At 43.1% G+C, this 141726-nt stretch overlaps 7 protein-coding genes across 28 annotated transcripts; 3 read left to right on the forward strand and 4 right to left on the reverse strand.

The window, feature by feature from the left end:
- Positions 1-1273: 1273 nt before the first annotated feature.
- PSMB1 (proteasome 20S subunit beta 1) lies at positions 1274-7756 on the reverse strand. The gene is made up of 6 exons (XM_065630574.1): positions 7600-7756; positions 6453-6560; positions 4947-5028; positions 4368-4497; positions 2683-2789; positions 1274-1550 (listed from the first exon to the last, which is right to left on the reverse strand). The coding sequence occupies exons 1-6, from the start codon at positions 7698-7700 to the stop codon at positions 1365-1367; spliced, it is 714 nt and encodes a 237-aa protein (XP_065486646.1). The 5' UTR covers positions 7701-7756; the 3' UTR covers positions 1274-1364.
- A 44-nt stretch (positions 7757-7800) lies between these two features.
- On the forward strand, positions 7801-19282 carry TBP (TATA-box binding protein). Of its 9 annotated transcripts, none has more exons than XM_065630566.1 (9): positions 7801-8228; positions 10048-10186; positions 10550-10788; positions 11439-11773; positions 13198-13285; positions 15319-15410; positions 16491-16658; positions 16960-17054; positions 17963-19282. In XM_065630566.1, exons 3-9 carry the CDS (start codon positions 10735-10737, stop codon positions 18040-18042), a joined length of 912 nt encoding a protein of 303 aa, XP_065486638.1. In that variant the 5' UTR covers positions 7801-8228; positions 10048-10186; positions 10550-10734; the 3' UTR covers positions 18043-19282. The 9 variants fall into 9 exon arrangements, with proteins under 9 accessions (XP_065486638.1, XP_065486636.1, XP_065486642.1 ...); XM_065630565.1 differs by lacking the exon at positions 7801-8228 and adding an exon at positions 8698-8768; XM_065630571.1 differs by lacking the exon at positions 7801-8228 and adding an exon at positions 8698-8768 and having other exon boundaries at positions 10618-10788.
- A 1245-nt stretch (positions 19283-20527) lies between these two features.
- On the reverse strand, positions 20528-26262 carry PDCD2 (programmed cell death 2). The gene is made up of 6 exons (XM_065630562.1): positions 25965-26262; positions 25628-25885; positions 24158-24343; positions 23011-23126; positions 21607-21723; positions 20528-20941 (listed from the first exon to the last, which is right to left on the reverse strand). Exons 1-6 carry the CDS (start codon positions 26260-26262, stop codon positions 20780-20782), a joined length of 1137 nt encoding a protein of 378 aa, XP_065486634.1. The 3' UTR covers positions 20528-20779.
- Positions 26263-26414: 152 nt separating this feature from the next.
- GNPAT (glyceronephosphate O-acyltransferase) lies at positions 26415-49372 on the reverse strand. 2 transcript variants are annotated; one of them, XM_065631036.1, is made up of 16 exons: positions 49100-49372; positions 45413-45601; positions 42798-42974; positions 41819-41948; positions 39218-39345; positions 38688-38763; positions 37955-38106; positions 37730-37860; positions 36826-37049; positions 33436-33681; positions 32647-32726; positions 30059-30199; positions 29057-29156; positions 28870-28963; positions 27621-27682; positions 26415-27032 (listed from the first exon to the last, which is right to left on the reverse strand). In XM_065631036.1, the coding sequence occupies exons 1-16, from the start codon at positions 49346-49348 to the stop codon at positions 26989-26991; spliced, it is 2223 nt and encodes a 740-aa protein (XP_065487108.1). In that variant the 5' UTR covers positions 49349-49372; the 3' UTR covers positions 26415-26988. The 2 variants fall into 2 exon arrangements, with proteins under 2 accessions (XP_065487108.1, XP_065487107.1); XM_065631035.1 differs by having other exon boundaries at positions 45413-45604.
- On the forward strand, positions 49371-57520 carry C3H1orf131 (chromosome 3 C1orf131 homolog). Its single transcript, XM_065631037.1, has 7 exons — positions 49371-49471; positions 49673-49962; positions 52486-52542; positions 53642-53737; positions 54458-54544; positions 55582-55634; positions 56307-57520. The coding sequence occupies exons 1-7, from the start codon at positions 49411-49413 to the stop codon at positions 56434-56436; spliced, it is 774 nt and encodes a 257-aa protein (XP_065487109.1). The 5' UTR covers positions 49371-49410; the 3' UTR covers positions 56437-57520.
- A 6861-nt stretch (positions 57521-64381) lies between these two features.
- On the reverse strand, positions 64382-100099 carry TRIM67 (tripartite motif containing 67). Of its 12 annotated transcripts, XM_065630849.1 has the most exons (12): positions 99971-100099; positions 99182-99862; positions 93102-93197; positions 88419-88541; positions 86999-87109; positions 84658-84811; positions 77922-78079; positions 74820-74962; positions 74528-74544; positions 73436-73739; positions 67358-67520; positions 64382-65871 (listed from the first exon to the last, which is right to left on the reverse strand). In XM_065630849.1, the coding sequence occupies exons 1-12, from the start codon at positions 100097-100099 to the stop codon at positions 65806-65808; spliced, it is 2145 nt and encodes a 714-aa protein (XP_065486921.1). In that variant the 3' UTR covers positions 64382-65805. The 12 variants fall into 12 exon arrangements, with proteins under 12 accessions (XP_065486921.1, XP_065486918.1, XP_065486922.1 ...); XM_065630846.1 differs by lacking the exon at positions 74528-74544 and having other exon boundaries at positions 74824-74962; positions 77922-78067; positions 84652-84811; positions 99182-99924; positions 99979-100099; XM_065630850.1 differs by lacking the exon at positions 74528-74544 and having other exon boundaries at positions 74824-74962; positions 88419-88538.
- Positions 100100-126230: 26131 nt separating this feature from the next.
- Positions 126231-140493, forward strand: FAM89A (family with sequence similarity 89 member A). Of its 2 annotated transcripts, XR_010605976.1 has the most exons (3): positions 126231-126482; positions 130433-130856; positions 139647-140493. XR_010605976.1 is itself a non-coding variant. In XM_065631949.1 (2 exons), the coding sequence occupies exons 1-2, from the start codon at positions 126231-126233 to the stop codon at positions 130589-130591; spliced, it is 411 nt and encodes a 136-aa protein (XP_065488021.1). In that variant the 3' UTR covers positions 130592-132386. The 2 variants fall into 2 exon arrangements, 1 of the variants encoding a protein (XP_065488021.1); XM_065631949.1 differs by lacking the exon at positions 139647-140493 and having other exon boundaries at positions 130433-132386.
- Positions 140494-141726: the final 1233 nt, after the last annotated feature.

The raw sequence follows: 141726 nt of genomic DNA on the forward strand, positions 1-141726 counted from the left end.
TCATACAAACCTTGTCCGCTTCACATGACTTTTGCAAATAATGTTAAACATCGCGTTAAGTTACCTGAACCTGTCTGGAAGTCCTGACAGGTGTGACCAGTGTCATTCAGACCGGGACGCTGGGCTCCTTCCTTACTGCCCAGCTACCCAGGGCTGGGGCATCCCCTCCTTACTCTGCCCAACAGTGGCACCCAGGGGACACTTTGGGAACTGGCTCCTGTTGGAGCTACCATCGGTTTACATGTACCAGCTTTTGACTATCGAGGTTCAAAACGCTACCCCGCTACTCCAACAAGCCAGAAAGCCTCAGACCACCACCACTGGTGAAGACGAGCCAGAGCGAGGGAAAATGTACAGCACCTGAAACGCTGCAGAGGAGGCAGTCAGCCACCTCCAGAGGAGATAAGGTTACTGTACAGTCAAATGCATCAGCAAAACTGTTCTTTCAAAAAACAAGTGTGCCACATCAAGCAACAAGATATTTTATGTGTCCTTTTCTAAATAGCTACAGACTGTGAAAAGATTCCTGGGCGAGAGATTATTTTGCCCCTGATGATGCAGCTCTGCTTTTCTAGAAGTCCTAATACTCAAGCCAGTTTCCAGGAGTGCTATACAGCACATCAGTCTACACTTCATGCAATTGCCCAAGAATCAAAAGCAGCAGTAGGGCTATCAAAGCCCCAAGCATTAACAGGCATTCAGAAATCTCCATACTAAGTTATTTTCCATCAGTAGTAAGAAAAGGATGATGCTTCAGATTTTGGGCATTAACCAAACAAAACACATAGACGTGAACCCAGATGCAGAGTCCGGGACTTAACTTTGGAAGATCCCATTTAACATTCTTCCTTTTTGCACACATAAATTGGTTTCAGGTGACTCATATTTATAGTGTCTGCAAATAAGTACAGAGAGGTCAAATGCCAGGACAGCATGTCAGAGAGATAAAGATAGGAAAAGCAAGCTGTGAAGTGCAGAGAAGGCAGCACAAACACAACAAATGCTTTTCTCACTAAACCAAGGCCGAACTGAAATTGTGATCAGAAAAGTCTATGAACCTAAATCTTAGTAAGTTAAAACTCTTCCATGTCATAGCATAAGGGATTACAAAAAGGGGATTAAACTGACATTGTAATCAGATTGATCAACAGATTAAGATGAGATGAATGAAACTGACTTGTAACTTTTAGCCGCTTCCTTACCATGAACCACTCTCGTTTCTAAAAAACACTGGCACTTATAACAAGATTGAAAATACTCAGCATTAAAGTAGTTGAACTTCTTGAAAAAATTTAATAGGACAAATGTTTTCATAATACAGAAAAATTGTACATCACAGATTACATGTTTATAAGTGAACTGAATTAGTCTTTTCGTAACTGGACAGTTTCCTCTTTGATTCCATCTTTTGTGACAATGCAAATCTTAAGCGCATCCCCAGTGTACACATCTCTCTCAGCAGCAGAAATAAAGACATCTTTAACCAGCTGCAAAGCCTTCTCCAGGGTCAGAGGTACATGTTCCACATTTTGCATGTTCTTGAAGCCAATCTAAGAAAAGAGGAAAGTGCATTTTAAAGGAAGAATGATCCATCTAGCACAAAAGGTGTTTCAGTCTCTGCACTAGAATGAACAGATTTAGGCAACTTAGAAGAAATGGTTGGTCTGTTTTAGAAACCAAAGCTGGCAAAAGTATTCCTCCAAACAGTTTACAGCTGCATGACCAGAATTTTGCCAGTGCTGATCCTCTTACAAAAGTGACTGGAAGCAGATCCAGCACACGGCCAGCACAGCTCCTCCCACCCATTCAGCACACACGAGATCACAATGAACATGCAGATCTGAACTGATCTCACTCTTCAGAAATTTCTCACTGGGGTAGCACTACCAGAACTGCACACAAGCTTTTTCTCTAGTCACTTCGTAGTGAGGAACATTTCTTAAAAGCAAATATTCCTAAACATACCTCAACTTCAAAAATAACAGTTTTTATCAGGACATAACTGGTCCTACTAAATAGTGTATTTTAGGTGATAAACTTAAGTGTCCACTTAAGCATCGGAACTGGAAAAGGAGGGGAAGAGTCACTTACTATGCCTCAAACTCAAAAGCAATAAAAAGCAACTGATGACAACTATGTTTCCACAGAAGATACTTTATTTTCTGCAGTTAATAAAGTTCAAAACTAAGTCAAAGCTGAGACTTTTTGTTTTTTGTTTTAAAGTTTCTATTCCCTTCTCAGCTGATAAGAACTAAGAATGCCCATGGCTTTTTTAAGCACAAAAGTTGACGTTAGGCTCAACTGACTAAACAATACCAATATTGGAGAAGTAAAACAGGCATATTTATGCTATCAGCTAGGGGAAAAAAACCCGAACAAACACCAAAACCCCCAAACAAAAACAACATCAAAACAACATAATTCCCCAATTAAAACATTTATCTGTATTTTAAACAGGCAGTTCACTGTTTGTATCATATTGAAAACCTGAACAGATTCTAAAGCAAAACTTTGATTTCTCCTGAGAAGGTAGAGCCAGTTTATAAATATATGCATTAACAGTCCTAGCTGTAATACATTTAAAACTTCTCGCAAAAGTAATATTCCCCAAAAGTCAAGCTACATTAATTTGAACGTCACAAATGTTTACTGAGATCATAAAAAAACACCCAACTATTTTACCTGGTTATCAAGCAAGGGTTGCAGCATGGCACTTGCTGATCCAGCTGCTTTGAAAGAATCTCTCTGGTATGAGCCCACTGGATCAAAGCTATACACTGCTCCCTTCCCTGTAGGAAAAAAAAAAAAAGTATGTAATCACAATCCAGAAGGATTCTCAATACAGATAAGCATTTACCTCAAAAACCAGCTCTCTCCATAAGTAGTCTCTGGAGTACCACAGAACTCAGCAAACCTTTACCAAATAATACTGCAGGATGTTCAGACCATGCTTTCTATGGCAGGCTCACTAGGGTTGTGACCTGGTACTATATGCAAGGTTGTTTTCAGTATTTAAGCTGTAACCATGCTCTAACAGATGTTTTCTACAGTACTTACCACAGAAAAAAGTGCTGATGCAGAATAATCAAAGGAGGAGAATCTGTTAGAGCGCAGTGCCACACAAAGAGCTCTGCTGGTTCTAAAGCTAGCAAAAAGAGGCAGTTCAGCCATTGTTCTTGAACAATATGGTTCTTGAATTACCTCCTGAGTGTGCTTGGATGTCTCTGCATCGCTTTCCTGGAACCAGGGATGATGCTCTGGTCTCTTATACGCTCCCCTCTGGAGTCAGGTCAGGTTGCACAAAGCTTATTAGCTTGCGCCGGCATCAGAGATGCAGACGCACTGTAGCTCTGATGCATCAGCATTTGATGAGGACACACTAGTCAAAACGCAGCACCTGGCCAAGCTCATCCTTTCTGTTCAGACAGGCTGCACCTAATTTAACAAACTGTCCAGGGCACATGGCAGCACAGCACAGGTAGCAGAGCAGCCCTCAGAAAGCCAGCAGAGATCCCAAATCCCGAATCCCTACATCAGAACAAATAAATCTTGCTGCACCCAAATTAAGCCCAGGCACACAAACCTGCACTCTTATTCTTATTGCTACAGCACCCTCATAATTTGAGATTTACCATTATGCAGGGCAGATTAATCCCTTTCCAGGCTCCACATATCATAGACATGTCTTTGCAAGACTGGGAAAGCAGTGTAATTAGTGGTACCAACAAACTGTGGGGAATAATTGAAATCATCCAAACAAGACCACCTCTGAGCTCCTGCTCAAAGCCAGAGAACACAGTATTTTAGCAACCCAACCAAATCAAACCATTGGACAAGAGCACTGGAAGGGCTATATGTTAAACTACAGCTTCCCTGTAGAAGTCATGATTTTCATCAGAGATTAGTTAAAAATTAAAAATCTCTTTGTAGAAACCTGCCTCTGGAGTAAACCATCATATTTAATAACCTCTATCACACTCACAGGCTGGAGTAACAGTACTGCTAACATCTCCTTTAAAGATACAATCAAGAATTCCAGCAAAGCTGTTATAAAGTATTCCAGTCTAGAGTAAAGTATGAGAAGCAGGCAACGTTAGCAGATTTCACTTGTAATGAAATAATTATAACATAGTTTTTAGACTTTCAGACCTTCAGAAATGGAAGACAAATTAAGAGTGGAAGCTAGGAAACTACCCAGATGCATAAGATGCATTTGGCCTGTGTAAGTACCATAATACCTAAAGGTAGGTGTTAGGAATAGGAACATAAACTTTGTTATTCCATTGGTACACTTGAGATGTAAATGGATAGCTATTCACCTACAGAAATTTAGCCCCTTGTTTTTTCCTTTTTGTTTAAAGTCTTACCTTCTTCATCAAGTCCGCCAATTATGTTGTAAACATAGTAAGGAAAGAAACGTCGAGAATACAGAATTGTAGACAGCATCGCTGCAATAGCCCCAGTAGTCATGGTCTTGTTGTTGGAATGCTTGTACATCTGCAAATGGTACCGCATGTCCGAGAAGAAAGTCAAACACTAAATTTTACATTCAATCAGAATTACATTTTCTGTAACCTCACTACAGAAGAATCTGACACTAAGCAAGATTATTAACTATCATGATTACTGAAAACACACTGGCTTAAGAGTAAAGACTTCTTACAAGCCAAAAATTAACACTTCCCCAAAGTTTTGCAAAGAATAGATGTCACCTCATTAACTTTATCCTCTCCAGCTCTTCCATTCTTTAAATTTGTGATTTTACATTTAGTAAGAACACAGCATCCACTTCCCCTGCCTGATCTTTCACTAGCAATACAGCCATAGTTAGGATACAAACACTTGAAGAAAACCAGCAAAAGTTGTATTTAAAACATATCCTATTATTGGTCTCAAATGTGATGTTACAAATATAAGTTTCTAAATACAATAAGACAGTTAGCTACCTTTAATCTTGCTTCAATAATTTTAGTAAGGGTAAGGCAGTCACCATGGAAACCACTGCATCCAATGACTGTTCGTTCTGTTCTGTAAAAGAGAAAGAGTAGTTCTGCTGTGATTTTAGATTTAGTATGAACTATACCACTTTCTTACACAGTAGATTATGATGAAGACATTGAATGTATTTTCAGATTCTCTAACGCTACCAGAAAGAGCTGTCTAAAATGTAGTAACAGATGTTTTGTCTACCAAAGGTAACCGCAACCTGCATCTTGAAAGGACTCATTACGTGCAGGACCGCACAGATGTCTGTCTTCAATCCACCGGCTTCCACAGCAAGACAGACTAAAAGAAATTCTTAATTTCCTCATGCAGCCCTAACTCAAGCTATTGCGATTCAGTCTTGCTAGAGGCTCTGTTTGGCCATGGGGAGTCTGTTACAACCCATCACTCAGCCCAGTTTTACTCCATCTGGGCAGAGGACTGCGTTCAGACTGTACAACGGTTGTGCAACATTTATTCTGTAGGTGGGTTTCTGTGTCAGCACAACAGAACGTATCTGGCTGCAGGTGCACTGTAGAGGGTTGGCTCTTTGCTCAGGTTCAAAACGTTTCATGAACACTGACTACAGGTACGTGCATTTGAAATTTAAATTCTAGTAAACTAGAGTCTACAACCATTCACGCATACTTCTAGACTAACACAAAGCAGTCACTCAGAAAACAATTTAAATTGAAATATTCTCTCAGCCTGTCATTACAATTACAGAAAAACATCATGTGGAATGTGCAGATTGTACCACATTTGGACAGTATCAGAGAGTCAAAGATACAATAAGGAGTTAACGAGGAGAAACATAAGTTCATACGATCTTGTGTCATCAATTAAAAAAAAATGTTTACATAGCTGATGGCAGCCTACTAGGTAAGCACCTGCTACAGTCAAAAGAATGTAAATAATATGTATTTTTTAAACCAAGGGGATGCTGTCTAAGTGAAGTCAAGATAAGCATGCGATGAGCATTAGAAGTTCAATAATGGAACTACTGACAGATTTACCTCTCCTAAAACAAACATGTCTTCAAAGCGCCAGATGGTTGACTACAGAGACACGGTACAACTGGCAGCAGTGGGCACACTTGTGTACCAACACCAGGTGTCCTGATGAAGCAGAACGACTTACCACAGGATTAAGTCTGCTATAAACAAAAGTTCTTTTGATTATCCAGCCAAGAAAACACTTAGCTTACATTAGGCCTTGTATCATGCTAAAAACATTCTGTTATTAGCTAACTTTAAGAGCGTGCAACAAGAAATCTGGCTGTATCTACAACACCACATCACATCTTGCATTATAGCAAGTCACCATGACTCCAAAATCAATTTGGTTATTCTCCTTTTTTTCTGAGAATTCTGCTTAAAGAAAGTGATAGATGATTCCAGGCACGTGACATGCTCATCAATAAAAAAGGAAATTTCATCTACATCAATTCTTACAAAATCTGGACTTACAGTTTGTAGCATTTTGGACTGTCCCGGCAGTGAATTGCATAACCTTCACTCAGTCGTGTGTCAGAGGCAACAAGAGAAAAGTCTTCTCCAGCAATGGCCAACACAGTCCTTAAAGAAGAGTATTCATACAATCATGATTTTTAGCACAAATATTTTCTTAGGCAACAGAGGAGCAGACTAGATAGCAGTTCTATATCCAGACTCACGTTTTGACAAGCATCTTATATTCCTTGCTGTTTCCCACTATGCACATCCCTACACGTGACTCAAGATTGGAGGAAGAAGATGCTCGACACACCAAAGAGAATATACGTACGTGATTCTCTACTTTGACTACAAACTGTACGGAAACTTGGTAAAACATAGTTTCTATACAATGCAAGAACCAGACTCAACAGACTAGCGATTTTAGATGCCTGCTATAATGAAAGACTCACCCTTCTAAAACAGTTTGGCTCTCCAAGTGAAAACACTCCAACCAAGTACTAAGCATCAGTATCATTATACTTAAATGATCATCGCTTCTTTAATCTGATGTTATCCTTGGTTATTTATTTCCAAGTAACTGGCTTTGTGATTGTCATATGTGTGCTACCATTAAATAACAAACAGACATATTTTAAAAAGCAGTTAGGCATTATTAAAAAAAAAAAAAAATCTAAATAACACTGTCCTGGCCAGATCCTGTCACCAACTCATGAGGAAGTCATGACTTCACAGTTATGACAAGACAGCTTTCAACCCACTTACAGGTTTAAAAGCTGGTAATATGACCATTACACGGGTTCCCTGAGCCACTCTAAATAAACAAACCTGAAGGGCTCGGCAGGTTCTTATTTTGACCCGTGAAAGTTCAGGGACCCCCGAACTGGCCCAAATGGCCAAAAGCCACAGGGACGTGCCAGAACACCCCAGGAGCTGCAAGGACCCGCTCGGCCCAGGGCAAGGCCGACCCCCGCTCTCCCCGTGCTGCCCCCCTTTCCCTACAAAGAGGTGCCCGCAAGGAGAGACAAGCCCTCACAGAGAGCCAGGGGGCTGCAAGAATACAACACGAAAGACTCAGCGCTACCGCCTCTCTCCTCGGGGCCCGCTCCCCCGCGGAAGGTGATGTCTCAGCCCGTCCCACCCCCGGCCTGCGACTCCTCACCCTCCGTTAAAGGTGTAGGGAGAAAAGCGGTTCTGCACGGGCGCGCCGAGCTCGTAGCCCATCTCGGGCCCGAGGTCGACGTAACCAGCGGTGGACAACATCGCGGCAAGCCCTCTCCCTGCTGTCTCACGGCAAAATGGCGGCACCGGAGCCGGAAGTGGCGATCCACCACTCTAGGCGATCAGCGGCGGCTTCGTCTCGTCTGCTCTGGAGGACATCGCGCCCCGCGCGGGCGGGCGGTGGGGGCGCTGGCGCGCGGGTGCCCGCGGCCGTTGGGAGCGGCGCTGGCCGGTGCCCGCCTGTCAGCGGGCGGCGCTCGTCCCGCCGCGGGCTCCGCCGCTGCCGGTCCCCGCAGGGCTCTTCCCAGCCTGGGCTCGGCAGGGGCCCCCGGGCACGGCGCGCAGCAACAGCAGCGGCACCGGTTCTCGCCCGGTCCAAGCGCTGCCACCCCCGCCTGCCGAGTGCCTGGTGATGGAAGCAGGCGGGTTGGCAGCGGCTGCGGTGAGGTGATCGAAGAGCCGCTGGCGTTTGAGCAGGCGGGGAGCAGAGCGGCTCCTGCTCTGGGAAAACCGGACTCCCTCGATAAACAGTGTGACCAGTAAGGGTCGGGAAGCACCAAGGCCGCCGAGGTGGGTCACGGGGGGCGGGGCCGGGCGCCACAAGCGGGAAGCACCGGGGCAGAGGCGCGAAGAGGTGCAGGGGAGGGCGGAGGAGCAGGGACATGCCAGGGAGGCCGGTGCTCCTCTACAGGAGCGCGCCCCCCTGCCCGGGCAGAGCCGCTGTTGCTGCAGGCTCCGCGGGACCCGCGCACAGGCGGCAGCGGGAACCGTGAGGCGCTGGCACTGCCGGCCGCGCGACTGCAGCAACGAGCACGGGGCGGCAAGTTGTGCAGCTCAAAAACGAGTAACAACCTTCCCGCACATGACGGTGTGGCCGCGCCAGGCCCGGCGCAGGAGCCACGCGTGGCACCGCTGGGGAACAGCGGCCCCGTGTCTGCCGAGACACGGCACCGGCCGACCCCTGTCCCCACGCCCTCACTGAAGATGGCGGCGGGGAAGGCGGTGCAGGCGCGAGGCGGAAGTGACGCGATCGGGACGCGCCGGCGGCGCGGGGCGCAGCTCGGCTCCAGTGGGCGCTGTGCGGCGGCGGGGTGGCGCCGGGAGCGGCAGGTAGCGTCTGCGCCGCGCCCGCCTTTCTCCCCGCTCCTCCCCGGGGCCGCCGCATGCACCGCTGCCCGGGGAGCGGGGGACGACGGGTGCCAGCGCAAGCGGGGCCGCGATGGAGTGGGCCGGACCGGGCCTGGAGGGCGGGGACGTTGCGCGGGGCCGGGCTCGCTCCGCATCTCCCCGCCGGCGCCGCCGCAGAGTCGGGGCTCTCTAGGCCAGCCTGAGCCGCGGGAGGTGGCGAGAGAAGCGGGAAGGGCTCCTGCGGCGGGGAGGTAGCGGCCGCGCCCCCCTCGCGGGGCTCCGGCGCGTCTTGGGGCGAGCGGCGGCCGTTGGGGGCGGGATGGCCGCGGGCAGCGGCCTGGCTGCGGCGGGGATCGCCGTCCCTGTGTGAGGGCGGGCGGGAAGGGGGGCGCGGCGGTGGCGGCTGCGGCCTGCCGGGGCCGGTCTTTGGGCGGGGGAGGGTCTGGACAGCGCGGAGCAGCAGGAGGGGTCGCGTCATGCCGAAACTGGCTCTTTGCGAGCCCGGCCGTGTGTGAAGGGAGAGATCTTGCCAGAGTGTTTGAGAGTGGGTTGAGGTCTTCTCCAGGGCGTCTCTTGCCTCTGAACTTTGTCCCCTCGACAAAAACCTTCCCTAGCGTTTGTGGTGGAGATGCGAGCAAGCCACAGTTAGATGGTTACAAGATGAATCTCTGCGTAGGTGGTGTCCAAACTGCGGGTTCTGGCATGCCTGGTATCTAGACTTATTAGCAAACAGCTGGGCTGTCGAGGAGTTGACTTTGTTTCTTCTAGGGCAGTGTTTAGGCTTGCAATTTACTTCCAACTCGAGGCTGTAAAACCTGGATGCTCCGTTTGATATGTTTGGTGAGGGTAAAGATGATAATATCTTATGGTCATGAGGAAGAAAAAAACTCATGCCTTTTCAGGTGTCGTTTAAATACAAATGTAATTCTGAGCTCTCAGACCTTAAAAAAAATTTTAAAAAAGCCCGGATAGACTTTATTCAAATTTCAAGGTGGTTTATCTCTGGCCTAAAAATGACCTCTAGTATTTCTGGGCAATAGGTATCTAGTTCAGAAAGCTATCAATTAATGTAAAAATATTTGATATCAAGGTGTAACTTTATATTCTCCACTTGTGTCATTTATTTCCATGATACAGCAACAGAAGTATAGTTTAAAAAAAAAGAAATCATGCATAAATTTCACTCATGTACCTGAAATCTGCTTTCATATATTTCTTTTTTTTTCTCATAAAATGTATGTCGTTGTTTGAAATGTGTTAGTGCTTTATTTTATGGACACGGATGGAAGAGGGTTTCCTAGTTCTGATTTGACCAGTGATGCTTTTCTCATAGAAGAAAAAATATTTTTGGAAGCCCAAGCCGTAAAATGGCCAGGAAGAGACTTGCAAGCAATGTGCTGGTAAGCTTGTCAGTTAGTAGTCAGTGGAATTCAATTGTAGAAAAAAAAATCAGTGCTTTTGCAGGTAAAGCAAAGCTTGGGAGTAGAATGAGCATTAACAACTTGAGTTGTTTATGCAGGAGGGTTTGGTTAGACAGGCCTGCTCCTGTGAGTCAGGCTGCCTGCCAGGGCCTTCAACAGAAGCAGCTGCAAAGGTTCTAGAGAGTGTGCTCAAAAAGTTATTTTTATGGATTGTGCGTGCGTGTGTGGATGTTCTTATATATATTTGTATGTGGGTGTCTCTTATCTAACAGCAGCTGATAGGTTTGCTTTTGGTTTTGTGTTTAGGTATTATTCTCAAGGTATCACTTTTTCTCTTTCCAGGCTTTGATTAGTATTTTAGACTCATAACATACAGTTCTATGGAGCTGATGTTTTACTGTCACTTTCAGCTTGGCTTAGAAAGCTACTTTGCTGGAATGTTTTAAAGGGTTAAAAACCCTCTAGGATTTGAAGTTAATTTAAATTGAAGGAAATACGTCGGCCTCACCAAAAAAAGAACTGGAATCATGGATCAGAACAACAGCCTGCCAGCCTATGCTCAAGGCTTAGCCTCCCCTCAGGTAAAACCAAATTATTTAATATGCAACTGTGATCTGAATTTATTTGTGAAAGTGTTTTGAGTTTCTTGCATGTAACTTCAAGTTTTTTGTTTGCAGATCTGAAAAATTCTGCTAGGTGTAATACTAGTATGAAGCAGAATTTTAAAACCATCAATCTCTATATCCAGAGGTATAAGAAACGTGGAGATACATGGGGTTCCTTTAAGTTGAAACATGACTGACAAGTTGGAAATACTAATTTAATTCTGGTGGTTACCCTTTAAATGAACATACATAATGGACTGTTGCTGCACTATGAATGCATTTGGTACGATGGGCACAGTCTCTGTTCAAACAATTGCAAGATAATTTGTGGGTCAGAGTTGAGAGGTGCTTGCAAGGTAGTGTCAGAAGAGTATCAGCATCACTAGCTGGAGGTGGAGGTGAGCAATGCTAGAACTGACAGATTCCTAGAGGTAATCTTTTATTCTATAGAAGAATTGCACTTCCAAGGGCTTTCTGTTTTTTAGTGAGTTACTACTATAAGCCTCAGATTTGATGTGATCAACTTATGTTGATTTCTTTTTAGACTCCTTCTGATAACCTTTTATCTTAAGAACAAAATGGAGTCAACAGGATCTGTGCTTTCTGTTTCATGCTTTCTTCTGTAGGGTGCAATGACTCCAGGAATTCCAATTTTTAGCCCAATGATGCCGTATGGCACAGGACTGACACCACAGCCTGTCCAGAGCACCAACAGTCTATCCATCCTAGAGGAACAGCAGCGGCAGCAGCAGCAGCAGCAGCAAGCAGCACAGCAATCTACATCACAGCAAGCAACACAGGGAACATCTGGTCAAACTCCCCAGCTCTTCCACTCACAGACTCTTACCACAGCCCATTTACCGGGAACCACACCTCTGTACCCCTCTCCCATGACTCCGATGACTCCAATAACTCCTGCAACGCCGGCGTCCGAGAGCTCTGGGATAGTGCCACAGCTCCAGTGAGTGTCCCACGCGTTAGTGCAGTGTGTCCTTTCTCAGAGAGCCCTTTAAAGGCTTAGAACCAAAGCCACATTAGGAATGGCATACTGCATTTTGGTGGGATGGGAGGTCCTGAGAATTTATGGGTCTTCTCTAGCGATATGAGTAATTTTTGCTTTTATTTTTAGCTTAGCTTCATTACTAAACCACTTAGTAATATAAACAGTTTCTTAGTGATTTGTCAACAATAGGTCTTCTAAGCATGCCAGTGGAGGATGTTATATATGTCTTCATTTAGCACCATTGTAACTTTTAACTCTGTGCACTTTAGGAGTTGATGGTGCTTTAGCTATAAAGTAGTCTGGGTTGATAATCTGGTATTTCAAAATATGTATACCTTGAAACATATTCTTATTTGTAATTCATCAGATACTTGTGATCTGTTTACAGAAAGGCAAATAGCTCCACTTTGCAAACAGCTCCACTTCACTGTGCATAACATTTTATTTGTGAGGTATTAAAGCAGAATACAGGAACTCTCACAGCTGAAAGGGAATTAGAAGGGTAGAGGGGAAGAAACTAGGAGCTAGGGCTGAGTGGTACTTAATATTCCATATTCCTTTTTCTAGTTCATGGCTGCAGCAGAGTTTGTGATAAGGGGAAAAAAATAGAACTAGTTCTAGGTTTAGGTATGAAAGTATTTTCACCAAACTGTCAGTTTTAAGGAGTTTTACAGCAATTTATGGAAGGTCCAAACAGAAGTGGTTGATAGCATTAATTTAAACTGAAAGAGTAGTTCCCTGTATTTCGTGTGGATTTTTGTGTGGTTTTATTTGTTTGTTTTTATTGTTTGTTTGTGTTTAGTGTTGTGTTGTGTTTTGTTTTGTTTTCTCCATTGAGTACCTTTAGATTTCAGGGTTTTCCCAGAAAACAAGTTTCCAACACAACTTTGCATTTAGGAACTTCTCTTAAACTTCTAGAGACCTGCTATCCTATCACCTGGCAAGGGGTTTACCTCCTGGGTCATTCCCCTTAGTCCTGTACCTCTTCCTCCTCCTTGAAGGGCATACCAAGGAAAGTTGCAGATGGTACTGTTGCTACCTCATTTTCTCCTATGTTCAGCAGCTTCCCTGATGGTGAAGGAGATGGGCTCTCAGCATCAAGAATTTTTCCTGCCAAACTGAAATAAAGATTCCTCTCATGAGACACTTTTCATAATAGCTGGCAGATAAGGAGGAATCAGCAGTTATGCCTGAGAAGCTACTGCCCTACAAAAGGAGGTTCCTGAGCCAAAACACTGTTCAGTGCTCCTGTCAGCAGGAAAGATGTCATTTAAACTCACTTGGAGAAATAAATTAAAAAAATAATCAAGCTTGCTTAAAAATGAGGAAGACACATGAATTCTTTATTGTCTTTTTAATGTATTTCTCTGAACTATCTTCAGGAATATTGTGTCCACGGTGAATCTTGGTTGCAAACTTGACCTAAAAACTATTGCGCTTCGTGCCCGAAATGCTGAATATAATCCCAAGGTAAGAGGAATATATTAGAGCTCATCCTATAACAGGTATGTCAAATGCACAGGTTGTGGGTGTAGTTTGCTGTAATAAATTGAAAAACCTTCCTACTATAGATGCAGTTTTATACTACAGTTAGAAAAAAAAAATTCTTCAATAAACTTGGAACTTTCTGTCAAACTAGTAAAAAGCACTTTCATACTGACGTAGCTGTGTTTTACACCAGATTGTAATTATGTGGACTTAGAAAGAGCACAGCACATTTAGGAAGAACCTAACCAACAGTGTAATACACTGCCGAAGTTGGTTGTTGTAGAGCTGGCCTCTGCTGCTCTTCGTATGGGCTTGTTTGTTTGTAGCACTCCGAAAGTTCCTTTTTCACATGACTGTGAAACATCTGCTGGTGAAGTCTTGTTCCTTGTCTCCCAACAAGGAGAAAGGAAGGAAGAACTCAGCTCCTGAGCTCCTGCCAGAGCCACAGTTCTGTATACACTGTGGCTTCCTCCACCTGGCTGCTCCCCTGCAATTCTTGTGGTTGCAGCACTGGTTTTTCAGAGTGTCGCTTGCCTTCTGAGCTCTGTTCCTTCATGGTGTCCCCCAGTACTCCCACCATCTCCTTGCTCCTGATGGCTAGGTTTGGTGGAATAGCAAAACAAAATTGATTTTTTTGCATGTCAATTTCTAATTTGCTTGCTGCTTCTAAATAGTCTGTTCAAGTGTGGGATTTTTTTCGCTCAGGAAACTTTGAACAACAGCAGAGGACCTTGTGTGTTGAATCAAGAAAATTATGTTGCTTCATTTTTCTTTCAGCTGGCTCCTCTTGGAAATGTTATCTTTGCAACCACAGTAGTTGGGCGCTATTTCTAGTAAAAGTTGAGATGTTGTGTAGTTGAATTGACTTGCCTCGGGAAGGCTTTAGTCTTTCTAGGGTGTGGGGTTTTTTTGTTTTTTTTAATATTTGGGATTTTGCTACAGTTTACCTGAACTCTGTTCTCAAAGATTAAAGCAGGAATGCAGATGATAAGTAACTGTTACTCTTAAGTTTATATTGGTGATGCTGTTACATAATTGTATGTGAGTAAGATACTAGAGCAGCAAAAATTAGAGCATGTAATGGTAACTGTTAAGGTAGGGGTAGGTGGCTGAGTATAACTTGCAGGCTGGAAAAATCAATACAAAATGCTGTTTGCACCAGCGGAGAGAAAGAAGGGTTATGTAACACTCCTGATTTTTCATCAGTACATTCATCTATCAACGAGAGATGTTGCTTGGCTGTATTACTTAAGCCATAGTTTGACAAATGTGCTGTTAGGTAACCCACGCTACCGCCTTGGTTATGTCAGCAGGACAGCTTATGGGAGTGCATGGTGAGCTGGGCCAAGTTAAATATAACAGGCAAACAGGGGTTTGTGTGTGTGTACGTGCCCACATCAGTTTCTAGTATCTTGCTTCAAAGTGTTTAAAAGTACTTTGAAATGCAGGCAGAGTTGTTACAGTACTCAGAAAGAAAACCTCCAGCTAACCGGGCTGCTATGTTCTGTTGTGGTAGCTGAGGTGACTTCTGTTTACACAGAACTTTGATCTCCAGCTGTTCTATTTGCTGGTATTCTAACACTGGCCAGGTTTTTAAGACACAGGAACAAACCAGATCATAAAATATTTGCAGGTAGATAGTGTTCCATCCTTCTTATAACAAACTGAATTTCAAGACATATGGAAGTTTTTTTAAATTATTTTTAAGATGGTCTCTGTTGCTCTGTTGCAAATGTTGGCATTATTTATATGTTACTTATACAGTAATGAGAGATGAGCTTAGGAAAATAGGAATGCAATGGCAAATATCCTTGCTGTCTGACTCTACCTCTCGGCATGTGTTTGAAGCTTCTTAGTATTTAAGCATTTCAAGTAAATTTTGAGTGATCCCTAAGTGTTTGAACTTAGTATTTCTTTGCAATACAGTGTAAATTGCTACTTTGATTATAGAAATTTGGATTTAATATTATGATTACAACAATATATCATTAATAGATTCCATGTTCACATTTCAGCGTTTTGCTGCTGTTATTATGAGAATAAGAGAACCACGTACTACTGCACTTATATTCAGCTCTGGAAAAATGGTGTGCACAGGAGCGAAAAGGTATGTTTAGGCATTACAAGCAAACTAATTCAGGCTGTCTTTCCTCTTGTACCATGATGCTTTAGAAAGACTATTACAGTAGTTGTATATATACAACAAAGTTGCACAGGTGCAACTAAGCTTGCTTCCCAATTATTTCAAATAGACTGATACACTTTTCTTCACAAAATGTCTTGTAATGACCGAAAGGACCTCCCTATGGAAGGGGAAATGGTGGTTCTGTTTCTGAAAATTTCAATGATTGTGCACTAGAACTGCTGAAACTGAAGAGGTGGTGGCCCAGGAAGAGTGATTTTATATTTGAATAGTTTCATTTGTCACAGGCTGAGAGCTCCAACTCTCTGGTCCCTGTAGTCTGATCTGTTCTTAACATGATCACCGAAGCATAAGAATTGAAAACTAAACATAAGCTTAACTTCAGTGGGCAGGAGAGAAGTTCAGCTCTGAAAAAGTCTGTTAGGAATCCAGAAGGAAGCTAACGGGCAGAAATGAATGAATAGAGCTGTTCAGGAAGTGCTTTCTTTGCCTTGTGACGCTTGAAGTTCAAGTTGTCGTACTTTGCATTAGGAGCAAACAGATCCTCAGCTGTTTACAAAACCAAAGCAAACCGAGTTCTGCAGCAGCATGTAAGGCCATGCAGTTGTGTTAAACCCAGGCTTGAATGCCAGGGCTGAATCAAGCAGGGGATTTTGGCAGTTTACACATATTTATAGAAATAAGCATTTTCTAGCAGTAGTAGTAGTTCAAAGTTGTACACTGAAAACCTAAGTAACAGTTTTCTCGTCTCATTAGAGGGACTCGGGTCACTATTTTAAGAGTGTGAAATCCGTGGATTGATAATTTACTGTTTTCTGCCTCATGAACAGTGAATACAACATTAATGGTGGTCTAGTGCTAAAATTAGCATGCAAACCAGTGCTAGTTGTTAATCGTGGATGTAAAAATCTTGCACGTGACCTTCTCCTCCCCCTCAACACAGATTTTTTTTTTTTCTCCCAGTTATATATTTGTGGTTTAATGCTATTTGCTTCAAGTAATATTAACTGAGGAAATAATATACATATCCTTTTCTCACTTCAGTGAGGAGCAATCCAGACTGGCAGCAAGGAAGTATGCACGAGTTGTTCAGAAACTGGGTTTTCCTGCAAAATTTTTGGATTTCAAAATTCAGAACATGGTTGGCAGCTGTGATGTGAAGTTTCCCATCAGATTAGAAGGACTAGTACTCACACACCAGCAGTTCAGCAGGTAAAAAAAATGCTTGCTTATCTCTCATTCTTGCTGCATATGGACTATCTAAGTGACAGATGTGTTTAGATTATTCCCTTGCACCAGAGGGAAACCCACATCTTTGTTCCCATCGCTGCTCTGCCTTGGGTGTAACTGATGTTGCCCAATATGAACCCATCATAGTGATCTCCCCTGCTGGTCTCTCCCAAGTTTCAGGGAAGTCTGCATCTGCTCTGCCCATTGCTGCAGTCCTGCCGATAAAAGACTGGAGCATGTGTCTGCAAGCATGTTTAAACACTGTCACACTCTTCTCTTACAGCTACGAGCCCGAATTGTTTCCTGGCTTAATCTACAGAATGATCAAGCCAAGAATTGTTCTGCTTATTTTTGTTTCTGGAAAAGTGGTTTTAACTGGTAAGCGAAGACAGTATCTTACTCCAATAGGCTAGATTTAGACTGTATGACTGAGAACACACAATGATACCAGAAGTAAGCTGCTGGGTACTTTCCTTTAGGCAAGTGACGGTATTGAGAAAGAACAGATAGTTCAGTATTCTGTGGATAAAAATGCACAAAGCAAACCACATGTTTCGCTAAATCCACATAAGCAATGACTGTGAATCCTAATCAAGTGTGCAGGTGCATAAGAAGCTGTAAGAGCACAGGCAATGTTTCTGGCAAAATCTGAAAGCCTGTTTCTGTGTGGTGGGCGTGAGTGACGGACCTAACTGTTCTTTGACAGCTTGGCTGGGGGCTGCTGCGTCCTTTGATACAGTGGCCAAAGAAGGGGAGATACTCGAGCTCTAGGACCTCCTCAGCCTCAGGCACTCCACCTGCACACCTCATGCTGAGTCTTACTATGGATAGAGAAAAACACAAAGGCTTGCAGCTAACAGAAGCAGCATAGCCCTGCTTTATGGTGAGTGGCAGGCCTCTGCAGCGCTCTCCATTCCCAGATCTGGCTCCCCAGATGTTCACACTCTCACAAAAAGCTCTACCAGTAAGGCCTTTCTGCAGAAACATCCTGTAGGACTGTGCTGTGTAACTGGGTCTCCTGCATAAATTATGGACAGAAAAATCCCATTTGCAAGTATAGCATAACTGCAAAGATGCTAAGGAAAGATTTACTGTTATCAGAATAAGCAGTGAGAAGGCTGATAATGTGTGCTCTATATGAAATGTGTATTTGAAAAAAATATTGTAAAAATAGGTATTTGTGGATACACTTGGGTTTTATGCAGAGTTGCATTCTAATAAGCATTCTAAAAGCTAAAATTAAGTATTTGGCAAAAGGTACAAACTAACTTATCTTTTTTTTCTAGGTGCTAAAGTACGAGCAGAAATCTATGAAGCATTTGAAAACATCTATCCTATTTTAAAGGGATTCAGAAAGACAACGTAACAGTTTCTACATATTTCAGAGAAATCAGGGGTATATTTTAAAAGGTATTGTGTATGGCACAGCAGTAACGAGACAGACTTCCAGTGAAACTGCAACACCAGGACTTGGACTATTTCCCAGTTAGTGCCTACTTCCCTGATGCTCAAGGGGAACTGTATTCTTGATTATGTCTACTGAGTTACTGTGAGTTGCTTTACTGGGCTGTTCCTGGAGCAGTCCCTCTAAGTTTTATTTATATTCTAGCTTTTAAATAGTTTTAATGCCAGTTCTGTTAATAGAAAAGCCGTAAGTTGGTTTAAAAGACAAATGCAACTGTGTCATTCAAGTGTATAAACCACTTAAGTTGCCATGTATATAAGTTTTTAACTTCCTTCCATAAGACCATGGTTTTTATAGTTTCCAGAACTTAAGCTTTTAAATTTCTTCAATTTTAAATTTCTTTATTGCCAGACACATTCCCTCTTTCTGGTATTAAGCAAGACAAAATAAATTTATTAATGAAAATGGCTCACTGTACATATATATATAATATATACCTTCTCTTTCTTCCTTCAGCTCCACATGTACAATAAACCCTGTTTATACAATTATGGGAACTGTCTTAATGAATTTTAAAATTACCCAGCTGGTAAAGTAAAATACATTGAAAACTTTTTTTTTTTTTTTAAATTTAATCTGGATTTTTCAAAGGCACATGCACAACTGTAAGTGACTTGTCTTTTGGGGAGAATCTTAACAATGCTCTGGCTCGCTTACCAGCACTCACATCCTTGGCAACGTCTAGCTTGAATATTGCTAGTATGCTAAAGCAAAAGAGAGGACTGGTTAAAGAAGTTTATGTTCAAATATGTGTTGCCTCATGTTCAACAGATGGGATTTATGCAGGTCTTCAATAGCTACACTTGACTGAATTGGAACAAAAGATCCCTGCTTAGCATCTAGAATTTCTTTCAATTACTACTTTTGTATTTTACCAACTATGACAGTCTCACTATATTAGTGTTCCTGTAAAAATGTCAAAGCCCTTCCGACTAGAGTCAGTATATATATAGTCTTATCTCTGAACTGTGCTTGAAGCTTTATGGGCTGAGAACTAAAAATAAACTTTTTTTTCTTCAGTAAATTCCTAGTAATAGTAACCTCCTTTCTATGACTTGCACATTCTTTCAAACAGCTTTTATCTAAAACTAACCCCAATGTAACTATGGTCTATTTACTAAGTTGATGTTTCATACCAGACCAAATGAAGTTTTGGCTGGATTTCCTGCTCCACTTGCAAGTCCTGAGTGACCCTACTCCGTAGTCTTCTCTACTCACACTGGTGTTTCTCCAGGCATTTTAATAATTAGTTTCATGGATCTTATCAGAAAGCTGCTGTTCTATAATGTAGCTTTGCCACGATAAGTTCAAGATACCCAAATACTGCATCACCTTTAGTGCCACACCACTAAGTGGCTGTGAGCGAGTGAACATTCCTGAGCGCTCTTGAACGTAACTCTGTGACTGTCAGTGCTTTTGCAGGACCCTGAACTATTACCAGCTTATCCCTAAAACTCAAAGTCTGTAGGAAAGCTTGGAGCCTTAAGTAACTGTGGGATGGTTTTCAATAAAATCAGTCAAGCTGTACTTAAGATACTGTTTGCTGTTCTATGACATGTACCAAGGCTTAAAACTACCCTTTTAGAAGTTAAGTTCTGTGATGACCAAGCAACTTAAAGCATTCCCTGCCTGCTCATTTGAGTATTTCCAACATCTAAAATAATGCAGAAAACCCAACAGTGGGCCTACAGTTTTCATAAAATCACCTTCACAGTCACTGGTAAGCAGACATGAATGGCTTGAGGATGATAAGGGAGTAGGTAACTGAAGTAAATTCCATATGAGAGAGAAAAAAGCAAGCCTTACCTTTTCTGCAAATGTAGCTATATCCACCGAAGTAGTTATTCAAGTACTACAGTGAATTCAGCATTATGGTTTCATTTTCTCTTGCCTCAGCTATATGGCAGTAAAATATCAGAATAATCCCTGCAGAGGGTACTTACTTTTAAACTTCACCAAAGACAGCAGACTTAAGGTACAATTCAGTCTGAAAATTAGCTGCTACAGGCAGTAAGTAACAAGACAGACAAATTCTGGTATGGCTGGCATTGTTTAAACTGCTGCTGCACCTGAGAGTCCCATGCAGAAAAAGTTTAACTCAGTACTTTGAAGTCAGACAAAACAATTTTTGTGCAAATTGCAACAACTGCCAAGTTCGATTCAGTGTACCTTTTGAGAAAGAGAAGCAGATTTAAGTTCCAGAGTGGAAGGCCTTGTAGCTTTGTATTAGCTATGACTTCTGTACACCTCCTGACCATAAGCACTCGAATGCCCTTGCAGGAGTCTGCTTTTCTCTGCGAATTAATGGTAATTTTTGAGTAGCAGAAAGAAAATCCTGTCAGACAACAATGGAAGTTCTTGAAGTTCAGTTGCCAACAAATGATACTTGAATCAAAAAATATTTAATCTTTATTTGACGTGAATGAAATTCACTGAACAAATGCATTTGGCTTCATTACCAGGTTGAAGTAAAAGCTCCTGTGGAACACAAGAGAGAGGCTGCCAAGGTCTACTTTGAGAAGTTCTATCATTGTTAAAAGATACACAGATACCAGTGACTTTAGTTCAATTACTCATTTACCAAGTGCAGAGATGCACTGAAACAAGGCAAGTATTCTATTTAGATGATTGTTGGAAGTTAAACAGAGCCTGCAGAGAAGTCTTGTTTCCATATGAACTCTTCCAGGTATTCATTTCCCTCACCACAATTGTCAGCGCAAGTGTACACCACCAGCGTGCCCCAGTCAATGCTCTCTCCAAGGCTGTCAGCCTGAAGGTGGTTCAGGAGCTGTGGCATAATCTTCAAGGAAAAACAAAGGTTTAGAGGTGGGCTACAGCTCTCTACCCTCTCTCTGTGTCTCTTCCCCAAGAAGAGTCCTGCTTTCATTTATGTTCTCTTACGCCAAAATCCCAATCCAAACTATTAACACAGCAGCTCAAACCCGTTTGGAATTCCCAAAATAGTGTAGCAGATCCACAGGCAATGAAAGGCATGGCCCTATGTATCTATAGAAGTTTTATTTCACTAAGCATTGCCTGACTTGTAAGCCTTCTTCCATTTGAAATTATCTTTATAACTATGTTTTGTCTTTGCATGACATTAAGTGTATTCGCCATACATATGTTTCTGGCACTTAAAATCCTACAGCTGAATATTTCCAGTGCACATCGTGAAGGCCTTCTTTTTAAAATACACAATACCTGACTCCTATTAAGAGACAGTTCCATATTCACAAGTGCACCATTTTACGGATGGTGCAAATTATCAGATGGGAACCTAACTTCTGTATATGAAAGTCTTAAAGGAAAAAGCAGTTACAGTAGTAAATAAGGGCTCTCTACAATTTAGCATAGTTTGTAGCAACTTCGACTACCTTGCTCTTATTACAAGCCAACATCTATAAAATTAAAACCTGTTAAGTCTGAACTACATTACCTATATTATCTTTAAATGAATGCACATACCTGGAATTCAAAAATCCTTTTGGCACCACATAAACAGCTTGGGATATCTTTTTCTTCAGGAATATTTTCACCTGATACCCAGATTGGGCCTTTTCCTCCTCTGCAGTATCTAATAATCTGAAATAGAGCAGAAGTTCAAGTTCTTAAGAATGTCTTTTCATCTTTGTATAAAACTGGTATAGTATATGTGGAATATTTGTGGAAATATTTGTGGAAAAAAAAATACTGACATAGACAAAGCAGTAAGATGGTGCAGAAGAAGATCACTTCCTTTAAGTAGTACCCATGGCAAAGTCTATCAGCTGCAAATGCAGTATTCTAAATGAGACAGGTTCTTAACTATTTGAATGGCAAAAGTATTCATACAGCATTTTTCAATGATCCAATGATAAACTGTAACGATTTGTATTTCTCTAATTAAGAGACCCAGAAATACTACGCCAGGTATTTTATAGCCTTGAGATGAAGAGCAGATTGACAGATCAGCAGATAGCAGTGTAAAGAAGTCAGGAATGCAACCCAGCTCTGTTCACAGTTCTGCACCTAAATGCAAGGGGACTGTCCTAATGTCCAAGGCAGCAGCATTTTCAGACATCCTTTGTTGTTCTGTTACTATATCTAAATATTTATATAGCAAAATTGGACATTATCAACAAAGGGGCACTTACGAGGATCGGTCAGTATGGGGATGGTCAGAGAGGGAGGTGATGCACCTACCCCGAACAGAGGAGGGAACAGACTAAGTCTCCTACTTTCTGGATATGCACCCTCACTCCTCAGCTACCAGGTAAAACATAGGTTTTCTTCTTCCTCCACCACTTTAATGGATTTAGGCCTGTGTTTCCTTTGAACGGAACCAAAAACCTTGTTTCTGTTTGACAATGTGGCTTTTTTCAGCCTCTTGTGTTAGCAAGAAATAGTGCGGAAGAAGAATTCTGTTTTAAATAGTTGAAATTTTAAAGTCATCACTAATTTGTTCAAGCAAATTAGCTTCAAAAAATCCAAACCAACCCCACCACGCAGCTGGTGGTGGTGACAGAGCTCCTCGCTGCAGGTTTGGTTCTGCTGAGAAGGAAAGTCGACAGGGCCAAAGGCTGGGGAAGAGAGCGATGGTTCACTTTAAGAGCCACTTCACAGAATGGCAGGTTCTCCTTAGATTCAGCGCTCCTGTGCCTTCCCACCTGCCCAATTTCTGTTTTAGATAAGCAGATGCCTAATTCTTACTTCAGCATGAATTCTGCTTATGAGGGAGATGAGGGTATGTTGGTTAAGGTGTGCGAAGTATGAGGAGGCATCCCCATTGCCATTTCTAACTGTAGGTATGACACGCAGTGAAACATTTTGCAGGCACAGCAAGGTGCTGTGCCAGACCCTCTAAGGTCTAAGGCTATCCCATCTTCTGACCTGCTCTGGTTCAGCAGCTACTCGCTCTTTAAACATTTGGAAGATCTTGTCTTCTTCAGTCTCATGTTTTGCCATTGCTTCCAATGTCTCCTCATCTAAGGATTGAAATGCTTCACCTAAGCAAGGAAAAAACCACCACAGGTTACAGAATAATGCAAGACAGCCAAAAATTAAAAACAATATTGTACCTGTAAGTGCATTTTGCTCTCAAGAATAATTCTCTGTGTAAATCACTAGGAGGGTTTTTTCTTTCTGTGACATATTAAAATGCAGTCACACACGCTCCTTTACTAATTTTAGTTGCATTTTAAACACAGATGTCAGTACTGGAACACTGGAAAGGGAAGGAGTCAACCTAAGTTTATGGCTCGCAGCAGGGATTGCTGAGGCTGCTGAACCTTCAGAATGTGACACCTGGAAAAGGCCACCCATGCCGTGCGTGTGCCAGACTTCAGTTTCTAGCACTGACAGGTGTATCTGTCACACTCCCACATTCACATTGGAGTGGAGCACCAAGCACCCTGGAGACACCTTTATACCACAGTAAGGGACAGCTGGGAACCAACAGCCCTCTCCTGTAACACCACAAACTCTCCACCCTGGGTGTGTGCACAGCCCGTGTGGTGAGCTGCAAACACATCCTGAATTGGGAGGGGTGCAGGAGGTGCCTGCGCTTCAACTGCTTAATTCAAGGTCAATTAAAACAGCCTCCGAACAGTTTTCTTCTAGTGCAGACAAGGAGATTTATTAAATATTTTCTGTAAATTAAGACAAATTGAACCAAGTCAAGCCAAGACCATCTAACTCAATCTCCCAAATCCAACAGTGTCCAGCAGCAGGTGCTCAGGGCCCTGGCTTCCACACTGGAGTTGTTCCTTACCTGCGGGGAGCACACAGGGACACAGTACAACTCCCAGCTACCTGCAGCTTCACTGCAGCCACAGCTCCTGGGGTTGGTGCTTAGTAAGTCTCTCCTCTAAAAGCAACTTCTATTACGGGATGTATACAAAAAAACTTGCATCACAAATATAGCCTTTTGTCACCAGTAGTTAACAATGAACACTTAAAAAAATCACAGTATTTTATATTTTGAAGATGTAACACCGTCTTCATTAGGAAGAATTACAGGCAGCATCTTATTTCTTACCTGCACTGCCCGTAGCTCTGAGTTCCTCTTGTTCTTTTGGGTCCTTTGATGTATCTACAGCTCCCTGCTCATCATTGGGATCTACACTGCTGTCAGCAGGAAATTCTGGTTCCTCAGGTTCTATCAGAATTTCATATTCTGGAAAAAGGAAGTCGTTATGCTCTGGAATTGCATTCGCCGAGCTATCTACAAAACAAAACAGACACCACTTCATTACATCATCTCACATCACACATCCTCCCCAAAAGCTACACAACAAAGGACATGGCAAAAATACAGCACAAACATTGCATGACCAAGAACTGTTTACATCACTGATAGACGTGATTTAAAGATAAGGAAGATTTTATATTAAGGACAGTAGAAAACTACAATAGGTGATGTGTTGCTTTGAATCTCTGTAAATCCAAGAAACACGAAGACACACTAAACAGCGTTTGCAGCTGCATTTTAAACTCCCAAACCTGCAGTTTGACAGCTCCATGTACATCTCATTCTGACTAGCATATGAACATAAGCGTGCGTCAGGTACCCTAAGGCCATACCATTTTTTATTTTTCCTTTTCATATTGCGAGTAGGCAAAGTTTCCACAAATGCATCAACTATACCTGCTGTAATAACTGTATTAACTATGTGCTAGTACATTTCAGGTTTTCAGTATTTCAGTTAAATGTTGCAAATGTCTGACCTGTAACTTGCTTTGCACAAATCAACTTTTAACGTTCTGCTTACTTCCATTTCCTACATTCAAAGTTTTTGGGACTAGCATCCCACACTGTACGACAGGGCATACATCATGCACACTGTGTTTCATTGCACCATTATTAATCTTATACTTCCGAAGACTTAAAAAATACGTTAAATACTCTATACTTGCCCCTTTAACAACCAGCAAACAAGCCAATGAATGAGACAAAAGAGCAGGAGAGGGGATGGTTTAAGAAAAAGGTCTCTAAAATAGCACACTCCTGGAAACTACTCTTTTTATCTACTCATCGTCACAGTATCCTGTGAAAGTGTCACCTTTCTATGTTCCTTTACAGTTTATGAATGAGCCATCTTAAAAGTAGCCTGCAAAGGGGAAAAAAATTGGTCTACATCCTTTCAGCTTTTTATGACATAAGACAGAAAGGTCTTCAAAAGAGACTAAAGGTACACTTTAAATGTATTAGCTTTCCAGGAACAACAAAGCTCCCACCTTCTTATGTCACGTTAAGTAAATATCTAAGAAAAAGAAAAGCATCTGAAAGAATCACTGGTAGTTGCCTTACAAATTCTAAAACAAGGCAAAAAGACGCGACCCCCTTTTTCCCTCTCCCCGCAGGCCCTGACCCCGCTAACAAGCAGGCGAGGCAGGCTGCAAGGACTGCCGGCTTTGCAACGGCAACGCTCATTGCCCAGCACCGTGCGACCACAGCTCAGAACCGCCGGAGCCAACGGCAAACGGGCCCCCCGCCCCCGACACGCACCTCCGGCAGCGAGCAGCCCGCAGGCCCGCCGGTGCCCCCGCCGCCAGTCCAGCGCCTGGTGCTCGGGGCCGCAGTAGGCAGCGCGGCGGCAGCGCCCGCAGGCGCGGGGCCCCAGGCAGCCGCAGACGCGGCAGAGAGCGGCGCCGCCGCGGAGCCGGCAGGGAGGGGCGGCGGCGGCGGCAGGGTCCGGCGGCGGCTCCTCGGGGGGCGGCTCGGCCGAGTAGGTGTCGTTGTGCCGCGGCAGCTGGTTCCGGAACACTGCGGGCGAGAAGGGGCGGTCAGCGGGGCGGCGCCCAGAGGCCCGCGCCCCCTCCTCGCTCGCCGCCCCCCGCCTCACCGCAGAGGGGCCCCCGCGGGCCCGGCTGGCGGTAACAGGCGGCGCCGCGGCAGGCGAAGACGAAGAGGGTGCGGTGGAAGGCGTCGGGGCGGTCGGGCAGCGGCGCGTACAGCTGCAGCAGGAACGCGCAGGGCTGCTGGCAGCGCCCACAGCGCAGAGCGGCGGGGCCCGGCAGCCCGGCCTCGCCCAGCCACGCCGGCCGCCCCCCGACCTTGCTGGGGAAGTAGGCGCTGCGCAGCCGCCAAGCGCCGCCCGGCGCCACCGGCGCCGCGAAGCCCAGCTCCACGCCGGCCGCCATGCTGCCGCCGGAAGCGCCACGGGCCGCGCCGGAAGCGCCCGCCCCCAACGGCCGCCTGGCACCGCCCAACCGCCGCTTGTGTGTGCTGCGGGGTGTCCTGAGGGAGCTGCCCCAGAGGCGGGGCCCGCGGTCATGCGGGGAGGGAGATGACAGACACGCTAACCACGCTGCTTTAATTCAATTTTTAAATATAACATTCATGAAGTGATTAAAATAATGCCAAGTTGCCTAAGAAACAATTAACATTTCTGGTTATTGCCCGAGATTTGATTTGTGCCCTTCGCTTACGAGGGCCTTATCTTACATGTAGCCAGCCAGCAACGTATTTTTCTAAATATTAATTTGAACAGCAAGTCTTTTAATTCCGTTACATTTTCACATCCATGAAATATTGGAAACGATTCACATTCCTTGTTACAAGTCTAGAAAAATGAATTTAAGTAGCCATTACTATGCACGTCTCTTTAAATATTTACCAAAAAAAAAAAAAAGTTTAATCCGTTTTAAAAAACAAAACACAGTGGGGATACAAATACAGATGTAACCCTGGGTGGCAGCAGCTTGTCAGTGGCAATGGAGAGCTGCCCTGCTGGAGAACCGTCTCCGTCCGGTCCGACCCCCAGCAGCCGGGTGAGGGGGCACCCTCGCCTGCCCCCCTCCCTGCTGGCTGGGGGTGCTCGGTGCTCGCAGCCGGCGCTTACGTCCAGTCGCAGCATCACGAACCACTCACAGTCGTGCAGCCACAGGTTTCTGGACAGGTATCCTAGCCTCTAACAAAAACAAACAAAAAAAGGGTGAACACTTTTCATGGAAATGCTGTAAATACCACTCCATTAAACTACTTTTTGCTATATTTCCCTTGGTCCATTGGGTTGCGCAGTATTTCAAATAAAAAAGGGCTATTCAAAGCTGAAGTCAATGACTCCAGAAGAAGTGTTGTAAAAAAAATATTATTAGCATTTTTATACAGATAAATCTATGGAACTACTGCTCTTCCCCCAAGTAGCAAGTGATAGGACCAGAGGAAATGGCCTCAGGTTGCGCCAGGGAAGGTTTAGATTGGATATTAGGGAAGAATTCTTCACGGAAAGGGTTGTCAGGCATTGGAACAGGCTGCCCAGGGAAGTGGTGGAGTCACCATCCCTGGAGGTGTTTAAAAGGCGTTTAGACGAGGTTCTTAGGGACATGGTTTAGTGCTAGAATTAGGTTATGGTTGGACTCGATCCTGAGGGTCTCTTCCAACTGAAATGATTTTATTATTCTATACTAGGGAAAAACACTACAGCTAACATATAAATTACTTTGGACAATGCCCATAACTCCAGAAACTCTCTTCTGATTAATTAGAGAACACTTACCAAATACATCCAGGATTTTATTAACAGCCTCTTGATTTACATTGTAAGTGAATCCATTGGACCTGCAGTTAAAAGAAAAAAAAAGTTTATTCAACGAATATTTCTTATTCCAGTCATTTCTATACAAATAACCTGAATTAAACATTTTCATAATTACATCATAGTTTTCATCCCACCAGCATACATATTAATTTTAAGGACATGGCAGGCTTCAATTATGGTTTCTTTATCCTTCCTCTTGTTCACAGTCCCCATGTCTCTTTCTTCCCTTGATTTTTATTAGGGACAACTGCAGGAAGAGAACAGTTGTTTGTTTTGAATCACATAATTTTCAAGACTATCTCTCTGAAACTGAACCAAATCTACAGCTGATGTCAAACTCTGTGGCACTCGACTTATTCCTTTTACTTGAAAGGGGAATTTAGCTACAGACATCTATTTAGCACAGCGACATAGCAGGGGACGTAACAGAAGTACTTTGTGCATTTTCCAAGAGCACTACAGACCTTAACCAATTCATTTCCTGAACAGAGGCATAAGAGAACAGCTCAGGGTCATCAGCTGCCAACTACGTTCTGTGAAACACTCAAGAAAATGTGGCGACTTGTGGCATCAGGGACTTCCATGGCTATACTTTTAAATACATTAAGAAGCACCACAACACAAATTAATTTGATAACAGGAAATGCATGTCACCATATTTTTATAGAACAATAACTAGTTTTTAATCTTAGGCCTCTCAACTGGGAATTGCGTCCAAAGACTTCAATGTCTATGCTTTCAGTCAAATTACTTTAAGATATCACTGCCGAAACCCTCCAAAAATTAGTGGTATTCCTAATTATTGCTTACATTGCCTGATGCGCCTTACTGCAACACACAGAGTAACTCTTCTATTGAAAATAAGCAGGAATGTTCTCTTTGCTTATCAAAGCCTTTAGAGAAACTTTGAAAACCAAAAGGTAAAGGGAGTCAGAAGCAGCCTCCTAGTGAGTTAATGGATTTTGTTGCTGGGTCCCACAGGAGTGTCTTCACTATGAGGGGCTGCCGTTCTGCTTCTACAACGTGTACAGAAAGGAACTACCTGGATCTTCACCACGACTCAGGTAAATCCAATCAACCTTCAGTTGAGTGGTGCTTGGGCAGTTGGGGTTCTACTGCTGTGCTTCATACTAAAAGCTCAGTCATTAAGAATTGTCAGTAAGGCCACACACTGACTTCTATACACCAAAAAGGCGATGTTACTTACATTTTCTTCTTCTTCACTGCCCCTAGTTGCACAAGAGCTGCTAAGGCATTTTTCTGCATGTCAGAAGACAGCGCTTCATAACACTGTGTATTCCCTACAAAGAAAAAGCAGAAACACAATTAAAAGATCTATTACTATCCATTAACAGGCTATACTTAGAATCATACTGTGCGATGGCTGTACACACCCTTCTCGAGGAGCTGAAAAACAAAGTTGCGGACTCCAGGTATAAACTGCTTCTCGGTAAAGGCTTCTTTTGTTTCCTTTGAGAGGTATCTGAAAATTAACTAACATTTACCAAAAAAATTAGCACTTCTTTCCTTTTGGTTATCAGTGTATTATTAATTACAAACAAGCCGTCATAAGGAAGCAACATTATTACACTTTGAAAAGTGTAGGAGAGGAACTCCAAAGGTATCATTATATAAAGCATGTGAAATTTTTATTACTGTTTAACGAGCATAGAACCCTAATATTAAAAGATTCAGTATTACTATAATAGATACCTTAGACATCAATTTAATATTCCTGTTCTCACAATCAAAACCAGTATTTTTTTTAAGGCAATACCTGTTTTACAGGTAGGAAAAACTGGGCAAATCAGTACAGTTCAGCCCAAGTCACACATCAGATCACTAACAGATTCCACTAGGTTCAAACATCTACATTCCCACCAGTGTTATGCTGACATACCAGAGATTTTAGCCTCCTATTTTTGTATGCATTGCTTATTACAGGAGCATAAGTGTGTAGTCTTATTAAAACCTTGGAAAACAATATAATTTAAAGAGATACAGATCAAATTAATAACTCCAAAAGCTATCAGATACAAGATGCAAACTCATTTCCACACCTGGCAGGACAGCCCACATAAAATTAATTAAGCAAGAGCTCCTTGTAAGAAAGAGTAATGAAACCAGTAGCACCACACTCTCCATGAAATTATAAACCCACAATGGGCCATCACATTACAAGGTAGTTATTGCTTTAGTCAACTGGAAAAGTCTGAGCCAAAAGCTGAAATTGGGATCTTGGTGATGTTTAAGGTATCTGTTACTGCTATTTCTCAACTCTTGTACTCCCCGGCCATGAAAACAGTCACTGTTTATACTGCAGAAGTATCACAACTCTCCTAGTTTCCCTATAAAACAAAGGAGAAAAAAAGATAATTTTCCAAAGAACAACGTACCTGATAACCTTCCACAAAAGGTCTCAACATAGCTGACAAGAAAGACACTATAACACTTCCTTTGTCGGTAGGGTAGATTTCCTGTTGATTTGTTTGAATGGCATCACATTTTGTGAGTAGAAAACAACCTTCTTCAAAATCCTGTGAGGGAGAAGCATAACTGAAATTCTAACATCTACAATAAGCGCAGCCAGCTTTCCCCACAAAATCAACAACAAAAACCATACAACAGCACACTACTTCTGTTTCCGAACTTGGTTCTCAAGAGACTCAAACCAAAATTTTCCTGTATAACAGATACACCCTCACAAAAAGGCAGCAGGAAGGTGTTCTTAAACACAGCAGCATCTCCATGCACAAGAGGCCTAGGAGCAAAGAAAGCAGCTGTGGCTGCTGCTGTGACAGCCAGCCTGAGCTGCCTCAGGATTTTGTCAGAATAGGGTCAGGTTGTGTGGTTTAGGGTTTTTTCTGTGGGTGGTATTTATTTATTTTTAAAGTCAGGGTTTGCCTTTATCTCACATCCACTGTTTGCAATAAACGATAACACAGTTCACTGACCTACCCTCTACAAAAGAGACAACACAATCACCAAAAGTTAAAAATTATGGAAATGTCAATGACAAAATCATTTTACTAGCAATATCAGTGTAAGGGGGAGGGGACACAGGACACACACTGAGAACACAAGAGGATCGGGCACAGACACGACAGACACATAGATGACTAGAGGGGTGGGTTGTGAAGAGAGCCCTTAACGTTATAGCAACTCTTTCATTTGTCTCCAGCAAAGTCAGCCGTAGCCAGTCACGTTCCTGTTCCCTGCCTGGGTTTGGTACTTAAAAAAAAAGCAAGCTGCAAGAGGCAAGAACTGCTAAGAATGAAAACTAAACAAGAGGTGCCAATCAACCTTTAAAAAAGGCCCAGTTCTCTTCTGTATAAGAATCTATGAGATTTTAATATAGCCGCAAGTCTTGAATATTCTTATGAAAATTATACTTATCTCTTAAGGCAGTGAAGATCACAAATATCACCATCAGATATTTGACCTTAGCATTGATAAAAATCACACTTAATCACTTTCAAATCCAAGTAAAAACTACACCCGGACTTACCAGTTTATTTTGGGCATGGCGCTGAACCAGGTGGGTTTTTTTTTTTAACTCACAAACTTGTGCTCACCTGCATTTCAAGCTGGCTGGCCCAGAGCCAGCTCCGACCCAGCAGGATGGGTGCAAACCCACACAGCGAGTCCTGCAGAGAGCAAAGCGCTGCCTGCAGCTTGTGCAGCTCCCACAGCTCCTGCAGCTTGCCCGCACCCGGCTGGGTCGGGAGAGCACACAGACATGCTGAGCCCTGTCATCAGGCAGCAAGCAGGAACAATCCTGGCTTTGTCCAAGAAATGGTTGTATAGGGTCGGGGGAGAAATGAGGGGAAACTTTTCAAGCAAACAGGATGCAACTAAAGCTTCCGTAAGACTCTATGAGGGACACTGTTATACCATTAGGAAAGTTCTCACTTCAAGAACCTTCACACTCTGCAGAAGATGATTTTGGCTGCAGAAATTTAAATCAGGCTTTACTATAAGTACTTCCCTCATAGTGCTCACAATGTATTGTCTGAATCTACACGAGATAAATGCCAGTAATAAAAAGGTAAAAGGACTCAACCATGAACCATCAACACATTAAAAAAAAGTTTGCTAACGCACAGGCACATTGAAACCTTCAGAGTTTAAGGCATAAAAGCCATTGTATAAACACTGCAGGGTAGATGCTGCCATGCTGTGCAGTGATGCAGAGGTGGGTACAGAGGGCACATTAGCAAATGAGACACTGGAGATTGGCCCAGTCCCCTAGTAGCCTGGCCAGCACAGATCCCGCACATGGAGCCATGCAAAACAACTGACCACAGCTGCACTAGAAGTATAATCAACCAGAGGACAGTAGGTTCTTAAATTTAGAATTGCATACTCAATTTGTCAAAGATAACAAGGGCATACAATGGTTGATCATTAATTGGTATAATATCTACAGTTTATCTTTTTCAAAGAGCAGCAGTGCCTCTCTGCTACAGTCTGCAAGAGCTTTTAGGAAAAATTTTCCTGGTGTACCCTCAATGAGAATTCCTGTTTTGTTTCTGTGCTGAAAGAACACACTTTGTGACAATATTCAATTAAGTCTACATTAACACTTTTTTCTTCACAGCCTAAGGTCTCTTTCATAACTGCAGAGCAAGAGGACAGTATTTACGCTTCATTTAAAAGACTACTTTATTTATATTTTTATATCCGTGCTGGAAGACTCGTAGCTTTACACAAAACAACTCAAACTTCTGCCACAGTTAATTTTAATAGTTCAGAATTGGGCAATTTCAGGATTTTTAGTTTTGGGAAGATTGTGGATTCAGACAATGTTTTGCAACTAAGCAAATGACCCCTTTTAAAATTCTCCCTCCCACTTACAGATCAAGCTGATATCACTGTAGGTGTTTATCACACAGCACTTGTTCGGCAGAGCCCTGAAATCAGATGCTATTGTAGTTGGCTGCATTACTGACTACCAGTGGTTTTGTATAAAGGATGTTTTTACCTTCAATGAAATGCCAGGAAAGAAGATGAACTCATCAGAAAAAACATCTCTCAAGAAGCTGAAGTAGCTATAGACTTCCTCTGAAAAAAATATTGTAAAGTACTGTTCTTTAAAAACATAACCTAAAACATGCAAGTGAAAAGCCATTTACTCCTTATTTTAGAGAGAGTACCTACTTCAAATAAAATTTGGACTTGATATTAAAAGCATACATAGATATACAGCAGAAACCACCACAAGAGAACAGCAAGTACTCAAAGCACTTGATTGAATAGTTACCAAAAGGAAAGAGCAGGGGGTTGTAGCTTCTCAGAACATGCATTAAGTACCACATAGTCAAATGCTGCACAAAACTAAGGCACGTATTCTGAAAAGTTTCTTGAAGAGCCAAGTATTGGAAAACACTAAAATACTTCAGAAACAATAGTGAGAAGAGAGGAAAGATTGAGAACTGGCTGCACTGTATGCAAGTGTGAGCTGTGTGTAACCGGTAACCTAAAAAGCTGGTCTGCTAAACACCAGCAAGACACTTGAGAACTGAGATCAGCTCATCTTAACCCTGCCTTCTCAGCAAAATACACCTACTTTCAAAGGTAACAAAGGGTAAATAAACAAAAAAGGCAAACAAGATATCCCCATCCCCTCCCACCACATCCACCTTATGCCACGGGACCTTATCCCAAGTGTAAGGGTCTCAGCTCCCACTAGCAGTCGCAAGAACCTTATGCTCCTCTCAGCTGATAGTGCAAGGAGCAAAGCCAGCGGGCTCTCAGAGCCACCCCAACGTACCTTTTCTGAAGCTGCGTGTCATCTGCAAGGCAACTGCCACCAGAGATGGGCGCACAAACACGTTCAGCAGCTGGTTTCTGTAGGTGGTACACATGAGGATGGCCAGGGCACGCTTAAAGACGATTTCCCCTACAGCTCCGTCTTCCATCCCTTTGTCATTTAGGACCACATGGCCATCGACAAGGCGAGCAACATTGGAATGCAGGGTGAGGCCAGACATGATTGCTTTTTTGGCACACAGATTATCTAGTAGGAAAACACAACACTTGGCAAGATGCAAAAGGGAACATAGCTCTATTGAAAACAGCCTAAAATGCACCAGTATTTCATTACGTGTTATCACTGAAGACCAATTATTACACCAAACACTCAGTTAAAGAGATGTTCTAAAGTAATCCATATCAGGAACTGGAAGCCTAGGCACAGTATGAGATGGAGAGAACAAGTTTCAGACATTTCTGTAATTAAAGCACTATAAATTCTTCCACTTGCTCAACAATGACAAATACTTCCTTTGTCTCTAGAACAAGTATGCTGAGTCTCCAAATAAAAGAGGATAGATCTGTTTGATGGATACATTCGTCAGTAAGGAAATGGAGACCATACTTTTGTGTAGGTGTTTCTGACACTACAAGTTGTACATCAGTTGCACAGGACTTTATAATGTTGTTCCTCAATTCTCATATACAAGGAAGGCCTCATCCCAAATTTAGCTGAAAGAAAAATCTAACTTAAGTATTGTTACATAATATACCTGCTCAAAGAGAAATCAGACTGAACTTAAACCAAAATATCTTCTTGTTTTGTACAACAATCTTTTTAAAATGCCTAAAGCAAGGAAGTGTGTGATTTGTCTTTAGTTTTGTGTGGTGTTTTTGTGGGTTTGGGGTTTGGTTTTGTTTTTTCAAACAACAAAAGTTCTTCGAAGGCAGACATGAGTTATACAGACCTGTGGGCTTTGGCCAGTGTGACACACCACAAACTTTATTCAGACAAAGAACAGCATCTCAAGTCTTGAAAATATACTAATGTTTTTAGAATACCTTATGCTTTAAATACTACAAAAACATTCCCTGCATCAAATGTGAACTCTTTGTCAAGCAAGGAAAGCAGCAATAAAAACTTCCTATTGAATGCTAAAATACAACTTGCGTGTTCACAATACAAGTATACCAAATCAATATAGCCCCTAACAGAAAATAAATAAATTTAATATTCTTTCCCCTTAGATTTCATCTTATTTGCTCCTTCAGCCTACTTTGTTCTAGTTTTGATAGAGCTCCCAATTTTCTCAATGCAATAAGCAGAACTCTGAGCAAGTCATTTTGCAGTTCCTGTTTTTAATAGAAAATTTCTAACAGCCAAGCAAGCGTTCTGCCTGTAACAACTGACCAGCATGACAAAGGCAGAAACAACTAGCTGTTTGGAGACAGAAGAACAGACAAGGTACATGTAGTTGCTGACTTGGTGATGTCACCAAATTAGCCCTAAAAATGTATTTATTCTTTCAAATTATTGACAATCGAAAACAAAACAACAAACCCTGTTTCTATGCAACTGATGCCTAGAGCGGGGCCAGCACACTCCAACAAAATCTGCTCAGCTGTTGTCATTCCTTTATTTCACTACCCTGCTTATTTGCTATTCCCTGACTACATCACAACTCCATTAAAGCAAAAGACTATTCACTGTTGCTAAGAAAATAAGCAAAATAAATAAGCGAATCCAAATGTGGTATTTTTTTCAGTTTACTGTGCAGTAAGGTTCTAAATTATGTTTAAATATTGCCATGAAATTCTTTTTTTTTTTTTTTTTTAATCAGCATGGCAGGAGCAGACCTTGTCTGCATTCACTGCAGTGCAGATCCCTGTGTCCTGGTTTTGTTAAAAACAAGTTTCTCTTTTAGTGAATTTTTCCCTGTCAGCTAAAGTCTTCTTACTAACTGCAGTTTTCCTGAAAGTTAGGTACATGTTTTGGTAGACATAGCAATGGAATGCGAGGTCATTGATAATGATGCATCCCACGAGATGTGCAAGCAGGAGGTGAACTGAAAAATTGACCAACTAAAGTATTCCATCCCATTCACGTCATACTTCATATAAAAGTGGGAGATCACGAGGATCTCGTCCCTTTTCCTTATGGCTGACATCGGGAGAGGACCTTGCAAGTTGTCCCTGCCAACTGAGGCCCAGTGACAGACTGAATCCAGCTCCGGTTGGCTGCAGAGTCCAGAGTCTGCCGGAGCAGTTGCCGGGACTTTCACGATTGGTTTTGTATATTTTGTATTATTTTCTCTATTTCTATTAGTAGCATTACTAAAACATTTTTAATTTTTCCAACTCTCTTCTCTCTGTCCTTCTTTTCCTCCCAATCGCCTGTCCTTAGTGGGAAGGGGGGAGAGGGAGGGGCTAAAAGGGGAAGAGGGGGGAGAGGGGGTTAACAATACATCTGCCACGGTTTTATTGTCACCCCGCAATCAAACCACTACACCCTGAAAGGAGAAGTGGTTTTCTTCCAGAAATGACAGAGTCTGTTGTAACCATAGCCTGCTCCTAGTTCTTTATTGCAGTACTGAGAGGGGTCCTGGATTATATACATGACTACAAAAGCCAATATCAATGGTTTAAGTCTACCTACAGTGAAACAGTAAATGTACTTGCATTACACATGATTTTTCTTTGCTAGCTATGCCACTTACATCCTGAGGCTTTAAAATTATCTATGCCATCTTGGCTCACAGAGAGAAGTTTAAAACAATTGTTAAGAAAGTTTGGAAGGAGAATCAACCTTTCTTCAGCCAATATATACATTATATATATTAAAAAGAATGTGTGCATATAAATCTATAAATAAAACCACCTAAGAAGCCTTCTCCCCAAAGTCATCACTGTTTCCGGGGATAAAGTGAAACCTAAAAATAGACAACTTTAAGTTTTGATTTTCTTTCACCCATTTGTTTCCACTACTACTTTGTCACAGTAACAACTTGTACTATAGTCAATATCAAGCAATAAACAGCATTACACCAAGTTAACCGCTGCACATCCAGTAATTGCCTGTGACTTACACATGGTTTGGAAAGAGAGACACTAGGCAAATCTCAGTAGTCTAATACAAGTAACTTATAATTTCCCCTTCATTCCACACTTCAGGATATAACAGTAAAATATCCATTCTGCTTCCACCTAATCGTTTTTCAAAGTATTCTCTTCTACAGGCTAAGTCATCACCTGTCAGGTTTTAGCATCACTTTTTGGCATATGCTAAAACCCATTTATGAGTCTAAGGAAAACATTTCTGTAAAGTTGTCACCATACACCGTTTCCAAGGGCATATAATTTATCCTTCACAAACAGCAAAAGGAATAGAAATAACACTTTAACTGCATACCAGGCCATTCAAGGAATCCTCCAAAAGTCTGTGTTAAGCCTTTAAGCCACAGGGTCTTTTCTATTAGAAGTTCAAAATCCATGGCTGGCAAATTCTGGAGCAGGACAGCAGCAGCTAGCACCCATGGGCTCAAAACCATGTTCTCTATCTGCAGGAGCTCCATTTTATAAGCTACGTCACTGACAAATTCTTGGATATCCTCAGATGGCTTTTGGGGAAGGTGCCTGAAACAAAAAATGCAGTTCAAGGTGAAAAGCTCCAAAACCTGGAATATATATCGCATTCTTCCTTGTTTCTTCTGTATTGCTTCCAGATCCATAACTACTTTATAGCACTTAACATCTGGAGGGTGATTCTGTCTATGTGCTATGTAGAAGTACAGTGCAAAACACCAGTAGCTTCACAATAGTATTTGAAACACAGATCTCTGTATTGATGCTGTACACTTGCTATCTTAAAAAAAAAAAAATCAAAAGCATTATGTGTTTTCTGTAACAAATTGCAAAAGCCACCCAATCCAGTCATAGCTACAGCTCCCTGGCACATGGTCACATAACAGTTTGCAGTAATAAAGCAAGGAGAAAATAAGATTTTTTAAATGGCAAAACCACTGAATTGTCAGAAAAGAGAGCTCTGCCTGCTTCATACGTCATCATTAATTTTTAAAACAGAAACTTCCCAACAAAGTACAAAGCCATGCAAGTACCAACATGTTTCAGAAACACCCAATCACAAGCATGATAAGCCTCTGCTCAGACAAAATGGGTTCAGTAGTCTAAATATTCAGATGGAGGGGAGATGAGAGAAGTTGAAAACAAGTACAAGAGAACATCTGAATTATTTTATAAAGGTGAGGACTAAACAAACACTTTTCCTGTGCATACGCCATGGAAAGATGTGGTACCTGGGGACCAAATTGTACGGGCATCGATTGATTCTTCCAGATGCCAAGATTCTAAGTGATACCGGCTGGCCAATGTAGACGTGTATGGTACCAAAGTTGTCACTGAGGATTCTTCTGGCTTTTAACAACCCCTAAGAAAACGGGAAGAGCAAAACTCAAATTTTAGTGCTACAGAGTGTGTGTACATCCCCCTTGTTCTGTTCTGTTCTTAAGGAATATACATACAGATGTAGATTCTTTGGGCTTTGGGACTCCTAGGAGTTCATAGGCATAGAGAGATTCTTCTAATATCCTCTCGTAGCTGATGCTGATGGGAACAAGGTATGTGTCAAAGACTTCACGTTTAAAAAATGGTTCCATCACAATGCTGAGAAGACCTGCGAATTGAAAAAAAAAAATTTAAAAAGTGAATCACCTGTCTTTCAAGGAGGGAGAAGCATCTGAAATTTAATTTTGAAAAAGGTATCTTCAAATTTTAGAATAAATGTGTGCACTGTGCTTGTTCTTCAAGCAAGCAGAAGCACAAGACATTGTCCAAGCCTTAAAACAACATAAATGTAGGCAATGCACCTGGACAGCTATTTGCACTCTTTTCAGCAGCACTGCTCTGCGCTGGCACAGCATCTTCCTTCTAAAGATTCCCCATTACTTTTACAGTTAACTCACAATATTTCTCTGCTGCTAAGGGGACGCCTATTTTCTAGAAAGAAAATGGGGAAGAGTTATGCAGTAAGTACACAATGGAGCAAACGGAGAAAAAGCAGCAGAGTGCAAGACACGTGTACTGCCATTCTTTGTATGGCCTTGGAAACCTAACTATAGTGTTTTCCACTATGACAGACCTCACCAATTTCCCATCACTTTAACTTCCATTCCCATCTGAAGAATTTCAGAAGCACGTAGGTACTAAGGAAAACACTAATAATCATTAAAAGTTACAAGTTTTCAACAAACCTACCAAACTTTGGAGTCAGAGTCTTGGCGGTGCGACTTCTTGTCCCTTCAAGGAAAAATTCAATTGGGGCATAGCCACTCTTCAAATGTAAAACAAACAAAAACAAGCTGGTCAGAAAATTAAAAACATTTCTTCTTTACTGCCTGCAAATAGTTTTAAGTACTTAAAATGTAAGCAATTTTTTAAATGGAAGCCATGCATGTCTTCACTTCAGTCATCTCTAAGCCTGTATTCATCCATTGTATTTACCACACTATATAGTTAAATTAACGAAAATATTGTGTCTGTCATGAGATATGGGCACATGATCCAAAGCAACTCATGAGCAGCAATTTGTGTACCACCTACTGGTGGATTATGACAACAGAGTGTGCACACACTCTTCACCTACAGCAATCCTGAAGTAAAACACATTTAATCAGATCACAGTGAAGACTTGCAATCACGTAGCTATAACCATGCACATTTCACATGAATTGTTCCAACAAAGTATTTCTTAAGCATACATTTTGAGAGTTCAGCAATTTATTTACCCTTAACATTGTTTTTACATATTCCGCAAACACTGCCCAGTAGAGTCTGTTTCCACCGAAGGAACGTCGCATAAAAAAGGCACCTGACCTTCGTAGCAGCTCACCCACTATTTTCATTCCTTGGAAATCTGAAAAACAATCAAACAAAAACCAAACCCCCCCACACAAAACTTGTTGATTAATATCAGTCAGCAGAATCAACCACTTTCTCTAGTATACTGATTGAACTAGCAGAATAAAGAGGACCTCTTTCAAGGATTCTGTTGTTGCAAATTCCTTGTCTAGCAAGACTTATGTAGACATGAATGGCATTTATAATATGTTTTTGATTTTTTTTGTAATCAGCATTCACTTAGAGCATTTTCATAATTTAGATGGCCAAATTTCAACCATAATAAAGACTAAGTTTTTGAAGTACATTTTCTCACTCATCTTCAGAAAGATGTTACTACTGAATGTATCCTAGAAGACACAGAAATTAACTGATCAACCAGCTATAGTTTTCTAACTTTAAGCAATGATGGTCAACCCTTACCAAAACCAGGAAACACTTAACATTAGCAAATTTCTTAAGGTAGCATTTAAAACGAATCTACACAGCAGTTGGCCATGTGCCACTTCAACCTCCTTGACACCTCAATCCATGAAACACTTGAGAACAGATATTCACTGAGTAAAATAAATTCACATTTCCAGCTGCAACGCTGACAATGACTGCCTTGAAAATGTCATATGTCACATACATACATATATGTGAGATATATATAAAATAGAAAAATACATAAAGGAAACTGGCTACAGGACTCTGGGCAGCAATAGCAGCTGTCAGAGCTTCCCATGTGCAGAGGTCCATCTTTTTCCCTTACTCTCCTACTACCCTCCCTCTCTCACCACGGCACAGACTCTGTCCCCTCCCTTACTTGCACCCTCCTGCCGCACTCCCAGCCCCTCACCAGGATGCTGGCTGCACGCCCAGCGCCTCTCCCCTCCACACGCTGCCACCTCACAAACTGGGACCAAAACACCTCCTTTCATGTCCCTCAAGCCCACACCACCTCACCAGCTCTGTGCCTCTAATCAGACTTGCTCCCAAGACCTGAGACAGAAACGTGATCCCAATACCAGCTCGATTCCCTCTAATGGTCTGTATGAGCAGGTACTCTGGTGTTACTGGTTCCCTTAGCTAATCCCCACAGACCTGTCCATATGCTGCTTGAAGCAAAGCGACAACTAACAAAGCAGAGGCACCACCTATATCAGGATAGTATCTCTCCACTCAGGACAAGTACCACTTTGAAAGTGAGTTTGTAAACTGCATCTTGTGAACATCTAACACAATATGCAGTAAATGCAACCACAGAGAACTCTGCTTTCTCCAGAGGAATTTAAAATAATACACACATGCAGCAGTATAATCAAGCTGCAAGCCCCTAATTCTGAAGAACTTTGACCCCGAAACACTTCAAAAATGTTAATCACTAAAAAAAATATCTCTAAGCTAATCTAATAGTATCTTAAGATACTGGTTTGAGGCCCAAAATTCAAAAAAAGCTCTAATCTAAAAGTCGGCAAAGGACTACACCAATACCTAAGACAGCACGTGAGCAGATTCCGAACAATACATGACAAGTAAGTAGCTGCAACACCTTGATCAGGGCAGCTACAAGACATCAACTTCTGAATTCACCAGAATCTAACCTGCATCACTCAGAGGCAAGATACTACTAACTCAAAGACCAGGAGAACCTCATTTTCCCTAGCAACCACATTTTCCCAGCTTTTGCTAATTTTCTACTGGTTTCCTAACCTCTTGATTGGAAAAACAGACAACAGTAGAGCAGTAAGTTGCCTGATCTTTGCTAGCTTGCCAGTACACACTATCACACTGCGCCAGACCTCAGGTGGTTGTCTGCCTCCTTAGAAGACCTGGTGGATACCCAAGGCTTCCAAGATCAGGTTTCTCAGTTAAGCACTGCCAGAATTTGTATTTTCAAAAAGGACATTAACTCAGAAGATATTTACTGTTAAAGTCTTCAAGAATTGTTTCCCGTAAATATACTGGCTTCATCTGCTTTAAAATGAAGTATGTCAAAAATCGTGACCTCTGATGTGAAATTTCATTTCCCAGCCAGCACTTCACATAACAGAGTTCTGTCAAAGCTTCAAGGGAATCAGTCACATCAGCAACAAGCGCAAGGTGTCTTGCACTTTATATCTGGCTACTATGACTGCACTTAAACCTGTGTACTATAAAGTATCACAAAAGGTTCTACATACACAGTAGCTCTTTCACAGGTTTCCGCCTGTTTCCAAGCAAAAAAAGAAGCAACAGAAAGGCCTTCTTCACAACACCTGTCTTTGCCCCAGCCTTGGGTCTACAGAGGAGGTACTTCTAGGCAAACTTGCTATGAAAAAATTCACCTCTGATTGGACTCAGCACTAGTGAGAAGCTTTCAGACGCTGTGAGCATCCCACCCAAGGGGGTTTTAACAATACATATTTGCAACAGAAGTTAAGCACAACTACTTATAGTAGCAGCTACAAGACCTCTTGCTACCGACTCTCTGAATCCTGAAAACATCGTTAAAAGAACATACTTGCCTATTCCTGCAGCAATGACAGGCAAAGCCAAGTCATACGTATATAGCAAATAAGACAGCATCAAAAAGTCTATGTAGCTTCGGTGACTGGGCAGCAGTACAACTGGATGCTCCTGAATGGCGTGTTGCAACTAAGAAAAAACAGTACAAACAATATTGTTCAAATATTTACAGACTGACTGTTGTAATTTGCAAATACAGACCTTCATAGGGCTTACAGCAAACAGAAGCTGATTTGAGGGTGGTTTCTCTGTCCACATACTCCATACCTTTTTCAGTATGGAACCACAGGAAATTTGGAGGAGTGGTTTTCAGACTAGCAACGTTTGGTTCACAAGCATAACAGGACTCAAAAGTCAGGGTCACCTCATTACATGACAGTCTAATTCAAATCCCTTTTGATGGGGATGGGAAACCCAACAGGGGCTGTAAGGGCTGACATTGCTGTCTTCCAGGGAATGCACTGTACCCTCCAAAACTGCGTCATCCTGCAGTGAAACAGGGACAACAGCGCCCCAGCGAACTGGGGCAAACTTAAAGCATCTCCTTCCTCAGAGGTGCACAATGTTTCACCATTCTTAGATGTATGAAGGTTTTGCAGAAGCGCCAGCCCATTCAGCCACATAACATTAGTTTTGCAGCCCCAATTCTGCTAAATCAATTAATAAATTTGTTATATCAGATAGAAAAAAGTCTCTCAGTGGCTGATGGAACAGAACCATTGACACATAACTGCAAGTATTCCTTATCATAGGAAGCATCTGGAAAACGTACAAAAAGTCCTGCTGACTGCTTCTCAAACACATATCATCTGTCTTTTCTCTCCCTTATTGAGAAATGCAGTAATAAACACAAGTGCAGACTTTTTTTTCAAAGGGTATTTTTCGTATTTGTTACTTGGAGCAAAGATTAGAGTATTTGTCCAAGTGACTGGTATGAAAATATTACACCTTTTTTTTTTTCCCCTCACCAGTACTCACTCTCTGTATTCCTTCTTCATTCACACAAACTCTCTGGAAAAGCCGTTTAAATATTTTGCTCAGAGTAAAGGCAAAAAATCTGACAGCTCCTAATTGCATACTGTGGCCCATCTCATCCAAGATTTCTATGGCTTCTTCTTGAATAATATCAGGTGATTCACCCATCTCTTTTGCTAACTAGAGAGAAACAAAACAAACAAAACAGCAGTCAGATGTTGTTCCCTTCCCCTTTCCCATGCACACCATTCTATGCACTACAACAATTAAATTATGGCAAAACTACCACAATAGTCAGCAAGATTTTATTTTATGCGATAGGCATGCATCTAATCATACAGAATCTGTTCGGTGTCAGCTAACAAGAGAAAGTCAAGTTACAGCTGTTCAAAATCAAGAATGAGCTTAGATGTCAACAGCAGGCGAAGAGGTGTGCAACAATTTCCCGCCCCCCCAAAAAACACCATCTGAATGTTTTAACCTGTTATATCTTCAGGGGAGATTCAAGTTCAAGGAACGTCTCTTATATTATTGGTCTGAAGAAAGCTGTGTGCAATTTTTTTTGACTAGTAAAATGCAACCTATGTTTGCAGAAATATTTGCAACATAAATTTTTGAAGTGTATTTGGGTTAAATTTTAAGACTTGGCTGAAGAATCTCAGCCCTATCACGCTCGAATTTCTCTGTAATGTATTACTTTGGCAATGGCTAGCTGAAATGCATACAAAGCACTGTCTCTACCGACTCTGCATATCAATGATCTTCTGTTGCTATGCACATTCCCTTTCAAAGCTTCTAAAACCAGACTTAAATAATGGTCGTCCCTCCTATTTGATACTTTGAATCTAGAAATATTTAATTGAAAAGTTAGTCTTTTACTGTTATGGAATGAGGAACACGCCTTTTACTGAACATGGAGGAGGAAAGAGGAGGAACAGCAGAAGAAAAGGCACAACTCTGTTAGAGGCCAGCACTGCTTACTATTATTTCTATTTTGTGAGATATGAGAAAATCCATCTCCTCCAGTCTACCTCCATATACCATCTTACTGTCATATCTACTGGTTCAATCTTGTTTTAATAAAGGCATTATCCTTCATCCTGCCTATTTCTACATGTAGCTATAACTGATTCTTTTAACCACTTAAAGAAGCCAAAAACTGCTTCCATTTGAGCCTGAAAAAAATCAATCTCTCTTGGGAAGCCAAAAAATTATTCTCGTTATTCACTAGGGGAAGAGATACTGTTCTCGTTCACCAGTAAAAGGCTTACCACACAGCTGATCCTGTGTGAATTAAGTGCATGTCTACTACAGAGCTAAGCACTTACTCGCCAAAATCAGGAATCAAAAAAACAGACCTACCACATATAGCAAGATAAAACAAACAAATGGACTTAATTTCACATACTGAACACTAGTAACCTTAACAACTTGTCTCAAGAACAAATTCTAGTATGCCTGCGTAAAGCTGAGTAAACTCTGCCCAGGCAGGAGGCACACTAATCGCAGATTGTTGGGCATATTGCCCAAGGTAGTCTCAGACACTTTCAGTAATCTCTAGGTCAAAGCTGAGAACCTGACTGCAACTGCAGTTCTGTTAACCCCCTGCAACCACTTGACACCAGCCAGGACAAAACCCATCAAAATAATTTTCCATCAAAAAAGCAGCACTTCAGAAGAAAACATCACACAAATGCACTTCTGTCAAATACTCCGTATTTTCTTTCAGTAAATGTTTTAGTGTTTCTGAAGTTGAAAGATACATTTTTTTGGATTACATACTACTTAGCAATTCATTACAGCAACAGGACTACTTTGTAGGACATGGTTTAGTTTGTCACATCATAACAGGTTTTGATATATCATAGGTAACATTGGCCATTAAAAAAAAAATAGAAACATTTTATGGTAGCCACTCACTCAGGACTAACCGAAACATCTTAGATACTTCTACTGGCCTGGAGTTATTTTTCATGAATACTGAAAATAGTTATTCTCCTAACTACCACACACTCTTATTTCAGCCACTTCAACACAATGTAAAATATGAGCCAGTTTTACTATAAAATATTTTATTCATTACAAAGTAGGAGCTGCCCTTCATCTTAAAACAAAAATATGGTTACAGCTTGGACAGTGTTTCTAATTCAAAGAATTCTCTGTAAAATTTAACTATTATTTTAGGGAAAGTAGCATTCATAAATACATCACTACCTGGTAAAATTCCTACAAGGCATGCTCAAACTACAAAACCATCTACTAAGAAGGAGAGTGCTTATGCCTTTCACAATGCTGCTCTGTGGTGAAGACAATGGAGGAGGAGAAAAAAAAAGTCAAGTCCATTGGACAAGTTAGATGGTGAAGTGTCATATGTGCAAAATCAAAATACCATTTCAGGAATGAGCTAACAGCTTTAGTGGCAACTCCATGGTAAATCAGTATTTGTTTTTCCTGCCACAAGAGTACAGCTCTCAAGTTACTGATTTATCAGATCAATCGTCTTTCAAACTACAGCTATCGTGTTTGACAAGGTCAGCAATCATCTTTTTTCCCTGCTGCCACACAAAGCCTGGCTGTGTTCAGTTCACCTCTTCTTACAGTTCAGTGTCCAGGCTCACCTGCTTGATAACATATTGAACTTGCTCTGACTGGAGAACAGCACTTTTAATAGCGTTTGGTTTGCAAGGTGAAAGTCCCTTGTAGATCACAGGAGTATAACATTTCATCGCGTATCTCAAGTCGCTGGACAATCGTCTTTCCTCCAAGATATCTTCAAACTCATCTCTTTTCTTTGACGTGAGCTCTTTCTGCTGGGAATATACAAATAAAGAATGAGACACTGTCTCAAGCCATTCAGTGGTCTGCTTGGCTACAGTACCAAAATAATGGCATGCAATACTTCCGCAATGTTTGGGGTTTCTTTTTAGCTTTCTATAGCATCTGCATTCCACACTCTGAGTGTATGAACAAATATGACCTGCCTGGAACACTGCTGCAGAAAGAAACTAAAAAAAAACCAAAACAAACAAACAAAAACAAGAAAAAACCAAACAAAAAAATTAAAACAAAAAACAACAACAAAAAACGAAACCACACAAAACACCTTTCCAACTGCAAAGATTGCCAAATCACCCTATGCCATATGTTACTTGATTCTGCTCAACAGGAAGAAGCTGAGAGAACACCCAGGCTTTGAAAACTAAAGTGCCTTGCCTCCAGCATCTCCATGATTAATAGGTATTAAGTAAAACACCTTTGATTCCAACTTTCACAGCTGCATGAAGACAATGCCATGACTGACATGAAAAGACACAATCATCAATGCAAAAAAATAATCCCTGCTACTTTAAGTTGCATCTGGAACCTTGGTGATTTGTGCTGACTTTCACCAAACTTGGACAGAAAGCACATAAACACAGCCAGGCAGGAACAAACAAACAAATAAAAACATTATCAGCCATGTTAAGATCAAAATGCAATTTGGTGCACACATAGGTAAAAAGAGGGCACAGCTTCTGAGTAACCAACACCACTGCTAAGCAGGAAAACAAACAGCACATCGAGAACTAATTCTGCATCTGTCCTGCTGCAGAAATGTCAGTGACAAAACTCTTTCTCTTGAGTCAGTGGGCATCCCTTGTGCTGGAGAAAGATGTCTCCTATCATCTCCTATAATACCACGGCTAGTATGAATGACCCCTCAGCTCTTCCAAAACTGAAACTGTATTTCTCTAAACTTCAAAACAGCAGACATAGCCACCAGACAAGCAAGGCAACTGGAACAAGTCTCTGCAAAACACGGATATAAAAGTATTTATTATGATCAAGCATATTTATTAGAAGAAGATGCTAAAAATAGAAATGGTTATGTTTTCCTCTATAGCACCACTTGAAGGGTAGCACAGGCATCTCTGTCATTCATTCTGCTGCCTCTCCCTAAATACAACCTGTGCAGAACCAGTCTGATAATGAAGGATAAACCACACTGTTTCATGGGCTTTTACAGTGACAGCACTGAAAGGCAAGCCAGGCCAGCAAACAGGCAGGAGAGCACCAGCAACAGATAAGCAAAATGCCCAGCAGTGGCAGCTGGGTTTTCAACCTTGGGAGAGCGAGTCAGGTTTCACTGCCAGCTGACCACGGCCACATCAGCAATGCTATCAAAGCAGCTGACATTTAAAGGAAGTAGAGAGCAAACATTTAGTTCCCGTCCATTCATCAAGGCAAGATAATTTGGCAAAAGAAACAAACAAAAAAAATTCAAATCAAGAATATCTCCACTTAAGAACCACAAAATATCCTTCAAAGCCTCAACTGTATCAAGAGCCAATTTCATTTTATCAGAGAACACAAATCCTGCCGTAATGTTTTGACCCTCTCATATTCTTTTCCCCACACAATATAGTCAAATTTGGATACCATCCTTCTACTACAGTAGTATTTGGTAGCTCATCTAACTTTTCCTTCCACTACTGCAGTTTAGAGAATTGTCCCACAGTAACTGCAGAATAAATTCTCCAGGGACTTTTAAAACAACCCCATACAAGGTATTAAACCCAGACCCGTATTAATGCAAAACTTTTATGTTTTTTTTTCTCCTGTATGATTTAGCATTACAGTTTTCAGTCTTTCTTCCACAGCTTTCAACTAGTTGGTGTTTTGCAAGAGCCAAGTAAGCTAAGAACTTTTAAGAAGACTGGAAATAGTTTGCATTAGCCATCTGTTGCCATTGACACCTTATATCAATGCCCTTGATTAAAAATAAAACAGAAAAAAAATCCCTTATGCTCTGCAATAGCCATAAAGATACCTCAGAATAGCATCAGAATATATTAGTTGGCTCTAAGTATACGCCATACACCTACTTAGATCAGTATGTGACAAGTCATTGCTCAGAAAATCTAAGCAACGTTTATGTCAATGACCAAAGTTTAAATCCTGCAATGTGCAACTACACAAAATCCAAAGAAACCCAGCACCCAGCTCAGGTGTCATCGGCCCCACGAGCAGTCACCATGCTGCTACAGCCACTCGCCAGCACAGCTCTGGGGAGCAGAGTCTTGCAAAGGCCACGGCTAACTGAAAAGTCACCTCTCTGCCACTGCTCCTCACCTGACTTCGCTAGATTTGATGTGCAACTGATTTCTCTCCATGGCAATAGTTATTTTCACGCCCTGTTCTGGAGTAGCATGGAGGGAGCCAAAACACACACTTTACCAAGCACTAGAAAAGAATAACGCTGATTTTACACATTACAGCCAAGCTGTTGTTCCACCTTCAACTGCTGACTGGTAGAAAGCACTTTTAGAAAACACGCTGTTGGTAACCTTGACATGAGAAAATATGCGATGTTACTCTGACACTGGTGAAGTACAAAAGCAAAACAGTGGGAGCCTGGAACTCCTCTGCTTCCAGACAATATCTGAAAGCAATAAAACGAGGGTGCTCATGATACGCTTGGGATACCAGTGCACAGCCAACGGGACACAGAAGAGAAGTTTGGGAATCTCTGCGGATACCAGGAGCTGTTTCCCTCTCTCCCCAGTCCCCTCCTCCAAATGTAAGTAGAGAGGGGGGTTTAGCACCCCACACCCAAATCTCCTTGTCAGAGGCTGGCCTAGAAGCTACAGGAAAAGAACAAGGTCAGTGAAGTCATTTCCAACACATCACACGGGGAAACCCTTTTCGGTCACTCCACCTCGACGACAATTTTCTAGCGCTGAATTCATTGTCGCTGGCAGGTTTTTGTGCCGCACGACAGCCCGGGGCCGCCCGGCGAAGCGCCCCACACTCAGGCACCTGCCGCCCCAGCTAGCCTCTCCGCCAGGCCCGGCTGCCGGGCTGTCGGACAAAAAACCTCTCTGAAGAGGAGCACCGGCCGCTTCCCTCCTTCCGAAGGTGTGAGGGGAGAAGCGTCACCCGGGAGCTCTGATTGCCGTGACTGGCGCGGCGGGTACCGGGGAAGCAGCCGGCTAGGAGAAGCGGGCGAGGGGCCCGCAGCGGCTGGGGAAGGTGAACTTGTGAGGGGAGTCGCCCCGTTCCCGCTTCGCCGCGATCGCCCCCGCTGGGACCCGGGAGAGGCCGCGTCCCCTCCCGAGCCCCGCAGACCGGGCGCAGGGCCGGGGCGCTTGTGCGCGACGCCCCGCGCCCAACTGAAGCCTCGGAAACTGCTCCGGCGCGCGGCCCCCAAACCGGGGAGAAAGGGGGTTGCGCCAAGCGCCGTCACTCCGCTTCTGAGCGAAGGGCAGCGAGGCGGGCAAAGCCCCTTTCCCCGCGCTCCGCTCCCCACCGCCGCCGCTGCCTACCGAGTACATGGGCGCCCCTCGCCGCGCCCGCCCGGGCGCCGCTGCCGCCGCCGCCGCTGCTGCCATGGTCCTCCGAGCTCCGCCGCGCCGCCCCGCGCCGCGCTCGCCCGCCCTACCCCGCCGCGGTGACCGCACGCCCGCAGCCGCCTCCCGCGGCGCCCATGGCCCCACGCGGCCCCGGCCCGTCTGCCCGGCGCGCTGTGGCGGGCGCGGCGGAGGGCGGGGGGACCGCGCGATGGGCGGCGCCATCTTGGGAGCGACGGGAGCCGCTCGGGGTCAAACGTCCTTCCGCCCGCCGGCCCGCGGCAGCCATGGGGTCGCGGGAGCCGTGCCGCCGGCTGGAGGCGGTGCTCGGCGCCCTCTACGACCTGGGTGGGTGAGCGGGGCCGCGCCACGGGCTGCCGGCGGGGCGGAGTGAGGCCGGGCGCCGCGCCGAGCCCGGCGGCACCGCGGGCTTCCCCGGGGAAGGGGGGGGGGCCGGTCGGGAAAGGGAGGGGAGCGGGCGTGTTCACTTTGAAGCGGAGCGATGGCGGCCGCGCAGAGCTGACCCGGGACGTGTGTTCCGGCGCGCAGGTGAGGAGCGCAGCGCTCGGCGCGCCGCGAAGGACAGCGAGGCGAGCACGGGGGCGGCGGAGCAGCAGGAGAGCCGGGCAGCGCAGCCGGCGGAGGGCAGTGCCGGCGGGGCGGCGGGCGGGCGGCGCGGAGCCCGCGACTTCTTCGGGGGGCTGCGGGCCGAGCTGGGCGCCGCCGCTGCCCTCCCGCCGCCCCCCGCCGCGCCGCCGGCCGTGGAGGTCGTGGTGTTCCGCGGGAGGAAGAGCAAGGGGCGGCCCAGCCTCTCGGCAGCACCCCCCGGCGGCGCCCAGGTAGGGCGGGGCGGTGGCTGGATGGGTGGGTCGGTGGGAGGGCCGCGGGGGTCCCTCTGCCCCAGTCTCGCCCTCTCCCGCGGGCGTGGGTGCTGCTGGCGGAGTGGAGTGCGCTCCCTCGGCGCGGCATCAATAACGATGAACATCTTACTGGCTCTTGAAAGCACAGGCATATTTTAAAGCCGCGCCAGAGACTTGACGTTGAGCAGGTACTGGACTGGGATGCCCCTTTCTGGTGACAGTTAAAACCAAACAAACCCCTGTGCGTTGTTGGGGTTTTCTTTCTGGGTCCCTAGTCTGCCACCATAAACTGTGAGATACCTCCTGTAATTCCCCCCCTCCCATGGCCAGGTTCTTCCCTCTTGCTAATACAGCTGCCCGTAAATTCAGGATTCTTCAGTGATCTTGTGCGCTCAGCTTGATGGTGTCTAGTCCTGCTGAGTCCCGGCAGGGCTGCTGCCAGGGGCAAGCCTTGAAGACTTTTTTTTTTTTAAATTTCAGAAGATCTCTGGATAAGTATCATATATGTGAAATAGATGTATCCCAACAAAATAAACTGATCTGCAGATAGGACTGCCAAGACAGCAAGAAGTGAATGAATCAGGAAGCAAAGCCTCTTGGCTATTTTGTTTGAGCCTTCAGTGTGCTGCTCTATTCATGGCAGTAGGTGTGGATGTGAGGTGCCAAAGCTTCTCTGGCATCATGGCAACACTTGGCTGTTCACAAGCAACATGCATCTTGGAGAGTCAGTGTTGGGTGGTCAATGGGGGAAGGCATTAGGTTTCAGTCCAATGGTTTGGTCTGTTGGTGCTAAATTCCCTCCTGCTACCAAAAACTGTAGCTGAGTTGCTTCAACACAGAGGCCTGGGCAGGCTTGGCTGGAAGCTGAGCTGCCTTCCCTGCTGAGCAAAAGATCCCTTGCTGGTTGACTGGTCTATAGATTTTATAGCTTCTCTGGTTGTTTTCTTTGGGTCATATTTATGGCCATAACATCAGAAGTCCAATTCTAAAATAAGTTCCGATGGGCCAACACATGTCTGTCTTGAATTCAGGGACACGTACTGGTATCTGGGGTTTGAGTGCTTGGAATTGAGAATTTCAAGAAACTGACCAAGTAGTGCTTTTTCTGGCACGTTTTCCTCTGAAAAATCACCTTAGATGTTTATTTTCGTATGCTTTTTACAACTTAAATTTTTCTGCCCGAAAAGACTTGTTAGTAAAATGCTCTGACAATAACCGAATTTATTTGTGGTTGAAATGGACAATGTTTTTTAGAAGCTTTTGCAGAGTCGAGACAAGTTTGATTTTGGCTCTGGTGGATGCAGAGGGGAGCCCTCATGTAACCCTGGGACCTGAACCTGTGACTTAACATCCTGGAGAGTGAAAAGAAAATGCATTAAAAGCATTCAGGTTCAGCTTTAGTGCCTATGTGTAACTCCTGCTTCCTCAGAGGGGATCGTGCCCTGGAGAGCAAACAGGGAAAGACAAGCAGATGCTACTGTTGAGCAGACCGCAGCTTCCCTGCCTGCTTCGATGTGCTTGGGAACGGGCAGAGCATCCGCTCAGAGAGGTGCTTCAGCACCCACTCCCCCAGTTTGGGAAATGGACACAAACTAAAACAACCCTGGGAGTTTTGTTGCTGCTCTGAAGCGTCCCATGTGGGACATTGCCATAGCAAGCAGACATGGAGGTCTCCCTGGGGATTTTATGCTTGTTTTTCTTCCTAGGATACAGTCTGTGCCCCCTGGAGAGTTGCCCTCCAAATTGAGAACTGCTGATGGAAGATCTCTATAAATTGCAGACTAGAAAATATGTACTTTTCACTGATTGCATTTTGAACAAGCAGTTTCTTTAAACAGCTTTAAGAGCATTTAAGTGAGGCCTGCCATTTGCTGACAGTGCTTCCTTTGGAGCTTGCATTGTTAAGCTGGATATGTGCGCTAATACGTGTCCATGCAGATATGAATTAAGCTTGTTCTGTGTGTTGCCACCAGGTATCAGTATGCGCATTATTAGCACTGTGCTCTCTGTCTCAAACAAAAAGACTTAAAGTTCATGTCCTATCCTGCATTAGCAGTTTGGTGCTGACTTGGAAGTGGAAATATGGATGATGCATAGCTTACATGTGGCAATTTTTCTCTTATAAAATGTAATTATACTTGAAGGTATAAAAATTAATCACAGCTATTAATATTTTTATGAGTTGCGAAACTTTTTTCAAGATGTAGCAGATGATCCAGGCAAGAAAGTGCCAAAGCTAAAGGCTCCGTGCTATAATGGTACCCTATAAATTGTGCAAGGTTGTTCCAGTAAGACTCTGTCATATCTACATATTAAAAATGCCATTGAGACCATGTCTTTTAATGAATCCAGGTAATAAAGCTAGAAGATACTGCTGTAAAGCTGTATACTTTTTCCTACAATCCATTTTGCATTTTCTTGCTTTCCAAAAAACTATCAGAATCAGCATTTAAACTGGTGTTACTTGTTATATTAATTCAAAATGGTTTATTTTGTTTATAGACCAAAATAGTGGATGAAGAGAAAAGTGCAAACAAACAAGAATTTAACTTTGAAAAAGTAAGTCAGCGGGGCCTGTTGAATCTCAATATTTTAGTGCACAGGTGTGCGTATGTATATGCTTGGGAAAGCTACAGTGGGAGTGATGAGAAATACTTCTAGAAAAGGTTATCTCTTGTAGGTGAGCATTTCCTAATAGGTATTTTTGGCCAAAGGATGAGAATACTGGCTGTTGCCAACTGCTCTGTGTGAAGGGAAATGTGCTACACTCTGTGACCTTTCTTTTTGTGATCTTTTAATGAGAATTTGAGGAGCATCACTGTATATCAGCTGTGAGCACCTGTAGTGCATAGCGTAGCTCTTTCAGACACATAGTATTAATCTTGATTTGTGATCTCATGTGGGAGAGGAAAAAAAGCATACTGCCATCCGGTTTTGAAACAGCAGATTAGTTTTTTCCATTTGTCTTTTTTTTCTCATCTGTTCTTTTATAAGCATAAGTAGCACTGGCCTTCTTAGATACTGATTCATTTATGGAGCTGTGCAAGTTTTTTCATATGCCTGATCTCTTCTCAGGAATGTGCTGCAATCCAGTGAAATCTCTCACTGGAGTTGCTGCATGGAGCTCCGTACTGCTGAAAACAGTGAGGATTTAACCACTGCCTTTAAAAAAACTATAAATTCACCACTGGCTTTGCCAGGGTATTCTTGTATAGAGTCAACTATACATATATAGGTAGTCAAGCCGTTTCACCATCTGCCCATCTGTGTTTCTCCCTGGTTAAGTGCTCTGCAGCCAAGGAATGGGGATGCTCTGTAAAAGTTGGGCATTGCCGGTAGCACATTTCATTGTTCTTCTTTGTGCAGGACAACATGATTCATTTTTATATAGAGGAGATCCATTCCATGTGTTGTTTTATATGAAATAAGAATAAAAAATTGCCCCCATGTTGGTCCTCACCATCCAGAGATTAGACAGATAGTGGTTAACTGTTCTGCAGTATAGCTCCAAACTCAGTTTTATTTTATAGCACACCGATTTTGGGTATTACCCAGAGTTTCTTTGGGAGTATGACCCCTATGTTGTGGTCTGTCAAGTGTTATTTTGCAACAGGTTGGACAAATTATGAAATGCTTGCAATTTTCTGTAATGTTTTAGGCTCGTTTGGAAGTGCACAAGTTTGGAATCACTGGCTACAAAAAGCAGGAGCAACGCATATGGGAACAGGAGCGTGCTATCATGCTGGGAGCCAAGGTAATTGTCACTTGGTTTATGCTGAGTGGTCACTCTGATTTTTATAGTGCAGGAAAGTGGTAAAAAACACTGCGATGGCGGGGGGCGGATTGCTCTACTCTCTTAAAATACAAGATCCCCCACCCTGATCCTTCTCCCACTTTATCCTTACTTTTACGTTGTCTGTTCTATCTTCTCTCCTTTTCTGTAGATGTTTGGAAAATTAGTATATTTCTGTTATCAGAGATGTTGTTTAGATGAAATATGACTGCTTGGGGTAGAAAACAACATTTACTAATTTTTAATCATGCCATTCAAAACTAAATTGTTGGAGAGGGGGTCTTGCTTATTAAAGCTTAAGTCTCCCAGTGAGTTAAAGATGGAGAAAACTTTTTACTTTTATTTATCATCAGTAGTGTAAAAGAAAAAAAAAAATCTAGGTTTTTTTTGGGAGGTGGGAAGGGGTATGGGTTTTCTTTCTAGATCATTGTGTATGTGGAAACCTTGTAGGACTGAAATAGAGCATAAACATCCCTCTCTGCTGTCTCCACGAAGAAAGATGTGGTTTCTGTGTGTCTACCTTACGTCCCTTAAGTCTCTTCCTCTCACTTGAAAGAAATTAAACATTCCTAATGTTTCCCCACCACCACCTGAAAAATATTTTCCATGCAAGTCTGTGAATGTTTTTTTGAACCTATTTGAAAATTTCATCAGTGGCATCCCTCCCAATATCTATTGCAGCCCCCCAAGAAGGAACACGTGAACTACAAGACTTACCAAGAGAAAATGAAAGAGAAAAAAAAAGCAAAGGATGAAGATAAGGGAAAGGTTTGTGTGACATTTTCCATATAAAAAGGCAGCATGTGAGAGCTAGCCCGAGAGCCTGACAGATGATGCCTCGGGCACAGGAGGAATGCCCGAGCTTGACACCTGCTGCTCCCCATGGAGCAGGTTCCTGGCTCCAGCAGGACTAATGTCCTCGGTAAAAGCTGGTTGTGTGCAGTATGAAGTGCACAGAGTTAGGTTTGTGTGGTGGTGGGTTTCACTGCCTCATGCTTTGAGGCTGATAGACTGATGACACAAAATCAGTAGGGTGGGTTGGTTGGTTTGTTTGTTTTTTCCCTTGCCTCTTAAGGGAAAAAAAAGTAGCATTCAATTAAAGTTTGTTGCATGTTGTCTGACCGCAGAGGGCTGGATCTTCTGCTGGTTTTATATCAGCACAATTCCATCTAGGACTTGCTCATTGCTTAAAGCCAGGGTGAGGTTTCTGTTGCATGCATCCTCTAGCATGGCCCACCTGGCTCCAAGCCCATTCCGTGCTTCCCTGTGGAACCATCTCATGTAGGTGGGAGCAGGTTGCAGGGCGGGTAACCATGCTGTCAGCCTGTTCCTTGCCACCCTCTGTCCCAGGAGACCTGCTTCTACTCCTCTGTCAGGTGGCTCAGAGCACATCCAGTGCATGACCAGACACGGGTGAACCCTGTCATTCGACAGGTACACTCAGTCAGCAGACCAGGCACACCTGCCTGGTCCTAAGTCCATCTGTTGACCCGAGCATCTGTCACGCACCCAACAGACAAGCCTCTCTCCTCGTGCGGCTGGATTTGTGCCTCCTGGCGTGGCAGGGGCAGCGTGTTGGTGACGAGAGGGCTGTACATGCCATGAGGTGACAGGAAGGGGTCTGGGCACCAGGCTCTGCAGTGCCTCCCTAACACGTTGCATCTCGTGGCTCATCAGAAGTTCTCCCAGCCTGCGTTGCATGCCTGTTCCTCCGTGGAGCAAAGGCTGCCCTGTGTTTGCTGTGCAGATGGTTTAGCCAAGATGCTCTGTTCCTTTTCTATTTAAATGCTTATCTTTAAAAACAGGAACACAAAGGTGATTCTCTTAAGAAGAAGAAGAAGACAGACCAGAAGGAGAGGTGGGTTGTTTTCAACATGGTTAAAGTTAACTTGCTTTTGTATAGTGTACCCAGCATATTGCCCCAACATAAGTGTGTACAGTCCTATACCAGAAACCATTGCAGGTCACAGTGGAAGGAACTTCTTCAACTGCAGAAGAACTGTTGATCACAAAAGCGTGACCTTGTGCTGTGTTTAGCAGTTTCAGAGACTTTAGTTGCACAACTTAACTGAAAATGGGTCAGTTCTGCCTCGACATGTCTAAGACTGCAGCCGGAGGTGAGATAGATAGAAATCCCCGTGTGTGGACCTGGGATATGTCACTCAGAGCCTTGAGATACCTTTTTTGCAAAACACAAGCTACGGTATACAGACGCTTGAAGGGTGAAGTGGCATTCTTAATTATAGTGTAGCAGGTTCACTGAAATGTATTCTTTATCTTCATTCTCTATCTGAAAGGTTTTGGGTTTTGTTTTGTTTTAAATTAATTCATTCTGTAATGTGCTGCCAATTTTGAATGACTCTGCAGGTAACAAATGTTCTGGGATCATTACTCGCTATGATTTGATATTCTGTAATACCAAATACTGATTGCATAAATAGGTGACGTTTTTCACTGTATTGAGTATTTTCGTGAGTTTATGGTGTTTCTCTGAATTATTTTTTCTTTTTTTTTCCCCTTCCTATTTCAGGAAGGCCAAAAGGAAGAAATTGGTGCCTAGCATTTGGCCTGCAGGACAAGTTGGAAAATTCAGAGATGGGACCTTGATTCTGCAAAGCCATGACATAAAGAAAATTAAATCATCTAAAGTTATCAAATGAACTTTCGATACACAGTGAAATGGACAATATGCGTAAGATAGACTTCACATTGCCACCAAAACAGGCTTACAGAGCCTCTCACCCTCCCACCATGTCCTAATTCTTTTACCTTATTCTTTGTTGCAGGATTTCTTATCTTCCGTTCTCCCTTGGGGAGAATATGAGAATTTGCCATTTTATAAATAAAACTAAGACTTTTTATTACGGAGGTTACATAGGCTATTTTTATTAGTCAATATGTACTAAAAAAGCATTTCACTTTCTGGAATCAGCTTATTGGCTGTGAGTAAAATATTAATTTAATCCATTAATGGATTAAAATATATTGTTCTTTCATCTGGAAGGAATATCAAAAAAGCAGTACATTACTTGCACTGAACCTGAAGTAGGTATTCTTCAATGCTTACAGAAACAGATGGATGCCCAGGATCTGTATGAATTGTTAGAGGACAGTGGAACTGCACAACAGTTTACCTGTCCAGCAAAACATCATAAGCTTTCAAAATTACCTCCTTTGGAATGAAAATGAGATTTTCTAAAGTTTTGTTCCAAGTAAGAATTGTTCTATCTCTGCAGAGAGCTCAAAGTATTTTAAGCACTGTTTCAAATGGTGGTTTGGTGGGTTCATTGTTTTAGTTTTGTTTGCTTGTTTTGTGTGTGTGTATGTGTTTTGTTTGGTTTTGGTTTTTTTAGAAATACCCAACACCAAAGCCAAAAACATTTAAGACTTGAGACCTGAGCCTAATGAGGCATAGGTACCCTGGAGCTACTAGTTGTTCACGGTTAGCTCATGTTGGTTTTGATCAGTGTTCCCCTGCCTCATAAGGCTTTTCTTAGGAAATCTTTGTCAAAACAGAAGTTTTAGTGCTATTTAGATTTCAGCAATTTGATGTTTCTCAAAGAACAGTTTTGTTCTCTGTAGCTAAAATTTTTTTGGTTTTTTTAAGGTTGTGTCTTTACATTAGAAATAGCAATTGTTAGTAACCTTCCAAAATGTTCTCTCTATTCTCCCTCAGGCTAAAGAAACTTGAATATTTGGGGAGGAGACAAAAATAAGATTAACTATTAAACAACAGAGGAAGAAGTTCAGTGTGGTGGTGTTTATATGTAAGGTTATCTGGAGCTTGTTTGAACAGCTCTGAGAGTGAAGCAGGGGCATACGAGAAGGCAAACAGCCCTTCCTGGAGAAACTTCTTCTGGATATATTGGTTAAATTTGGTGTACCCCTGCAGCGGGGGAAGCACGCTTCCTGGCTGCCACCCGGCAGCGTCACTAAGGTCACCTCTAACGCTGAGCAAGTGACAGGGTCCATGTCACCTGGCAGCTGGCACGAGAACAGCAGCACAGTCTGCTCCCAAACAGCATTGGAGGCTGCCCCCTTCTCAGGATGACACATTCTGGGGTGGGGAGAGCCACACCATAGAAAAGGATGATTTCTCATGCACTCCTTCCCCCATACTTTCCACCATACTTTCAGGTCCTGGAGAAGTGCTGTGCCAGCACAGAGGGACCCGAGAAGAGGGAACGAGAGGCAGGTGAGAAGCTGAAAGGAGTGTTTCTGGAGCTGTAGGGGACGGGGAGGGGTGCACAGAGCTCGGTTGCTAAATACTGCTATCACAATTTGTCATCGCATAATTGGATTTCTTCTTATTGAGTATTGTTTGCAGATTCAAACCAGAATTAACAATCCGATCTGGTTACTGAATATATAGAGAAACGTCAGATCATAATTGCATGTGAAGGTGTAATTACTTAAGCAGGATTGAGTACAGAGTATTGACTTGTTGAGGCAACAGATAGGCTTTGGATGTTGTGGAATAATCTGTACCTTTTAATTCCTAATAATTCCTTGAGCTCAGTTCTAGACAGTTTTGTCCATCTGGCTTTCAGTAAAACATGTCATGTGAGTTTATGTCCTGAATCAGCTTAGGTAATTCAAAGGGTTCGCTTTCCACCTCCACAGCTCCCAAAAGCTATTTAGGAGTGAAACTTTGTCAGAATGGAGTGTCTAATTTTTGCAGTCCTGGTCTCAAACTTTGTAAGTTCTGTTAAAGACGTGAAAGAAATTCAGTTCTTAAAATGAAAAGTTGAAAATTGAAAGGCCAAGCTGATAGTGGAACATGAAAACTTTGAGGTGGGGGGAAGTAAAAGTTACACAGAATTTTGGATTTTCTCACACATTTAACAGTGGTGTGTAGGCATTGCAAAATCAATCCCCAAGGTGATTTAAGCTGGCCATACTACGTGCTTATGGGATGCTGTTCTCAGCTAAACATGGTATCTTTTGTCCAATTTCCTTACTAGATGCATTAACAAAAATGGTAACAACTGATATTTGGTAAACAACTGTTGAGATCCTTTTATGTACCCAGTGTTTCTCTGAACTGGAATGTGTTATTAGTTAACAGAGTATGTAAATGCATGTTCAGGCAGCAGGCTGTGTTGCTTTTGGAGCATGTCCTGGTACATGAAAGCCAATGTTGATTGAATAATACAATGATTGGTTGGTTGTGGGTGAAGGAGAGCAGGGACCATCTTATTTTGCCCTCTGCCTGCAGTCTGATAGAGGAATGAGGGAGAAAGGAAGAATGGAAGGATTTTTCCTTATCTGCTCTCTTTCTCATGCCTTTCGCCTGTGACAGTAAGCTTTATTCCTGTCACCCCATATGCTAAAGCCATTGTGATTATCCTTCCTCTCAGTCAAACCCTTTGCCATGAAGGAGGTGATGCCAAGTTGTTGTCTCTTGTGGGGGCTGGAAAAAAAAGCCCTGATGGATGGTGCCTCCACACTTGTGTCTTTACTCACTCCCGACTGTTTTTTTAGGTCAGGTTTCTGTTTCTTACCCTGGTGCTGCTGTCCGTGTGTCTCTATGCTTTATTCTGCTTTATTAACAGGCATTTATGAAGGTCACAGAACTTCGAAGGATGCCTTTTTACAGGAGCTGTGTGTGCTACCTCTGCAGCGTTTCTTGGTGCCTTTCAAGGCATCTGCTTCATAGAGCTGTGCAGCTCTGAGACAGTATGTCATTTTAAACCATCTCACAAAATTTTGTCTTTTCTGCCCAATTGGACTTCTACACTTACCCAACAGCCTTTCCAATGGGATCCTACTGGTATCACAGTTATTTTCAGTCTCTGCTCGCTCCAGTGTCAAAAATTTCTGGAGGCTGGGAAATCACCCCAAGTGTCTAAGATGGGTTGGAGCCAGATAGCACATCCCCAGGTACTCTATAAACCAGCACAAGCCAGAGCTGACAGTGTGGTGCTGAGAGAGATGTTCCATGCCGTGGAATCCAGGGCATGCCTGTAGTTGTGGCACAGATGGTCGCTCTGAGGGAGGACTCTTGACTTTCTCCAGCTACCGCATTATTCTTGACTATGGTAACAGTGCAGGCAGGTATCAACAGGTGTGCGTTCTGCACGAGCGCCTCATCTACATTAAGACATCATATTTTTTGTAATAATTTGTAAGAACAAATAGGGTACTGAAGCTGAATTTGTTGGCAATGTTTTAAGAATTTATTTAGAAACTGTAAACCAGCATAAACTCATGTGTCAGGTTTTCCAAAAGGGTAATAATAATAGTAGTAATAATAGTAGTAATAATACACAAAGTTTTAGTTGGACCAAAAGACAAAAAGCAGTTTGTTTCTAATTCAAAAAATACAAACTTTTGCTACAGGTACAAAATTATAAAAAGTTTATATTTTCCTCTTGATCTGGTGATAGACACATACAGCAGAGATGTATATTTCACCAGCTCCAAATTCATATAAGCTCTGGGAAATGATGATAAAGAAAAAGATGTTGTGGTTAAGAAAACACAGAAACAACTTCTTGTCTTTCATTTAACCAGAAGTGAACACTGTTTTCGTATTCCTTTGCACTTTTTTGTTGCCAACATTTTAATTAGTGTTATTCATGCTTCATATAACAATCAGAAATAACAGCGGGTTTACCTCATGCATTTATTTTTAATATTCATCACATAATGTCTTCTCACCATGCTACCTAGAAAGGTTAGTGTTTTTACTGACAACATTTAAGGGAGGTGGATGATGAAGGAATGCAATCGTGATCCAGGAATCTTGCTTCACAAGAAAACATCATAAATTCTCCAATTAGCATAAAAAATAATTTTGTGATTAATTTTTCTTGGATTTGTTTGAAATAACAAATGTAAGAAAAGATCTTTTAACAGAAGGGAAAGTGTTACTGAGTACCTCTGTCAGTGAGACGCACATCTATCTCCTATATTGTGCAAAGGTGCAGGAGCGCTGCACATCAGCCTCTGTGCGTTGCACATGGGCTTCTGTGTGTGAGGAGACCAAGTGCGCTTTATTTGTGATGGATTTGTGCTTTAGGCTGCTGCTCCAGCCGGTTGTGTGTGCAGCGTTCAGTAGTGCTGGGCAGAGGAATCACCAGAAATGTTGTCAGTAAAAACTAGAAGCAGCTCACTTTTAAAAAATAAAATAAAAAGACTCTCCATTTTTGTTTGATAATTTTCAGTGACAAGTGCCCTTTACATTTGCAATGTGTTTGATTTGTTACCGTAACCTGTGGAAGGACTTGAAACTGTAATCTCCCTTCCAAAGTTGATCTAGCCAAGATGCTTGGGGTTTGCATATAATCTTGCCTGGTTCAAAGTTGAATTCTTTACTTTGCTGTTCAAACAGAATGCTGCAAAGCTGGTAAGGCCTGAGACTAGGTCTAACAACTCTCTTTCTGTTTGTGAGCAAAGGATGGACTAGATAACACCAGAAAGCTGCTGCTACCAGGTTGCTGGTACTGTGCATCCCTTCTTGCAGGAATGGGTTATCTGAATTGTGGTCCAAAATGCACCACCTCTAATTAGCAGTCACAAACACAAGGTTTTTCATACAGTGGTAGTGGCAGTTTAGCCTTGATCTCTTCTCTCTCTTTCCTTGTTTAAGAAATACTATTATGTAAGAAAGAAAGAAAAAAGATCTGCATCTCATTTCTACTTGCTCTAGAACAACTAGGAGACTAGAGTATGGGGTGCTCTCTGCCATCTTTACTAACTACAATTTGGAAAAAAAAATTAAAAAACAAGCTTACACAGCACTCTGACGGAACTCTATCACCAGCCAAGAACAAACTACAGCAATACGCTATAATGGCGTTATTTACAACATGATGAAACATTATGCATATAATAAATTACATTTAACACTTTTCCTCATAAACTCTGATATATGTAAGCTCATGCTTTTATATTATTATTTTGTTCAGTCCAATATATTTTCCTCTATGTATCTTAAATGTATAGGCAAGCGTGGGAGGTCACAGTGCTGTTTGCCTGTCTTTTCTGTTTTAGAAGCCAAATTGCTTTCCAAATTCATGCTGCATCACAGTATGCTGCTGTCCTCACTGACATTTATTGTATAGCACATACCTTTCCACAGCAGTAGTAAGAGACTGTCAGCTAGGCCTGTGCTCATATTGATACTGGGTCTTAGAGGTCTTCCTGTGAGTTCTTTTTGAGTTGATGAGGGAAAAGAAAGGAGTGGAAATTGTGTAGTGTTGCATGCCTTGGCCTTGGGAAGTCTGACAGTGCTCCTGATGGCACGCTGCTTCTGTTTGGTCCCACTAAAAGGGGAAATATGCAGAGGAAAGAGCCAGGAAGAAGATTTACAAAGGCTAAGGTTGGTGTTTACAGGGGTAGATAAAAGCTAGGAGTCCTTTGTTGCTCTGCAAGACAGAAGATTTGCTTGCTGTATTTATTTAGTAGCTGTGCAGAGGTTACAAATTGGCATATGCAGAAGTCAAGTTTTTTTACATTTATTAAAGGAGGGCTTGGGTTTTTTTAAATGTTAAGTCAATTTATGGCTACCTTGTGTGGACTCTGCACCACAGCGGGCGAGATTCATCCCAGTGCAAAAGGCTCTGCTCTCCTCCTGATGAGGAACAGCCTGGCCTCTAGGAGCAAAGAGCCCTATGAAAGGCAGTGCTGTGTGGGTCCAGGAATCGAGGAATCAAAGGCATCAAGAGACATCCAAAGCAGTCTCTATGCTACTCTTCAGCCCTCCGGCTTCTCCCTGGACAGTCAGCAGTACAGTTTCCGCAAGGACTGAACTACTAAAGGCTGGCCTCCTCCTGATTTGGAGGAAACACAAACTGGCGCAAGAGATGCTGCAGATGAAGAACATGTGAACTGCTGGGTTTATAACTAGCCAGACCTCGGGGGAGTTAGCTGGAGAGAGGCAAGCTACCTCCAGCCTGAGCAGAGAGGTAGAAGTGCCCCAATTGTCCCCACGTGATGCTGTTCTGCAAAGCGAAAATTCTGCTCTGCCTATGTTCAGGTGGCTCCCATGGCCATCTGGATGCTCCACATAAATAGTCATGTGTGCAGTAAATAGTTTCCTAGCATAATTCTAACCACTTAATAATTATTTCTGTTAATCAAACTACCAAAAGGTATCCAGTTGAAGACATGAGACTACACTCTATTGGAGTAATTAGTTTATTGCTAAAGGCCATGCCAAATCCAAGTCCTTGAATGTGTACACAACTAACACGTACAACCACTCTTAGTTTTTGACCTAGGCTAAATTAGTCTTACTAAAGCTGGATACGTACTTCTAACTATACTCCTTTTATTTTATTTGCATTTCCACTAGGTTGAAAGGAGACTGTAGTGGTAGTCTATAACCTGCATTTATGAATGTTAGAATGTGTACAGGATAACAAACAAGCTTCTCTACAGCTCTGAATTATGTCCCTAGCTCCTGTCCGTATTTCCATGAGAACTTATTAACCTGTATCACTCACTGCGTTCTCCCCAAGGTATAACACACCAGGAACTGAGACCAAGGCAACTGTGAAAACCAAAACCAAATACCACAAACACTTCTAAAACCCATTTAACTTTAAGCATCTGGCAATGGCTGAAGATTGGAAAGATGTAAATTCATTTGAATTTCCGTCACAGAAACTGGGAGTAAAGACAAAGGTTCAGTCTCAAAACAAACAATGTCTTTTTAAAGTGAACATGGAGTGCCTTCTGCATTAAAACTATCATGAGATGTTTCCCAATATAAAAACTATGTGCAACTTATGTACAGTATTTCCATACACTGCTCTGACTGGTGATACTCAAAGCCAATGCTATGATTACAGCTGTTAGGTTCGTAGGAGACAACTTTACAATGAGCACACTCAAGAGGAAATTTGGGGTCCAGTAGCATTCTAGCTGAGGTAGGTTAAAACAGACCCACTAATTAGAAAATCCTGCATGAGTTCATATGGTATTAAATTAAACCAAAAATTATAACATAGCTGGTCTCTGCTATTATTTAAGAAACTACGATGAGCATAGCACAGTTATTCCAATGTCTACAAGTTTACTAACACAATCCATTCCAGACTTTGAAGAAAGTACTGTTGCTTTCCCACTTACATTAATTTTTCACGTCGTTGGTTTTGCTTCCTATTTCAGTCTTGACATCACTGAAGGTGCAGTGCTGTTCTGCACGAGCGGTGAGCTACAGGATGCTTGGCTGGTTACAGGCAGCATGATGGCAGACTGCTTTTTGTCTTTGCAAGAGCCCAGGACTAATTCGGCAGCTCCCCACAACGGCTGTGAGGTGGGATGACCCCAGGGAGGATCCTGGCTGCTCTGTCACGGGGAAGCCTCGCCATCCCTCAGCACTACCTGAGTGATGGGCTCCAGCCAGAGAGCAGAAGTGGAGCAGCAGCAGGATGCTTGAGGGGCCAGCAGGCTGCCCGAAAGCAGGTTTGGGTTGTCCGTCCTGCGGCTGTGGTTTAATGCAAGGCAGTAAGCCGGATTTTGGTTAGAATATTTGTTTTCAGGTTTAATAATTACATGTCTTGTAACAATATGTGCGTGCATATGTGTGTGCTTCGAGAGGAAAATTTGTATAAGCAGCAGGATTCACAAAAAGGAAGTAGTACATCGATAGGATGTAAGAGTTTATGCTCTTCTTATTTGATAGCACCGCACTTAGGTAGGATTAGAGTGACAGAGCCTGAGATGTCATGAGCTCACGCAGTCTGCTGCATTGTGTTCTTACTGCATTACTGTTATACACACACACACTAGCATACATTAACTGGGTTCAGAGGAAAAGCAGCACACACACAAATCAAGGTGTTTCCTGACAACAGCACGTGAGTGACTGTGCCACAGCTGTGGGAAGTTCCCCGTCAGCCAGACTCCAGTTGTCATGGACAGCACCTGAAATGGCTGCTTGTTTTCATGGGAGATGCCAGACACACGTAAGTCTCACAAAAGATTTCTTTCCCAATCCAGAAAAATTCTTAAGGATGGATTTCACATTAATGCTATGAATTTCTCACTCAAGTGCTTCATTAGGATTGAGACATTAGTTAGCTCACACTAGTCTAATAGAAAATTAAGGCTTCTGATCTCAAAGCTACATTGGAACTACAGCTGCCCAGGACTTATCAGGCTCAAGGCTGGAAAGCATTTTTCTAAATGGGTTGCTTTGCATGTACTGTATTTAAATATTCGATTCAAAGGGATGTCCCCTGCACTGTTTTGCAAGAATTGTGCTGATAACCCCAATCAGGTCTTCTGTATGTGATAGCCTCCATAATCACACCTAAATAAGAAATATTAAAATGTGCCAAGGATGTTTTTCTCTGTGCTTTTCATATCTGAGTTCTGCACATATCATGATTCTAGCTAAAATGAATAATAGATGTGGCAGTGTTAGAAACCAATGTTACTCTCATTGAAGATAACAAGGTAAGTGCTGCCACTGAATTCTAGGGGAATGTTATCCCATAGCTTACTGCAGTCTAGAACCAGAAGGAATAATTAATGGTCATTTGAGCCCCTGAATGTAATGAACAACCAAGGATTCTTTAACTGAGCACACAGCCTCTGCTTCAGCTGTCAGAACATATGCTGTCTCAATTGAAGGACTTCAGGTGACAAGGGAATCCAGTTCACCTCCTGGCAAATTGCTCCAACAGCCATGTTTTACTCATTTTTTCTAGCATCCTTAATATCTTTTAAGCACAAATCCAGCCATGAGAGAAAAAAATACACCCATTTAACCTTTTGCTTTATAAATGTACGTGTGTGAGTGTGTGCACGTGTGTGTACTTATATATGCAGTGCAGTGTAGATATGTTCAGGTACCCATCTGCAATCAAGTCCAGTTCAGTGCGTATGCTTGCTATGGCTGTAAAATTAAAAATGGAGTGGGCTAGCTGTAACTAGCGGATCACTCAGTGAGCAACATGTTGTACAGTGTTTTAAGTCATGGAAGAGACTGGTTTTTTACCGACTTACTGAAAAGTGCCAAATCACGCTGAGAAAGCTTACAGAATCCAGCGCAGGGATGGGCAGGGGCTTCCTTAGTTGTTGGGCAACTTGGGCTGTTTTACACATTGTGGCACCTCCAGTCCTGTGTGCAGGGTCACCTGCACAAAGAAGAAACAACATGTAGAGTCAAAACTGGGACATCCTCAGCAGAAATAATTAGTGAAGGCCAAGAGCAAGTAAATGACAGAGGAAGGGCTGTGAGACTTCAGGTCCAGGTCTAAGTCATCAAGAGTGTTAACAGAGAGAATATTGAGACCCTGAAATGAACAGGTCTCCTTCCCCCTGAATATCTTGGGGTCTAGAAGCCAGGTGTCTACATCTCTTCTCAAATCCAGCCACCAGTTGTAGGTGTCCAGCAGTGCTGCTTGCTAGACACAAGGTGGATGGTGCCTTTGTGTGAGGAAGCCCGAGCAGTTCAGGACAGGCATCACACAGTGAAGTCCAGGTACTAAATGTAAGAAAAACCTTTTATCTTTGCTGTCCTGGCAGGACAGAGCACAAGACATTTTATTGCTCCTTCTGTAACCTGACATCTCCACAAAGTCAGGATCCGCACAGATGTACCAGACCAATATTCAACAGCAAACACAAGCATAATCTCTGAGTTCCCCCTGCCCACTTGTTGGCAACGTTCTGTCTTAAGAAATGTAAGCCAGGTACTTAAAGGATGTAGGTAGCTAAAACTGAAGGTAGGTTGTGAGTAAAAATCTGTTGAATATAGCAGTGAGGTGCCCAGAGAAGTGCCCATCTCTTCCATGTTGGTGAATCAAATACAACAAAGCTATGAAACTTTCTTGAAAGATTTGGATGCCACCAGTAACTAATGCTAAATATTCGTGTACTAGTAAGTCCATGCAAGGCTTCTGGTTTCAGTTTGGGTGTTTTAGATGACGAATATTCCACCCTGGCTGCATTGGTCCTGCCTGACCTAAGCTGACCTCCTTTAGTCCTCAGGCTCCTGGATGTTTCCATGGGTTCTCTCTTACACTATGTCCTGTTCCTAGCAATATGCAGGGATCTTGAAGTAAAAATGCATTATATTTAAAGGTTCCTCCAAGAGGACAGCCTCTTGAGAACAGAGAGCAATCTCCAAAATTCAGAAAGAGCAGGAATGATGTATTAACTGCGTCTTCTCTGTTGCATTAATTCTCTGACCTGTGTTGTTTTGGTGTAGTTACGACTGTGCCGCTCACATTTCTGTCTCTTGCCAATGTTAACGACCTCCAAACATAAGATCTACAAGGAATTAGGATTCTCATCATTTTAGTCAAACTGCCAGAAGAAGCCTTAGCACTGCTGCTTTCTAAGTGGAGCACTGCAGTAAAATAAGGGTAGGAATTAGTGCGTATAGATACTTTTACTTGTTTACACAGCATTACTCCTCACATCCGTAAGGCAAGGCAGAAGGTGTAATGCAGTTTTCAAAAAAGTCTTAGTAGCTTAGGTGTCAGTCTGAGAAGGAAAGAGCCCCTGTCCCTGCTGACTACCTACAGATGATGTTACTAGGCCCAGCAGCAATGGCTGGTAGCACACATTCTCCTTCAGAGGAGCAAGGTAAGTTGGACTGAACAGCAGAAGACTTACCTGGACATTTCGATTGAGACTCAATGCAGGCATGAAGACACCCTCGATGTTTTCAAATGCTGGAGGCCCTTGCTGCTGCCCATTTATGTAAAAGGTCAGGTTGTGCTTGTTCAGGTCCAGGAGAACACCAACAGTGGCACCTTTAGAAACTCCTCCTTCAGTCCTAAGGTACAAAGGGACCGTGCTGTTGGTGAAGGCAGAGTGCTACACCGCTGCTGTCTCTCTAAGACACGGCAGTCCTACTAAGCAACGGGAGAGTGGAGCAGCACGGTGAAATTATTATCCCCACGGCATTTGGCAATGACTGATCCACACCTTTATCTGAACCGTATGTACCACATTCATGGGAGCTTAATGGGTGGATCCTAAAGAGAAATTAGGTCCATCTCTCCTCCAGCTGCAATCTAAGAGCTGAAAATAGGGTCCAGAGCTAACAGGTTCCGCAGCTGATGAGGGACAGGGAGGTGAGCATGTCAGGTCAGTACTCAACGTGTGGAACAGGAGTCCTGGAGACTCGGCTCCTCAGAGCATCCCTGCTATGGTGCAGTGATTCACCGGCAAGGAATGAAAAAGCAGAAAGCTGGTTTCCTAGCTGTTCCTTGCTAATCATTACACCTGCTAACAACTGGAGATTCAGCTTTCCAGTTCAAGTACTCATCTTGGCATCCCCTAAGGGGACTCAGCTTTCCAGAGACCAGGGAGCCAGCACAAGTACAACAGATACTGGGTTTGGGGAGGAAGAGAAAGTGGGGGTGGTTAGGGATAAGTGTAGCTCCCTGACGGACAAGGTGCTCAGCTACAGGACTGGGAGCTGTTTCAAGTGTGCAGGCATGGTTATTACTACCAGTGATAATTGGTTGTGTCAGGAGCAGCTGCTGAGAGCTACCGTGGTATCAGAGCTTGCCAGGACAGACCCAGCCAGCCATTACACGCTTGAGCGATTTGACATTAATGCACTTTGATTTGGGGGTTAGTCAAACCCAGTATTACTTTAAAAAGCACTGAGCAAAAAAAATCTGCTAGTTATGCAGATTGGCCACAGGCACTGCTACGCTGCTAATATCACAGGGCCTCTGCGATGGATTTACAGCCTGACACAATTTGTTCAGCGTAAATCAGATTTCGAATCGTTTGCAGTAGGAAAGGAAGCAGCTGTCTTTTGTCCCACGCACTTCCCTCAGGCACACAACATTCACAAGATTAATGCAGTTTTAACATAGAATTTATCACAATAGGTAGGCAAAACATTTAAAAAAAAAAAGGCAGGAGGAGGGATCAAAATATGATTAGGAAGAATATTGTGCAGGGTAAGAAATTTTCACCTTGTCCACTAGATGTCATAAACTAGTTTTCTTTAGACTAACTGTGGCACATGGTATTTCCTCTGAAGGTAAAGGGAGTTCCGTCTGTGGCGTAATAGTATAGAACATTATTCTGACTTCTCCATTTAAACTCTTCAAGCAATAACGGTATAGCTGAGAATCATGGATTGGGCTCTCAGATGTATTAGATGTCAAACTATGCAGTTCTCAGGTTCCCTTTATTTGCTTTCTGGTCCTGTAGGCATTAACAGGTTTCTCTTTGAACTCTTCTCCAAAACCATAAATTCTTTTCCAACAAAAAGATGCTTACCTGTCCTCAGTATCTCAGAATCTAGACTGTTTTTATTAAAAGCACCCCATCATAAAACCCATGATGTGACTGTGGGAAGCAATAGTACTATGATCTAGAGCTATTTACAAATATATTATGGTTTTTTTCTCTATTTAGGAAGAGCTTTGATCGTAGGGCACCACGGTTTATATCCTGCAGTGTTTTAAAACAGATTTCTATGACGTCCTTTTAAATGACCTTGATTCTCTCAGGGAAACAGAAACAGCAACATTGCCTTTTTGAAATTATTCTGCTCTTTCCTATGTGATAAGCTAATTTGCTTCTTGTGGGCTAATTAGCTGTGTGCTGTACAGTGACATTGAGTGACTCCTCTGCAGCCCCCGGGGACAGCCGGGCTGAAGAGGGCACGGGTGCTGCTTACAGAGCCCAGCCCGGGCAAGCGCTGGACCCAGCTGTGGCCTCTCTAGGAGAACAGGAGCGCGGAGCCAGAGCAGAGGGATGGGGACCCTCTCCTGTCCTTGCTGCCACAAGTCTGGCAGGACTTCAGCAGGTGGGTTGCCCCCTTCCTCGGCCACCACCCCGCTCAGTGACAACCAGCTCTGGCAGGGCCAAGGCAGGGCAGAGGCGAGCAGAGGACACTTTGCCGTGATGCCACCAGGGAGCTGGACTTCTTCTGAGGCTGAACAGCTGCTCTTCCAGACCATCCTGCGATTTCCTTGGGAACTGTACTTTGAAGAACCCAGTGTTTTTTGGACTACTGTCATGGTCACTTCCTTTAGGAGGAGAAGTGGGAGAGTCAAAGTTTCATGAGCAAACTCAAGCAAGGTATTTCCTTGCTCTTCTGTGTATCATTTAGGCAGTATTACAAGATAATTTTTCTAATGAAATCCTTGCTTGCAATAAAAACACCATCTAGCTCAAGGGACTCAAATTGATGGTGCTTCACTTCTGTGGCAGCATATAAAAGAGCTGCTGCTTTACCGTAGTGCCTTTTCTTAACTACTTAATGACAGTTATACCATAAGCCCCTAGTAATCTGCAGGCCATGTAAAAGGAAAATACAACTGTTTTTTACAAGACTTCTTCAATATATACTTAGCCTTCATTAAATGATAATCCATTATTGAAGATATGTGCCACTCTTTCATTATTTAAAAAAAATCCCAATCCTCACACCTCTTTTCTCACAGTCCTGCACATTTTTATTTCTGGGCACAACGGTTAAGTCCTGAGTGTGGAAGTGCTGTGCGGAAGCCCGGAAGGTCAGAGTATAGACAGGAGAATTTGGCTACCATGAAAAATGCCATTGCCTGTGGCAGTGGAGCCTGTTATTCTAAGATGAGTTCAGCAGCAGCTTGGACAATGTGCACAGAAGGACTGCATGGATTGGCTAAAGGAATTTAATACAGTAATAAGTTTCACTATTACTGAAAAGTAAAGCTTAACAATTTATGAACACTTTAATAAAATGAATAATTAGTTTAACTATCTGTCAACAGTTGTTTAATCATGAACTCTACAGTAATTTAACAACTTTACCATGTCTATTGTCAAGGACAGTATTTTGCAGTCAATGATAACATTTTTGTATGATGAAAACCTGGTCTAGAGATCTCTGATGTCAGTGAAGAGACTCTCCTGATCACAAGGGGCTTTAAGACTACACTCTAAATTCTCTTCACTTCCCACTGTCTTTCAGTATAAAACTTGTCAGTGTGATTTCTGTCTCTTTACACAAACATGTAGTGGCTAGAGTATCACTTATACCACCAGGCACTCCTGCTCTTGGGAACTTTGCCAAGGAACAATTGCAATGAATGCCAGTGCCTCTTAGCAACAGGCACACAACATCTCTGGTGTGAAGAGATTATTTCCAGGAGCAACGAGGCTGGAAGGTACCTTACAAAGCTATATCTCTGCCCTAAAGTGTTTTCTTAACTGATTGTTCAACCTGTTCTTGAAGATCCCCTCTGTTTTTGATAGCATGAGAGTCTTCTGTTCGTGCCTCTTCTCCCAGCATTACAGAAGTGATGCTAGTTTTTAAGGATGTAGACAGGTCCAATTTTGCATGCTGTGAGTGAAAAGAACAGGAAAGTACTCCAAACATGACAGGTCCCATGAACAAGTCTTTCAAGCTCCACCTCAGCTTACCCCTGAAGCTAGTCATTTATTTATTGCCCCAATTTCTTCTCTTTAAAATTATGAAGGATGAAATGATTACTAAGACATAGCCTCCACCACAATAACATCTGAGAGGCTAAAGGGTGACAATAAATTTCCCTTGGACTGTGGCACTGTGCTATCATGTCCATGTCTCCAGTGAGGAAAAACAACTAGGGAGCAATAACTGTTTCCACAAGACTATTACAGCTAATGAGTTAAAAAAATGACCTACTTGACTGTCACGGTTAAAAATACAATGCCTAGATCTAATTTCATTGAAGCGCATATGATTTCATGAGACTACATGCCCTTCGCGAGTGTGCTTCACTTCAAGAGATACTCAATGGGTCTATCCATGCCTTGGATGTGCCTGCAAAGCCTTTGTGTTTTATCTACTAAAAACTGGGAAACTATCACCAATAGAAATCACCTTGTTCTCCTGCTTAAACAAGATGATTTGAGATCTGAAGTGTTTTCCATTTTGCTTCCCAGAAAGAAAGGGTTTGCTTCGCTTTTCTGTTGCTCGCCGAGGACCAAATCCTTAAAATAGGTTTCTGGGACAGTAGCGCACAGAACCGTTGCCAGCTTTTTTCCAGAAAACATAAGCTGTTTCACAGAGCATTAAAATTAATACAGCTTAACATTACTTCCACCCTAAATCAAATCAAGATATTAAAGGGACAGAGAAACTTTTGATATATTTATTATACTGATGTTATTTTACTCTGTATTGAATTAGGGCATCATTTAAGGCCCCTGGAGCTAAAGAAAATATTGCAGTTGAGTTCAGATAGCTTTGGATCTAGCTACAAGGTTCTTCCACCTGTCTGTAATGAACTGCAAAATCAAACTATGCTTCGAACAAAAAATCCCAGTAATTGTACTATACTTACTTAAAGTACAAGTATACTTTAGAGTATAAATGACTATTCAACAGGAGACATTACAACCAGCTTTAGAGTACAGTGAATGTTGGCATGAACTTATCTCTTTGAGGACATAATAGGGCATTTAAGCATTTTAAAAATCACTGCAAGCCTTTCTTTTAATCATTTGGTATAACAGAAACAATATCTGAGTTAGTGAGTGTGGAAGACCTGCTGGGACAGTCAGTAGAAACCTAAACCAAAATTGATTCTCGCTCTGCCACAGACCTGCTACCTATCTACCTGCTACCTGCTACCTTGGTCAGTCGCTTTATTCATATATCAATCTGTTGTCATGATAGAGTAGGTATACAAATATACCGTTTTCTAAAATAAGCAAGGGACTTTGGATCCTGAATCGCACTCCTCAGCAGAGACCTTCTCAAGGGTCCAGGTTCCTGTAGTACCCAGCTGACCTTCAGCTAGGGCTGACCTTCCCATGGGACATGGAGAGAAAGCAGTGCAGTTCTGCTGTGGTGATACCCCAAGGAGCTTCAAGCAAAGCTGACCTTGTCTTCTCTACGTGTCAAAGAAACACAGGCAGCACTTGGCAGAGGTAACGATCATGAGCGCTGGAAGCCGTGCGACCGTGTCAGTGCAACAGTGGATCTAGGCTGACATACGATATCTCTGTGTGATCTGGCCCTCGAGGTAGCTTCAGTTAGAAGATATCTCCCCACCACTCTGTTGCATAGAGTACACAGAGCCTCTGGGTGGTGGGAGCAAGAGGAATTCGGTAACAATGGCTCAGTGGCTCTCTGAAATCCTCCTTTGTGTAAGCTGGTTGTACTGATTGAGGCACTTTTCAAAGCTCTTCAGTACAATGGCTCAGTTGGATGGCATCTGCCACTTAGCCCTCACTGCCAAACAGTCCCTTGCATCCAGATCACCCTAGGTGTGACCTCCAGCATTACCTTTAATCAGCTTTCAGGACTGGCAATAAACAGCTGCATTTTGAACAGGCGATCGCCAGTGCTTTGCCTAATTACAGTGCAACCCTGCAGCCCGGATTCCTCCCAAGGAAGAGAATCAACCACCTTTCTCCCTGCGCTGCTCCAGCAATGAGAGAGAAATCCTGCGTCCCAGTGCGCTGCGCTCCTGTCTGCTGGCACCGTGGGTGGGATGTGCAATAATGGGCTTAAATCACAGCAGGGGGGATTTAGGCTAGATCTCTGGAAAACACTGCTAACTGTGAGGATAACAAACACCAACACAGATTGCTAAGGTGCAATTGCTGTCACTAGTGATTTTTAAGAAGGAATAAAAGAACTACATTTAGCAGGGAGGTGGGCTAGAAGGCTTTCTGAGACCTCTTTCTGTGCTGCAACACAGAAAAAGCCAGCAGTAATGAGAAAAGCATGCAGGTGGTGCTTACCGATTGGTGTGAGAATTGCAATGCATGAACCAGCTGCGGTTGTTGTCCACATACATGGCCCAGGCCTTGTCGTCCTTGCCTAGCATCATGTCCTTGACAACGTTAATCCTGGCAATGCCGAAGGCTGGATCTGGATGGTTGTCATATCGGTCCACATGCAGTTCCCAGTAATGCACACCCTTGGAGAAGGCTGCTGTGCCAAGAACAACCCGGTCATCATAGCTGTTGCAAGTGGCAGTCTGGTTGTCATTCGACAGCACTATGTCTCTGTGAGCTGAGGAGGGGTCGAAGGTGAACCATGCCACTGTGGAAAGGAAAAAAGAAAGGCAGGACTATGGCAGAACAGGCTGTGTTCAAGTGTCATCTGCTTTACTTCAATTGGGAGAATGAGATTCTGCCTTCCTGAAGATCTCACTGCACTTCCAGGTAATAAAGACAATCTTTCTTCATTACCTTAGGCAGCTACACAAGATTACTTTGCACTAGTACTCTGCTGTTTTTCAGCTCAGAAGTGCCTCATATTATCTGTGCTTGTTCCTCTGAACATATGCTGCTAAGGTCAGTGACTTTCTGCTCTCACACAGTAACAAAAAAGTCACTGAGGACACAAAGACTTCTCCATGATATGGAAACTGCTCACATCAGTGACCTGGTTCAGGATGGACTTTAATGGAAATGGAGTTACATTGTGTCCGTGCTGGTTAGGACTGACTTCACTAGTTTATCAAATGGGAAAAAGAAAAAAACCAAAAACCAAACAAACCCAAATAAACAAACAAACAAAAAGACACCACACAGAAAAAGCTCTTAAAGTGTAAATATTTTAGATTGGCCTATTTTGGCAACACAGCATAAAAGTGGAAGTGATAACTGCATGCACTTTCTGCTTCATTACAATATCATTAACGAAGATGAACTTTTTGTAATGCCCGTATGGATGTCAAGTATAATTACAGAGGAACGAGCATGAATTCCCATCTCTGTTTTACTAAACCTTGCTGTGAAATTGAAGCTGTAGTGAAGAAATAGACAAATTCCAACGGTATATGGAGAAGCAGAGATAGAATGGCACAAAAATATCCCATGCGTTACATAACTGCTTCTGTATACTAAAGCAAATATAATTTTAATTAGAGCCTAGACTTCTACAGCCAAATAAAATTGCATGATTGGAAACCTGAAATGTTAGTGACAATGGAAAATCCCCAAAATTGCTAGAAGGAGCACTCAGTCTCTGTGCACACTCAGTTCCTGTACTCTCTGCTCAGATGATCCAGAATCTCCATGCCAGTAAGTGCCAAAGTTATTAGCAGGTATAAAGGGGTGCAAGTGTTGTGCCACTGAGACCTACAGTTTTTCACTTAGAAACTGGGAAAAAAACAACTCACCATCCGATGTCTGTAAAATAACTGTCTTGCTGTAAGGGCCGACTCCCGAGGAGTTGAAAGCTTTGACTCTTGCATTGTAGGTACTGTTGAAATGAAGGCCATCGATGGTGCAGAGAGTCTCCTTGCCAACATATACTTCCTAAACATTCCAAAAAAAAGGGAGAGAGAGAGAGGGACATAGTTTAACTGTTTCTCTGTGCCTTGTGAGCACATGTTAAGACTTCTAAATATAAGCCACAAGTGAACAGCTTCTCATTGCTTCCCAGGATGTAGAAGTTATGCTGTTATAACATGGACAGCCACAGCAGTGGAGACATCGAGGATGGTTAGCAATGGAGACACTAAGGTGAACATGAAGCTGGAAGGGTACAGCAATAAAAGGCAACACAGAAAGATCTTTTTGTTTTGTTTTGTTTTAATCCTCTTTTCCTAAACACATACTCCAAAACATTGTTTTACATAATAGTCCCAGTGTTTGACCCACTGTGGGCATTCTTATATTTATGTAGAACCAAAAAAGGGGGGCATGGAAGCATAAAAAAGACAAGCATAGTTTTATCCTGTTGGAAAGGTTGTCTCATGTCTGTATTAAAATATAATTTTGAAAACTGCAAACACAGAGCCAGAAGAAATTGATCTCCTAGAAATTAGGATCACATGCATCACATGAGGAATCAGCAACTAGACAACAGAGACATCACAAAAGTCTGTAAAGATTTATTAAGCAGCAAGCACTTGTGTAATGTGAAATATTTCAGGAGAAACATCTAGGCAGACTAATGAAGAGGATCAGTCAGATTATACAGTCTGTCTATCTGAAAGAAGCCTAGAAACCTCATGTTTGTTGGAAAACTGAACAAAGCAACAGAAAATGAAAAAAAACAAACAAACTGTCTTGGCAGTGGGTTGAAAGCCACGATTCCTTTGCACTTCCGATTTCTCCAATTCTGTGAAATCCATAGATTTATAGTAGCAAAGGCCAGAAAGAGCTAAAGGCTGTGACTAAGGAGGCCACTCAGGTCCCAATTCAGTTAAGACACTTAAGTATATGCCTAAGAGTAGTCCTGTTGGTTAAGGCTCTTTGATATCAACTGAAAGTGAATTATGTGGTGAATAAGAAAGGGATTACTTAAGTTTACAGCAGTCCATGTGTTTGTCCACTTTGCTACCATGGCGGCTGCTACAAACAACAAAATCTCTTGGGTCCCGAGTTAGCTGATGGTCTTTCATGGAGAGAAAGAAGAGTTTTAATTTATCTCCATGTTATAACATATGCTGTCTGTGCAAAAATCTGTATTTGTAGGACAACTCCCACATTTTCTAACCCATTTCATATTTTACCCCTATTCACTGCTTGTGTTTACTCAAATTGATGTGCTCTGCTATGATGTGAGACAAAAACCGCTCTTTAAATCCACCCATCGAATACTTATAGAAGGTAGTGTCACTGCTTTCAGATACATAATCCTTCATGAAAAGGGTCAGCAAATTCTTATTGAAATGGCATTGCTGAGAAGCCTGCAGTTTATCTTTCAGTGGGTAAAACTGAGGGTGTTTCTACCACAGCAAGAAAAGTGTTCCCCTGAGAAGCTGTCACCTTAGATTTCTAAAGGTTGAGATGGTTTTGTATCTTTTTCAATCCAAAATCTTGATGTGGCAGCACTGGCAGTCCTCAAACCTTTGCCAGTTACAAACCCCCCCATATAAATGTGCTTGAATATGTACCAGCCTGAAATCTTGGTTATTCATAAGTATTTATTTACATGAGAATAACACTTGAAAAGGTTTATCCAAGACACTGGAATTCATAACAAATTCCTAACTCTTCATTCATCATGCACTGATAACACTCTCACCTACTAATATTAACTCTATCAGCCATTCACAAAGGTACCTTTTCACACTTTCAGTAGTGGAGACCAGCCTCTTCAAACCCATGTGAAGTAATACTTGGGCCAAGGAACTGAGGAGACTTTTCAGAAACACAGTGCCCCCTTCGAAATGCCCTGCCAATATCGCTGCCTCTTCTAAAGAGGGATGTCCAAATCAGGTGCCTTTGCTGTCTGTGGGTGTCGTGGTTTGGCCCTGGGAGGCAGTTCCTTTGGTGGACCTGTGCCAGGCCATTTTCAGCTTGAGAAACCTTTAGGTTTCCAGGGAGAAGCCAATTTGCAGCTCCTGAAGAAATACCATCACATGTTTTTGGCAAAATTTCCCATTTGTTAAGACAGCAGCCGTACTCCACAATCATATCCAGATGCTTTCAAGGCACTAGCCCCTCCGAGGATGCACTGGACCAGCCCGGTCCTGGAGCAACAAGAGCAGGAAGCCCACCAGAGAAGGAAGAGCCACAGCTTCCAGCAGGGCACATCTGGCAGAAAGCTGATTGAATTTCTCTAGTTTGTTTATCAGGATGTGGCAAAAAGAGACAGGAGCCTGTAAGCACCTGCGGGCAGGAGCAAGCAGTTGTGGCATCACCCTGAAGGTCTGGAAGGACAGCACTCAGGATGCTTTCCCATACTTACCAACCCCATCGCAGCGTGTCTGTGGAAAGCTTCCACCAGCCTGGTCTCATCTACTCCCAGAGAAAAGATTTATAAATCCCATATTTTTATGCAGGATCCCATTTTTAAAGAGAAAACCAGGAAAACTTGTGTTGCATTTCAGACCAAGAATCTCAGCTGTTGAAACAGGGTGCTATGGACAGATGAGAGTAAGGGCTTCAAAGAAATCTCTGGTTTGTGGAATGAACCACTTTCAGCTGCTGTAGGCTAGTATGGGATTTTCTACTGTGGAATGCTCCAGGGGGACCACCCGGGATATGTAGTAGTGACTTGAAATTCCATGTTTCATCTCAGCAAGGGACTCTTTGCCAGAGGCCCAGGAATAACCTCAACCAAACTTCCTACCCAAGCTGAGGGTCCTTCTAAGAAGCAGTATCTGCACCTGGGGCTTTCTACATCCACACGATGAAAGCAGGAATGGTTTGACAACCCGCATCTTCCCTACCCCCTCTCCCCACCCTCAGACAGACACAATTCCATATCCTGAGGAAACTCATATACAAAGAAACATAAATAAATGCTGAATGAAATTCTCACTCGGAATTGGCCACCATCTCCATCATCAAGTTCCAAGATATAACCCTCCACCGGGTTGTGGCTCAAAGGTGGCATCCTCCAGGCCAATGTCACACTGTTGTTTCTGGTGCAACACTTCTCCAGCTGCAGTAATGGGACGGGTGGCACTGTAATAGGAACTGGGTACAGATTAGTGTAACTCTGCCCTGCCCCGTCAGCCTGCGCTGTCGGCAGCGTGACGGTCGCTCACTCACCTCCCCTGGCAGGGGAGGCAATATTCACTAGGAAGAGGGTCCGTTCCCTTCCGTGAAACAAAGGGCAGTAAAAATGACATAACGAAATGTCTTTACCTGGTTAGACAAATCATTTGGCTGAAATGTATAAACAGAAACATATCTGGACATGCTTCTGGTGCCTCGCAAGAACTACAGTCTGGGGACCTCACGACTCATTTCCTTCGCAGGGGTCACTGTCTGGAAGAGTTTTTTCTCACCCTGGAGCACTCTGCCACCACCGTCCCCAAAAGGAGAGATGGAACAGCGGTGGCAGGGGGTGTCTTGGGCCAGGAGCAGCACGGGAGACACAGTGCTGCCAGGAGGCCCAGCTCATTAAACCAAGAATTGCATTGTTAACCAGCAGAGGAGCCACTCCTCCCAGCACAGTGGCAAGATATAGTTCGAACTCCACAGACAGCAGCAAAACAATTCTTCACAACAGGGTATTTGTTTTTTTAACCTAATCTAAACTGCCTCTGCGCCCCCAGTTTTTCATCAAAACCACCCTGGATATGTTATCTTTATGGCAGCCGTACTTAAAAGAAACTGTTGAAGAAAATTGTCCCATTTCCAAATTTTATCTAAATCCCTTGCTTCGGGTAGCAAAAGGAACTTCTGTACCACAGGAGGCTGCTTGTGCCCCTCTTCTCTCAGAAATTATGGGTGCAAAGTTATCTGCCAACATGCCCGTATAGTGACTTGCCCAGGAGAAACACCGAGAGGCTGTTGACCAGAGCAGCATCTTAAAAATAAAAATTAACAGAGTGAAACATTCAGGCATGCCTCTGTAGGAAAGAGGCCTCCACCACAACTTCTCCAAACACAACTAAACTCTCAACGTTCACCCTCTGCTGGAAATTATAAAGTGAAAATTAGGTCTTCTGGAGAGATCTGACGTGTATCTTACGCACCACTGAAATGGCACAGGTTAAGTGGGATATAAGTGATGCAGAGATCCTGCGTGGTCTTCTGCCCAAGGCTGAATTTCACCATTCAGGATCATTTCTGCAGAGCTCAAACCTGTCTTGCAGGGAGCTGAGTGCTCTGAGCATTTGTTGACCCAGCTCTTAACAAAGTCAGTTTGCTCTGCTTTCAGCCTCTACTTTCTTCCTTCTGTCTGCATGAGAGCTAAGCCCTTGAGCTGTTCCTTTTGTCTTGTTTTACCTCTCCAGATAAAAGAGGACCGTTCACATTTTTTGTAACAAGCAGTCTGCGGGAAAATGGATGCTATTGTGTGACGGGTCTAAGGCTTCACCCCCACTTTGGAAGTGACACAAAAGTCAGCATCATACTTGTGATAAACAGTGCAGAAGCTACAATGGCCTTCTGCTGGCATTACCCATCATCACAGTGAATGCAGATGGTTGGTAGCCCAGAAGAATGACTGTGGTCTGAAACAAAAGTGCTTTATAAATTAGCTCTTGAAGGTTTTTCTGTGAAAAGAGAAAAAAAAAGGCTTGTTCTTGTTGCTTGATATTTAAGGATGATTCAGAGGGTGTCATAAATAAAAACCTGGGTTTTTTTTCACATGGAAAGTTCAGACTTTTCTCTAGGAGACACAGTGTCTGGAAAAGTAACAGAAATGTGACATTACAAGAGTCAAAAACCTGAAAACAAGGAATTCAGAGGTAATGGGATTTTTAAGTGAACCATTTTAGGTTTGGGGTTTTGTTTGTGTTTGTTAGCCTCTGTATTTCCAGTGAGATGAGCCTGGGAGAAAATAGGGCTGCACCAGCCATCCACACTCCTGGCGCTGTAGCTAACCTGTTAACCCTCTCAAGAGGCATTTGCTGGGTCCTCCCCACTTCTGAGACTTCCCCTGGCAAAAGTGGATGAAAACCTAATTCCTGATGTTTATGAACTACAAAACAGACAACACTGCCTCACCTCTGAATAAACCACTAATGTCTCCAACCCCCTGCAAAAATCTCTTAGGAACACTGATGGGAGGCTTTCAGGGACTGTTCATGTAATGCACAATGCTGCAAAAAAGAGCAGAATTTTAGGGGGAAGGTAAGTGTTTTATGAGTCCCTTTTAATTAGAGAAACAGGAATGCTGTCTAGGATTACAATATGTTTTCATACAATAAAGTGTCCTTGTTCCCACTTCACAGGGGCAGTGTGAATTTTGGCCCTACGTGTAAAAGTCACACATACTAAGGGGAAGTGACTGGGCTTCTTTACTGTGTCACTGGTCATTTAGGTTCCTGTGAGTAATCCTTACCAGCCTCCTACTCCCTCTGGGCCAGCCTGTGGCCTGAACAGCACAACCTACAGTGGCTGCAGGAGACATAAGAAGCTCCCTGTGCAGCTTTGCTGGATGGCACTCACTGGATGCAGATGGGCAGAGATTTGCCTTGACCTCAGATTCCCTCTGGGAGGAGAAAAGGTGAACACTTGTTGTGAAAGTCATAGGAAAGTGCAAAGTGAGTTGAATAATTGGGACGCTGGGATATACTTCATAGTGAAGAGCAATGGGACAGGACTAAGAAAATAAAAATACAGGCTAATTGTCAAAAAAGAAAAAAAAGACTCAGCTGTTAAATTACAGTGCTGTCCCACTTCTTGATCAACTTGATCTTGATCAACTTGATCAAGTCCTCTCGAGAGTTTTTGAAGGAAAAGATTAAAAATATAAAGGGAGGAATGACACTGCATTGGCACAGCAAGACCTACTAATGAGCCTGAATGATGTCCTGGTATTTTAAAAGTGCTTCATGCAGGTCACACTTAGCTAAAAAATGTGATACTGATGTCTCATGTGAACTCAGCAGTTTCAAAAACACATCGCTCAATGCATCTCACAGCTGATCTCCTCTCAGGGTAGAGTGGGGCTGCTTTAAGATGTTGTCTGTTACTTGCCCTCTTGACAAGCAAGCTGTGCAATGATGCCATCCACCTTCCTGGATTAATTTTTAAAGGACTAAATGCAGTGAAAGGATGGGATCATCAGAAGCATGAAAACTTTGACCTCCTGCAAAACTGCAGGACAGCCCTGTAATAGCCCGAGTGAGTGAACTACAGCGTTACTGAGAGTGAAGGAAAAACCAAAGACCTGGGTCCACGATGCAGAGAAGACTGACCCAGGGATAAAGCCTATGATGAAACAGGTTACTTTTTCATTATTAGGGCTGTGCAGGCCATGGTTGGAGAAGCAGAGAAGATTTGCAGCAGGAGATGTGTCCAGGGAATCTTCATGGACTGGTCTGCAGAGAAGGGAAGGAGTCACTCCTGACACAGAGAAGAACCATATAAGTGAGTATTCAGAGGTGCTACAGAAAAGTAGAGGGTAGCTATATTTTTCCCTGTTTTGGTCCCAGTCTCCATTTTACAACAAACCAAGATCGCATGACAGCTCCAGCTAACTGAACAAAACAAACCTGCAACACATATTTGCCTATGTCCATAGCTTGAACTGAGGAAATGTGATGTACACATTGAGTCGGTCATCGAAGAGTTCAAGAATTTTGTGCCAAGGCACTCAGAAAAAGCAATAGAGAGAAGAAAACACTGACAGAGGTAATGGATCCAGGAAAGTTCAAAATGCCAGCAAATACTAGAACTGTGCGTGTGTGTCAGCAGGTCAGCTAACCTGGGGAGTGTGGGACTCTCGCCAAAGGGCTATCAGGGAGACCCTTTGGCAAGCATCACTGCTCAAGCATTACTTCTGCACCTATCACATTTCTGCACATTTAATTTGGTATAAATTGCTTTTTCTTTCTGTAAAAAGAAAAAACACCCCCTGTTCTTTATTTATGGAGATTAGCTTTAGATATGGGCTCATACAGAGTCCACCAGTAAGTTACATGAACAAGTCATCAAAGCAAATGTAATGTGATTTGTTCTCATTTTCATTCTTCTTTGTCTAACACAGTGAATCAATGTTTACTTACAAGCAAGCTTTCACTCTAAATGACCCATGCAAGCTCACTGAGGTTGAATGAAAAATTAGAAATTCAGTCATGCACTAAACATCAATAACAGTAGTACAGACCTTACATTGCAAAGCTTTTGGAACTACACAACTTGCTGCTGGAAAAGCCACCCTGCCCCCATGCTCCTAGGTTTCCCCCAAACTCCCTTTACAGATCATTTCTGATGTCTTTAATGCATCTACTCTTGTCAGATCAACCAGAATAGTGAGTTAGTAACACTCCCCTCAATATCAACATTTGGCAAAGATTGATGACTTGTTGGTCTGCTGGGGTAGGTAGGATTGGAGAAAGAGGAGCAGATGTGAAGAGGCACATAGATTTCTCTTTGTGAAATTAGAAGCTCAGAAATAAACAAGTCCTGATGGTGATAAAAAGCAAAACATCACCCTACAACATCAGCTTCTCCTCAAAGTCAGCAAAATATTGTTCCCACTAAGTTTGGGTGCTCATTGCTGAAATATTGAGTTGCTTACTCTGCAGTACCTATATTTCTAGATGCAAGACCGCTATGCATGAGAAGATAATCCAAAGCTGGTTGAAGTCATAGAGGTAAAATTTCAGGGAAAAGAAAAAGCCAAAGTGTCAGACTGAGCAGTTCAAATGCAAATAGATTTGCTGTCAGAAACTGAAAAATATCAATACACCTCAATATACTAAACAACCCTCAATACCTCTGTATGTTAGCTTGGGACCAGCTGGTGCCTTGTTCTGCTTGAGCACACAGAGGTTCAAGTGGGAGTAATGGCATCTCGTATGCACCTTCAGGAATGGTGGCCAGGATAAGTGCCATTTCCACCGTTCTTTGCATAGTGTGTGCATGGTCACAACAGTTGTGCTGACCAACCTGAGAGGACACACAGCAGGCACTCCATGGCCAAGGCCAAGACAACTCAAGGAAAAGCCCTTCCTGAGGGCTGTTAAGGTGCCTCCGGGGAGCAAAGCCTGAGGGTGTTTGTAAGCTCTGCGCAGATTTGGGCAGAAACAGTCCTGTCCTCTTCTCTGCTCCTCAGACCATGTCTAGCTCAGTACCAGAGCTTCACTGAGATCATACGATAAATGAGAGCATCAGCAGACAGCACAATCTTTCATAAAGCTCCATTGAATCTGGCTCAATTAAAGTCTTGTAATTCTTCAAGTTTAAAGGCAGATGAATGTCCAAAAGCCAAATACCTAAGCTGCTGTCGCCTCAAGTGGCCTGTGGTTAATTAGCAATCTGAGTGGATAGTTTAACTAAATTCTTTATATGTTTGGGAAGGAGACTGGTGGAAGATTAATACCAAATATATTTAACGATAAATATGGCCAGCATTGAATAAAAACTGATTTTAAAAGCCAAGTGCAGACAGTATTTGGAGAAGTTTTATCAGTGATACTCTTTCTCTCAACTCCACTTCCCTGGCTGTTAACGTTTCAAAGGAGCATTTCACAGGTTTTTTTGAGTAACTTTAACATAGCCCATTCATGACAAGATGCAAACCATTCTTGGGGAGCAGACTTTGGCCTTTAGCTGTTTATCCATTGTTTCTCCACATATTTATCTGCCAAATTATCCACCCTAATTACTTCATCTTGAGTCTCTTAAGTTCAGAATTAGGCCCAGAGAGGACAGATAAACTGAACAGAAATCTTTATGCTTGCTTGGAGTCAAAAAAAAGCACATCTGGTACCATAGCACAATTACCCTTAACTCATTCATTGACTTCTGGCAGCCTCTACCCTGTCACCCACATGGATAATTAAGGCTTGAATCAGCACTGAGGGAAGCTTATGGCATCATTCCCAGGGACCACAATTGCCTTCAAATCTAGCTGGTCTATGGATCTACCTAATTCTGATGCAGTTCTCATCCTGCTCCATATAAACCAAGCACATTACAAGCACACAATTGTTAATATTTTTTTTCACTAATGGCATCACCTTCTGCTTTTAAATATTTTTCTTAACCTCCACTCCCTTTTTCTGTGTCCCTTGGGATCATTAATATACCTGGAATCAAGAGAGGGTACAGCCATTGAACTACTTTCCCCATGTGAATCTCTGCTTCCTTTTGCTTCTTTGCAAGCTAGGAACTGTTTGCAGCACGGTTTGGATATAAGCCAAAGGGGTTCTTTCCCTATTCAAGCATATGTGTGTGAGGAGGGGAATATTTATTTACTACTTCAGTTATTCCTGACACAATAGGGGTAACTGGTATTTTGAATTAACCGTGTTAAATCTAGAAGTGCTGTAAAATGGCATAAAGTTTCATGCAGCTAATGGTTTTTTAATCTTCAAAGCAAATGACAGTGCTGCTCTGAAGAATTTATCTTTTCAAATCTTTAACTGGACCTGGTATCTCTGTCTGAACTTGCTCAGGTCACTGCATGCAAGGTTAGCACACCATTCTAGAAAATGCCAAGTAACCTGAATTGCTTGAAAACTTTTCAAAACTACCCAGCAACTTCAAGCCATTCGTCTTTCCTCCCTTTGTGTCCCCCTTCTTCCCAGCGTTGTTTCAACACATGCACGAAAAACAGAAAAAAGAAAATCACAAAAGCTCACCCCTACATTTCATCTGAATAAAATCCAGCTGGTGAATTGACTGCAGTAAAGGTTCGCTATCCAGAGTCAAGTCAAACTCAGCAGACACTTTTGGCTCCAAGGCTCCTTTGACCCACTGTTCCTGAGATACCTGAACGCGCTTGATTAAAGCATCTGAAATCTGAAAGAGAGTATCAGGCTTATAATGAGACAGCAGCTGCACACATTAGAAGTGACAGAATGCCTGTGAGATACAGCACAATGAAAGCAGGAATACAACAGCATGACAGCTGAGATGGGATCTGGTCGTTTTGGAGTGAGTTCCATTTACGTTGCATCCTTCCATCTTATCTTTTCAAAACAAATCTCATCTTAGGGTAGGGAAGTAAAAATCACATTTATTAAGCCTGTTAAGATTATGTCACATATCAAGCCTCCGAATGCCACATATACTTCTGCACTCTGTTCTCTTATTTGCATAGTCTAGTTTTGCTCTCCCATTTAAAAAAGCAGTTGTACAAATGGAGGCTTAAATGTTAGAGGGTCTCTCCATTCAGCAGAGATGATTCAGTGGATGAAAGCTGAAAGGAACAAAAAAAGAAAGGTGTATATTTCCCAGAGTCAGGGTGATAAGCTGTCAGCTGGATTTTTGAGGAAAGTGATGTATTTTCTATCATTACATCAAAACTGAATTTCATTTTTAAAGCTTTGCTCTAGCTCAGCCCACAGACAATTAGGCCAAAAGTCAGAATAAGATGATCGCAACAGATTCTTGTGGAAGTGAAATCCTGGCTCTGTGGAAATCGATGAACTCAACTGCCCTTGAGTTCAGTAAAGCTGCCATCTGGACATCTGGACTCCCTCCCAGTGAGCTTCCTGTAAGTCACAGAAAGCAGAATTTTCTTCTGGATAGGGCAGAGACAGTTTTTCTTTATTGAAAGAGTTCACATACCTTTCCTCATTACTGTTACTGGAAGGCACTTCTGCCTGAGCCCCTGCACAAACAGCTCCTAACGAGTCTGTGCAGTAAGTGGAGGAGCATCTTACACCCTTCAAAAACCTCTGAGTCACTTATTGGGACGCTGGATCCCTTGGCTGTGTTTCAACATCCTGGCTGCAGAAGTAGCTGCTCTAAGTAATGCAGTGCCTCAGTGTCTGCCGGTTGCCTTGAAAGCATCGTTAGATAAACCAGGAAAAGGTAAAAACAAAAGTATTTTTAGAAAAGGTGACTGCAAAGAATGAAGCCATAAAAGTTACAGGAAATGTAAGCTGAAATGAAAATGAAGCATGTATCTAGCTTGCATGTAGATAAGACCTAAAGGTTCCATTTGTCCAGAAGTATCCAACTGCCAGCCTGCTAAAATCTGTGGAGTCTTGAGATTAATATATACCACAGATTACCCACTCTTGCTTGAGACCAGACATGACAGTAGCAATCAATCTAGAGTGCTAATAGGTTTAAGTTGGCTAATTCTCATCCTGTTTTTTAGGGATGCTGTGACAGCCCGCCTGACATTCATGCATTCATGTGTGCAGTGGGCCCTGTTCAGCTGACAGACATGTGCAGATCGTTTGGTTTGACGTGCCTTTCTTCTCGGGCAATTAATAAAGCAACAAAACTAATAGAGCAAAATAAAATAATTAATAAAAAAGTAGAATTGATTAGGCAAAATAATTAATTTGATAATCAAACGGTAATGTTTTATCTAATCAGTAGACACTTTCACTGCTTTAGCAGCTAAGAAAAAATAGCCCGCAAATTAAGGCAACTTTTAGCTAGGCTATATTTTGCAAAGAGGGAGTACCTGGATCCTCCAGCTACATGACAGGTCTTGTAGCTCTATGAAATGCAACAACCTCAGTGAAGCAAAGCTACACACTGGCCCTTAAGGCTGGATTTCCTCACATGGAAGATGTTGAAAGAACCTTTTCACATGGGAAAGAGAAAAGCAAAGGGAAGAAGTCCTACTCTGATGAGTCATAGACTTTTCCGAAGAGACAAGAGCACTCTGTGAGGCCCTGTGTTGGGTTTCTCAGGTGAGAATAAAATAGAAGTTTACCATGAGCTGCATAGAGTCTCTGTTTTGGCCCAGAAGAAAAGGCTGGCAAGAGGCAAAACATCACCAGTCAGGGAAGTGGTGTGACAGCCAACTCCATGCCTCGGTCAGAGTGCAGCTGTTGGAAGGCGTCCCTTTGCTGGGACACCTGGGCAACCACCGGGCTATCTGAGCTTTCAGACAGTACTAACAGGAGTGAAGGTGAACCTGCCTCAGAGGTGGAAGAGGCTAATTAGCAAAGCAGTCACATTTTAGATTCAGCTTTAAATTATTTCCCCCCACACACCTCGCAACATTGGAAAGGAAAATACCTGTAAAAACCCAGAAGGATCATTTTCTTTGATAACTTCTAGGCAGTACTCCATAAGCCCTGTTGACTGGCGTAGCTTCAGTGTGCAGTGATTTATCTGGTCCCAAACAACCTGGAAAACAAGTATCAGTACAGTTCTGATGACCGCCTCAGCTTACAGTGAATTGTATATGATTATTTCAGAAAAGACAACGAATGGAAGACTGTGTTAAAGCTATGCTTAATTTAGCTGCCATATGGCCATTGCCATATCTCCATCAGCTACACTCTCTTGCTCTGTATTGTAAATATCAATAATTAGCTTGGCAAAATGTTGTGCACAGGGAACCTCATTTTTCAGAGCAGATTAATTGCTCAAAGATTAGGCTTGCTCAGGGCAGAAAAAGCACAGAACATGTTTCTGCATTTGCAGGATTCACATTTACAATCACACTTTCATCAAAATCTGAGCTTTTAAAAAATCCTTGACTTAAAAGGCATGTATTACAGAGGAAAACTGCAGGAGTGGTTTCTTAAAAATTATACTCTATCATTCTCTTCACAATTCACCATTGATCCTTCTCAGCTTAGGAATGCATTGCTTGAATTAAGAAATTAAAAGCTGCACCCCATCTCTCCAGATTTTGGACTTGATTCTGCTGCCACGTGGCTGTAGGCTAGGCCTAACAGCACTGTGTTTGAATGCACAACTCCTGAGGAACAACAGCCTAATGAATAAACTGCAGGATTACCTGTGCAGTTAGTAGTATGTCCTAAGTGTTGGTTCTTGTTAAGCATGGGGGTTTTTAAATGCTGATCTCGGATAGATTTTATTCGTTGTTCGTCATATTACATTTTTCACTTTATATTTTCCTTCTGTCCTAGAGACTATTAACATTACTGGCACTGTAATAACTCAAAATCACATACACAGTTCAACGTTTCAAGAAATGTATCTAAACATTTCTTGACTGCCAGTTTGTTCAACCATTTATAGCTTTCCTCTCCCACCCCCGTAATGCATTTCTTTACTATCCTTTGAGTAAGCATATGGATTTCTGGAGGTGGCTTGCCTGAATTTCAAAGGTTTCAAGAAACACCAACATCCCAAAATCTTACTTGGGCAGAAAGGCTTTCTTGCATTTGGAAAGTCCCAGAACACAAACAACACACAGGTTTCACTGACGAGCAGCTCTCAAAAGATAGCCCAAAACCATCAGAAAAATAAAAACTGATGGCCTGAGTCAACCAACTGCTGAAGTATATGCCTTATTTTAAGCGTATAAGCACAGTTCCACCAAACTGCTGAACTGGAACCTGTTGAAGGACTTTAGGATTTGGTCACTAGGGATTTTCACAGTGTAAAGGGCTGGAGACTTGACAAAATGCACAGTAATGCCAGGGATCAGCAGACGTGCTCAGCTGATGAGAATTGTGCTCACCTTCAGCTTGTGCTCACGTTCTTTGGTCACCTTTGTGAGCAGTTTTGCCTTTTGTCTCGTTAATGCATCAACTAAGGCATCACACTGAGCAACAAGACAGGCTTCATAATCCAACCCGTTCTCCTAGAAGAAGGCGAGAGTCATACTCATCAAAGAAAGCATATGTTACACCTTAAGCTATTGTTCATTCTTACCTGGGTTTCCATTCAGAAAATATTTCCTTTCAAGACTTGGGTATCTCTGTTGCCTTTCTGATTTCATTATAGCTGTAATAGCTGTATGCTATAAAACAAAACAGTTAGATGCTATGCCACAAAACGGGCTTACTTAAAACTCTGATTTACAGGCACTTTCTGGACAACAGATGTAGTACAACATAACGTAAAAATCTAAACCTAACATACACACTGCATAGATATATGAAAGATGGTTCTGCCCTCCCTTTTTAAATTATCTCGCAGTAACAACTTGGAAACCACTGTCTCTACATCATGAGAATTAGAAGAGAATTATTGACCAGAAAGTAGTCTACAGGCTTATTACAAGGAAATTAATCAGGTACAAAGCCCTGAGATTTTGTGTATTGTTTCAAGTACTTTTTAAAAAATATCTAGTGCTTGGCAGTGGAGAGATGTATTTGATTAGCTCTAAAACAAAAAAAACCCATAGAATCATAGAATCTTTTTGGTTGGAAAAGTCCTTTAAGAACATTGAGTCCAACCATTAGCCTAGCGGTTTTTTATTCACATTGTTGTAAAACTATCTGCTAGGCAAATGTCCAGTATCTGAGGTATAAAAAACTTGCCCCCACTGAGCCTTGCACTGGGTCTGGGTATCACAAACCCCTGTCCTATCAATGGTGAACAAACCATGCTACCACACAATCCCACTGCAGCTGTAGAAATCTGAGTAGATGGTACTACAAGGTCCTGAGCTGCCTCTCCTCCTGGGGATGGCTTTCTCTGGCCATGGAAATGATGCTGTGGCACTCTTTCAAGGGGAGGTTCTCCTTTGTTTCCCCTGCTCTTGAGATTAGAAGAAGAAGAAAGTGTTCAAGCTCCTCTTTCCAGGAGATGTTCAGCTGTCCTAGCAGATTTCCTCCCAAATACCCAAATAAGATAAAAAGAAGCATTAACTGTGGGAGATTTTAAACGTGCTGAAGGAGAAGCAACTCTATGGAAAGCCAACACACGCTTCTAACTCATTACTATCTCTTAGCTCTTTTGGTTATGCTTTCCTCTGCTTTTCTGTTCATTGCTTTGTCTTCACTCTTTTGACAGCAAAATTTTCAGCACCATATTCCCTTCTCCCGCTGTGACCCACGCACCCCGTTCTCCAGCTGAGGGATGCAGGGTCACTCTTCCCTGAGAGGGCCCCGCCACAGTCCTAGACCTGCCAGCAAGATGGGTGGGAGGAGAGACACCAGACAGCTCAGTTACTGTTCACAGGTTTGTCTTAGACTCTTCCTGTTTGCGCCTCTCCCTCCTCGGCTTCTATCACACTCCACTCCCTCTTAAGCTCGTTTCGATCCAGCTACTCTTGAAGTGCTGTTTTGCGCACAGAGCCTAAATCAGTCGATGGCTGTAGTGCATCATTTCTCTCCTCATTTTCTGTTCACACAACAAATGGGGTGTTTGGCGATATGCCTCTTTCAAGTGAGAAGGGATGAAATTGTTACAGCAGATGGGAAAATGTGAAAATCAGATAATGACAATAACAAGGAGGAGCAAGGAAGCAACAGGGGCAATGAGAAAAAGGCAGTTACTGAAGAGACCAAGAGATTTAAAAGTGACCTCAGAAAGGAGAGGGGAAGGAGAAAAGAGGAGAAAAGAGGGGGAAACTAGAGATCTGCAAAGCAGGGAAAAGCAGATTATGAATTTGCAAACTGCCCTAGGCAAGATAGAAGCACAGCTCATGGTAGTTCCAGCAAACTCAGAGAGGAGATGAAGAGTGCAGATGGCCCTCTGGTTTGCATGTACATATGGCTCACTCCTTTATGTAAACACACATTTTAAAGACATTTTTGCTGAGGGTTAAATGTCTGTGTGTGTGTGTGTGGCAATCATCATAAGACTTCTACTAGAAATAACCTGCTCTGAGATGCATGGTCCTGGGTATAAATCTATGCACAGTGGCTACATCTATTCCCCTCCAAATAACAGTCCAAGAACTGGTTTTTTGTTCCAGACACCAAAGGTGCAGATCAGCTCACAACACACTGCAGTGGGTTGACCCTGGCTGGATTCCGGGTGCCCACCAAAGCTGTTCTGTCACTCTGCTGTCTCCATGGGGTCACAGGTCCTGCCAGGAGCCTGCTCCAGCATGGGCTTCCCAGGGGGTCACAGCTTCCTTTCAGCATCCACCTGCTCCAGCATGGGGTCCCCCATGGGCTGCAAGTGGATCTCTGCTCCATCGTGGACCTCCATGGGCTGCCGGGGGACAGCTGGTCTCACCATGGTCTGCACCACGAGCTGCAAGGGAATCTCTGCTCTGGTGCCTGGAGCAGCTCCTGCCCTCTTTCTTTACTGACATTGGTGTCTGCAGAGTTGTTTCTCTTACATGTTCTCACTCCTTGCTCCAGCCGCAGTTGTGCAGGCTTTTTTCCCCCCTTTTTCAATATGTTATCCCAGAGGTCCCAGAGGCAGGTCCAACTTGGAGCCAGCTGGCATTGGCTGTATCAGACAGAGGAGAAGCTTCTAGCAGCTTCTCACAGAAGCCACCCCTGTGGTCCCATCACTACCAAAACCTTGCCACACAAACCCAATACACATATCTAAACCCTTTCCCCTCAAATAGTGTGGTTGTACCAAACCTGCCTACCAGGAGTGTTCCCTCATATGTGCCATCATCAAATGCTGCTTGAGCATCACCTGGGAAGAGTGTAATTTGTCATGGGAGAAAACGATGCCAGGGAGCTCATTAAGGGTTAAAGTGTTTGGGTGATCATCTCAGAACTGTGCCCCAGCTTTTTTTTTTTACTTAGGAAAACATATGCAGCTGATTAGTCCTGCTGTTTTGGTTTGCTGAAATCTGGTGTTTTCGCTCAGACTCATGCTGGAAACTGGCTCAACATGTGGGGGTCAGACTTAACTTTGAGCCCAGACGTGCCTAAATGTTAGAGGGCGACTGCTGGGTACAATTTCCTCTTCTGAGTTCTCCTCTAGCATTTTAAGTAATGAGCAGGATCAATGAAACGGCTCTGTCTTTTGATCTAATTGTAGCAGCTCCCTTATGCAGAGCAATTTGGGACTAAACACAAACTAAAACACATTAAAAGATTTTCCAGCATAGTCATAAATAGTCATAATAGGCCACCTTTAGGTTTCAGGAGGGAAAAATACACTTTTAATGGAGCTAGGTGACTCAAGAAAAGACTGGTGATAGACTACTGTTTCGGATGAGTTATCTCATCCTAAAATAGCTGTTTATACCTACAGGAAGAACTCCTCTCTAGAGGGACCTGTCCTTCTCCTTGGAGAATGAAAGAAGCCTAAATGACTAGGTTAGATGAGCTACATAATTTTTAAATAGGTGAAGTCAGCTGAGAGAAACCTCACGCTGTGCCTAAAACATGGCATGTGACAGGTGCCAGTTGGTGGCTTTGCACTGGTTTCTTTCAGTTAGATGTCCTTTTTTTTTTTTTTTTACCAGTTTCCCAGTCTTGGTTTGTTCCCTTCCCCACCTGGTCACAGGTGGTCTCTGAGGGTGGGTAGCTCCGCTTCCCTGTGGCAACCTGAGAGCCTGGGCAGCATTTGGGGCACAAATTCATAATTTGGAGTGTGAAGTGGAAATTTAATTATTAAATTCTAAACCAAATACAGATTTTTGAACTTCTGCTGTGGCTGTTAGGAACAGGAACAGGACTTGCTTGTTGATGAAAGATGAGCAAGCAGCAGAGCAGGTACATTGCAGGGCAAACAATGTATCTCCCATAGAAAACCCACTGCCACAGAGCACTGCTGCCGTGGACCAGTGTCCCCTCCTCAGCGCTGTGAAGCTCAAACTACAGCCACACTCTGCAGGGTGAGAAGGACCTTGAGGATCATCAGACCTCCAGCAATGATGAGTCTAAATTTGGTTGAAAATGGGACTTGTTATGTTTGGGGTTTGTGCCCTCAATTACTGCACTCACCATGAGCCCTTTCATGGCTATTAAAGCTGGGCAATTATAGACATGAAAATATCTTCTGCTTCAATAAATGACCACATTGATTTAGCAGAATTTCTTTCTTCTTTTTTTTGACTTCCTAAAAATACTCTAATAAGCAGGTTGACTGGATTTTGTGCAGAAACAAGTACATTTTTAGAAAACGTAAGATGAAAAACAAGCAGTAAATTTCGAATGTGTTAAAATGAGAACTTATCCTAAATGCCCAATTTAAGCAATCACAGTCAGGAAGGAGCTCAGAAGCATGACCGATGGATTCAATCAAATACTAATCAACACAGCTCAGATGTCCAGTATTGAGTATCAGCTTCTTGCAATAAACAGCTAGCAATCTAGAAGATAAGAGGGGCTTGCAGGCATTACTTGATGAATAATTTTGCCTAGCAAATATTCAAGAAAGGTTAGATGATTCCGGGAAAGAGGAGAACAGCACAGGAGACAAAGTCATCAAATAAATTATTCACTCAGTTCTATTGATTATTGTATTATCAAAACAGCTAATATTCTACAATTACCTGGATCTGCTGCAATAAATTTTTCAGCTGAACCAAAAATTCTTTAGCTTCCTTTGCTTTATCTGAAACACCATTTAAAGCCTGAGACAGCTGTGCCTGAAAGAGAAAAAAGGAGGAAAAAAAAAAACAGAAAAATTAGACATAAAATGCAAATGTGTTTCTTACTAATCCTTGGGTTTGATGATTAATAATATGCTGAAAGGCTTATTTGCTGTTGCATGTGTTATTACATGCACCGAGTGTTTGTGCTAGAAAAGAATAGTTAAGATTTTAACTGTAATAAGATTTAATAAAGGTGAAATACGCATGTGGGGGCAGTGAAGTATTGTGTCTGCACATTCCACTTTATTGCAGTGACTTGGTAAGTCAAATACCTTTTTATAAGAGAGCTACCTACATATATAAGGAGATAATACTCTTACACAGTAGAATCTGTCATGCTAAAAAATCCCAAAGTGCTTTCCAAAATGGCACTTTTATTTTTCATCAAAGCCTGAATTCTTTATAAGTGTGGTAGATCCTACCAAACTTGAGATACACTGGGACTTCAAAGACAAATCTGCATTTTCAGACTTCATAGTCATGTCCCTTTGGGGTTCCAGTTTCCCATGCTCCAACCCAACAAAAGGGTGAATATTTCTGGAAAAGTTGGAGCAAACCTTTCCTCTAACTTTTGACTGGTGAGACATTTGGAACACATCTTTTGTAAGTCCATACTGAAGACCTAACCTCCCCTTTCTTCAGCTGGCACCTGAGATCTCTAAAACGAAACAGAGGCTTCTCAACTCACTTCCAGGATGGGAAGAAAATGGTGGTTCTGCCCCCAGCAGACCCAGAACCACCACAGTCTCACCAGAGCAGCCCCAGTGCAGCTTCCCTGGAAGCCCAGCTGGGATTCCAGAACACATATTGCTCTGCCTGTCAGCCCATGGCAAGCCCAGATCCAGCACTACTTCTCCATGCAGACATAATGCAGAGTGACCAGAGAGGTCTCATCACGAGTGTCCTGCAGGTCAGACACTCTCTTCATGGGTCTACTCCTCAGGCGGACTTGGCAACTACCAGAGTGCCAATGCCCATCCTCACCAAATGAATATGGCAACTGACATCAGGAAATGGAAGATGAAGTATCTTTGCTAACATCAGGCTTTCAGAAGGTTGCTGCCTCCTGTTTCCTTGGGACTAGAATGTGCCTTGAGACAGAGCCCTGTATGTAGGAAGGCACAAAGGTTACGGGCCTCTAAGAGGAGACCCAATTGAAATTAAGTAAGTCACCACTCATTCTCTGCTTCCCTCTTGCTCCGGGACCGAAGTAAATCACTCCATCCCTGAAAAAGGCACACAGCTCCCTTCTTCAGGCTGCCAAAGTTTGGAGCTCACCTCCTGCCTGAATGTCTCCTACACATCCTCCCCTTGTGCTGGCTCACTGGCGCAGGACAGGAGCGAGCAGAGCCCGGCAGCTGCCCCTGGGCACTCCACAGCCCAGCGCTCAGGCAGAGGCACTGCCCAGCCCCGTGCAGCTCTGCGGCAAGTGGGTACAAACCCCGACTGGGAGCTGGGGCTGAACTGCAGAGCAATCCTACTGTGTTTTCCTCATATTCACACAAACTTCCCCCTTTCAGCCCAGTTGTAGGTACTGCACTAGTGCTAAATTGGAAAATAAAATGTGCTTTACTAAAACTCGTTTGTAGCAAATGTAATGGCAAGACACATTGCTGTGTATGTTTCTTAATATTTGAATATTTAATATTCTCTTACACAAACTCCTGACGCTTCACGGAAATTGATATTTGATATGAACAGTACTTGAAGTCACAGAACAAAACACTAAGTCCTTGAAAGGGTCCCTATTTTCTGTCAGATCAGCCTCTTGGGACTTCAGATCAGCTCTCCACAGGCTGACTGTGGTTGCCAGAGTTAAAACCTCATCCTTTTTTGACTGCACTTTCTTCTCCATCCACGAGACACATTTGAGCCTTTGGTTTGTCAAGCTGATGCAGGACAAGGTGGAAGCAGCATATGACCAAGTGGCTGGGCAGCAAGTGAGAAAGACATACGTGGCAAAAGAATGGTATGCTCTGCCATTCACGGGCCTGACCAAATTGTACCAGGGAGGCAAGGGCTCCTTTTTATCAAATGAAAACCAATGGTTGGTCCTGAAGAAAGTACCACTTCCACTTTTCCAACATCTGACCTAGCTCTCAAGTCATCTCAAAGTGCATTTCACCAGATAAGAAGAGACAAAAGCTGTATGTGGGCATAACAGCAGCTATAGAAAATTGAATCACTTGCAGATGAACTGTAACCAGCATATGCACGACGGCAATTAGCACAGTGCACGACGGCAATTAGCACAGTCACGCCTGGCTCCCGGCTCCCATTGCAAAGAGCTGCAACAGAAACTAAGCGATGCCATTGTTCAAAGGGCTCGTAGGCAAATCGTCGTGTTCATTAAAACCTGTGGTTGCATTAACACAACTGCAGCGTGATGCCAAGGAGAAGACCAGATGTCCATTTGTGAAACCCACTTAGAGATAATAGCGTTGTTTTCCCAAGCATTTGTAAAAGATACCTTACAAAGCAATGGAATTTAGTCATGCTAAAATCAAATGGAGTTACATGACTAAGCCCTCAGCAGACCAACTAAGCCATAAAAAAATGCCCTGTACACTCACAGCAATCTTTTGTGCTGCAGAAATATTTACTGAAATGTTACAAGCTCTGTTGACTGCAACAGCTTATAACTCCTGTCAAACAGTATTCTACCTGGTGTAATCTTTAATAACTGGTCTTGCAACCAAAAATGTGGATGCTGGAGATGGATACCAAGTTCCTACTTCTATCAAATACAGGAACAGAGGGATAATGAGGGCAAGTAACTAAACCCAGATGGGCATGGAAGACCGATGCTTCCTTTGATTTTAGAAAATGAACCAGATAATGCCAACGTCCTTTTTCAACTGAACAGTTCACGCTCATTTAACTTGTTTTCTCTCCATCTCTCTTTAGCAGCAGATTAACTATTGATTAGATAAGCTTACCCTGGTGCTGAATCCTGAAACAGCCCTCATGTTTTTGGGAACGCAACTCTTTTAGCCAGACATTTGGAATCCAACACTTGCTTTCAACTGCCTGCCTGCCTGCCTGCCCTTTACAGACCTCTCCAGCTGTGGCTTTTTCCAGTATTTTTATATATATATAACCATTGCGAATGGCCAGAGTTGAAATGTGTCCACTCTCATTCCTCCTATTGGTAGGTCAAAAGGCCTACCAACTTAAATCTGGCAACAGTGTCACTGTTCCCACAATGAAGACCTAAAAGGACTTAACTTTGGCAGTAGACTTTACAAATACAGTTTTACTTAAAAACCTTGAACTGCTAGTCCAGATGCACAGTTCATGCAAGTGAATACCATGAAGTCCAGCAAAGTCAATAGATTTACACTGATTTATGCCATTAGGGCCCTGTTGTTATTCTACACCATTTTAATTCCTCTGTAGGAGATGTTATGCACAGCAGAGTAAAGGGGAAACCTGCACCATTAACATGGGCCAACCAATCTAGTACAGCTTTCATGCCAGCAGTACAGCTGGGGGCAAATGCACTTTACATTGCGCTGTATGGACAAGTTCATACATTCTGTAATTTGCCACTAAACCCCTATACGAGGCCCAGACAAAGGAGTACTCAAACAGTTTGAACAAAAGGCTGATCCAGAAGTGGTCTGGAAAAGCAGTTCTAGAGTCAGCAGAAAAAATGTTTGAAGTTTGTGGTTGTGGGATGAAACTGTGTCCTGAGAGGCGGGGAAATGGCTCTAGCAGCCTTTCTTAGGTGAAGAATACCAGCCACTGGCCTTAGAAGGAGTTAAGCAAGTGCTTATCAGCTGATGGTGAACAACTGTCAGTCTGTCAAATTTATTGGGCTAAGGATGCTTATGGACAAGCCCTTCCAGCTGCCTCTACCAGCTACACCTGGAGCATCTGGAGAGAACACATAAAGCTTGAATTACATTTGGCATACCACTCAATGTAAGTAATTTATGGTTTGGCCCAAGTAACTATAGGTAATAAACTTGTAGAAATTGCTTTATCTGAGAACTATTTCTAAGCAGAAATATCTAATTCCAAACTAATTTAGCTGAATGAATGTGAGCTGATGATTTAGGCTGTCTGGCTATATGGTTCCATTATATTTATCTTCCGTCAAGCGCATTGTTCTAGGAAAAATAATATTCACAAGAGCACAATTTTAGAGTCCCCAAATTAGTTGATTTTGAGGTTTTTTTTTCACTATAACTTTCATATTAATTGAGTCCGTAAATCAAGAGAAAAGTCATATTCAGCGATATTCCCAGAAAAAAATGCAGTAAAAATACAAACCACCAGGGTATTGTTCTTTCTTTTGACAATGTTTGGCAGTAGGAAAGAAAATTACTACCTGCGCACTTTGATAACACCAGAGTTTATCACATTGTTCAAAAAGGCATCAAACAGTTTTAACTCAAGGTACTCTATAATACAGCACAAGGTGGTCTCTCACATTCCAAAACATCAGCTACACTTGCACAGTGAACTCAGTCCCTGCCCCTTAAAATAATTCTGCTTGGAAGTGGATTCTGCCATTGACATAAGCAGCAACAGCTGTGAATTTGTAATCTGCTTCTTTTGGGCCAAGAGAACTTCTCTGCACAAACACCTGTTATGTTAGTGAGGAGATGGCTGAGACCTTGGCAGGGATCATTTAAACTGAAAAATGCACTGAAGAAATTTGTCTTTCTCAGATAGACAAACTATGCAGATGACCTCGAGGAGCATCTTTTTTTAATCTTATTATCAAAAGTGGGGTTTTTGCCTTGCCAAATGTCTTCATCCATTCCAGGGATGAAGAGGCCAATGTTGATTTTGTCCTCTCCCGCAGTGTCTGAAAGGATGTCTCCATGCTCCCTTTACTGCTAACTGTAGCAGAGATTGAGAAGAAGGGACTCGTGCAGCCAGCAGAGCTGGCCAAGCACTTTTTGCACAGCTGTGGGGGAAGTCCTTTCCCCCCAGTACAGCAGGAAGCTCCAAAGCACTGCTCTCAGCACTCAGGTATTGGAAGTCCCCTCTGTACGTTCATACATTTTAACTCATCATTTGTCCAGGGTCCACCTTTCTTAGCAAGAATGAGCTAACTTCATATACTTTCTCAACTTCTAAGGTCATGTCTTGCTCTTTATTCAAATGGTTGCAAAGTCTTATTTTTAACAAGGAGAGTGTGGCCAAATGACCCAGCAGCTCTACTAGAACTCCGCAAACTGCCGTGCTGCAAGACGGCTGGCTCTGAAGTCTTCCCATGGGGGCTCCAGGGAAGACTAAGGAGCATCGCTTGCAGGGAAGCATGAATCAGACAGACCGTGACATCATGTGAATTAGAAAAAGTTTTACTTGTTCTCAGACCACATCCATCCTACGATTCCTTACTCATCATGAAGGTCCCTCCGGCAATTCCTCCTGGTCTCTTTGGGAACCGTGTGGGAGGGGAGGCCTCTTTGAGGCCCAGGAGGCAACATCATGTCCTATGATCCTCCACGTCATGCTTTCCTCTCTAAAACATTCAGGTGGCTCTAGGCCACTCTCCCACATTGACATGTGGTGGGAAACGGCTGTAGCAGCTCCCACTGAGTCCTGGGTGAAAAGAAGGAATGACCGCCCCGTCTCCTCACAGGCAGTTGCTGCCTCCTGCAAGAGGACGGGATGGCCAAGGACCCTGTGGAAAGCAAACAAGTTAGTGTGACAGACTCACTAATCCCAGGTATCTGAGGCTTGGCTGAGGCTGAGATTTGCTGGCTGAGATAAGGTGAGGCCAACATGGGAGGGAGTCTGTGGGTTTTGTAACCCTGACCAGAGGCTGCAGGATCACTGAGTAGTCAGGCAAGATCGGAGACCTAAGAGCACCGAGCCATGAGAAAAAAAGTCTGGGAGGACGATGGATGTGAAGTGGCCTTATGTCTCACAAACTCCAAGTGGATGTCGGGGCACTGGGATGAACAAATCCCAGGACCCAGCATTGCCCTGGCTCCTGGCTGGCCAACGGGACTCACCTTGTGCTGCTTCCACATGGCGCCCAGGGCCTTCACGTCGTGCTTGCTGTGCTTGCCCTCCTCCAGGCACTGGTAGCAGACGGGGCTGCGGCAGCTCACGCAGTACATGCTGTAGTTCTCCAGGTCGTGCTCGGCGCACGTCGGCACCTTGCGGCCGCCGCCCGCCCCCTTCCCGCCACCGCTGCCGTCGCCGCCGGGGGCGCCCGGCTGTCCGGGCGGCGGCGTCAGGCGGTGCTTGGCGAAGGGCCCGCGGGCCGGGTGGCAGCGGAGCTGGCAGGCGGAGCAGTACAGCACCTCGCACTGCTCGCACAGCACGGCGGCCGGCTCGGGCGGGCTGCGGTCGCAGAGCTGGCACTTGGCGGCGGCGGCGGCGGCGGCGCGGCCCTGCTGGTAGCGCTGCACGATGGCCTCCAGCAGCCGGTTGCGCTGGAAGCCGCGGAGGCCGCGCTGGTCCAGGGAGGCGCTCCGGTGGCACTGCGGGCAGGTGAGGGAGGAGCTGGCGGGGCCGGCGCCCCGCGGAGCCGCTGCCGCTCCCGGGGGCGCCGGCACCAGCGGCAGCACCCTCACGCCGTTGGGAGACTTCAGGCTGGGGGTGTAGGAGCCGTAGCCGCTGTCGGTCTCGCTGTGCAGGCTCAGCTTGTCCGCGTGGTCGCCGCCGCCGGCCGCGCACTCCGAGTCCGGGCAGGCGGCGGGGCAGGCGGCGGGGCCCGCGGCCGCTCCCGGCCCCGGCGCGGCGGCGGCGGCTGCGGGGGCCGCGGGGCCTCGCGGGTGGAGCAGGGGCGGCAGGTGCTGCTCGCTCTCCGGGGTCTGCACGGCGATGGTGCGGGCGCAGGGCAGGCAGACATTGTGCGAGCAGGGCAGGATGATGGGCTCCCGGAAGAGCGAGCCGCACACCGGGCACTTCAGCTCCTCTTCCATGGCCGCGGCGCCGCTTTGTGTGTGCGGGGTGCGGGCCAGCTCAGGCGGGCGGCGCAGGGTCGCCGCCGGCTCCCTCCATCCCCCGCGACGCCCCTCGCCGCCTACCTCCCCTCCGGGCGCCGCGGCGAGGCCGGGAGGGCTCCGGCCGCGGCTGCCGCGCCGGGCGGTTCAGCACTCGGCGGGGTAGACAGCTCCGCGCGGCGGGGCCGGGCAGCGCCGGGGCCGGGGCCGCGGCCGGAGGAGCCTCCCGGCGACTGGAGGCTGCGCGGGGCGGGCGGAGGGCTCAGTCCCGGCCGCGGCTCGGGCGGGAACCTCCGTGAGGCTCTTCTGGCGTTGGACGCATAGAGTAATAATATATGGGGAAGGGAGGCGGGGGGAGGAGGGAGGGCAGGAGTAGGAAGGGGCGGGAGGAGCCCTTTCCAGCAAATAAGTGATCGCTCTCTCTACGGCTGGGGACGGCGAAAACATTTTTTAAAGGATCTCTAGCCAGCGATGGCTTTATATGTTTAAATAAAGCCATTGTTTGGGTAGCGAACTGAACGCAGGCGGGGTTTTGTTATCCCTAGTAGCCCTTTCTCCCCTCCCCGCGGAAAGGAGAAAGGAGGACACTTGCCAAGAAACTAAAAGGGTGCCTCTCCTTCACACAGATCTCACCGTGCTGGAGCACAACCGAGATGCTCTAAACGTCAGACTCTGTTAGAGGGAAGAATGAAAAAGGGGTTAAGAGAGAAACGCGAACCCTGGTTACAAACGCTGTGGCTGGAAGGGGCGGGAGAGTGTAGCGGGTGGGGAGACGTGCCACATCGCCCAACTCTAGCTGTGTAACCCCAACAGAAATGTGCTGCGAAGATAAATCAGGGATGACAGCTGAGAGTTTATGAACTGAAAATAACCATCCTTAGAAGAAAGAAACCAGCAGTGGGAAATCCTCCATCTGTTTTGTTTACATATGCTTAGCGTGGATGTAACAGTGGTTTGTTTTCGTAGTGAAGAGATTATACACAGAAGTGATTTCACTGCTTTATTATCATCATTATTATTATTATTTTATTCATCTGTCTTGTTTAAAAGCCACTTCTGTATTAACTTCAGTTCCATAAGCAGATCCTAATTTTTTTGTTTGGTTTAAAATGCAGGCTTGTTGTTTCAGAGCAGCTGTTTTAAAATGCAGAACTAACTGGCATCAAGTGAAAAACAAAAACAAACTAATCCAGAACATATTAAATACATCACCTCTCATCATAATGTTGCTTAGTACATTATGAGCATTTTGTGACACTTGGTAAGAAAGGATTTTCTAGTTTCAGGTTTTGGTTTTGCCAGATTATTAAAACTGTTGAAGCATAGAAAAGGAGGAATGGGGACAGAGAGGAGGAATATATTTTTTTTTTTTTAGTCTTTCCTCTCCACTGTTTTCCTTGTATGTTGCCTAGCAATTCTCACGACAAGCTGAGGGGAAAAAAGTCCTGAGGGGTTTAAAGCTTTGTATTTCCCCAGCTCAAGGTGGAAAGGAGCAGGTTTGTTCTCTGGTGCACAAAATAAACAGAGCTGACCCACATAAACCTGCTTTTCTTCTGGCTAGGTATCTTTTTCTTTTATGTGACCTCTGTGCCAAGATTGAGAGTTGATTCACTGACTGACTGGCTACCTCCAGCCAGAAACCTCAGCAGTGCAAGAAATGTTCTGAAACACCATTGATTTCACAGTTACCTTATGCTACTACTTTGCAAGGAAAAGCTGTGAGTGGAATGCTGTGATCTTCATAGTCTCTGTTCTCTGCTCTACCGTCTGTCAGTAGTGGGAGTGGATGTATGCTAAAGATTCCTTGCAGACCTATAGGTGAATCCAAGTCAAAAATTTCATGCCTATGTTGGAAGCCATAATCCTAAAGGTAATTAGAAAGGCATGGTAGCTTTTTACTGGACTTCTGCTTTCTTTCTTTACACGTCCTGTGTGTAAGGTGCCAGTGATCATAACGTGTGTAATGGTAGCATCAGGTCGGAGACATCTGAGCAAAAGTGGGTGTATCAGTCAGGAACTGGTGGAAATGTAAAGGTAGCAACACCGAACCTGTCCAGCTCCCCTTCACAGATGCTTTTTAGCCAAGGCTTCCAACTTCCAGAGTTCTAATATACTGAATTCTACATTTCTATTTTGAATGCTACTCTAGAGTTTATTTCAAATCCTCCAATTGTTTGTGCTTGACTACAGAGGGGAATGGCAAGAAAGAAACAATCTCTGAAGTACAACCACTCTCTTTCAAACTGAACTTTTCTCCTCCTCTCCACAAACCTGGCTTAGCCTGAGGACATATTGCCATAAGATGACATTCAAAACAGAGATCAAAAAGTGATGTGGTCTTCTCTGTACTGTGGTGTGACTTTTACTTCATTCAGGGTCTTTTTTCACCTGCTTTCAAAGTTTGTCTGAAACATTTATGCTGAGGAGAGCTATGGCTTTGAGAGCAGGGAGAGCTGTGTGGTCCGGTGCCCCCGTTTACTATGCCACTGACACCAGAACAGCTCGTTTCCCAGGAATTGTAGAGTTTGAATGCAGAAACCTTCGTCCCCACGGCACCACAGACCTCTGGTGGAACTAGCACCTACTGTAGCAATACTCAATGCTCTGATGGGTTTAGGTTGCAGAGCACAGATTTTCCTCCTTATGACAAGTATTTATCTATATACTGTAAGTGCACTGACGACGATGGAGGCGAACTGTCAAAACACCGCTGTCATCCTTACTGCTCCAGAGGCCAGAACAGAAAATGATCTAAGTGTTGAAAAATGCCACTGAACTTGAGCAGACTGACTTTGGACACCCTGACTCTTCCTGAGGAACAGATCACACCAAGTTGATCCCACTGATTTTAATGGAGCTAATCATAAAGCACTGAGCCTGATAGAATCGGGCCTTTACTATGTTTTGTAATCAAGCCAGTTTTGTAATGGAGATGATCACTATGGTTTTTTGTCTTTTTATGTTCAAATGAGTCTTTAATCTGTTAGAGCTGTAACAGAGTGTGGATAACCTAGAAACCCTATTCCAGAAGTCTTGGCTTTGATCTTTATTTTAGTACATCAGTATCACTAGTATCATCACCTTAAACTATTTACCCTCTGTAAGAACTTATTAGCATCTTTTATGTCCCCCCTGACAGGAAAAATGCCAATGAAGTTTATTTATAAATTTATATTAGAAAAAAAAAAAAAGATAAGGCAGGTTGCAGTACAACCCCTCCAACCCCTCAGTGAGGAGAGAGATTTGATTAATCTTTTTTTTTTTTCTTTTTTTTTGGTCATTTTCCTGTTCCTTTTCTTGTACCTTTTTATATTTTATACTGCCTTTACACATTAATCCCTTTCGAGTTAGTTTTCCCTCTTTCTTTTCTCATTTTTTTCCTTCGATAGTTATCTACCCAGGTCCCATCACTTCCTTCAGTTTTCTTTTACCACTGCTGTTTCCCCACGGAGAGCTTTCTGATTCCAGTATTCCAGCATTGCTCCTGCTAACGGGCATCATTCCAAGCACACATCCTGTGGTTTGAAGGGTAACAGAGTAAAAAGGGATCTTATCTCCACAGGTGCTTGTTCCATTGCAAAAAGAAGGACAGAGAGAGAGTTCACAAGAGCAGAGAAGACAAAATGCACCTGGGCTAATGCCAGCAGCTTGTATGGCAGTGTAAGGTGAAGAGCCTTGCTGTCTTGTTATAAATGCAGAGTGCTTAATATCAGTGGAGGATGCCCTCAGCAGCCACTGTGGCCAACACAGCTGCAGTGGCTGGTCATCTCTGAATTTTAGGCTGGAGTAGTAACCAGTGGCTGTGTGGTTTGTTACACGCCCCCCACACACCCCTTGGCATTGCTCTTACGCATGACAAAAAACACACCACACTCTAATCTCTCCTCTTTGCTTGTTCTTCATCACGTTCTTTACCAAGACTCTTCTTCCCAACATTACCAGCTCCAGCTGATGCTGGTGTTGCATGTTGTGTGTGAGGGGTGATGTGGCCAAGAGGCATGGGAGGGCAGGCTTTCACCATGGCTCAGAGGAAAAGCTGATGCATACGGTCTGCGGGGCAGGGCAGCGTTGGAAATGGTAGCTTTGTGTTACACCTTCCCTTCTTTCCTTGGTTTTGTATATTTACATTAGATACATTATGTAGGTGTAACAGTTTTGAAACTGGTTTGCTTCTGGGGTTTTTTTTTTGAGCATGCATTCAAGTAGCTATTCTGTTACTTAGGGTTTTCAAATGTTTGCACATTGATCTGTTCATGAAAGGAACGAAGGCAGAGCTTGGCAGGAGCCCAGAAGAGTGCCACAGAAGCATGGCTGCTGATAAAAAGCTTATCTGTTGGCTACCAGAGGCTGTATCTGTAATAGAAATGCAGCTACATATTGAATTTCCTCTGTCAGAGGAATAAAAAGCCATAAAAAGATATAATTCACAACAGAGGACAATTCTATACAATGGAATTTTATCCAGACTGTCTGCTGAGTATATACTTGTTATGATGGTTAAATGGCAAAAAATTATGCTCGACCCTAAACATTGCTTGACAAATACTCACACTTCTGAATCTGTTTCAGCAATCTGTGAATAAAATTCGATACAGAGGAAAATACTGCTTTAAACATATATGCCAACAAAAAGTGGTAGGTTGGCACGGACAAATTTCAGCAAAAGGTTGGTTTCAATACTTCTTAATGAATTTGGATTGAAAAGAAAGCACAAAAGGCACTAACCTACAATCAGGACTCTTGAGAAATAAGACCTCGTGTTTCTGTGATGTTGTAAAAATACCTTGGCCTGCAAGCCCCTGGAATTACTCCAAGGACATCTTGGCTTTTCTGCTGTGCAAGGAGCCCTCTCTTCATTGCTGTTCCTGCAGTGGAGTGAGATCATTTCCTTCACTGCTGCAGTTCAACCTGCAGGCAGCATCCTCAGAAGGGTGCTTGCTCTTTTGAGAGGCGCTGGACCCTGAGCAGCTGCTCGAAAGGAGAGCAGGAAGTTGTGCCCTCCTTTGGACCCATTTCAGGGCACCATTGATGATGGGATCATGGTCAGAATCTTCACAGTGTGGTTATTATAGAGGAGAGGGTGGTAGGAATCTGTCCTGGGCACAGACTGGCGGTCTGCCTTAACCCTCTCCTGCCTCGGTTGCCTGCTCTCCCCAGCTGTCCCCATGGTCATCCCACTCATGCCTGTAAGGGAAAGAAGCGTATCTGGCTTTTTAAAAAACTAGCCAAGGATTAGATAAAATCCAAACTTGTCCAAATATTCCCTTTTGGCAGGAAGACTGGAAAGAGGTAGGAAAAAGTAATGGCATCCTATGCACTGGGGGAAGGGAAAACAGAAGGGGGACACACACCTCTGACAAAACCAAAGGAAGAGCAAGTGATCAACATTGAGGTGCCAGCGTTTCCTAAAAGCACAAGGTGGGCTGAAAGAAGCACAGTTGGAAAAGAGGCTGGGCTGGGTTAGGTACTCGTATATACAGTTGTAAAGTGGAGGTAAATTGCCACCATGTGGCAATCTCTCCACATGTAAAGAAAATAAGTACTTAAAGGGGGTGGTGAAGTTTTCTCCCTGAAAGGACAGGCAGTATTCTGTGAACTGGTCTAGGGACCTGATCCATTTTCACTCACACAGAAAGGTCTTTTATCTAGAAGAGAGGCCTAAGTAAATTTGCTACAGCTTTGCTGTACATAAGAAAAGATAAAAAGTGCTACTGTTGTTTAGCAAAAGACAACTAGTGAGGAAATGTCCCCAAGCCATAAAGGATCTATAACTACCTTAAGAGATGGGCTTTCCTTTTCAATTCTGCAGGTAGCTCAAGATCAGAGCCTCCCATAAGGTCTCCAGAAACCATGCCCTGAACGTGTATTTGAAAGACCAGGCGACCTGTGAAATCTGCCTTGTCTGTAGCTACTGGAGTTCTAATGGGTCTGACCAAAACCGCCCAGGAGCATTGAAAATCAAGAGGTATGGAAGCTGCATGGAATAAACAAGGGGTAGGAGCCAAGAAAGCAGCATCGCTGGGGAGAAATGAAGGAGATTATAATTGTGAGTGAGGCCTGGATTGACAGGTTGCAGGGGGTTGCCTTAGGCTTCCCTTTCTCATTTTAACTTGGTTTCTGTTAAGTAAACAAGAACTGCTATATTGTAATGCACCAGAGGCCTCTTATGGGTATGGGCACTCATGTCCTGCCAGTTGGTGAGGAGACAAGCACTGTAATCTGGCATAAATTTCTGTCATCGCTGGTAAAGGGGGTCCTTTCTGCCACCAGCCCTAGTCACTCATTCTCATTGCCTCTCCTGCACTCACGGTAGCATCCACACAGCCACAAGAATTAATCCAGCCAAGGACGGTTTGTTTTCAGCATCAGTATTTCGATTCAGAGATGCCCGTGCCTGCACAAGAACAGGGGCGGGGAGGAGTGTCCCCTTGCAGCACCACTGGGAATTTGTACCAGATCCAAAGAGCAACATCTGTGACCTGAGACATCAGCATCAATCAAGTGGGGAGGCAAGTCCACAAGATGCCAAGCTTTATATACCTTTTTTCATCAGCACAATGCCTCACCTACCTGAGTTTGATGTGGCCCTCTCTTCCATAGCTCGCTGAGCTGCCTAGTAGGAGGGAGGAAAGGGAAGCCAGCCAAATCAATCGCCCTCACACCAGCACTGTGTTTTATTGCTGCATATAGCACTACATTTTCTGATTTGAAAAATTACTTACTTCTGCTTTTGTTCTCTCTTTCCCTTTGCTACGTTTTCTTTTCATCTATGATAGTATCTTTTAATACTGTTAAATAAGCACAGAGATTCTGCTTCCCTCTTCCTTATGCTGCTTTCCCTTGCTACTCTTCACTTCACTCTCTCCTTGTTGCACATAAAGTTTCTTCACCCTCCCCTCCTGACACCCATTGCAGCTTTTCTGCCCTTCTACCACCACTCGTCTCACAGACAGACACCCCTCCCTTCCCATACTCTGCTTGTTCCCCACCTCACACCGAGCCCAGCCTCAGGTGCACCTTTGTCTCCCCCATGGACAAGAGGGAACTGTTCTGGAGAACATGACTCCTACACAAAGAGGTGGGGTTTGTCCCATCAGTCCTCCATACTGGCCATGGCAAAAAACCTTCATTCGAGAGAAGCAGGAGCAGCCAGCGATGGGGTACGATGCTGACCATGGCATTTTCTTTTTCACATGGCAGTGATACAAGAGGCTGAGGATCCTCCCTGGGGAGAAGCCCTCATATAAGAGATTTTATCTGTGAGTGTGCATTGCCTAATGCCAGCCCCCAAGCAGAAGCACAACAGAGAGGTTTGCAACCATTACCAATCAGATTTCAGTTTTCTTCTTATACTTGCTTTGATACCCACAAAGATAACTGAAATGGCAAGATCTGTGAAATACCCAATCTACTGCATGCACATTTAAAACCAAATCTGTCAGCACATCACCCCAGCTGCAGAGAGATTAGTCAGAATCTCCCCCCTCAACTTTTCCCTCCTATGTCTCTTGCTGGGCTCTTGCCTCTGAGTTGATTCCACTTTTAATTTTATGTTTCCATCAATAGCAGAGAAGTAAAACAGCTGAAGGGGACAGATAAGGGACTTAGCCCACTACAACCACCATCCAACTCCAAATTGGATTGACTGGCTGAGTGCCCCCAAATCCTCCATGGATATGCAATTTAACAGGAAGAAAAAACTCCACACACAAAGAAAAATATGCAGAAAATAATAAGGCCACTTTTTGAAACATAGCAGTTTCAGCAATGTGTACATGATTATAGCCTTAATTCAAATGAAATGTAACATACATGCTCTTATGTTACACAAGGAAAAAAGAACCCCAGCTGATTAATTAATTCGTCCTTTTACTAATTGATTTATTTTTTAGCAAGCCATTACCTAAGGAAGAACATTAAAAAAGGTCATATTACATCAGCCTAACGACGAACCTCGTCCCACTTGTCTTTGACAGCAGCCAGTAATGGATACAGGGGGAAAACTACAAAACAGGGGTGCAACAAAAGAGATAGGAAAAAAAAATGCTGAGAAGGATTTGAGGAAGAGGAAAAATAGGTTAAGGCAGGTGGAGGAACTAAAATAACTCTCTTAGTTTTGTAGACAGCTGCACATGTACCGTCTCAGTGCATGCAAGGCTTTGCTCCCATGGATGAGCACACATGGATTTCTAGGGAGGCAGCTCCAAGCAGGAGCAGTGCGTGCAGGGACCCACGCTCTTGGCTGTGCATGAACACTCCCTCGTGCAGCGAAGGGACGTTGGCTCCCCCGCCTGCAGAGGCAGAGCAGTGGGGATTTGGCCAACCACTCATTTGTAATATTTTTTTAATTTGCAATATTGCCCCTAGGATTCAAACAGTTTTTAACTGCAAGCAGAAATCATGTCTCTTCAAAGTGTGTGTTGGCATCATTTATAATTGTTCAGCTAAAGGGAAGATTAAGTTTATAACAGTCCTACCAAACTCCTTTGCCCCAAACCAGGGAGATCACTGCCCTAGTAGTATGCTGTGCCATCCTAATCTCTCCCTCTCACTAGCCTTCCTGTAAATTATTCTTGTTGGCTTCACAACTTGTCTTCCCTTGATCTCTTAATAGGATGGTCAACCCCGATCCCTTTCTGAGTGGTCTGCCTGCAACCTAACCTTTCCAGACTGCCAAATTTCCATTTGCTCCTCATTTCCCTCCTGCGGTGCCATCGGTCCCTTTCTAGATCTCAAGCTTTCCATTTTCTTTCATTATTTTTCTGCTAGGAAAATGCAATTTAGCCTATTTGCTGCTGAACCACCACAGTAGTTGCTGAGTAACAAAAAGTCAGTGGAGCATTACAATGTTTGCAGTGGCTCATTTAGCAGCACTGCAAATGCTTTGCACGAGGAGAGTGCGATGATTCCTATTTGCTCCTGATAATTGGAATGTCTCCAATTTGAATGCTGTTGTTGTTTGTTTGGGGGGGGTCGTTTGTTTTGGGGGTTGTTTTTGTTTTGGTTTGTTTGTTTGTTTTTCTGATTTGGTAAAACTGAGTCTCCATTCGTGATCTGCACACAGCACAGGCCCACAAGCAAGAGGGCAGCAATGGAGGGTGGGATCCATTTCACCTCAAGAGCGCAGCCCATCCTGTCACAGGACAGACAACTCCAGCCGTGGGGACCAGCCACCCACCTACCCTCCTGTGCCACCCCAGGCAGCTGGCGAGGTTACACCTGACACCCACCCTTCAGATGGGTCAAACTGGATGGGGCAAATGCTGTCTCTGGGGACTTTGCCTGCTAGAGTGACAGTGGCACCTCTGGCTAGGGGCTGGAGAGGTGCTCCACGCACGGACACCAGAGGAGATGGGGGCATCATTCTTTTGGCAAAATACCAGTTTGTACAACAGATCCCTACTCTACTCACTGTCCTGCCTGCTTCTGGGCATCAGGTTATTTCTGGCCTTGCTGACAGCTGTTTCTGTTCATCCGATGCCTGTAAGTAGCAATGCTAGCTCTGACATTCAGAGTTAATTGACCCTCATCTCTCAAGGACACGGAGCAGAACAAAGAAAGGCTACGCTATAAATACACTGAAATAGGCCACGCATCCTTGTCTGGGGAGCCCTTAATCTCTCCTGTCATCATCTTGCCCGGGGGTTCAATGAGATGGTAGGTTCTCCATGGTGCCTGTCCCAGGCGTTGGGCCAGGAGCAGCCGCGTGGCTGTGGAACCTTCCTCCAGGCCACAGAGATGCTCCAACCCCAGCCCCACTGGGGGCACTGGTCCCCTCTATTACCTCGCGTGTGCTGAAACACATCCCCAGGTCTGCCTTGTCTTCTCAGTAATTGTTACTAAACCCAGATGGCTCACTTCATGGCTTGTTGTGTAGGACAGTGTGTTCAACCATTTATTGAGCAGAAGCTGTAATTATATTTCAATCTGAGGTACAGCTGCCACTGACAAACATCTGCTCGGGCAAAACATATTCTAAGCTAAAACTTGGGTGATACACAGATTGGACCTACATGTAGTGACATCATTGGTGCAGTCATTACTTGAGACAGCAGGGGTCTCAAAATAGTAAAAAATCTTTTTCATGCATGTAAACCTGTTCTATGTGAGTATATGTACATAGGACAGACCCGTTGATCAGCTCTGAGTAATTTCAGCCTGCTTTTCCGTAGCTCCACCAAAACCCAGAGAGGGCGGGTGGGACTCAGGGGTGAATGAGGTCTGTGGGAATTCTGGAAGAGGCTGATGAAGTGACCTCAGTGAGACCAGAAAGGTACTTGCCTTCCATTTGCCTCTTCCTCTTTAATATTTCAAATTTCAAATATTTTTACTGAGCCTTTTGTCAGTCCAATACTGATAATTATAATGATAATCACAAGATCACTGTAGGTACTAAAGTGTGGTTTTGTGATGTTCTAAGATGGTCAGTTGAATGGTATTATATAAAAAGAAATTCTATTTTTCCTGTGCAATATTTTTTTTAATTTCGCATCTGCATTTAAAAAGTAAAGATAGGATGCCTTGAATCTGGAATATAAAAAAGCAGTTGCCTTCACATTCCAGCAATACAAATACAGCATGACAAAATATATACATACATATATACACAACCGTCCTACACCTCAGCCTGCACAGCTGTTAATAAATATGTATTTTACATTTAGCCAGTAACTGCCGTTCAAGGTTTCTTGCCAGATGCTCAGGGATGAGTTAAATATCACTTTGATTACAGGGTAATGCATTCTCCATATCAAAAGCTAGCAAAAGGGGCTCCTTTGATAGCAAAAGAGACAGCCAGTGGTGATTAAAACAAGCAAATGTCCTGGGGAAGTGTTTGAAGCGAACTGCAGGCCCTGATCAAAGCACAGGTAATGTGAGCAACACACGGCTAGGAGGAAGAAATCCTGTCTTTTATTAGACTGGCACACACTATTGGAGAAAATGGGCAACTTGTGATACAAAGGCCTTTCACCAGGTCTATCATTTGGTCTAATAAATTGTTTTGTCTCCTACCTATGTTGCTTCTCTTGTGTTTGCAGACCACTGCTGAGCCAATACTCCTGCTGCTACAGCAGAGTTAAGTCTTGCTGACAGACGTGATTGATGCCACACTGTCTAACCATTTATAGGAATAATCTCAGATCCTAATTATTCCAATACAGAAATGCAGCTCCCAAAGAGAATTTCTTTGAATTATTGAAAGAGAGCTCTGTCAGAGGAAGAAGAAACAAGAACTTGAAAGACGTGTTTGTCAAAGCCCAACACTTCTATTACACCAACAGCAAAAACCTATTTTCCAAGGTGATGAAGCTTACCATAGAGTGAAGCTGTCTGAATCATCTCTCACAATCACTCTGTGGCTTTGTGCAACTTTATTCCAGTGACTTCAGATATTTATTTGTTTTTTAATTTGTAGCCACTCACCCCACTGCCCTACCTGACTACCTGGTTGCCTGCCAAACAGAGACTAAAAAAAAAGCCCCTCTACCACTTTCTCCCAAGAGCTGCAAGACTGACAAGCAGCACATCTGAGAGCAACCAGAGAGCTGAGAAGACCCATCTCCAGGGTCTTATGCAGGGACAGGAGTTGGACTCCATGATCCTTGTGGGTCCCTTCCAACTCAGGACATCCTATGATTCTATGATTTGCAAGGGGTTCACCACTTCTTAGCTCTTCCTCGTCTCTCAGCAGCAGCTTCCTCCACCTGGAGGACTTATGACCTCTGAAGAGAAGGAGGCCGAGGAGACAATAAGAGCCTGAGCCACATGTGGTACTGCAGGGAGAAAACCGTGAGAGAGGGAGGAAGAAGAGAAAGGTGATTGGGATGCAAATTTCTGCAAAGGCAGCATTTGATATAGAGATGAGCAAACAGCTTGGAGAAGAAAAAGCCTGGAGTTTGTGTTTGCGCTATAAATGGACATAAAACAGATTTGGGGATTGGAAGCGATTTATACTGAACATCAGTTGGGTGCCTTGGAGAATTGTGGGATGGGACTGAACCGGGGGGAGGCAGGTACAAGTTCTGGGAGAGGAGTGTGGCTCTTTTGTGAGAAGCTTGTTTGAAACTGCCTCCCCTTCACTGGGGTGTGCGCAGGGTTCCTCCAGGGGAAGGAGCAAGACAAGGACAAAACGGGGGGAAACATTAAGCCAAGCCTTTATTTTTTTGTGATATGAAAGCAAATCCTTTAGTGAAGCATTTTGATTGAAGGTAATGCTGACACAGGCTCCAATTGCAGATCTGCCAGTTTGCTTCCAAACTGTCTGTGAAGAGAGGAACATTTTCACCAGCCTGCTCCACTGCCAAACAGGCAGGCAGGAGTGAAACAGAGTGGCTGACTAATTTCCAAATGTCAGGGTTTGTCTTTTATTCTCTCCCCGCCCAGTTTTACAGCGGCAGGCTGCCCATTTTTGATGGCAGTGCCTTGGGCAAGAGGACTGTTATTGCTCTCGGAACTCTGGCTACTGATGCTGCACGCTGCTTCTGAAGTCTTGTCACACCGTAATCCCTGAGGAACGTGTCTTCATCTGTTCTTCAAGGGCTGGTTTTTCTCAGTCTGTTTAATATTGTGTGAGAAGCTGCTGCAAAGTCCTGCACAAATGTCACTTGTACTTCCCTTGTCAATGAAGAGCTGAGCTCTTATTACAGATCCCGGCTTTGTACCAGCACGTAGCTGCTTATTCCTCTTACAGATACAGTACATTGTGTACAAGACTCTTCAGAGAGCACGTATATAGTTTAACAATAACACATCACCAAATGTATTCCCTCTCAGAGAGAGAAAAAGACACAGTACTTCCCAAAATAAACACATCTCCCGTCTATTCATTCCTTCCATGTTCCTTCAGATGAAGACCTGGGAAAAGAGATGAAATCGTAACCTTTCCCTGAAAGCCACTCCACAGTCCTTGCCTGACTAGGACATGGCACAGCAGAGGTCTTCACTGGGAAACCCCCAGCAGCTCTTAATAAAAGAATTGACTCTTTGGCAGTCAAAAATCAAATCCTGAGGTATATTCAGAAGTAAATAAGAAACTCCTGCAACTGTTAAAAAATGGAGTATCAGAAACATCCATCAGTTACTGAACATCAGACTGCTCATGCTGCAGCAAACCATCAGATGGTTTTGACAGCTGTGTTCTGCTGAGGCTGTAACTTCTCTGAAAACTCTCAGGGGTGATGCAAAATGGGGTAGCCCCATCTGTAAGTCACTTATACGTGGGTAAACATAGAAGAGCTGCATGCAAAATTGCAGACAGAGAGATGTGAATGGAAAAATAAGAGCTCTTCGCCCCGTACATTAGCAGAAATTTGAGAAGAAATAGGGGAATCACAGGCCCCTCTCCCCTGCATGCATTTCAGCATTGCTGTTCTTGTTTTTCTCTTTTCCCCCTTCTTTCAGCTTCTCCTTTCTGCCTTGCTGACCATTTTAATAACTATTTTAAGGATGTTATTTTTCCCAGCACTGTTTACAGCAAACTTTTCCTTTGCCACATCTATCTTTTTATTTCTTCCTTTATTGTCTCACTGGTTATTTACACACCACACCCTGCTGCTGGGGTGATATCTCCCAAATACGCACTTCAATTTTTCTTATTCCTCCCCATTATCTTTGCACCAGCCAAAGCCCCCAATGATCTTTGAACTCAGCTCCTTCTTCCTTGCAGAGGTCTTAACATCACAAGAGGTTCTTCTTCCCTCTTTACCTTTTTCTTATTTCACTGGTTCTTTTTCAGTGTCATTATCTCTTTTCCACCACGAGCACAACCACCTCAAAGCTGCCCCTATGTTTCTTGTCTTCCAGCCTCTCCTGAGACTCTCCTCACTGAATTTCCCATGAGGATCCCCGCGAAGATCACAAGATCCATAGAAAGCCCTGCCAAAGTGATGAAATATGCATTGGCTCTACCTGCACTGATAGTGATAGCCCTTTCAAGCCTCCTGTGTCAATCATGAACTCGGCTGTTCACATTGTCTGCTGCAAAGACAATAAATCCAGCATGGACTCCCACAGAGAAAATAAAAGCTGGAAGGGCTCCCCTGCTGCTTCACATTACACTGAGGCTTCAAAAAGGTAGGGATAAATATATCCAACCTTTGCAAGAAAAGGGAGCACAGCAAAATGTTGTGGAATGACTCATTTAAAGGAGTTTCAGAAATGTGAAGGGAATACACAGCACCAGGTTAAGATGCAAGGGTGATACAGAACAGAGTGGTATAAAACTTACAAAACTACATAGGAAAGAAATAAGATAGAAAGAAATTGGAGTCCCAAAATTCAAGGTTAAGTTAACCGAACTGTTGCACACATAGGCAATCAGGACCGAGTCAGTTTTGAAAGGCTTAAATCTCTCTCGGCACCTTGCTCTCTAACAGTCAGTGTTTGTCTCCAGACCATAAAGTATTTGACACCCTAAACACTCTGTAGCATTATTAGTTCTTTGGCCCACATTGACATCATCCTAAACTAGGTCTAGCGTCATTTAAGTTGCAGAGGACACACGTAAGGGAATATCTTTGCACACAGGGCTGTAGTCTTTTTGAAAATCATAAAAGCTTAAAGTAGTTAGCAATTTCCCATCCACTGACATCAATAAATTATATGAGGAAAGCGGGCTGGAAAGGAACTGGGTCTTGGGTGAAGTACGCGAAGGGAAAGAGGGCAGGCAGTGCTGCAGAGCAAGGACAGGAGAATAGTGTGCGATCTTCTCGTAGCCCTTCGGGCAGGTTCTCAGGTACAGCCATGACTCACTCTGGGGCAGGGGTGCTAAAGAGGCTTGAGCTCTTCCTCCTTTTAGCATGAGGGAGCATGAACAAGCAGCACCTCCAGCCAAATTGTGGCTGTGTCCCTCCTTCACTGACTAGCTGACCTGGGACTTTAAAACCCATGACACCACTACTGAAACTAATGTATGCAATTCATTTCACATCAAGAAATTTTGCAGGCGAAGCTTTTGCTCAAAACCAATGGATTCTTCTTCAACTGTCTTAAAAGGCAGCTTGTTTTCTCCAAAGGGCCATTACAACATTCAGCTTTAATTTGATTTTTTCTACTGTTTTAATATAACTATTTGCTTCTACACCAGAGAACAGATGATGCCAGCTAAACACAAATCTATGCCAGTATGACTTAAATCACTTCAGTGGAATTGAACTAAATGTTGTGTTTAGCGTCATTTGGTAGTGTTCCCTTCCTTCTGTTTTTGGTAAATTAACCAGTGGTGATCATGGGTTTTTAATAAATTGACCAGGTCTAATTTCTTCTTACAGCTGTGGGCTCTGTACTTGGTGAGCATAAAACAAGACTTACTAATACCACTATTTTCAGTCATCTTTTAACCTACTTTCTTCTTCTTTATATTTCATTTGAGTGTTTAATTTTTATTATTTTATTTTTTTGCCAAAATACCAGTAGAAATGAAGCAATGTGTGATGATTGAGAAAAATTACCATATAAGTGATGTTTAAAAGTATGTTGTTGTACAGCACTATAAACTGGGAAGAGAGGAAGAGCCGGAGGGAATAATCCTTTGTTCAGGCTAGGCTGCCTCTGCCATCTGAGAGGACAAAATTAAGACAGTAGGGCACTGCCAGGCTGCCATCTGAAAAGTGCCCAAGGGGAGCTGCACTGTGCTAGCTCAAGCTATTTTCCTTCCCATCTGCTCAAGCTGATTTAGAGAAGTGCATTATGCAACCAGACTGCTCTGCTGTGGTCCTGCTACGCTGAGGCTCAAATGGATGTGGCAGAGCACTTAACACTTCTACGAGAATTTCTGATGGAAAGGAGTGATTGTATCAAACCATACTTTCCAGTCTGCAACGGTAAAGCTATTGCTACATGGCTACAAAAAAACCCAAAAAAACAAAAAAACCACCACCACCACCACAAAAAAAAACACGAGGAAAGATGAAAGATGAAGATTAAAACTGAGAAAGGCTGTAGTACGCTCAATTGTATTAGCAAGGAGTAATAGTGTGAAAACCAATCAGGGCAAGAGGACAAGACTAAAGACACATTACCTGCAGAGCTTGGGTGTTCGGCAGTGTAATAGTGATGTTAACTGACATCAACAAGCCAGGGCACAGTCACCTGCAGTCCTTCAGCTTATCTGATATCACTGACTATGGGAAGTAGCATTTGTAAATCACACATGTTAAGTGCTTGCCCTCAGCTAAAAAGAAATAAACATTTTAGTGGCTATTTGTGAAAAGTGATAGAAATCCTTATCAATATTTAATTTAGCAAAATCCTTCTTCAAATTTCCTACATTTTCTGTGGTAAAACTATCTGATGGTTTCCTTTACACAGGCTATAGTATTACAAATGACATGGTCTTTCTTGATCCTTGTATATGTGACTATTATGCACCTCCCAGCTCTATTTGGTAGACCAGTGTTGCACAGAGGACCTAGCTCCCCTAGGAAAAAGAGTGACAGCAAGTTTGTTCATCAGCTCTTTTCTGAAACACTCAACATTCAGAAACCACAGACATCCAGTCACTTTTTCAGAGCAGGGAGAAGAGGTTGGTCACAATGATCTATGTGACCAACCATTTCCAGCTCAGTCTACCCTTTTTTCTTCCACAGGTGAACAAGAAACCCCAACACCATCACTGATTCAGCACTGATTCAGCAAGGCTACGTAAACCTGTCTCAGGCTGTTATGTTACGGGTTTGCACTAGTCCCAAAAACCTCATTTTCCCCAAGAACAGTTCAAGCTGTATTTCAGGAAGGCGTGGACATACAGGATGAAAAGCTGACGAGGCCATACCTCCCTTGACAGCACAGCTGCATCTGGTGCTGGCTTCAGAAATGCCCCCTGTGCACTGATTTGGTTCTATGTTGTGCTGTGTTTATGTATTATGAACCACGGTAAGAGTCATCGCTGCTGCTGGGATGTATTTGACAACCAGGCTGCTGCCTCCACTAAAAACAGACGTAAGCTCACCTTTGAGGTTGAGCGTCACTCACTCAATGAGCAGGATGTGCACAGGACTTCTATACAGAGCTTACTTCAGTTCTCAGATCTAACCCAGTTGCCTCTACAGTAGAAGTCAGTGGACAGACTGTCACTGACTTCCATGGAATTTGGATCAGACTTCGTAGGGCTTTTCTTAGGAATGCCAGAGCTCTCCAGAACATATTAGAAAGCATCTTCCTATGAAAATCTTGGAAATTATCTTAAATTGCATGCTTCTTGCAGTTTTAACTAGCTAGGTCTTTGCTGATATTTCATTACATGAATGAGAATTGAAAGTAATTCATTTTCAGAATCAAATCTAGAGCAGAGACAGCGAAGTATTTCAGTTCTGAAATGATTAAATAAGCAGAGTATTTATAAATTATTACTTCTTTATCTTCTGATCTATGACAGTTCACCAAAGTGATATAAAATTATTGTCTTACCTCTCTGTCTGCCTCAAAGCAATATCATAGCAAAGTATGACTCAACAAGAATAAAGTTGGTAAATATAAATGGCTTCATCAAAAGAGCAAGTGCCACAGGACACAAGTAACCTATTTTCAGAGCACTGACAGAATTATGCCGATTCTATTCTAAAAATTTTCATAATCATTTAAACATAAAAGAGCTGGTTCTTTTTATTATTTGCTTACAGTTGAAAACAGACAAGAATTGTGAGATATCTTAGAGTTATTTCAGGTCACTGATATTCCCAAAAGTTCTGAAAACTCATAATTAATTAAAACACAATTGCACACTAAAATGTGACCATGTAAAAATGATAAGTTGAACCCAAAGCATGTATACCTTGTACCTCAAGTCTTATTTCTCACACTGTAGGGGGTTGTAGCCTTGTATAAATTACATTTGGTTTACCCTGTCACAGTTTCTAAAAAAGAAGCTGAGAGTAAGGAGAGTGAGAAGGAACAAGTTCCTTTTGTCTGTCAGACCTGTAAACTCAAGAGCTGCAAACAATCTCCACCACTTCTGTCTCATTAGCACTTTTTAGGGATACAAGTGGAAATCAAGTTATTGATGGGCCTTAAAACTGACTTTCAGGATATATTTTTTTACTATACCTATTTTATACATCAGTACAAAGTTGCTAGTTACTGATGCTTCAAGCATACAGAAATAAAGAAACAGGAGTCTATGAAACAATAAGCTCGTACAATGTCATGTTATCAAAAGTTCATTTTCGCGACAAGTGTTGGAATTGTTAGCAATCGTATTTCTGATGGCTCCTATTCAGGCAGTCTCTGTAGGCTTCCATCTTCCTTGGCCAATTCAGCAGAGACAAAGAGTACTCTAGTTTCGTTTTCCTGGGCAGCATGACTCTTATTTTTCCAGACTTGTCCAATATACTTCAGAAATCCCTGTTCTTTCCTTCTAACTCATTTGTATACCTGTTTGTTCCTGTCAGTGACTGATTACAGCTGCAGCGACCAGCTCAATCTGATCTCATTTCCACCACAGATGTTTGGTTTTCCCAGCTTCCCCTCTTTGCGGACATTTGTTGTCGCATTTCCCCCGCAGGGGTTTTAGTCTTTTGGTTTTGTTTGTTTGCTTGTTTCCTTTCTCAAGCTTAACAGATAGCGCAGATTGCTTTTTGGTTTAGGCTCTGTCTGTGCCGTGCTCCAGACAGCACCAAGTTGTAAAATGGCAAAGAAATGACTGGACTATCACATGGTTTGAACCTGCCACGTGTGTGAGTTGTCCCCGATAATACAACAGGTGCAGGAATCATTGTGCTCCAGCACAATTCCCACAGGGCAGTGACATCTATTGGCATTACATTTCTTCCCCAAGGGCTCTGCCGAGGAAGAACGGCTCTGAAAAGCTGGAGGGACTCAAGGGAGGGAAGATGAACTGAGCCCCAGTGCTCTAGGTGTGTTGCTCTTGGTCTGGGTGTCTGTCTGGGACAGTGATGTTTGGCTGCAATAAACCATGAAGGGGAACGGTGTTGTGAAGCAAACAAGAGCTCAGCATGTGATGAGAGAGAGCATCCTCTCTCTTGGCAGGTGCTTGGTAGGAGTCAGGGAAGCAACCATGCAGTTTGCAGGGCCTGAGAAAGGCTTTTCTAACAGAAAAAGAGGGAAAAGAAGAGGGGTGGATTGGTTTTGCACTACTTGAAATATCAGCTGCTTTGATAGTATTTCTCTGACAGGTTCACTTCAGGTAAAAATCTGATATGATAAGAAGTACATACACCGAGAAGTTACTTTCAAGTGTTATGTTTGCTGCATGGACTACATTTTGCTTTTAAGTACTGACAGTATTTTAAAGTTATTCCTTTGCCCATACCATTATAAAAGTTGATTGCTCATACTAAAAAAGGCTCAATCTTGCTGCTGTTTGGGTGCCACATACTAAAATGCTGCAAGAAGCAATGATCATAGGTCAGCTAATAGAACATCTGCCTCTGAGTCAGTAATTACAGCATGCCCCTGCATTCAATTTAGGGGTCACCAGGCTGCTGAGTGTGCCATTCTTGTGTGAAATATAAAACAAAAGTTCTAATCACTTGTTGGCCATTAAATAACTGATGACAGCTTTCATCAGAGACTCACAATAGCTTTGCTCCTCTAACTGTGCCAGGTAATTACATTCTCTCTACCTAAATGAACTTTCAATTACAGAGAGTACTTTTCTCCTCTAAACTGTTTCGAAATAATGTTATGCACTGTTAAATTATTGCCCTTGTCCCACCTCAAAGGCGGCTCAATTTCAGCACGAGACAAAGACATCTAGGTCCGTACAGGGATGCTCCACACAAGCTTTGGCCCAGCCTCTACTCAGCTCCTGAATGGTGCGCTCTTGGGCATCCCTATAGGCTCAGCTGTCCCATGCAGCCCCCACTGCTGGAAAAGGCTCTGCTGAAATGTGCTCATCATTTTCCTCTGCTGAAACCTTGCACAGCAGCTCTTTGCACCACCAGGTAGTACTCCAGCACAGGCAAAGGGCAGTATGGGATAATGGCATTTGGCCCAGCTGAACTGAAGGGTATGAATTGTTTTTTCTATGGTCTCAGTTTTGCATTTGATTATTCAGCAATGCAGTTCAGGCACAAGTCTGTTTACTTGCATTGTGGGAGAGGAAGGTCATTTTTCAAGAACATGGGTACATCTGAATATAAAATTATGCCCCCCATCCCCAGCAAGCATCATAGCCATTCACAGCTGACGAGAAGTGTTTATCTCCTGGGCAGTGTAATCTACATCTATCTGGTGGAAATATGCTCTCTAACAGATTTCCATATTCAGCCTGGAAAAAAAAAATCTCATATGTACATTTACAAAGGGGGAACGCAGAAGAAGCAAGAGATATGATCTCTCTATTAACATCAGTTGATCATAATAGTACAGTGTGTTTCAAAAAGATGGACCCAATTTGAAGTCACTACGCTTTGAAATTGGGTCCACCTTTTTGAAACACCCTGTATATAGAAACTTCCATGTTTGTTTACAACGGACCATTTTGCAGAGAAATAAATAAATGTATAAAAAAAACTTTTTTAGAATGCTTCAAAGCAGCTATCAGACTGCTAGTGCAATATTTTGTACTCTGCAAGCACAAATCATTTTTACTTCTTCTGCATACCCACAGCCATCCCTGCTCAGCAGCGCTTTCTTTCTGCCGTGCACTTTTGCCTGAGGATTTAGAACTCCCGTCATTTTTACCTCAAACGACCTTGGCCCAGCTTAGCCAGCACCCTCCAGATTTGACCCCGATGCAGATCTCACTGAAGGAAAGGGTCTGCTCAGTGTCACTGGGATAATAAGACAAATACCCTTAAAGCCTGTAGCTCTGATCCCCCGGCTATCTGCTTTCAGTAATCAGATTCTGGAAAGCTGCTACTGCAAGTCCAGTCCGTGCTGTTACGAGTCGCAGCGCGGTGTTGTGAGGCTGACAACCCGAACCAACGGCAGAGCAGTGGTAATAAATGCCCCCTCAAGCTGTCTTTTTGAAGAGGCAAATGCTTATCAGAATTATACAGAACTCATAGGAAAAGGGGAAAAAAAAAAAAATCAAAAGGCACTTTGAAGTCCTTTTCTTTTGTATTTTTCACACAATAGAAGGAGACGAAGGGAAGATGTTCAGAGCCGTTAAGAACTGTGGGCATGAGGCAGGCTAGTTTGTTACATAATGATCTCACAAAACTCTGCTGGGCTCTTTCATGGCTATGAATTTTCACATAATACTGAAATTATTCATTCCTACAGCCTACCATTGTTTCTCATTTCATTTTGGGGGATTTGCTTTTACCAGCTGAATTGAAATACTAAAATGTCTTGCTTTCTTTATTACCACAGAAATCCTGAAGACAAGGACACATTGCAGGAATATTAATTTGATGTGACCTATACAACAACTCTTTTTTTCTGCTAGAGTTCACATAATGGGGAAGAATCTGAGACCAGAGAGGTAGGAAAAAAGGACTGATATGGCTACATCTAATTTAATAAAGTGAGAGGACAGAGTGAGGAGATTTTAAAAGCAATGTTGCAGAGCACTGAGTGATGTACTGTGGAGAAGATTTATAGTTTGATCTAAGGTTAAACAGAGATGTGAACGAGCCAGATTTTGGCATCATCAGGAAAATAAATGGCTGGTTACCTTTCAGTCCCTTCAGCTTCACTATCAGCTCAAGTCCTTATTTCTCCTGAGCATGATCCTTCCTATAACCCTGAATAAGAATTTCTGATATGAAAGCACAGACATTCTTTTTTTCCCGCCTCACAACACGAACCAGCAGCACCTGGTAACTGATCGCAATGTAGAAAAAAACCCAACAAACCACAAACAAAACCAAACCAAAACAAACAAAACCAACAACAACAAAAAAACAACACCAGCGAGACAGAGGAATTAAGACCCCTTGTCACTGCAGGAATATAACCGCCTATTTGCCATGTGCACATGCTCTTTGGACTTCTATACTGTTTCTCACTGCTTTATGCTGGACATAAATTAGTTAAAAAATCCATACCATCCTCATTGTGAAGAAGAGAGATGAAACAGAGCTCTGCTTTGGGCAGCTGCCACTTGCAAACATAAAGGGGAAAAAAATAACCCTAAATGCACATTATTGTTGGCTAGCAGATGCCTTCAGTGGTGAAACTGTTAACTCACACACACTTACAGACCCCTACAGACTCTAACCTCTCATTCCTGCTTCTTTCTGAATCGACTGCCCTGACCACCTTTCTCTCACACCCACCTCCCATGCCCTAGACACATTCTTTCTCTCCTGTTGTCAAAATTTTGCTATTTTTGCTTCTCCATGAAGAAAGAATTAGCAGTCTGACTTCACTGCAGAAGGCTCAAGGGCAGCATTAGACACTGCAGAGAAGCTGAGGAAGGCAGCAGCGAGAGCACGTGTGGCAGCTGAAGCACGAGGGACAAAAGCAAAAGGCAGGGGTGGGACCTAAGGCATCAGAGACCATGGCCAAGGGACACTGCTTTGGAACAGGGTCCATGCAAGGACAAGGACGGGAACTGGTGGAAAACCAGCAACAAGGGCAAGAGGAACAGGCTGGGAGAGCAAGTGGCACACAAAAAGGTTTATAACCACAATAATACATTTCATCAAGAACTCTAAATTGAAGCCTGGATCCCCAGATCTCTGTATTTCTGCTTCTAGCAGTTAGTTCTGAACCCCACAGAAAAAGGCTGAGGTGTCCTTCTTGGGTGTCCATGTGGTAGCTGACCTATAAAAAGAGGTAACAGCCTGTTTCTCCCGTCTGTTCAGGTAGGTTAAACAGGAGCATCCCTGCTCTAGTGTTTGAATAGGGTTTTCACCTTTCAGGCATAGGTATGGAAACTTACCTGGAAAAAGAAGTGGCAAAGTTAGGAGTTGACCATTTTTATTTAAAACCACTTCTCTGATGAAAAATGCCAAAGAATTTAATGATCTTTAGCTGAAAATCTGTTTTCTGTCTGGATATACCACTGTGTAGTGTCGTGTATCAGGTGACAATTATATCCAGCATCTTCTAAATTCACCTTAACCAAATGATGGAATTTCTTGTCATTCCCAGAGCACCACAGAACACCGTGATCTCTGTTCCTCCACATAGGCCTCATGAGAAACAGAGTATGTTGAGGCACTCTGGCTATAGGAGCAAATGGAAGAGCAAAGCACGTGTCACTAATTAATAATTTGTCTTGCGTATGCCCAGTTTGTGATATCTGGATCCTGAGCTGTCCCTGACCTGCAATCCTGACTTGAAGTTAACCCAATGAGAGGCATCCTGCAGACACAAAAAGGACTTAAAAATGCCAATGGCACTGACAGGTGAGTCCTGGTGCATCTTGTTTGGCAAGTTTTAAGGTAACTCTTCTGCACATTAGCCACATCACTGCAAAATCTAGAGTCTTACTTTAAATCTCTAATGAAGCTGGGTTTAAGCAAAGGTGCTGCTCTGCGCAGGGTAGCTTGAGGCAGAGGCACGTGTCCTTCTGTCAGTTCTGTCGGGTGGAAAATCACCCCTAGGAATCACAAATCAGGCACTTCAAATTAGTATACGTTTTTTACCATGACCTATCTTTAGCTCCCCATGGCCCAGTTCCAGTGTGGATAACAATACCACTTTCCATCCCAGGGTTGTCATAAAGAATTCATTAACATTTGCAGATAAGTCAGTTATTAGAAGGGAAAGCATCACAGAAACGGCTGTAGGAAACAGTCTTAATATATCAGTTCAAGATACACTATAATGCATATAGATCACCACATTTGGAAAGAGGAATGTTAGTAAACGATGTACAAATGATACACAGGCATTGTGCACCCTCCCAATGAAGGAGGAAAGGAAAAAATATCCCATATGAATATGTAAATTAAAAATATACCATAATGCATTTGCGTAAGGAAATGGGATGGGACACCTCTCTTCTGGCACTTCCTAATTCTTTATGACATGAACTACATGTATTTTTAATGGGTTTTTTTTTTAGGTAACATCCTTAACAAAAGACAGTCTAGAAAAATAACACATTTCTGTAGTTCAATTCTAAGAACCAACAAAGGCTGAGAGGTTTGTACACTAATAAAGGCTTACTCCGTAACCAAAGGCATAACTGCAAAAGACTCCAGCTTCCATTACCACCACATTGTAACTAAGTCAGACCAAATAAAGCAGTAGATTCAGATTTTAAAGAATAGTTATGAATTCGATATGAATGAAGCCTAGATAAGGTTGCCAACTGAGACAAGCATCACTGAGACTTCAAAAAGTAATCTCTTTTATTTTTCAGATCACAAAGTGGCACAGTAAGCTAGCATAAAGGTTTTTTTGCAATAGTAAAGGTATGGCAACGAGGTGCCTAAAGGACTCAAGTGTAAAGAAAATGCACTTAGAATCTAATAAGAGCAGGCAAGCTGAAAAAAATCATTAAGATAAGCTGGTCTAGATAAAATAAGAATATTCACAAGCTTTTCCAAATAGCTGTCATCTGGGAGAAAAAAAAAAAAAAAGGAAAAAAAAAAAAGAGGGGTGTGGGCTGGAGGACGAACAAATAAATGTATTTGCTAATAAACAGGAAAATAGTACAATGCTTAGATCCTTAGCTAACTGAATCAACACTTTTGCTGTCAGGCACCCTTGGCCTGGAAGGACAAGGGGGTTGTTGACGTTTTTAATCTACGGTAGCGATGGTTTAAAATGCCTTTAGTTTCATAAAGGCTATCAACACTATTTTATTTTTCACAAGTGACCTGGGCCAAAGTGGCATCATAACAGAGGAAAAAAATATCTTCCTGCTTCGAGCGTACAAAGCATTAAAAAGCACACCAGGTCATCTGAAAAATCAATCCCTAAAGTGGCATGTAAACATGAATAAAGATTGGCAAAAGCTTCCTCTACTGTAAGCGGTTGTAAAACAATTGTCACACAGCCTGATGACATTTAAACCATGAAAAAGCCATGGGAGTCTAGGAACAAAACTGAAAATAAGGTAGAGTCTTAACTCAAAATCACCATATCAGGTTCCTTCTTGAAGAGAAAAATCTCACAGACAAAGCAGGTTGTGGCAATAGGACTGCCCCTGCAAACAATCTGGCTTTGCAATGGCAGCGCCTTCCCAGAACTCCAATTTTATACCCTGCTTTGGTTTGAACTTTGAATAATCCCAAATTGCTGTAATTTACCCAAGAGACTGCAGAAATACAAACAGGTCAAGGAAAAAGAGGAAAAAAATACAGGGCCAGAACCCAAGCGCACACCAGGGTTGGCCCGGAGGTGGTATTCCTGTGATACCACAGCCGTGGCTGCACCAGCAGTTTTGGGGATCCCCATACCGTATCCCCCTGCCCAAAACCAGCCCGTCCTGCAGCGTGGCACCCCTGCCATCACCCTCTAAGGTGCGCCGGTACGTCTGTAAGCCAGAACAACAAACCGCTCTTGTGAATAAACCCGGAATTAAAACAAGAGAGCTCTCTGTCAGCTGGAGAGATTTGATTCCCAGAGCAGATACACCCAAGTTTGTTTAGTTTCAACGCTTGGAGATAGAAGCTTTCGATACAAAGCTTGGTTGTGAGGATGCGAAGGGAAACACCTTGATAGGGAGAGCACTGTCGTGTTATCCGGTGACTGAAATAACACCATCGCCACAGAAGAACCGGCCACCTCCGCCTGGAGCATTTAATCAGCTTTCGCGCTTGCTTTCACTGCATTTCATCCCCCTCAGCTCATTCCGGCATCCCTGCACCGAGCCCGCAGGCTCCGCTGTCCCCGCGGGGACCTTCCGCGCCTCCCAGCCCCGGGCAGGCGGCTGCCGCGGGGCGTTTCTGCGGAGCACAGGCCCGCCGGCCCCGGCTGAGGCGGGCGGCAGGCCGGCAGGCAGCCGGGCCCTGCCCGAGGGGTTGCGGGCCGCTGTGCCGCGCCTCTCCTCAGACAAAGCCGCCGCCGTGCGGCGCGAAGCGGCAGCCGGGCCCGCCCCCATGCGTCCCGCACCCGCGGGCACCTGCGGCCCGGCCGCCCAGGGCCCCCCTCAGTCTCCCTCCGCGCGGCTTCTCCGCCCCTGCCCCGCCCGCCGGGGCTCTCCCCCCCGGCCCGGCCCGGCCCGTAGGCGGGGCGGGCTCCGGGCGGCGCCTCCCGCAGCGGGGCCGACGCGGCTCTTTCCGTCGGTCGCCGCCGCCGCAGCATGAGCGGGCCGGGGCTGCTGGGGCCCGGTGGCGGCGCGGGGCTGCCGCCGCTGCCCAAGAGCCTGAGCGGGCTGCTGAACTCCTCCTCCTCCGGCGGCGGCGGCCAGGGCGGGCGCTGGCGGGACCTGGAGCGGCTCTACGCGCAGAAGTCCCGCATCCAGGACGAGCTGAGCGGCGGCGGCCGGGGCTCGCCGCGCCCGCCCAAGCCTCCCAACCTGGACGCGGCGCTGGCGCTGCTTCGCAAGGAGATGGTGAGCGGGGCGGGCCGGCGGACGTGGCCGGCGGTGGCGGGGGGCGCTGCCGATGCCGCCCAGCGGGCCTCCCAGGGGCCGGCGGCGGCGGAGCGGGCGGCCCGGGTGGGTGCGGGCCCAGGGCCGCGGCGGTGCAGCCCCACGGAAGCCGGCCCGGCTGCTGCGCGGCGCAGGTACCGTGACACGCACCGGTAGCGGTAGCGGCACCGGGGAGAGGCGGGAGCGCCGGGCCGGGCCGGTGCTGGGGGTCTGCGGGCCGGGCGCCGCTTAGCGAGCGCGTCTCTCCGCGGCAGCCACGGGAGCCACACAGCCTTTGTAGAAGGCTGCCGGTTGCATAAATAAAGACGAAAGTGTCAGAGCGGATTCATTCAGTTCAGGTGAGGTGCAATTAAGCGTAGCTTTCTTCAGGACTTTGTTTTGATTCTGTAGCGCAGGGTTATTAGTGAAATTCCCCCGGGCGACCTGGTGCACCCTTTGATTAAACACCAGCCGGGGTGTTGGTGCTTTGCTGGTGCCAGCTGCACTCGTTATAGCCGATACTGACCTCGGCGTTGTTCACTTAATATTCTGAAACATACAAAATGTGATATTGCCCATTTGAAGGCCTTTTTCTCATGGTAAAAAGGTGTTGGAGCACAAGAAACTCTGTTGAAAGACCTTTCTGTGGATTTAGAAGGACAGTGTAGTCTGCTAAAATCTTAGTCTGCCATCAGTCTTGCAACAAGTAGTTTAAATACAATTTAGGATGATCTTAAAATCACATTAATAGAGCTGCCAAGTTGTGTTGAAGCTCAGGAAGCGCAAGTGGCTATCAACCCTGTGGCTTTTTTCTGCAGTGTGCTAAGGGGAAGCAAGGATACGATCTTAGTAGTTTTCATCCTTTCAAAAAAATCAAAGATAACTCATTATAGAAGTCTAATCTATTTTTCCTAATGGAAAATCAAATGGGATGCTTGTTAAAGTAATTTGACAACTAGACTTACCCTTTGATACTCTGTTATCCGTGATGATAATTTGATAAAACACTTCTGAAGAAAAAATACTTTACCTCTGAACACATCAAAGGCTTTAAAGCAACAGCCTCCTCGGTTCCAAATATATTTTTTTGTGGCCTGTACAAATTAGAGAGACTCTCAGGTATTAATAGGCTGCCTTTCATCAAATAGATAATAGCATTTTATTATTTATATTCAACACACTTTCTTGCAGCAGAGATAGCATTTCTGTTGAGTAATAAACTTCCTTTAAATTTTCAATAGTGAATGAGGAAGAAATGCACAGGAGCATCTTTCCCTGCATGATCAGCCAAGGTGCTGTGTATAGAAGTTTTTAAAGATGAGAAAGTGATGGATTTAGATGCCTTGAAGGGGGGAGGGAGGCAAGGAGATGTCACTTCAGAACTGTGATCCCAAGGAACAGAGCCAATTCCATGGGACTGTGCGTTATAGGTTGTCTTGTAGGTGCTATGATAAAACTCTATAGAGTCAAATGCAGATTGGCTGGAATTAAAATCTTTATGCTTGTGCTGGCAGGCTTGGGCATTTTTTCAGGCTTTTGCTGCCTCAGGGATCAGACTTGAAAGTTCCGAAGAGCTAGAGGCTGCTTTTTTTTCAATAGACTTATTGTTTTTGTTTCGTTGCTTAACACTAGTGGCAGCTACAGAAAAATAAGATATTAAATGTAACTATGTGGTGTTAAGGCCTGCTAAGTTAATTCTGCTGAGCAGTTTCTATCTTGGAGATTGTGCTTGGCGTAGAACTGATCTTCACAGTAAGCACCAAAGTGCTTTACAGAGCTGAAATGGGAGAGATGCTGGCGAAAATGCTCCTTCGTTCCTCAGGAGATGAAGAACAGTTCTTCTGTCTAGAGGTTGAGTTTTCTGGCTCAACTTACTCCTAATTGCTCTTTGAACAGTTCTTCACTGCAGTCTTGTCCTTCAGATTTTTAGCTCTCACATAAGTCTACCTGGTGAGTCTCCTGTTTGCATGTCATAGCATTAGATCCAACTTCACAGCATCCTTTGTCACCCAAGGCAAGCAGTTTGTTTAGGAAGGGCAAGCCAAACTTCATCCACTGCCACCTCCACAGGCTGATGTGCAGACTTTATTCTTGGGCAGGTAAACAGTCATTAGCTTAACAAGTCTGATGAAATTACTTCAGCAGGGCTAGATGGAGGTGGATATGGTACAAATATCTCCCTTTTATTTTCCCTCCTGCAGTCTTGTTTGTTTGATTGCCTTTGTTTTACAAATTTTTGCAGAAGGACATTAGCACAAGTGCTGGTTTCCTCTTACAGAATAGAGAGCAAGGAAGAGTAGCGTTTGCTTCCTGCCGAGTGCATGCTTAAACAAGGGAAGAGGAGGCTGTTGTGTTCATTTTACAATGGAAAACAGAGATGGGTAATGAAAAGCAGCATAGATCCGAGGTGGTGGAAAGGTTTGTCCGTAACCTCCTGGCAGCTGGCACAGCGTTCCACGTCTTTTTCCACTCTTGTCTTAAAGTCCTCGTGTTTGGTCTGTATGGGACATCATGTCTCAGCTTCACGACCTCACCAAGCAGTATGTGGTGGTCCTGAATGATGCTGTATCCTATTTTTCTCAGTTGGTAAGTCGTAGTGGTGGTGATACTTCCCATCCTCCCGTCCTTCCATCTTTAGAAAAAGGAGCTGGTAGGATAGTTCAGCAATGCCAAAAGATGTTAATGCTAGCTTCTTGTGGTTTTCTCATGTGCTGAGTGTATCTGTCCTTAGAACTGAGGAGAGATTTTTTGAGACAAGAATTCTCATTCTGGGTAAAATGTAGCCTGGTGTTCAGGCTGCAGTAAAAGCTACTAACATTACTATTTTTTTTTCTTTTTTTTTTTCCCCCTCTGAACGTGAGTTGTAGCAAAAACTTTTATTTGGTGAAACTGAGGCTAACTAGGAATAGCCTGTCAGCCTAACATTTATTTCAAAATTTAGGCAGAAATAGTTGCTTCTTGAAAATGCTAAATTGGTTATTGGTTTTAATTTACTGCACGACGAAAGCTAGATTTAATTTGATCTGACTTGTATAGGTGACAATATCAAATTAAGTCTCCATTTTGTTGCTAGAGAGGGGAACTGCTTTGAGTTTAATAACTAGCTTTATTTTGTTTTGTGGTGCAATATACTGGTTTTGTACCTGACACAAAGATGCAGGCTACAAGGTAACCTTTTTAAAGTGTTGCTCCAAATCTTTAATTAGTCCTGGAACTAATATTTTAGAAGTTTGGGGACCAAAATATTAGGCACTTAATTATAAATCAAGCCTATGCTTGAGTAGCACATGAAAACATTCTGAAGATTTGCAGGCTAGAATGTACATCCTTATCTCACATCTGCCCTAGTTTTGCTGCCTTCAAGTGGCACGCTGTGTTGTGCTAGACATACCTACCCTTGTCACTTGCCTATATATGTGGATACAAAAAAGAAAATTATAGTAGAAGATACTTGTCTGGGAAGTGGAAAGCCAGCCAGAGCTCCATTTGCAACTTTTAATCCAGGTCACTTTAAAGAAAACTGGAGAGCCTATGATACTGCGTAAGAAAGATGCGTGACAGTCACACAGTGTTACTGGAAAAGTATGTCTCTTGCACAATGAGGAATGTAGAGTTTCTGAATTTATCTGTAATGCTTTGGACAGGAGTGAACTGCTTATTGGAAGTTAAGCAAGGCATTGTAATACAACAGTCTTGAAGTACACTTTGCCCATGTTCTGCTGTATTGCATCACGTTGTTCCTTGTTCTTTTGTCCGGTTTATGCTGTGGAGACCTTTGAATTATACTTGCGTATTTCATAACTGTTCAAAGTAGAAAGAAGCTTGATGCCTTTGTTTAGGAATGGAAAATATATAGCATTATACTACCAGTAAAATCACAATTCCAATGCTTTTTGGGGTTTTTTTATTTGTTTGAATTCTTCACCCCTCAGGTTGGCCTTCGGCAGCTAGATATGTCATTACTGTGTCAGCTGTACTCCCTGTATGAATCGATTCAAGAGTATAAAGGTGCCTGCCAAGCTGACTCTAACGCAGACTGCACGTACGCTCTGGAAAATGGCTTTTTTGATGAAGAGGAGGAATACTTCTAGAAGCAGGAAGATTCACCTCCAGGCTGACAGAGGTTCTTTTGTTCTTCTCTCCCTGTAACATACCTCAGCAAGAACGACTGGAATCTGTACGGATCTCTCTGTCTGAGAAGGAACACCCAGCTACCCTGAGTTGTGTTAAATTCACTTATTTTAACAGGCTGTTAGTACAAGTTACTCATGCAAATACCACTTGAGGAAAGTGCTGTACTCTAACTTGAAGAGTCCTCAGACATGTTTGACAAGAGTTTTCAATTTAATTTGCAAGGTGGGTGTTTTCAACTTACAAACGTTGGTAGTTTATAACTGGAATTTTAATCGTAGAAGACAGCAGTGACTTCCTGAGTTGTAATAACTTTGTAAGGGGGGAGGGAAGCCTCCACTGTGGTGTAAATAGCTATAGGTGGGGTTTTTTTGGTCAGTGGTATTCATAAATGCATTTTGAACAGGCATCTGAATGCACGCACATCCTCAGCTCTACTAAGCTAGTTCTGCTTTTATCAGCTGCATCCAGTTTTGTACTGGGGGGATTGTTTACACGGTTTAAGTTTTTTTTTTTTTCTCCTTAAGCTAATTTTGACTTTTCCTTAGTCCTAGCTTACAAGCTGTATGTGTGATAGTGAATGTTATCAGCAGTTTTTTCTGTTGATCTAATTCACTTTCTTGGTACTGCCACTTGGCATTAACTTTTATACTATTGTCTGGATATCTTGCATCAACATAGCGCTTTGACCTGCTAAACTCTGTTCTGAAATGGTTTGCTTAGCTTTTACTGTACTGCATAGTAAAAGCACAGATTCAAACATAGTCTGTCTGCCACTATGTGGCTTGGAATAACATGAACTCTTGTGCAAGTTTTCTCTATCATATGAAGAATAAGGAAACCTCTCATATGACAAAATGGGACAAATTGCAATATTTTATACTGGGTGAACTTTGTTTCTGTAAGGTAGACTACAGCTCTTTTTAAAATGCAAAATAAGTATTTTGAGCACATACTTTGCATATGTTAAAACTTTTTATACTAACTTGTTCTTTGAAGTATAACTTATTTTTGGTTTCAGAACTTACTAAAGCACTCAGTTAAGTTTTTATTATTTCATAGTGTGTAAATGTAATGCTTAATCAGCTTGGAATATGACAGTTGCCAACTATGAGTCTTCACCCTTCTCTAAGTTAAATCAGCTCCCAAAGCGATTTTCATTTCTTAACTTTAATTCTAAAGCACAGTGCCTGAATCTTGACACAAGCTAATAATTAAGGGCTTAAATCTCAAAGGGTTTTTGCATGGTTCGTGTCTGGCACGCACACAGTTTACAGAAAGAATTGGAGATCACATTCTTGGGGTAGCTTCTCTCTTAGTTTTTAGCAAAGGCTAGGATGTTGCAGTGATAAAAGTCAAGAGACTTCCATGGTGGAGTTTTTGTGCATTCCCTCTAAAACTGGCTTACTTAGTGGAATTTAAAGGCCACAACAGTAAAGACTGTGCTGTAATTGTGTATGTGTATAAATTATTAACCTAGTCTGTGGCAATGGTTGGATTTTTTTTAATGTTAATTCTGGTCTAATAACTTCACTCGCCCAAAACTAAAATGAATGATAAGGCAAACACAGATAATCCAAATGGCTACTTCTATATTTAAAAAGTTCAGTGTGTGTGTGTATATATATACATTATATATACACATGTACACACAACTTTATGCTTTGACTTAAGAATGTATCAGCTTTTAATATAATTTGCTGTGCTTTTCGTATTTAGATGAGGCTTTTTCTAGTCTGTTGAAGTACTGCTATTTTCTTGCTCTTTCTCAAAAAAATAAAAAGCATGATGTTTAGCACAACTTTTAAATCTTGTGTGTATTTTTATTTACCATTTCAGTGAATCCAAACCCTCACCCCTTTCCATACCTCCCCCTAAACACCTATGAGTAGTCATCACCCTATCCTGCTTCAACCCATTGAAGCAGGCAATTTTATATCACAGTAGAAAAGTTTCTTCCTACCTATATTTGGAATGGGAATTTCCTACTTCTGTTTTAATTGGATTTTACTTAGTTTTGAATTCAACAGACAAAATCCTGTCTCTACTAGAACTAAACATTCTATTTTACAAATTCTTACATGGTGCCCTTCATTAATAGTCCCACTGGTGAGAATGGACTTGAGCAAAATTGACTGTACTTTCTTTTAGATAAATGAAACATAAAAGGCAAAACTATTTACATTTCTAATTTTAATGCAGCATGCTTGTGTGTTGGGGAATGTGGAATGGTTGCCTGGTATTTGCTGTACCAAGAGAAGCATAGAAGTCTTAAGGCATCACTCCACAGCATCATCTGCACTGGAAAAAGGATGGATTATTTAGGACTTGCTAAGTTTTTGGCACCTTGTCCCTTTTAATACCACCTTCTTGCATGGGAGAGAAGTTATAGTCAATATTCTATTCAAATGCAGTGAAGTCTGGCTACCTAGACAAAGGTTTTCAAAACAGTAAATTTGTTATTATGTCAAACAGTTGTTCCAGAGGCAGATTTCTATGCTTGGTGTTTTGGCTGCGAGCTGTATCTCTTCACCACATTATAACAGCATGAAGTAGGGAAATTGCTTTGAAAGAGAGGTGCTTGGTGGGAAAGCAGACTGAGTAATTGTTACGTGCAGCTTCAAGTCAGAGTTTGGTTGTGTGCATGACAGAACAAGCTGTGTTACTACAAAAGCTTGCAACCCTTGGCCCAAACCACATGCCAACAATCATCCTTTCCCCATTTTCACTCCGAAACCCCAATTTGAATTACGCATAACCTTTTAAGAATACTTTTTAAGGCTATAACAAGAGAAACTCTTGAAAACTTCATGACCAAGTGAACATGACACAACTCCGTCAGTCTCACGCAGCACAGCCAGCCCATCCTGAGCTGCGCAGGAAAAGGCAGGTTTGCCAGGAAACAAGGACAGTCAGGGTCTTGCTGCTCAGAGGTGGAAAACAGGGAGTACAGAGGTTCAGAAGGCAATTTACCATGGCTGACTCCTCACTGGCCTTTCTCCAAAGGTCCTACAAATGGGGTGAAGTGGTTAGAAATGAGGGATTATTAGGTCTGTGCTAACTATATTTGAAGGGTGTTTTTTCAACAACATGCCATCCTCATTTTATTGCTATGACAACTGCAGAGTCATACAGTCATAATTACATCAGAGTCTCGTCCATGTGAAATGGTCTTAGTCTACAAAAACAGAAGAATCTGGAAGGAGTGCTTCACTCTTGAGAAACAGGCGTCACAAAAATGTAGGTGGCCCATGCTCTGGCAGCTGTAACAGATGGACATTTCGGTGCAGCTTCAGCTCCCAGTGAATTCACTGCCAGCCCTATTGATTTTAGTGGGGATGGACTTTGAAGCAGGGATCTTTTTCTAAGTCAGAACTGCAGCTTGGTCTCATTTCCAACACTCTGTAAGAGCTGCATGGTATTTCCAACAACCTATGCTAAGATACAAGTGGTATTCAAATACACACCGCAAATGTTTTCAAAAGTACAACTTTTTAATGCAGTGAAACTTGCAGTAGACAATCATTTTAATAACTTGTAAAAAAGATCAGTGTTGCTTCACAGAAATAGTTTTCCAATAAAGGTGGGGCGAAATTGCCCAGGTACCTTGGATGCATCTTTTAGATACTTGCTTGGGTTGGGTTTTTAATACAAAATTTAGTGTAGTCATGTGAAACTGAAAGACTGGGAGAAGGTTTATGAAAAAATATATTACTGTATTTGTAAATAATAATTAAGAGCATAATAATAAGTAACCAAATAATTTTGCACAAATTTCTAAAATAAGTTAATTTTTTTTAAAGTTTACATTTTCTTGTAAATAATATGGTTTGCAAAATTTTAAATGCAACAGGGACAACAGCAAAAACACCAGCATCTTTATTAAAAAGTTGACTTAGCATCTATTCACTAACCTAAGGTTTTGCCTCCTATTTAGTCTGGTTCCTAAGGAACCAAAGTTTATGCAATGACTGTCCATGCATTTTCTGTCACTCTGCTTGCTATAAACCACATCCGACAGAAGTTGGAAAGTTGCCCTGTTTTTATAAACCTTGTAAAAATCAGCAGCTGGAAAAGGAAAGATATTGCTGTTTCTACAGACAGGATACCAGGTAAAACTCACCTTTTAATTTCTGTTTGGCCACCCAGCAGCCAGAAAGCAAAAGCTGGGCACTCACCTGGCTGCTAGCAGTGCTGGGTGCCGAGGGGTGCTGTGGGAAGGAGGTGAGAGTCTTCAGCAGGTCTTTCAGTGAGCGAGGATGAAAAAGGGGGATGCAGCAAGAGGGAAGACCCCAGGTCTTGGCTTCGGGACTAAATGGGATGCTGGAAGGTGCGAGCATTGTGGTGAGGGATGTCTCAGAGCTTTTGGAGGACAGAGGGTCATGCAGTTCAGAAGGAGATGCTGAGGTCCTAGGATGCAAGTTGTTTAAGATCCTGTGTCCCATTAGTTTTGCTGCTCACAGCTTGGGGAATTCTTCATGTCCTTTTTCAACCTGTTTCAAAGTCTGGGTATATTCTACTTGTCATGAATTTTTAATATTACAGTCGTTCGTTGCAGGTACACAGTTTTGCTTAACTGGGAAGAACATGTTGCCCTCGCTGCCTCACTAAAGCTGTTAATTTTGTTAGAGGAATTAAATTGTTCTCATTTCCCCACTCCGTTGTTCAGCTGATTGCTGAGGAGGAATGTGAAATGGGAAGATTAGCAGGGAACCTTATCAACAGGTCATTTCTTCTCCAACGTGCAGCTTTGTGTCCTTCAGCCACTTCGAAAGAATTTACTCCTGTTTTCATGATGCCTGCCTGTAGAGATTATATTACCACAGTAGTCTGAGGTTCATATTCCTTTTCATATAGTCCATGCATTCTCTCAGAAAACAATTCTGCAGAAGTACGTTTTGCACTCACTGATATCTTTGTTGGTTTATTCAGAGTTACTAAATTTAACTGTAGGCAATGCTGCATTACCTAAGGAAATAACTCGTTTATTTTCTTAGCAAACTTGTTAAAAGCTCTGTCATACTTGCAAAGTCATCTTCTATCGATTACGACATTTTCTGGGAGTTTCAAAGCTCCCTAAGCTGTGTTCTAAAGCTTCCTAACTGGCTGTTCTGTCATCCTGGCAACTCCAGCTCCTCAAACAGCTTTGCAAACATCCAGGATCTGTTGGAGGATAAGCTTCTGCTGTGGCTCCAAGAACCTGGGGGATCTGTGGGGACACGGTTGGTGCACGATGCCAAACTCTCCCAAGCTGAGCTCCTCTGGAAGAGCAGAGGTGGCCCCACTGGACCCAAATGTGCTCCAGGGCAGATGTGAAGAATTTAAACCCTCAGTGAGGCTGGATTTGTGCTGGGCTGGCACCTGCAGCTTGTAAGGCAACAGTAGGATTAGCAAGTTCACCCTTCAGATGACCAGCAGTGAATTTGGCCATTTGTTTTCAAATGACACAGTAATTTTGGAAGGGATTAATATTAACTGCACAAGTCTGCTTTCCTTAGTTCTTTGGCCCCCTATCATCCTTTCTATTCAGGAAAATTCATTAGATGAATGTGGAAACAACCAGCCCTGAGTAATGAATCCCAGATCTGATTTCAGAGGAATGTGCTTTTAGGAGTAGAATTTACATTTTTCAGATAAGGTTGGTATGCAATTTAAAGAGACAAACCCATTTGCTATTGAAATATGCAGGCTTGTGACTATTTTCCTCTTTGCTGAACTTTTGCTGTGGTTTTAAATGCATTCATGCTAAGGCATTATTAAGATAATGCCTTTAAGAGAACGTAATCTTTGAGAACTCCTCAATTTAAAATGAGAGGAGAAATCCCATGCAAATCCTGGATTATTAGAATTTGAAAAAAATGTGACCAAAGCAGACTGTTTAGAATTGTTAGTGCACAGAGAGTTCAATCCAGTGTCAAACCACTGCCTTAAATTCATGTTAGCAGAAGTAGTTCAGCCCTCCTCACAGCGCTAACTACTCTCTGTCAGAAATCACAAGCATCACAATCATCTTCCCTGTGATGATCTGGCTAGACACATAAGAGTTTTAGAGCTCATTTTGGCTGAGGATACCAGCCACTGTCACAAACAATTAAGTTGCCTGTCTGAGCCCTATCAGCTCTTGCTTAAACTTTTCTGACTCCTCAAACAGCAGAACCTTTTAAATCATTTACAAAAAGGTAATATAATATGGTAGTTACTTCAGTTATAAAAGCACCTGGACCATACAAACACTACATTTTGTTATTTTTCTCTCAACATTTTACAGTTCTTCAGTTTAACTGAATCTGAAATTTAACAAAAACCTGTTGCACTAATTATTTGTATTAAAAGCCCTCATGGCCTACAATTTCATTAGGGTTGCTTAATATATGAGAAAGTTCAAGCAGGGCATGCAGAAGCAAATTAACAAGGAGCGATGCAAAGTTTTGAACAGGTAACAGGACCACATTTCTAACTTGTTCCATTACGATTAAATAACATCATGGGCTGTTCATATCATGGAATATTTTTTTTATATGCTACATTACGCAAAATGTAAACTACTGAAATATTAAAAGCTATTTGGTATAGAGGAAAAATATTTTATCGGAATCAGCTGAAACAAAAATAATACATCAAGTCAGAGTAGACATTAATTTCTCATAGCACTAGAATATCAAAGACCTGTTACCATTTGGTTTTTATCCTGTATGAACATAGCATATCAATATTCTAAGAGTTCTAATATTCCTTTTTTTCTTCAGTTTAATGTTGTACAAATCATATAGAATCTTGGCTTGTTATCTTTCGAATTACCCTTGCTCTTTCTGACTGATACTTAGTCATGTTGCTAAAATTGGAGAAGCATTTTCTTAAATACATTGCATGATGCAATATGACCTGTAGAAAGAAACTGAATATATAGCACCTATTCACTATATAATTTATACCTCTCTCTGTGTGCATGTTTAGAAGAGGAAAAACATTTATGAACAAAGTTCGAGTGTATTTTGGGGACCATCACTGCAGTTGCATAAAGGATTAAAATTTAATGATAAATGAGAAAGGTAGACATTTGCAGTAATCTCTGTGGGGAAGAAGGAATTCTGTTTTATGCATTTATTTTATCTCATCTCATGTCTTTTTCCATAGGATTTGCTTGAGGTTTGAGTTTTCATATGTAAATAGATTTGTCTTCTCTCCAGTGCTTTATGTAGTTACACAATAGGACTTTTTTTCCCTGCCACTTATCACTAGCTAGTCATTCAAAAAGTCCTTTGTATCTCTGTTGCAAATGCAGGGCTGTTCTAAGCTTTCAATGTCACTTCTTCTCACAGAGAATAAAATTCTTTTCTATGCCTTCAAATGCAGGTGTGTATGGACAGAACAAGTCAATCAGTATTAGAGAAGCCAAGCGTATCTCACTGTTACTGCATACATCAATTTGTAAGAGTGTCTGCTTAAAAGTATGCCAACTATGGACATTTACACTACAATTTCTTTTGCCAATTAGAAGGGAGTTTGTACAGATGTGTTTATTCTGCAAGAGCAGAGATCTCACTTCACTATGCTTGTTTGCTCATTCCATTCTGAATTAAACACTTTAGTTTGTAGGCAGTGATCATATTTTTGTGTATTTCTTTAATTCCATGCATGAGTCCTTACAAGAAGCCTGTAGTTGATTTGAAGAGGTACAGGCTGCCTTGTTTATTCAAAACTCCTAAATGCTTTACAGTTCTACAGCCAAGGACACTGACTGATTTTCATGTTGCTGGCTTAGCAAGGCTGTTACGGCGGTAGCAGAAAATGTGAAATGCTCAAGCAGGAGAACAAAAACAGAGGACACACACTTACTAAAAGATCAAGCCACCACGTTCACAATGGATCCTTCAAGTAAAATCTTATTTTCACAGAATCATATGGCTTGAATAAACGGTCATAGTTGAAAAGCTGAAAAACAACCGGGCATCAAATTGCCGCTGCACACAGTAAAACCTGACAGGCCCCCTAATTTAGGACAGGCAGCTTAGCTGTTGTCTCTCAGAGCCAGATCTCTGTCTGCCACTGAGAACATCTGTCAAGAGTGCCTGTCCAGCCTCACAGCTGGAGGAAGGACCAGATGACCTTCAAGTTCACTTCTAGCACCATCCAATTCCGTGAAAACAAAACTCTTCCCATCAGCAGAGGCAGCTGCCACAGCTCAGGACAAAGAGCTGAGCCTCCAGCAGCAGCTGTTGCAAAGAAATTTAGAGGAGCCAGCACTTTTTGGGATAATGGCATGAAATTACAGACGGCATCTTCCACCCCGCCGTGACAGTGAGGAAGGATCTGCACATGAGGGCTTCCTGTTTTGCCATCCTCTGTCAGGATGTTCTGTACAGGATTAAAACCACCTCTCTAAACTTTCTATTAAAGCACTCCTGCAGCTGAATTAGATTAGCATCACCACACTGGCATTATTTTAAATGAAAGCAGATGAGCAACAACAAGGGAAGGGAGACATGATCTGTACATGTTTCCAACACCGTTTTATCGGGGACGTGACTTTCTTTTTAACTGATACAATCTGTCCTGTTGCACAAAAGTCAAACTATGATGAGGATAAGGTGCCTTTCTCCCAGGTGGCCTTTTCTTTCAGTGTAAGACCTTTATATGGTCCAAGGCTGCACAATTTCATACACAGATAAGGTAGAAAATGCACAGGCTCTAAGAATAGGATTGACTTTCCCTCTCCATCTACACGCACACACATCAGTTAGATAAACCGCACAATTCAATCGAGCAGGAATGTTTTAGCATAAAATTCACTTAAAATGAAAGTAGTATAAAATAAAGTTTGCAAAGATGTGAGTTTTCATACAAACTAGGTCTTGTCATGCGGTTATGTAAAGAAATGTATACCTACCATTGTGTTCATCCACAGCAAAGTTAATTTGCTTTTCCAAAGGAAAGGGTTTGAATAATCTGTCCAATCTTGCTAAAAAAATTCTTTGCTAATCAGCATTGTCTTATTTTCATTTTGCTTTCTCCCAGGATGGAATGAGTAAGAGATTAATTATGTTCTCCTTGCTGTGCAACCCAGCTGCCACTGCCACACTATTAAGCAAAAGAAATGTAGGGAAACAAATATTCCTGTTGTTGAAAAAAATTGATAAAGACTATGCTCAAAGTGATACATTCACTTTTGCTCCCCAGCCTGCAAAGTACAAGCCGTGCTTCCTGGCGCTGGTATGCGGCACTCTATTAGATGATCTCAATGGAGAATGTTTTCTTCCTAGTTATTATTACACTTTTGTTGGCTTTTGATTTCTGGTGATCAAAAGAATGCTGTACTCCTACTGAGAGAAAGAGATACTATCTCTGCTGTAGCCAAGACATGATATATCAGTGGTTTTGAAGACTGGAACAAAAGCTTTATACTGGAAGTGAAGTGAGAGACCGAAGGGATCAAAGTGTAGGAGTGACGCATGTATGACAGCATCGGATAGGCTACAGCACGTGTGGCTGGGAATTGCCATGAAGGTAACACCCACGAATGCTTATAGACTGAATTAGCAGTTCTGAGAAGGGAGTGCAGGGTGAGTAGAAGTGCTTCTGTGTTGTTGAGATTTTGCTTTCTTGCTTAAATTTGTGCAATGTTACCTGATTCACTTACTGAAAAGATACCAGTGGTTTGTAATTAAAAAAAAAAATAAATTACACAAGACCTACCTATGCTCCCTACCTCAAAGCCTTAAACAGTCAAATAAGATACCTTAATTTTCCTTTCAGATAGCTGAAAGATCAGTTAATGTGCCAGCTCCCTCCCCTCCAAGTTTTTTAACTAATTTCAGATGTATTTTGCCACAAAGCAGCTGCAGTAACTTAAAATTCACAATAAGGGATTTGTGATTTGCTGTATATACCCATAAAAGTCTTCAGATATGTATGTCATAGAACGGTATGCCAGCAAAGGTCAGAATTAAAGCTTCCCTTAGCATAGCAAAGACTTTAAAGCTGTCACCTTCAATATTCACATTCTCTGGCTCCAGGCATGGCTGTTTCAATATCTGACATTCATGGTGTTGAGACTGACTCCCAACAACCTGCAGCTGAGAGGACTTGATGCTTTTCATCTTTTTAAGCAGATATAAACAGATTAATCCTCCCTCAAATCCTGTGATGATGGAGGTACGATCATTTTACAGAGCCACATATATGATTTGCTCAAAGTTGCAGCAGTAGTCCGTCTTACAGCCAGGCTTGGGATTCAGGTCTTAACGCAGGTCCCCACTCCTCTACTTAGATAGCTACAGTAGGCACCTCTGTGCAGCTTACGGACAACAGTTCTTTTGCCTAAAAATGTACTCAGAATTACAGTTAGAGATTGTAAGAAATTACAGGGGTCATCTGGACTTGTTTCTGCAGCAGCCAGCACATGTACAAACTGTATGAGTTCACACTCTTATGCTACTTACGTAAAGGAATTTAAACCATATTGTTACCCAGGAAAAAAACCACAAACGGTATCTACTATCCTAATGAACAGCAATTAAAAACATCACTGGCAGAATTTCCTATACGCTTCGCAGACCTGCCATTTATCTATACAGGGCTCAAAAGAGCTTTACAAATTTAGGACAGCAGATCATGTTTAGGAAAGATTTTGAAAAGCTTCTCATGTTCAGATCTTCCTTCTAGCCGCCTCAGTAATATAGTAGGAATTACTGGAAAGACTAAGAAGGTCAGAAATACATTATAAGAGGCAGGAGAGAAAATTCCTGCAAATTGCTGCAAATTCTAACTGCAGCAATCTCAGTTTCAAATTAATTCAGGAACAAAATTCCTATTGACTTTTAGCAGCACAGAAATGCATTCACTATGTCTTTTGCCACATGAATTTTCTGAGCTCAGCAAGGCTACTCAGAATAATCCCAGCTTGCAGGACTGCTTATGTCTTAAACAAAGAGATGCTGTGCTGCTAAAATAATTTGCATTCTATAGCTTTCAGGGTGTATATATTGAATTTACCTTGATACCAGGTCACCAAAACAAGTATTCTGTGACCTGTTTTTCATCAGTAATGTCACCCTAACATTTCTCCAGGCTGAATGTTAATTTTAAAAGCTTTTAA

Source organism: Caloenas nicobarica, chromosome 3 (genome assembly GCF_036013445.1).
Source record: "Caloenas nicobarica isolate bCalNic1 chromosome 3, bCalNic1.hap1, whole genome shotgun sequence".
Lineage (NCBI taxonomy): Eukaryota > Metazoa > Chordata > Aves > Columbiformes > Columbidae > Caloenas > Caloenas nicobarica.

Coding starts and splice junctions, on each gene's coding strand:
- PDCD2 (XM_065630562.1), bottom strand. CDS start 26,262: ATGGCGGCCGGCGTGGAGCTGGGCTTCGCGGCGCCGGTGGCGCCGGGC. Junction 25,886..25,964: donor CCCGCGGGGGCCCCTCTGCG/GTGAGGCGGGGG, acceptor TCTCGCCCGCAG/TGTTCCGGAACCAGCTGCCG. Junction 21,724..23,010: donor TAGCTGCTGAACCAGAGCAG/GTCAGAAGATGG, acceptor GCTCTATTTCAG/ATTATTAGATACTGCAGAGG.
- GNPAT (XM_065631035.1), bottom strand. CDS start 49,348: ATGGCGCCGCCCATCGCGCGGTCCCCCCGCCCTCCGCCGCGCCCGCCA. Junction 38,764..39,217: donor ATGTAAAAACAATGTTAAGG/GTAAATAAATTG, acceptor TTACATTTGAAG/AGTGGCTATGCCCCAATTGA. Junction 27,033..27,620: donor TAAAATCCTGGATGTATTTG/GTAAGTGTTCTC, acceptor TGTTTTTGTTAG/AGGCTAGGATACCTGTCCAG.
- PSMB1 (XM_065630574.1), bottom strand. CDS start 7,700: ATGTTGTCCACCGCTGGTTACGTCGACCTCGGGCCCGAGATGGGCTAC. Junction 5,029..6,452: donor AGTCCAAAATGCTACAAACT/GTAAGTCCAGAT, acceptor TCTCTTTTACAG/AACAGAACGAACAGTCATTG. Junction 4,498..4,946: donor TTATTGAAGCAAGATTAAAG/GTAGCTAACTGT, acceptor TACCATTTGCAG/ATGTACAAGCATTCCAACAA.
- C3H1orf131 (XM_065631037.1), top strand. CDS start 49,411: ATGGGGTCGCGGGAGCCGTGCCGCCGGCTGGAGGCGGTGCTCGGCGCC. Junction 52,543..53,641: donor AAGAATTTAACTTTGAAAAA/GTAAGTCAGCGG, acceptor GTAATGTTTTAG/GCTCGTTTGGAAGTGCACAA. Junction 54,545..55,581: donor AGGATGAAGATAAGGGAAAG/GTTTGTGTGACA, acceptor CTTTAAAAACAG/GAACACAAAGGTGATTCTCT.
- TRIM67 (XM_065630844.1), bottom strand. CDS start 100,099: ATGGAAGAGGAGCTGAAGTGCCCGGTGTGCGGCTCGCTCTTCCGGGAG. Junction 88,542..93,101: donor ATTTATTGCAGCAGATCCAG/GTAATTGTAGAA, acceptor GCCTTCTTCTAG/GAGAACGGGTTGGATTATGA. Junction 78,068..84,651: donor TATTCAGATGAAATGTAGGG/GTGAGCTTTTGT, acceptor TTCCTATTACAG/TGCCACCCGTCCCATTACTG.
- TBP (XM_065630566.1), top strand. CDS start 10,735: ATGGATCAGAACAACAGCCTGCCAGCCTATGCTCAAGGCTTAGCCTCC. Junction 15,411..16,490: donor GTGTGCACAGGAGCGAAAAG/GTATGTTTAGGC, acceptor TTCTCACTTCAG/TGAGGAGCAATCCAGACTGG. Junction 17,055..17,962: donor TGGAAAAGTGGTTTTAACTG/GTAAGCGAAGAC, acceptor TTTTTTTTCTAG/GTGCTAAAGTACGAGCAGAA.
- FAM89A (XM_065631949.1), top strand. CDS start 126,231: ATGAGCGGGCCGGGGCTGCTGGGGCCCGGTGGCGGCGCGGGGCTGCCG. Junction 126,483..130,432: donor CGCTGCTTCGCAAGGAGATG/GTGAGCGGGGCG, acceptor TTCACCCCTCAG/GTTGGCCTTCGGCAGCTAGA.